Source organism: Choloepus didactylus, chromosome 4, assembly GCF_015220235.1.
Source record: "Choloepus didactylus isolate mChoDid1 chromosome 4, mChoDid1.pri, whole genome shotgun sequence".
NCBI classification, from domain to species: Eukaryota; Metazoa; Chordata; class Mammalia; order Pilosa; family Megalonychidae; genus Choloepus; species Choloepus didactylus.
In genome coordinates, this window is record NC_051310.1 from 2,405,342 (window position 1) to 2,541,701 (window position 136,360).

Below are 136,360 nucleotides of genomic sequence, written 5' to 3' on the forward strand. Positions count from 1 at the left end.
GGGCAAACCCCAACCGAGCGTCTGCTGGGTGCCAGGCGCGCTAAGCCGTGTCGGGGAACGCGCCGGCGCCCGCAGACGCGGCGGGACGCGGGAAAACGCGGGAAGGGCGGGAGGCCGGGGCGCCTCGGGATCCCAGGGCGGGGCGGAGCGGCGGGGTTTGGCCCCCAGGGGCAGGGCGGCCGGGTGGAAGGAGCAGCGCCGAGGCCGAGGCCGAGGCGTGGGAGGGAACACCTAGTTCTCCAGAGAGAGGAGTTGGAGAGGCCAGGGTCCCATTGTGTGTGTGTGGGGGGGGGGGTGCACTGGCGATCACAACAATTCTGCGGGGCAGGGCGGGCCTGTTTGAAGGCACCTGGCTAAGCCATCGGTAACCATCCTGCCACCAGGACTCTAATGTTGCCGTTCCCATTTGGGCAGGAGGTTAGGTAAGGTGCCTAGGGACGCTGGGCAGGTGAGCTGGGCAGGTGAGTTGGGTGGAATCCCTGCCTGGTTCTGAAACCCACCGCCTGCGGGCGGCAGATGAAGGATAGAGGGGAGGGCTTGGGTGGGCCCCGGGTTGGTGCAGTCCCCAGGCAGGGCTGGAGAAAGGAGGCCTGGGCCTGCGGTGGGGACAGCGCCGGAGGAGGGCCTGACTCCCAAGGATGGGACGGGGCATGTGGGGAAAGAAAGAGACAGTTGACCCTGGAGAATGGTGTGCTGGGAGAAGGAAGGGAAGTGTGGAGAGGGCCGCTCAGGGGTCTGGTTCCAGCCTGGGGGGTTGGGGTGGCCAGAGTCTTGGGGCCCGCCTAGCTGATAGATCCCCCCCACAGTTAGGGTCCAAAGCCTGCGCGGAGGGAAAGTCACATACTGCAATAAAGTTACTTGTTTTTCCAAATTCAAATTCTCCCAGGCAGCCTGTGTTTCTGTTTGCTAAACCTGGCAGCTGCAGCTGCGGGCCCTGGAACCCCACTCCCCCGGAGGCCAGCTGAGGGACAGGGAGCCCCGGTCTGTCCCCCTGGAGAGCCCGCCCCTCCCCCCCATCCGAGTGGTTACCACCTCCCACCCCCACCCCCACCCCCACTTTCCACAGGAATGACTGAGTTCCAGTAACTTCCGAGGCCAGGTGCCCTGTGGCCTGCCTCTGCCCCCTTCCCAGCCTTGGGCGTGACCCTTAACCCCACTGGGCCTTAATCTCCTCATCCACAGAATGGGAACAAGGGAGCCTCCTGCAGTCTTTGTTCTAGAGGTTCTGGAATGCTCCTCCCCCGTCTCTGCTGAAACGTCCTCTCCCGAGAGTGGCTTTTCCTGACCTCCCCAGCCGCGTCGCCACCGTCCTCTCGCGGGCCTTGGCCTTCTTCCGCTCCGGCACGTGTGCCTGGGGGCCTTGCTTTTTCCCTTCCCTGCCTGCTCCAGGAAGGAAGGGCCTGGGTTTTGTTCCCTGCCATGTGCTTGGTGCTTAAAAACTGGCCGGACGCGTGTGGGTCTTGCCAAGTGCCTGCTGAGTGAACGCACTGGCAGTGCTTTCCGCCTCTGCCATGCCTGGTTCCCCACCCTCCGTGGCACCCGTCTAGGGCTGCACCCCCAGGCCCTGGCCCCTGAGTCCAGGAGGGAAGGAGGGAAGGAGGGAGCGTGGGAGGCTGGCAGTCCCTCAAGGCAGGCCTGGAGAGAGGCCCTGGGGCGCGTAGAGGGGAAGCCGAGGGCCGGGTGGCCCTGCCTGCTGAGGGCTCCAAGCACAGCTCCCGGGGCCTGGAGGGTTTGGGGGGCTCGGAGAGGGGCAAAATCAGCAGGGTTGGAAGCCACCTGCTGCCTGGCCTTGGGCACTTACCTGGGGGTGGGAGGAGGAAGTCTGCGTTCAAGCCCCCTGCCCCCCATGCCCTGGGGAAGGGGCTGTCCAAGCAGCCCTGCCTTGGTGCCACCACCTCGCGGGCTGTGGCCCTCAGGCCAGCATGGTCCCAGGGATGACAGGTGGTGGTTGTGGAGCCGTCAGCAAGGGGCGCTGGGCAGAGCCTCCCCAGACCTGTCCGCGGGCCACCATCTGGCCTGGGGGCTGCCCCGAGGCCCCGCCCTGCAGCCGCTGCCAAGAATCTGCTGCCTGGGGCAGCTGCAGGAGGTGACAGGCCAGGAGGCCCCTGCACTGCCCTGGGGGAGGGGGCCGGGCAGCAGTTTTTGTTGAAAACATCTGGCCAAGGAGGGCGCCAGTGGCCCCGGAGGCCCGCGCCCTCTCCTCGGGACTCTGCCTGGGGAGGGGGTGGGGGAGAGGGGCGTCCTTGAGGAGGGGACTCTGTTTCCCTCCGGGAGGCCAGAACAGGAGAGGTGTGGGGCTCGGTGGGTGCAAGGGCTCAGGGCCAGCGGTGAGCAAGCTGGCAGGGGGACCCCACAATGAAGACTCTGGCCAGGTCCCCATTCCCCAAAAGGCTGGCTGGCTGGAGAGTGGCCTGGGCAGCTGCTGCCTCTGCCGCGAGAGGGTGCCGTCCCGGCGCGAGCTCCCGGGGTCCCCTTCCTCCTGTTCCTCCAGGACGGGGGAGGGGCGGGGGAGGGGCGGAGGGGGGGCCCGAGGTGCTTTCTTGGGGCTGGGAGCAATGGGGTGGCCAGGCTCTGGGGCAGGCCTTGGGGCGGAGACCAACTGGGCCCCTGACCTGGCTTCTGAACTGGCCGGTCCCACCTGGGCTTCGCAGTGGGAGCTGGGCCAGCTGGGGGCGTCCCCTGCCCAGGCCGGCCCTTGTGCAGAGTGGGCCCTTCTCTCAGGAGTGTCCTTCCTTGGTCCTGGTCGGGTGAGCCTCTGGCTCAGATTGCCTGCATCCCCCCAGGTGAACTCTGACCCTACGTGAAAAACAAAAATGACACCCACCCACCTCCAAGTACTTACCAACCCCAGAGAGTAACTCTGCCCAGCCCTCCCCTTACACCAGGATTATCACCGCCTGGAGGCCCTGGGGTGGGGTGGGGGCAGTTGGAGAAACCTCTGGCTCTAGGGGCTCCAGGCCCAGGAGAGCGTCAGGGTGGGCCGTCTTTTAGTGTCCTGCAGGAGGAGGGGCTTGGGTCCTACCCTCAGGACCCCATATGGAGCCCCTGCCTCCAACCAGCCGTCAGCTGCCCCTCAGTGGACTTGGGGGGCTTGGGACCCCACTGGGGCTCAGCTGGGTACCACGCTGTGTCAGCTGAGGCCCTCCCTACTCTTGGGTCTGCTCTAGCCCCCAGCCCCTATGGGGGAGACCCTCTGGTGTCTGCACCCAGCTCTGGACTAGCAGCCAGGCCAGGGGTGCAGAATGCAGCCCCTTCCTGTCCTCTCACCACCGAGCCCCCCCATTGCTTCAGGCCCCCTCCAGGGCCCAGGGTTCCCCTCCCAGCCGCCTTCAGCGACGAAATGAATGGGGTTCAGCCCCCCACTGTGGGATGTCCCAGCCAACATTCAAGGCTGGCCTCCCGGCTGCCCCTGCCCAGGGGTCTTGGAACTAGGGCGGGGCCACAATGAAAGCAGGGTTACTTTACAACCCCGCCCCCTGAACCCCCGGGCCTGGCCTAACAGGGTCAGGGCAGCCCCAGACCGGGAAGTGCGCTTCGCGGGACAAAAGGGGAAACCGAGGCTGGAGAGGACGCGGCCGAGGCCGGGCTGGCGGCCCCGCGCTGGGCCGCGCTCCGTTAGCGCCCGGCCCCGGCCCCCGCCCCGGCGCGCCCCGCGCCCTCCCTCGGCCCGGCGGGGGCGGCGGAGGCGGATGTGGGCGGGCGGCTCCGGGAGGCGGGGAGAGGGCGGGCGGCGGCGGCCCGAGCGCGGCGGGGCGGCCGGCCCAGCGCAGCAGCGCAGCCCGAGCGGCCGAGCCCGCGGCGCAGCAGCGAGTCCCGGCGGCGGCCAGGCCCGGCCCGACCCGCGCGGCCTCCCCGCGCGCACCGCCGAGCGCCGGGCCCGGGCGCGGCCGGGGATGCGGAGCGGCGGGCGCCGGAGGCCCCGGCCCGGCTAGGCCCGCGCCCCGCGGACGCGGCGCCCGGTGAGTCCCCCTCGCCGCCCGGGCGGGCGCGGCCCGGATTTCCTCCCGCCGGGCCGGGCGCTTTGTTCCCGGGCGGCCGGCGGGCGCGGGCCCGGCGCCGCGGAATGGAGGCCCGCGAGCAGGAAGTGGCCGCGCGGGGCGGCGCGGGGCTGCGGGCGGCCTGGGGTGCGGGCCGGCGGCCTCGCCCGTGACCTTGGGGAGCGGCTCTGCCAGGGGCCCAGGGCGGGGTCGGGGCCCAACGGGGCGCGGGGCTGGCGGGGCGGGGGTCCCGGGGCGCCGGGGCAGCGGGAGGAGGGCGCGTGGAGCAGCCAGCGTCCGGGCTTGCCGCGGCCCTGGGGACCAGACCGAGTCTTCCCGTACCCCAGAAGTTGTGCTTGGCCGCGGGGGCCCAGGCTAGCCCACAAAGGGGACCAGCAACCACCCCCCATGCCAGCTGCCCCCACCCCTGGCCAGGGGCCTTCTCTCCAGGCCCTAAACTGCTTCCTGCGCTGGGTGGGCTCCGGGTGCTGCCCACCCATCCCGGAGGCTGGGGCCTGGAGGTTACTGGGGCTTGCCCCAGAGTGGGGGGTCCTGGGGCAGTCGATGAGCCTCCCCAGGCAGGAGGGGCCTGAGTATTGACCTGGTGGGCAGGGTCAGGGGGCCAAAGTGGCCCCCACATTCACTCCTTGCCCCCGTCTTGCCCCAAGGGGCCACTCCTCCCTGGGGGCGCATCGTTCCCCGTCCCCCAGCTGAACATCCAGTTCCACAGTGTCTCGGGGCAGTGACCCAGCAGGGACAGAGGGAAGCTAGGACCGTGGTAACAGTGGTGCACGTGTGGCGGGGACATCGCGTGGCGGCCGATGTCGAGGTGTTCGTGGCCTGCGGCCCCATGGCGGCTTGGCCTGCACACTTTGCACACGCTGCCCTGGGTGTGTGCAAATGTATTTTTACATACACAGGCCGGTGGGCTCTTGACAGCTGCCCGGCTTTCATCCTACGGCTTGGGGCTGGGTTGGGGGGTACTTTGAGAGGTCTTTGAGTCCAGCTCCCTGCCTCTGGGCCATGCCCCTCAAGTCTCAGAGGAGCACCCCCTGTGCCCACCGTCCCTCGGCAGGCTCCTCCTCCTTGCCGCCCACAGGGCTGCTGGGTGTGTCGGGCCCGGCCCTCCCAGGCAGGGTCCTCCCTGTCCTGGAGTCCAAGAGGGCTGTGGGCCTCCCTGCTGCTTGAAAGTTAGCTTGAGGCGGTCGGGACGAAGCCACCCTCTGAGGGCCCAGGGCTGGCCCTGGGAGCCAGGCAGCTGGGCTGGCGGGAGTGTCCAGGCTGGCTGTGGGAAGATCTACATTGTGCTCAATTCCACAGAGGTTCTTGGGGGTCTCTGCCTGGCCCGGGGGTCCCAAGGAGGAGTCTCTCCTGGGCCTGCTACCCCGCTTGGAATGGTAGCAGAGGACTACTCCCAGGAGGAGCTGGCTAAGTACTCTTTCCTGGGATGTCCAGAGCGGGTGATGTGGAATTTGGGTTTTGAGGGATGCCTAGGAGTTCATCCAGCTGGGGTGTGGTGGGGAGGGCCACGCAGGATCAATAGCCAGCGTGTGTGCTCAAGTGAGGGCTGGCTGGTGAGCCGCCGCGGGGCAGGCGCCAGTGCTTTGCCATTTGTCCTGTATCCCCTCCCCTTTTGTTGCCTCCTGAATGCTGTAATTATGGGTCCGTGACCACCCGGGTCTGGGTGCCCCTCACTGACAGGACCTGTCTGAACCTCTGTTTGTTCTCTACACCCAGCACTGGACCTGGCAAAACCAGAGATGCTGGGTACACGTGGGCCAAATGAATGAGCCAGATTCAGACTGGCAGGGGCACTGTGGTTTAGGAGGGGCCTGGGGGTTTCCGTGGTGAGGTTTTTCGGGTCGCCCTGGGCAGCTCTGGGCTCTCATTTGCGCCAGCCGCCTGCGCACCCGATTCTGCCTTCTTCGTGTTTGAACTGCTCTCCTTCCCCGGTCCAGAGCTCAGGGCGGCTGCACCCTGGCCCAGCCTGGGGGATTCCAGCTCGGGCAATGAGAACAAACGGGCGCCCGTAACCAGGGCCGGCAAGGCTGGGGCTTGGGGCGGGAGCCAGGGGAGGAGGGACCGGGCAGGGCAGGCAGGGGCCATGGCTGTGAGCGCGGAGGGCTGGGTGGGGGCCATGGGAGGGGAGCGGGAGGGCTTGAGGCCCAGGCCACGGAGTGCCTGGCCCGGGGGTGGGGTCAGATGGGAACTTGCGGGACGGACAGAAGCAGCGCTTCGGAGAGAGAGAAAGTGGGGGCCGGGCCTGTGCTGGGGGCAGGGGGGAGGCCTGAGATGGAAGGCCGAGCCGAGGTGGCCGCAGGGACGGAGGGGCCGGCCCTGGAGCCGGACGTGCCTCACTCACTCTCTGCTTCTTGCAGCGGCGGTGGGCGGCCGGCTGGGCTCCTGGCGACCCCGTCCTGGAAGGAGCCCCTGGTGACGTCCGGCCACACCGGCCCGCGGAGCCGGCGCCATGAGCGACGTGGCCATCGTGAAGGAGGGCTGGCTGCACAAACGAGGTCAGTTCACACGGGGCACGGACGCCTCGGTGGCCCCCGAGTCTGCGAGCGCTGCGCCAAGCTGGCTGGGGGCGGCGGGCTGCTCCTGGGGCTCCTGGCCTGGCCAGGGTGAGCGTCCAGGGCCCAGCACCCCCGAGGTGTGGAGGGCACAGCCTGGTTCAGGGGCCGAGGTGCAGAGGCTCGGCCGGTGGAGAGGCCGCCTGGCTGGGCCTGGGAGTGGGGGCAGCGGCTGCCAGCCTCCCGCCCAGCTTTCCTGGAAGGCAGTGGGGACAGCGGGCGTTCCAGGGCCTGGCACGCTGTGGCCCGGGGCACGGCCCAAGGGCTCCTGAGGGCAGCAGGGTTGCTTGGCTTGGCCCTGGTCCTGCCTCAGGCCTGAGCTGGCAGGGGGCAGCCTCTGCAGCCCCTGGGGCCCGGGCACAGGGCAAGTGTGCGTTGGAGCCACAGAGTTGGCTGAGCTGGGCACTTGCCCGGCTGCCCACTCCTCAACTCTCTGGATCTGAGGGGCCCAGCAAGGGCGGATGGGAAGGGGGCTTGGCCCCTCACCTTCCAGCCCTGCCCATAGCCCCCGGCCCGCCCTGCCTGTACTCTCTTGGCAGGGGCAGGGATGGGACAGACAGGCTACCCTGTCAGTCTGTCCTGCCAGCAGCCAGGGCCTCATGTCCCTGTGCTCCAGCGAGTAGCTCCCTCCTGCCCAATGTGGGGATTGGCCACCCCCCTCCTACTTCCTCTTTCTCCAGACCTGTTCCCTCCCCCAGCTCTGGCCGTCCCATGCCAGCAGCCCCCATTCCTCACTCATGCTCTGCAGCAATGGTGCGAGGGGCCTTCCCCGAGGGTTCCATGGGCCACAGGGGAACCTCAGATACAAGGAGCAGGTGGGGAGGCAGGGCCGAAGCAAGTGTCACAATACACAGGGTATTGCAGGATACGTAGGAGCTCCCCAGCACTCACTTGCCTTCTTGGTCCCCTCCCCACTCCCCCACGATCCTGCCTCCTGTTCCTGGAGACCCGTCACTCGGGCCCTGCTGTCTGCCTTCCCCCACGGCCCTCTTGCTGAGGGGAGGCCCCTCTCCTGCCACAGCCCTTGTCCTTGTTGTTCTCTCTGAGCTTGGTGGCCTCGCAGCCGAACAAAGTGTGCTGCCTGGGGCCTGGGCCTCATAATCCTCAGCAGATATTTGTTGATTGACCCAGGAGACACCAGCTGGACCCAGGCTGGAGGGTCCCCTCTGGTGCCTGGGTGGATTGCTCGCTGCACGAGCCTTCTGTGGGGCTGGGTGGGAAAGAGGTGACTGGGGCTGGTGGGGCCTGATCCCGCCACCGTGACTGGGTGAGTTGACTGAGCTTCTTGGGCCTCAGTTTCCCCATCTAAACAGTGGGGTGACAGCTAGGCAAGGGCCTTCTGGAGGAAAAGATGGTTTTTGGGGTCCCTGCTGGAGATCCTTCCAGGCCCTAATAGAGAAAAGCCATTGTGCCGTCTTGGCCCCACCCTTCTGCACTGTGCCCCTGCAGGGACGGGGCATCTGGATGGTGGGGAGGGGAGCCCAAGAGTGGGTGATGCACCAACTTGTCCTTGGCCCGGCTGCAGTCCAGCCCCGTTGTCCAGGAGGCAGGCAGGCTCCCTGCTCTGGGCCCGGGCCCTGTGCCCACCTGCTGCCTGCCTTGCCCACGTGGGGAGCTCCCTGGGACAGCGAGCCAGGGAGCAGCTGGGGCTGGGGGGAGCAGCTGGGGCTGGAGGGAGCAGCTGGGGCTGGAGGGGGCAGCTGGGGCTGGAGGGAGCAGCTGGGGCTCCCATCCTGCCCTGCTGGGCCTCGCTGGGCTCCCCTCAGCTTCCGGCCTCTGTCCCACACAGCAAGAGGCCGCTCTGGCTGCTGCTTTGCCGTCCTGGCACAGGTGGGGAAGGGGGAGTTTGGATGTTGGGGGGATCGAGGTGCCGTTTACTGAGATGGGGAAGTCTCCTTTCTCGGGGGCGGTTGGGCAGAGTGTGGGGACCTGTGGTGTGGCTGCTGTGGCCCAGCAGTCCAGGTACTGGCCTTGGCCAGAGACACGCTTTGGGCCCAGCCAGGGCCGTCTCCTCCAGGAAGCCCCCCAGCCCTGCTCCCGGCAGCTGGTGTCCTTGAGCCTCTGAGGCCCGCGCCCCAGCCGACCCCTCCGCCCTGGCCCACCGCTCTTGGAGGCAGCAGCGGGAGCGACCAGGGCACGGGGACCCCAGCACCAGGAATGGGACGGCCCTTGCACGTTGGGACGGCCTTGCCCCGGAGGACGGGGTGGGGGAGCCCCCTGGGTAGGCAGGGCTGGGGAACCCTAGGCCTGGCCTGGGGGTGGGTGGTGAGCTGTGGGGAGGCTCCCTCCCCCTGCCCCGTCCTCAGGGGTCCAGCAGGGCCACCTCAGGGTGACCCCTCCCCTGCCTCATGGGTGCCCAGACCCCGGCAGTGGTCGGATTCCAGGCAGTGGGTGGGAGGGAGAGAAGCTGCAACCGCCCCCCAGGGCCCCATCCCGCCCTTCGCAGCCCCCTGAGCATCCCCGCACATCTCTCCTGGCTCTCTACTGCTCCGGGAGGTGGGCTGGGCACACGGCGGGGCTAGGAGCGGGGGGTGGGCTCCAGGGGGTGGCACAGTGTGCTGCGGGGGGTGGGGGGCATGCCTTGGGGACCCTTCTCTGGGCTCAGACCCTGCCTTGACCTCTGGTGCACCCCAGGGGGGCGCTGGTCTGTGGGGGCCAGGCCCGGGCGCTGGGAGCCCTGGGGGGCAGCAGCCCTGGCTGTTTGTGGGACTCGGGGCTCGGTGCTGCTAAAACTCGCTTTCCGAGTTGTCCTTTACATGAACCCCCTGACTTTAGATGTTGACAACTAATTAAAAGGGACAAAAAGATGCCCCTGAGCCAGCACAGTAAGGTGCTGTTTTGGCCGGGGCCTCTGGTTGCCCATCTTTGGGTGGGGGGTTTCTGGTGCTGACCGTGTGGACTCTTTGGGGTGCGCCCTGGGCCCCCCAGGCCCACGCCTGCTCTGTTGCCCGGCCCCGAGCAGCGTCGTGTCTGGCTGGATGCCCACGTGCTCTTGGGGCCGGCGGCACTGTCCACCCTGTCAGCGGGGCCTCCTGGGTGTCCCCCAGGCAGGCGGACCCAAGGGCCCGGGGATAAGCCAGATGTTGGTGCAGAGGACGAAGGGGCTGTGGGCTCGCGGGTTTGGGTGGAGGGGGTGGGCATGGGGTCTGGCAGGGCTGGCGCTGGTGGCAGGCTGTGCTAAGGGGTGGCAGTGTGGCCTCTGTGGGGGCCTGTGGGAGGCTGGGCCTGGGCCTGGGGGCTGCGGTGGGGCCCATCTTCCTGGAGAGGGCTGACCCACCTCTCTGAGGCATCTGGGGCCTTGCCGTTCCCCGTCCCGGCAAGGACCCCACCCAGTTCCAGTTCCTGGAGGGGGCCCCGCTGGTGTGCACTGTCAGGCCCTGACTGTGGGGCCATGCTCCCCTCTGCATGGACTATCTGTCCTCGAGTGTCCCGAGTGCAGCGCTGCTGCCTGGCTCTCGTGCCAGCCTCAGCGCCCGCTGCTTCCCCGCATTGGGCCTTCGCTATCGGCACGGGCAGGTGCCGTCTCCCCTGGGTTGCCCCTGGAGGGTGCGGCCTGGCGGCCTCGTCCCCTCTGGAGGTGGCCAGGGCTTTGCCTTCGCTGAGCAAATGGTGGGCGCGTTTGTGGGCCCAGGTGGGCGTGCGAGCCGGCGGCGGGGTGGGCTCGGCTCCGGCGCCCCTCGGGCCTGTTTCCCGGGCTGTCGGCTGCAGGGTGGCCCTAGGCCGTGCCCAGTGTCTCCTGTCCTTGCCGGCACTCAGCTCCCGAGGGGTCAGTGCCAGGCGGTGGAGCCTCTGCGTGGGGGGCGTGGAAGGGGCCGGAGCCCAGGACCATGCGTGGGAGGAGGCGCTGGGAGGAAGCTGGGCCGGGGTCCGAGGTGGGAGGAGGTGCCGGGACTGGGGGGAGAGGGGAGGAGTGCCTGCCCTGGGGGCGGCCGGGGGGAGCTGGGGGCGTGAGCCTGGCCAAGTTTCCTGTTTTGTGAGTGTGTTGAGTTCTCCCTTCAAAAACAAACAACAAAAGAGGAAGCCGGGCAGCCTCGGCCCTGCGGGGTGAGGGGTCCCTGCCCATTCTCGGGGCCCCTCCTGTCTCTCCCTCTTCCTGGCTCGGTGCTCCTGGGCAGCGTGGCCGCAGGGCCGGGCTCGAGGAGGGGAGAAGGCCACGGGTGGCACCGGCCTGCCCTACAGGCCTGGAGAGAGCTGGGGCCGGGTGACGCTGGGGTGTCCGCACCCCGGGCCCAGCCCCCGCCCGCCCTCAGCAGGGGCCGGTGCTGCGTCGCATCAGGCCGGGTTCCCAGAAGGGCCGAGGCCCGCAGGGCAGCTGGCGTCCCCTCTGCCCCGCACGCCCTGGCCAGGCCTCCCCGGGGGCGTCTGCGTCCTGCGCCCGCCCCCCAGGGCCTGCCTCGCTCGGCCAGGGGCTCGCCCCGTGCAGGTTGGGGGGCCCTGGGCTCCCGCTGGGTTGAGCCTGGCCCCACCTGTCCCCGCAGCCCCTCTTGCCTGCCCAGTGGAGCGGCTGGTGTGCGCCGCAATGCGTTTGATTTTGGTTTTTTTTTTTTAAACCCGTAGCAGCTTTCTCGAGGTGTGGTGCGCATACCGACGACTCCCCAGCGCGGGGCCGGCTCGGGGCCTCAGGAGAGTCGCCGTCACTTGAACACGTTCCCCGCCGCGAGCAGCCCCTGGCCCTCGGCCGCTCCCCCCGGCCCGGGCGCCCCGTCCTGGAGCCTGGTCCGCGCGGATGCTGCCCCTCGGCGCCGTCTCTGAGCCGCGTGCGTGCGTGTGTCGTTTCCGGCTCCGCTGCTGGTTGAGTTTCCCGGGTGCGTGTTTGTCTTTTCAGGTAGAGCGAGCCGGGGCGGGTTCTGCGGGCCGAGGAAGTTTCTTCCTGTAACAGACTTTGTGCTCAAAGCTGCCCGGGTTTGCAGGAGAGCCACGCGGAAAGCACCGGCTTCCCACAAGCCCTGAGGCCGGGGCTGCGGGGGCCTCCAGATGCGGGGCTGGTGGGGAAGTGGGGCGGGGGCCGTGCGCAGCCCCACGCGGGGTTAAGTGCGGGGCCCCGGCGACGGCCGGCGGGTGGGCTCTAGGGCACCCGCGTGACCCTCCCTGTCCCGACGCCACACCCCCTTCCGCCTGCGCTGGTGCCTCGGGCTGCTCCCCGGAGCACTGACCGCTTGGTGGCCGGACGAGGACCTGCCAAGAGCCCTTGGTTTGGGCCTCTGCCCTGGCCTGGGTGGCCCCGAGCTGCCCCTGTGACCTTGAGGGTCCCCTTACCTGGGCCTCAGTTTCCCCGGGAGCTGGTGGGCGTGGTGGCCCCTCCCCCCCACCGAGGCTGGGTGGCTTCCGGGTTGGGGAGCACGTGTCCCCAGCCCTCGCCCAAATCGGCTACTCCTGCCCCCTCTCCGCCAAGAAGGGCCAGTGGGACAGGCCAGGGCCGGGGACTGTGAGCTTTATGCGCCCAGATGTGGGAGCCGGGCACACCCCCCACAGCTCCTCGTTCCTGTGAGTCCCCAGCCTGGGGCCTGGCGCCACTGGGGTGCGAGGAGACGGGCACCTGGGCACAGGCAGTGCTGGGGCCACGACTGGAGAGGCGCTTGCTGCCCACCCACCGCCCACTGCCTGCCCACCACTCACTGCCTGCTGCCCCTGCCCACCTACTGCCCGCTGCCCACCCACCACTGCTCATCTGCTGCCCACTGCCCACCCACTACCCACTGGCCACCCACCACTGCTCACCCGCTGCCCACTGCCCACCCGCTGCCCACTGCCCACCCACCACCCACTGCCCACCCACCGCTGCCCACCCGCCGCCCACTGCCCACCCACCACCCACTGCCCACCCACTGCTGCTCATCCGCCGCCCACTGCCCACCCACCGCCCACTGCCTGCTGCCCCTGCTCACCTACTGCCCGCTGCCCACCCACCACTGCTCATCCGCTGCCCACTGCCCACCCGCTGCCTGCCCACCACCCACTGCCCACCCACCGCTGCCCACCCGCCTCCCACTGCCCACCCACCACTGCTCATCCGCCGCCCACTGCCCACCCATCACTGCTCACCCGCTGCCCACTGCCCGCCCATCACCCACTGCCCATCTACCGCTGCCCACCCGCCTCCCACTGCCCACCCACCACTGCTCATCCACCGCCCACTGCCCACCCATCACTGCTCACCCGCCGCCCACTGCCCGCCCACCACCCACTGCCCATCCACCGCTGCCCACCCGCCTCCCACTGCCCACCCACTGCTGCTCATCCGCCGCCCACTGCCCACCCACCGCCCACTGCCTGCTGCCCCTGCCCACCTACTGCCCGCTGCCCACCCACCACTGCTCATCCGCTGCCCACTGCCCACCCGCTGCCTGCCCACCACCCACTGCCCACCCACCGCTGCCCACCCGCCTCCCACTGCCCACCCACCACTGCTCATCCGCCGCCCACTGCCCACCCATCACTGCTCACCCGCTGCCCACTGCCCGCCCATCACCCACTGCCCACCCACCGCTGCCCACCCGCCTCCCACTGCCCACCCACCACTGCTCATCCACCGCCCACTGCCCACCCATCACTGCTCACCCGCCGCCCACTGCCCGCCCACCACCCACTGCCCATCCACCGCTGCCCACCCGCCTCCCACTGCCCACCCACTGCTGCTCATCCGCCGCCCACTGCCCACCCACCGCCCACTGCCTGCTGCCCCTGCCCACCTACTGCCCGCTGCCCACCCACCACTGCTCATCCGCTGCCCACTGCCCACCCGCTGCCTGCCCACCACCCACTGCCCACCCACCGCTGCCCACCCGCCTCCCACTGCCCACCTACCACTGCTCACCCGCTGCCCACTGCCCGCCCATCACCCACTGCCCACCCACCGCTGCCCACCCGCCTCCCACTGCCCACCCACCACTGCTCATCCGCCGCCCACTGCCCACCTATCACTGCTCACCCGCCGCCCACTGCCCGCCCACCACCCACTGCCCACCCACCGCTGCCCACCCGCCTCCCACTGCCCACCCACCGCTGCTCATCCACCGCCCACTGCCCACCCACCACTGCTCACCTGCCGCCCACTGCCCGCCCACCACCCACTGCCCACCCACCGCTGCCCACCCGCCTCCCACTGCCCACCCACCGCTGCCCACCCGCCTCCCACTGCCCACCTACCACTGCTCATTTGCCGCCCACTGCCCACCTATCACTGCTCACCCGCTGCCCACTGCCCGCCCATCACCCACTGCCGACCCACCACTGCCCACCCGCTGCCTGCCCACCACCCACTGCCCACCCACCGCTGCCCACCCACCTCCCACTGCCCACCCACCGCTGCTCATCCGCCGCCCACTGCCCACCCACCACTGCTCACCCGCTGCCCACCCACCACTGCCCATCACCTACCCTCTGTCTGCCCCCCTACTGTTCATCCGCTGCCCACTGCCCACCCACTGCCCGCTGCCCACCCGCTGCCCGCCCACCGCTGCCAGCTGTGGCGGGTGCCGCCTGGCCTCGCTGGGCTGCAGTCAGCAGGGCTGTTTGCTCAATGTGCTGGAGAAGGTAAATGGGGCCTGGGCAGCTGTCGGCACGTGGATGGATGTGGCAGCGGCGGGGGACCACACGGTGGCCGCTGTCAGCTGGCGCCCGCTCCCCGGGCCTGCTGGGGCTCGCTTTGCTGTGGAGAAACAGCTCGGTGCGCTTGGCACTGGGCCAGCCGCCACCCGCCACCACCACGGCTGCAAAGTGTCTACCCAGCACTTTCCCCCACACCCAGGGCTCAGAGAGCACGTTGGTGGCTCTGGGGTGGTGGGCGAGGGTGGGCTGTGCCCTGCTACCCACCATGGGTCAGGCCAGGGACAGGGCGCAGCGCAGGGAGCCCCCCACACAGGCGCCCGCCCAGGCCGGTCCCCGGGACACGTTCCTGGTCACGTGTTGGCGTGGGGGCTGCCTGGGGTGCAGGGCAGGGGATGTGGGCAGGACAGGTCCCCCAGGCTGCCTGCAACCCTGATGGGAGGGTTTGGGGCTGTGGGGGGCCAGCCGGGGGGCAGGGCTTCCGGGGGAGGGTCCTCCGGTCCCTTCAGTGGGCTGAGCTGGCAGGAAGATGGGTGGGGTGGGGGCAGGAGGAGGTGGTGGGAGGGCACTGGGCTTTGCAGTTGCCCTGGCTGGAGGCTGCTGCCCACCTGCCCCCAGCCCACATTGGGGAGCCCTCGTGGAGGGGCCCGGGTCCCTTCTCCCACAGGGCTGCGGGGCCACAGGGCCCTCTCCTGCTTCCTGCCCAGCCTAGCTGGGGCCTGGCACCGCTGGCCCCTCCTGCCTGCCCAGAGCCCTCGGGATGGGCGTGAGCACCCAGGGCCTGGTGCCCCCATAGAGCCCACAGCTGCTGGCATCGTCGGGTCCGGGCAGCGGGCGGGCTCAGAGTGGGCGCAGGGAACCAGAATCACTGGGCCGGCGGAGGCCCTCCTCGGGGTCCTTGTGCACCGCCAGGGGCTGAGGGCTGCTGGTTCTGGGCCGTGTCGGGGGCTCCGGGGCCACCGCTCTGGGGCAGTGTCCTGAGGAGCCGACGAGTCCTCGCTTGTCACCTGTCAGGGTCTGCGTTGGCTGAGATTGGGGTGTGGTGCCCCAGGGGATGGAGCCCAGGGGCCCCACCACTCCTGTGCGGGGCAGCCCCTCCTGCACCCACCCGCCCTGGGTCAGCCCTGTCCTGTGGGGGGCCAGGACCCCGGGGCCTGTGGAGACGCGGCTGGGGGCTGGGGGCCGGCGTGGACCTTGCAGGCGGCGAGAGTGACCACAGAGGGAGAGCACATGTCCGGGGAGCCGGAGGGGACAGGGTGGGAGCCACATGGGCTGGGGCTGGGGCAGCAGGCTGCGAGTGGGCGCTTTTGGGGTACTTGGGGTGCAGGGCAGAGGCTGCAGTCAGTGGTGGAGACGGATCTGCACGGCGGCTCAGCGCCCTCCCTGCCCGCGGCGTCCCGGGGTGCGGCAGCTGGTGGCAGCCCAGGCCCCTCCATCAGGCCCGACAGCGCCAGGCTGCGCACAGGCGGGGGGCAGCTCAGCCCCCTCATGCCGCCCTGGGGCGGGGGCCGCGCCACGTGGGGGTCCCTGGCCCGGGCAGCAGCAGGGCTCTGGAGGTGCCTGGACCCCAAGCTTGGAGGATTCGGCAGAGCCGGTCGGAGGCCCCTGTTAACTGCGGGTCACCTTTGTGGGTCCCAGGACCCTCTTCTCCCCCCGTGGTTAGGAGAGCCGTCAGGGGCCAGTCCTCAGGCTGGGGGCTGGGGGTGGGGGTGGCCCGGGGCTCAGAGCAGGGCGCAGGGACTGTTTCGGGGCACCCTGGCGGAGTGGGTGTGTCGCTGACTGTTCGGGGAATGTGGACAAGCGAGAAGGGGTGACAGAAGCCCCCCCAAAGGCCAGCCGTGAAGTTTAGTAACAACAGTAGAGTGGGCTCTGCCCGCCTGAGCCTGTGGGCGGGGATGGTCCGTGCAGACTGAGGGGGGTCCCCGCCACTTCTCCCCACCTGGCCTCACCCAGGGTGGACCCCCGGGACCTGGGTCACGGCTACCGGGGTGCGGGGACTGGAGGCTGCTGAGGGGGATCCCCCAGGTCCTGCAGACCCCGCTGCCCCGCCTGGCTCCCCAGAGCCCAGTGCCCCGTGCAGACCCCACAGTGCTATGGCCATACCACAGGCTTGGGGACCGAGAGGGCTGGTGGCTGGGCATCCCAGGCCTGCAGGAGGGGCTGGGGGCAGCCATCCTGGACCCCATGTGGCCCCTCATTTTGGAGAGTTCTGGGGTACCCAGCCCAGAATGCCCGTGGCCCAGGAACTCCCAGGACCCTTACAAGGGGCTCACAGTCCCCCGGGACATGCTTTGGGCTCTGAGGGGGCCAGCAGGGTTGGGGCCTGACCAGCAGCCCTGAGCTGGCCCAGGTGGGGCCGCAGCCCGGGTGTGGGGCCTTCTTGGTCCCCCACGTCCCCCTAGGAGCCCCTGTCCGGGGCCTGGGGACCCATCCCCGTCTCCTGCCCCCCTTGCCTGTCCTCCGCCTCCCGGCCCCCCGGTTGAAGCGGTTACTAATTAGTAAGTTCCCTGTTGCTGTTTAGACTCCTTGTTCGGCAAAATGCAAATGCACCATTTTTTCCGGGTGTCAGTATGAAAAACGACAGTCGCTAGAACATTGCGGAGGACAGCTGCTTGCTTCCTAAGAGCGAACGCCTGCTTACGGCTGCTGGTGCGAAACTTTGGGGAGAACTTTCCTGTCATAGTCGGGTGACGCAGGCAGGGTGCTGTTTGGTCCGTGGTGGCCGGTCGCAGCCTGGGAATCATCACCCCTGACCCCCCAGGGACCCCCGACTGTACTCTGGGGCCTCTGGATGGTGCGTCCTGTTGTCCTGACGCTGTGGGGCGGGTGGGGGGGTGGGATGAGGTGACCCGCCCCAGGCCATAACCGTATGGCCGTCCCCTGCTGGCCCTGAAAGCCAATGGCCGTACCTGGTGCTGGAACTGGCTTTGGGGACCGGCCGGCTCGGAGCCACCTCCTTCAGGAAGGCCTTCCAGATTCGCCCCGCTCCCTGCTCCAGCCACCTGCCGACTTGGGTCCCTCTGCCCTCCCCCTCCGTGCAAGCCCTGGTGATTTTGTAGTTAGCCTCATGCCCAGGTGCCCACTGGGCCCCTTTCAGGTACAGGTGGGGGAGGCTCGTGGCTAGCAGCAGGTCACTCCTGCTTTCCTGGCGACCCAGCATGGCTTCACTGCCCGCCTTCCGGAGCACGTGGCCACCCGCCCGCCTGGCCTCGGGGCCTGGGTCCCAGAACTGGGGGTCCCTGGTGCCCCTGCCCACGGCTCTGGGCTGGGAGAACCCGCGGCCGCTTTGCAGCTGGGACCGGGGCTCTGTGGGCTGTGGGGTGCGGCCCTGCGCCGGGGGTCCCGCCGGCCTCACGCCTGCACCCTTCCAGGCGAGTACATTAAGACGTGGCGGCCACGCTACTTCCTGCTCAAGAACGACGGCACCTTCATCGGCTACAAGGAGCGGCCGCAGGACGTGGACCAGCGCGAGGCCCCCCTCAACAACTTCTCTGTGGCCCGTGAGTGTCCCCTCGGCGCCTGGCTCAGGTCGGGTGGGGGCCTGGGTGGGCGCTGGCTGGAGCCCCCCATGCCGTTTGGCACCCCTCGTCGAGCTGCCCGCGGCCCCCGTGTCCCGGCCTGGGCTGCAGGGTGGGGAGGAGACGGCAGCTGCGCACCGCTCGGGGCGCCCGTCTGAGCGGGAGTAGCAGCCCCAGTGCCCGGGGCCCTCCGAACCCGGGATTACTCCCTCCCAGCAGCCGGAGGCAGCCAGCTAGAGGGGGGCACTGGGTGAGGGGAGACCCTGGAGCAGGGGCACAGCCAGGGACCCCCCGGCCTCGCGGCGGTGCTGGGCGCCTGGTTTGCAGCTTCTCGAGGTCTCCTGTGGGGCGGGGGGGCTGCTGGTCCTGGACCCGGTGGGCTGAGCTGCTGCTGCCCCGGCTGGGCCCCTCTCTGCTGGCCCCTCTCTAGGACCCCTGACTCTCCACCCTCCAGCCAGGCAGGGGTCCAGGCTGTGTCTGCAGTGGGAGCTCAGGGAGAAGCCAAGGGAGGAGGGGGAAGGGGCCCGCAGGGCTCCCCACAGCTTCAGAGCATGGCGCTCAAGCCGGAGCAGGGGTCCCTGCCCCAGTCGACCAGGCGGGACGCTGAGGACTCGAGAGGGGACGGGACGGGGCGTCCCCGGCCTGCTGGGCAGAGGACAGAGGAGAGGCCGTGAGGCGAGGGGTGGGGGGCCGGGGGGCCATGGGGTGCACAGCCTGGATGGGGCTCACTGCCCCCGGTCCCCAGAGTGCCAGCTGATGAAGACGGAGCGGCCACGGCCCAACACCTTCATCATCCGCTGCCTGCAGTGGACGACGGTCATCGAGCGCACCTTCCACGTAGAGACGCCCGAGGAGCGGTACGGCCGCGCAGGGTGGGCATGGGGGGCCCTGCAGGGCCTGGGCCTCCGTGTCCCCCCTGCCCAGGAGCTTTCCAGCCTGGACGCAGGGTGGGCCCAGGTCCCCAGTGGCCTCCCCCACCGCAGGGCGGGCAGCGGCGGCAAAGGCGTCGCGGGGACCTGGGCGGGGCACACTGGCGGGCTCACTGGCCGACCCGGCAGGGAGGAGTGGACGACGGCCATCCAGACGGTGGCCGATGGGCTCAAGAAGCAGGAGGAGGAGATGATGGACTTCCGGTCAGGCTCGCCCAGCGACAACTCAGGGGCCGAGGAGATGGAGGTGGCCCTGGCCAAGCCCAAGCACCGCGTGGTGAGCCGAGCACCCCTCCTGGGTCGCAGCCCCCCCAGCCCGCCCCCCGTTCCAGCCCACAGCGAGTCTGACCAGTAGTGAGCCACGGCCCCTTTCTCAGGGGTTCCGGAAGACCCGGTCCTGTAGCTCCCGCCGCTCCCCAGAGCCCACATGCTGGAGCTGGGCACAGCCGCACGTCCTCCCGTGGGCCCCGGACCCCAGTGGGCCGCAGCGGGCCTGATCCTGGCCGGGCCTGGCGCCCCTCGGGCTGCCTGGGCTGCTCCCTGCAGACCTGGCTCTTGGCTCCTGTGGGGCCTCCGGAGGTTCCGTGCCAGCACCCGGGCCCTGGGCGGGTGGCGACAGGCAGGAGCCTGGGGCCCGGCCCTGCCCGCCCCGACCCTGGGCACTGCCCCCACCCCCCAGACTATGAACGAGTTCGAGTACCTGAAGCTGCTGGGCAAGGGCACCTTTGGGAAGGTGATCCTGGTGAAGGAGAAAGCCACGGGCCGCTACTACGCCATGAAGATCCTCAAGAAGGAGGTCATCGTGGCCAAGGTGAGGGCGCGGGCCTGCAGCGGGGCTCGGTGGGGCCTGCCCCCGGCCACTCGCCCGTGGGCCCGGCTCAGCCCCTGGAGGCCTCTCTTGCAGGACGAGGTGGCCCACACTCTCACCGAGAACCGTGTCCTCCAGAACTCCCGGCACCCCTTCCTGACGGTGAGTGCCTCCCGGGGCTGTCCCCTTGCACGGCCACCCTGGGCCTTCCCGCTGCTCTGCCCACGGCCCTGGGCAGCCCACCCTGCAGGCCAGTCCTGGGGGAGCCTGCACTCCCGGGAGGGGCTCGGCCCAGGAACAGAGTGTGGGAAACACTTTGCCTTCGGGAACAAAAAGGGAAACCGCTGGAAGGTCATGGATCTGCCCGCCAAGCTCGGCCGGCTCGGCTCCAGGAAGGGGTCCCGGCTCCCAGCGTTTGCTGAGGCCTGGCTCGCCCACATATCTCGGGGGACCCCGGCCCACAGTAGGGCTCCCTGGGGCCACCCCAGGTCCTGGGTCACCTTCGGCTACCAGGTGACCTCGCCCGAGATGGGTCTCGGCTGCCCCAGAGCAGGAAAGGACGTGTGGCTTCTCTAACCCTTTTTCGTCCTTGAAGACCTTTGTCGTGGGAAACACCAAATGCCCGTAAAAGTGGACAGCAGTGCGGGGGACGCCCGTGCTCCCGGGCCCGGTGGAAGTCAGGGTTTCACCTCCTTTGCCTCCTCTGGCCCTCCTCCCTGTGTCTTGGTGAAGGATTTTAAAGACGTTGGTCCTTGGGCCGTGCCCCCGACACCCCCCGCTGCACGGGCCCTCTTCACCCCCGGCCCCAGCCCCCCGGCACACACTCTGCAGGCTCTCGGGGTCCCCCCAGGCCCTGATCGGCTCCCCACCTCACACTGGCACCGACGCTAAAGCCGGTGTGGGTCTTGGGGTGTCCCGCGTTGGGGTGTGTCCCCGGCCCCGGTGCCTCCCCCCAGCCGCGCTGTGACGGGCTCCGCTCTGGCGGCCTGGACACTGGCGCTCTGCCCTGGGCAGGCGTCATCCTGGGGGTGCCTCCCCCTTGTAAAGCCTCGGCGTGGTGTGAGCAAGGGAGCCCCAAGCCCTGGTGCCTGGCCCAGCTGGGGTGTCATCTCCTCCTGGGGTCGTAGAGCTGGAAGCTCCTATCCGACGTCGTCGTCCCCGTTCCGGAAGCTCCTTCCAGGGCCCTCCGCCTGCAGCCGGCCCAGACCCTGCACCTCCCAGGGGTGTGTGTGGCCTGGGGGACGTTGCTGGCCTCAGGGGCATCTGTGGCTTATCCTTAAAACGAGGGGTGTGGGGTCTCCCCGGCCCCTGTGGGTCTGCCATGAGCCGGCCCAGGGGCAGCCTGGCGTCAGGCCTCGAGGGGCTGCGGTTTAGCCTGATTTCCATTCCAGGCCCTGAAGTACTCCTTCCAGACCCACGACCGCCTCTGCTTCGTCATGGAGTACGCCAACGGGGGCGAGGTACGGGCTGCACCAGGAGGGCCCCCGCCCGGAGGCCAGCTTTCCCCGGGAGCCAGGGATGTGCGAGCGGGGAGCTGGGCGGGGCAGGGCCAAGGAGGGCGAGTCGCCGTGGATGGGGTCAGGGTGGAGCAGACGGGGGGACAGGCAGATGGGGTCAGGGTGGAGCGGACGGGGGACAGGCACGGTGCAGGGCCGGGGGAGCCACGGTGCCCGGCGTAGGTGCCAGGCTTTGCCGCGTGCCGGCCTCAAGCCCTGGCCTGGCCGATGCTCTGAGCCCAGGTCTCCCGCCGCAGAGCGGGGCTGCCCGTGGGGGCTGGGGGCTGGCACCGTGGGGCGGGGGTGGGAAGAGGGTCTCCAGCGCAGCCGCCGCCCCCGGCCCGCAGCTCTTCTTCCACCTGTCTCGGGAGCGCGTGTTCTCTGAGGACCGGGCCCGGTTCTACGGTGCCGAGGTGGTGTCGGCCCTGGACTACCTGCACTCGGAGAAGAACGTGGTCTACCGGGACCTCAAGGTGGGCGGCGCGGCCTCACCCGTCTGGGATCCTCCGGGGCCCCCGTGGTGCTCACGGCCGGGCCTTTGTGGTACAGCTGGAGAACCTCATGCTGGACAAGGACGGGCACGTCAAGATCACGGACTTCGGGCTGTGCAAGGAGGGCATCAAGGATGGCGCCACCATGAAGACCTTCTGCGGGACCCCCGAGTACCTGGCCCCCGAGGTGCCCGCCGAGCGCCCCCAGCCGACGCACCTCCCCTGCTTAACCCCCCAGCCAAGACCCCCCCATCTGACTGCTCCCCCTCACTTAACCCCCCATCTGAGTGCTCCTCCTCGTTTAACTGCCCCCCAGCTGAATGCCCTCCCCAGCCCCAAGATGCTCCCCCATGAGCCTCCTCCCCTGTCTGTGCCTGCTCCCCCCATCCAAGTGAACCCCCCCATCTGGGTGCACCCCCTCATCCGAGTTCTCCATCCAGGTGCAGCCCCCATCTGAGAGTACCCCCCATCTGAGTACCCCATCCGGGTGCACCCCCATCCAAGTGCATCCCCCCATCCGGGTGCACACCCTCATCTGAGTCCTCCATCCAGGTGCAGCCCCCATCTGAGTGCTCCCCCCATCTGAGCCCCCCATCCGGGTGCACCCCCCCATCTGGGTGCACCTCTCCGAGTGTACCCCTGCATCCAGGTGCACCCCCTCATCTGAGTCCTCCATCCAGGTGCAGCCCCCATCTGAGTGCTCTCCCCATCTGAGCACCCCATCTGGGTGCACCCCCATCCAGGTGCACCCCTCCATCCGGGTGCACCCCTTCATCTGAGTGTACCCCTGCATCCGGGTGCACCCCCTCATCCAGGTGTACCCCTCCATCCGGGTGCACCCCTTCATCTGGGTCCTCCGTCTGAGTGCACCCCCCATCTGAGTGCTCTCCCCATCTGAGCACCCCATCCGGGTGCACCCCCCCATCCAGGTGCACCCCTCCATCCGGGTGCACCCCTTCATCTGAGTGTACCCCTGCATCCAGGTGCACCCCCTCATCCAGGTGTACCCCTCCATCCGGTGCACCCCTTCATCTGGGTCCTCCGTCTGAGTGCACCCCCCATCTGAGAGCACCCCCCCATCCGGGTGCTCCCCCCGTCTGAGCCCCCAGTCCGGGTGCCCCCCCGAGCCCAGCCCCGCTGACGCCGTCCCCGCAGGTGCTGGAGGACAACGACTACGGGCGCGCCGTGGACTGGTGGGGGCTGGGCGTGGTCATGTACGAGATGCTGTGCGGCCGCCTGCCCTTCTACAACCAGGACCACGAGAAGCTCTTCGAGCTCATCCTCATGGAGGAGATCCGCTTCCCGCGCACGCTCAGCCCCGAGGCCAAGTCCCTGCTCTCGGGGCTGCTCAAGAAGGACCCCAAGCAGAGGTGGGCGGGCACCCCCGGGCCGGGCCCTCCCAGCGGGGCATTGGCCCTCGGGTGGTGGCGTCCTTGGCTGCTGGGAGGCTGCTCCCCGTCCCCTGCGCCCCAGGGCTGGCAGGGTGAGCAGCTGCCCGGAGCGGGGGCCCCCACACCCACCCCCAGCCCGTGTCCTGCCCCAGGCTCGGCGGGGGCTCCGAGGATGCCAAGGAGATCATGCAGCACCGCTTCTTCGCCAGCGTCGTGTGGCAGGACGTGTATGAGAAGAAGGTGTGTGCCGGGCCTTGCACACTTCCACAGCCCCCACACACCCGCCTCCCTCACGCAGTCACACGCAGTCACACTTGCACACAGCTGCATGCCATGGCCACACCCACAGCCCTCCATTCACAGTTGTGAGCCTGCGCACACTCAGCCATCTGCCAGCACAACCTGCACTCAGAGGGTCCCTCACTCGCACATGCGTGTGCACGCGCACATGCTCAGCCCCGCACTAGCACTCTCACCCCCACTGCCCAGCTCCCCTCCCTGTGTACCCCACCCCCAGCAACCCCAAGGACAGAGAGGCCCTCTATCCATGCCCACCCTGTTGGCTGGGGCTGTCTGAGCCACGGGCCTGCTGGGGTTTCCCCCAAAAGTCTGTCCACACCCCACCTTCCCCCGTTGTCCAGGGAGGGGCTGGCCTCCAGGCCTCCACCCACTGACACTGCACATTGAAGGATGAGGTGGCATGGGGGCTGTCCCTTGCTGTCCACCAGTTCTTCTGGTTGTCTGATCTCAGTCCCTCCTGCTGCAGGGATCATTGCTTCAGTGGCCATGGGATGGGTGGGGGGTGGGGATAGCCAGCTCCTTGTCTAGCACACCTGGGAGGCTTCCTGGAGGGAGACAGCTGCTTCCCACATGCCTTCGTTTCATGGGATTCTCACGCTGCCCTTTGCCCTCTGAGGACCCCAGGGGCCCCAGGCCCCGACCCAGGCTGGCGGGGGTCTGTCTGACTGGCTTCCAGAGGGCTGTACAAGATGGGCTGAGGGCTCCGTCTCCCGGACATGCTGCCACATTTCTACACCCCCTTAAGGCTACATATGTCTGCCCGGGGTCTCAGGGAAGCCCCCCACTCCATGCAAGCCAGGGCTGCCAACTCTCCCCACGGCTCGGGACTAGGTGCTGTCACTGTCTGCCCTGGGGCCACCACCTTCTGGCACCTGCCCTCGGGGGGTCCAGGGGGGCTATTGGGGGAGTGCTCGCCTGCAAGAGTTTGGCGTACAGCACTCGACAGGTACTTTCATATCCTGGGTCCTCGGTGCTTCGTGGTCCTTGAGCTGTGAGCCAGGCAGGACAGGCCCCTGTTCTCCGGGGCTAGAGGGGCTCTGGTGGGGCAGGGCCCGCAGGCTGGGGTGTGGAGAGAGGGTGGCCCAGCCCCTGAATGTCTGTCTCCTCCTGAGTTGGCAGCTGGGTGGGGAGGGGCCCCCAGAGCCCCTCGGTTGGTTTGGGGGACACCTTGTGGCTGAGCTTGAGCAGAGCAGCTCCCCTTGTCTCCCCAGGGCACCTGGCTGGGGGCTGTAGGGACCTCACGTGCACTGGCCTTGGCCTCTGCTCCCCAGGCCTGGGAGGGGCGGCTGCCCCATGGGCCCCAGAGGCCAGGCCACATGGCCCTGGTAAGGAGAGGGTGCTGAAGGAGTCTGGGCAGTGTTGGAGGTGCACGGGCTGGGAGCCCACCCTGGAGCCCCTCTAGGGCGTCCATCCTCATCCTCCCCTCCCCGGTTCCTAGGAAACCCTGATGTCTTTGACAGGCCCCCTTCGGCCCGGGCCAGGGAGGCGCTTTGCAGAGCTGGGCTGCAGTACCCGCTGTCACCTGCAGGGGCTGCCGTGAGCACGGCTCTGCTCCACCTGCCCTTAACTGATGGGGGTGCCCCCCATGCTCCCCCCAGCTGCCCACAGACACATGGACCCAGACCCCTGCCCCTTCCCTGCACTGCCACCTCCTCAACCCAGAGCTTTGCCCGTGGGGTGCTTTCACGGGGCACCAGCCCCAGCCCTGTGGGGGGTGTGAGGTGCTGGGGCAGCCTGCTCTGCTCAAGCCAAGGCCTGGGTGCCCACCCGTCGTGTTCCCCCTGCAGCTCAGCCCGCCCTTCAAGCCCCAGGTGGCGTCGGAGACGGACACCAGGTATTTCGATGAGGAATTCACAGCCCAGATGATCACCATCACCCCGCCCGACCAAGGTGAGGCTGGGGGCCCACCCCAAACGGCTGCCCCTCCGTGGGGGCCAGCTGGCCGCGGTGCACTGGCCTCCTGCTTTCAAGTCCAAATTAAAACAAAAGAAAAGAGCCCGTCTGGGGTGGGGGGGCCGGGGCTGAGCCGCGTCCTCCCGCAGACGACAGCATGGAGTGCGTGGACAGCGAGCGGAGGCCACACTTCCCGCAGTTCTCCTACTCGGCCAGCGGCACGGCCTGAGCGGGGTCCGCCGCGTCCCGGCGCCCCGCGCGGTCCTTCCCCGGACGCGTTTCCGAGAGGAGCCCCGAGTCCGCCCGGGGTCACCCCGGCACCAGCCAGCTGCGGAGCAAATCGGCCCGCGGGTTTTCTTAATTTATTTCATCCGGTTCGGCGGCGGCGGCCTCGGCCCCCAACAGCTAGGATTAATTTAGGGGGGCGTGGGGGGCTCCTGTGGCCACGCGCGGTGTGGACGGGGCGGGGGGCGCCTGCTCGCTGCCGCCCCCGCGGTCTCGGGGAACACGGGCGGAGGCTGGCGCCCGGCTGGGGGGCTGGGGGCTGGGGGCCCCGACCAGGGCTTGGCCCCGCCTGGATGGGGATGAGGTTCAAAGTGCAGCTGGGGGGCTGGTTTGAATCTTAGGGGCAAGACCCCCGCCCAAGCCCTCTCCCCTCCCCGGAATTTATCCTCGGTAGCACTTGTTCTTTATAGACGCTTTTATTTGTCCAGCTGTTTGTTCCCCCAGGCCCCGCCCGGCGGGCGCCCCCCAAACCCCAACTTCCCTCTGGGGGGGGCATCCGTGGGCCTCCTGGCCTGTGCCCCTGGCGGTTTTTTTTTTTTTTTTTTTTTACAACATTCAGCTTTAGTATTTTTACTATTATAATAGGAAACTTTCCCTCCAAATTCTTCAATAAAAACTGCTTTTCAAGTTTGTGGCCGGTTTCGCTCGGGTGGGTGAAGGGGGTGCCCTGGGGAGGGGTGTGGCTGCCGCCCCTGGGGGTGGTTCCTGACGCTCTCACGGCTCCCGGGGGCTCTCCCTGCTCCCCGAGGGTCTCCCCCTCTTCCGCCGTCCAAAGGGTGCTGGAAGCCCCAGGCACCACCCGGCTTTGCCCCAGCCCAGCCATTCCGGGGCGTCTGGGCAAGATGGAGGCGGCTGGAGGGTGGGCGCCGGCCTCAGGGTGGGGTCCCGGGACAGGACGGCCTCTCCCCACGCTGGTCGCGCTGCACCCCGCGATGGCCACCTTTGGGAAACGCTGGGCAGAGGAGCCCCTCTCGGGACGCCCCAGAAGAGCCCTGGGGTGCTTGGGGAGGAGGTGGGGTACGAAGGCCCTCCATCCCCAGGTGACCAAGGCTCTGCCGGGGCTCGGGGTACACCCTGGGGCGCCCCTTACCCAGCGGGTCCCCTCCCAGCCCCCGGGATCAAGCCCGCGCCTCTCACTTGGGGAGGGGCGTGGCTTCCCGAGCCGCCCCGCCCCTCTGGTTCCGCTGCCCGGGCGGCCCCCTGGGGGGGGGGGTCTTGCCGGGGGCTGAAGGCCGGCCACGTCCCGGACACCCCCACCCCGCTCCAGCCGCGGCTGCCGAGGTCCGGGCACAGCCGCCAAGGGGACCTCGGCCCCGCCGCTCCCGGGAGCCCGGCCCCGGCCCGCACGGCTTGGCGCGGGCGCCCCCTGGCGGCCCCCGGCGGAGCTGCTCCCGGGCGGCGGGGGGTGCCCCGGTCTCCGCGGCAGCGCTGGGGCCGGGGGTGAGGCGGGCAGGGCGCCCGGGCCGAGGGGCGCAAGCAGGTCCTCTGCGGGCTCCCTTGGGTCACGGGGCTCCCCGGGGACGCGCCCTGCGGGCCAGGGGAGAGGCTTCCAAATGGGCCTTACACGAGCACAGCCTCATTAGAGAACGCGGCCCGCGGGGCGCCCTGACCCTCCGGGCTGTTCCGGGTGGGACCGCGTGCGGCAGGAGGCCAGGAGGCCCCGCTCCTGCGGCTGCAGCTTCCAGGGAAGGGCAGTGGCGGGTAGGGGACGTGCAGACAGACCTCCGGGGGGAAAGCTCCTGGCAGGTGCAGGGCCCAGGGCAGCCCTGGGGGTGGGGTGGGGGCGCCGGGCTGGGGCCGCCCCGCTGGACCCGCCTGGGCGGGGCCGGGCGCACAGAAACACAGGTGTTTCTACCCGGCTTCTGCGGCAGGAGCTGATGCCCACACGCGCCCCCAGACGAGGCCCCGGGGGGCAGCGGGGCTGGACCAGCAGCTCCCCGTGGGGGCAAAGGGCCGTGCCTGGCTGTGCCCCCAGGCGGTGGCTATTCTATGGCTGATTTGGGGCAGCTTCATCGTGAGGTGCCTTGGTGATACTTTCTTCATGATTTTCTGTTTGGGGCTGGTTGCGCTTCTGGGATCTGTGGGCTTAGTTTTTCATCAAATTTGGAAAAATTTCAGCCATTATTTCCTCAAAAAACCTGCCTCCACCCCCAGCCCCCACTCACTGGGGCTCTTCCACTGTCCCCTGTGCGTCCCTTTGGGTCGTTTCCAGGGCCGTCCCGGAGTCCAGATCTTCCCAACCCCGTGTCTCCCCTGCTGTTAAAGCAGCGAGGGCCACCCCCGCCCCGCGTGCGTCCTCATCTCCAGGCCCGATCTCTAGCACCCAGAGGTGCGCATGTGGCTGGCTGCGCCCGTGCCCCCAACACGCCACCAGGGTCATTTCTGGGTCTCTCTCGACTGATTTTTCTTCATTGTGAGCTGTGTTTTCCTGCCCCCCCCTTTTGTCCTTTTAACAGATTACGTTATGTCATTGCGAACACTACACAAAGTTCCAGTAAGAAGTTTGAGTCATTTAAGGGCTATTTTAAGAAACGTGAATACTTCGGATTCCTTTATTACATCAGATGTTGATGTTGAGAAGTTGTAGCCATATAGAAAAATCAGGCATAAAATGCAGAGTTCCCACATAACCCCCATTTTTAACACCTGCATTACTTGGTAGTCGTGACAATTCATGAGGCACGTTTCACGTTTCACGGTTGTCCCACTAACCACAGCCCTCCCGCCACAGCAGGGCTCACCGTGGGCCAGTCCTGTTTTGTTTTGTTTTTTAACTTTTATCCTACCTGCCTGGTAATGCTGTATTGGCTGTTAGACACATGTAAATTTTACCTTAATGAGTGCTGGGTTTCTTCTTCAGCTGGCCTGGGCCTTGGCCCGGAATGCTCTCTAAGGATTCGGAAGCTTTGGTCTTTTGCAGGCTTTCCACACCGAGGCCCCCAAGCACCCGAGCGCCCCACGCCCGGCTTGCCCTGCCCCTGCACCAGGAGCTTTCCAGCCCAGCTCCCAGGAGCAAGCGTCCAGCCCTCCCTGGGGGCTTCTTCAGCCTGTGGTCAGCTCTCGGCAGACTGGGGGGGCCCACAGGCCTTGATCTCTTCGCAGGACCCTCCTCCCCCATTCCCCACCAGCCTCTCGACTCAGACCACCCTGGCTCCCTCTTCAGAAAGGCTGCTGGCACTGGCCGAGGGCCCAGCACATTTGTTCCTTCTCTCAAGGACCATGCCCCACACGGCCAGCTGTCCAGCGTCTGGATATTTTGGGGTTTTTCTAATAGTTTAAGGTGGGAGAGCACAGCCAGGGCCTGTTACGCCCTCATGGCGGGAGCCACCCAGGTGCCGGGCCCTGCCCGAGGGAAAGGACGTGGAGCCCACATCACGGCCAGGAGAGGGACCCCACAGCTCACTCCAGGTCACCCGAGACCGTAAAGGGCCAGGTCGGGCAGGGGCAGGAGCCGCCTCTGGGGAGGGCACAGCGGTAGGGAAGACACCGAGGTGGGAACCTGCTTTGCAGGTTCCAGGACAGCAGGGGGCAATGACCCCATGGGCTCAGGCCGTCACCTGTAGGGGTGATCAGTGTGGGCAGGGCTAGGAGACGGGAGGGGGCCTGAGGCAGAGGGCGGGGTGAGGACTTGGGGCACTGGGCTGCGCCTTGCAGGCGACACCTGGAACTGGCAGGGAGGTGACCCCACACCGGATGGCAAACGCCGGGCTCGCCGCTGCCACTTGCTCCTGTGCTTGTTTCGGGCACAGCAGCTGTGCCAGCCGCAGCTACAGAATGTCCCCTGGCACAGGCCCTTACTGGTCTGAGCTGCCCACTGGAAATGCCCCAACCTAATTGCCACCCCACTGTCACCAAACACAGCCCCCACCCTGGCCTGGCTCTGGTCCCTCACCTGAGGGCTGCCGTTTCCCCAAGAATCCCATGGCTTGCCCCACAGCTTGCCAGGGCCCCCCACCGTCCACGGGATGATTCCTCGCTCCCCACAGCTCCATCCCTGTGCCCCACCCGCCCTCCAGTCCCGGGTTCCCTGGGGAGGCTCACAGGGGACTCATGACAGCTCACGCCTCTCCCTTCGCCCACCCCTGCCCTCTACCATCAAGGCTCTGTGCTAACCGTGCCTGCATGAGCGCGCCCGGCCCTGCCGGGACAGCCGGCCAGTCACCCGTGGCGGCCGCTGCACTTGGGGCTCGGGCTGCCCGGGTCCGCTCCAGGCTGGACGACCGCAGCCGAGCCACACGCACTCGGGGCTCCGCGGTCTGCTGTCGGGTGGGGGGCTGCTCAGGGAGGGCGGCAGGACCGACTGCGCGCTAAGCTGTTCTTCGCCCACCGGGGCCACGGCACCTTCCCAGCACCCAGTAGGTCACACGGGTGAGGGTGAGGCCGTGCCCTGCACACCACTAATGCAAGCCAGAGTCCTCAGGTCCAAATATAAAGGGGTTTATTCACTTCTGCCACAGTACAAAATATAAAACATCAAAGGCATCCCGCCCCGCCTGCTCGCCCACAGTTCTGTTCCCGACACCCGGGGCTGGTCACCTGAGGAGGTTCCATCCCAGGGGTGCGGGCCTCGGGAGACGGGCTGACGGGAGCACCCTCAGGCTTCAAACAGGGCGCAGCCGGGGCACAGCACCTTCTCATGGATGTCGCTGTAGCTGCCAACGTCACCGGGGGGAAAAAGAGACACCTGTGAGCCTGTGGGGGCCACCTGGGACCAGGCGGACAGGACCCCAGGACCCCATCAAAGCTCCCCACTGCAGACGGCCTGCGTCAGTACATGTCACCAGGTGGCTTTCTTCTGAGGAACTAAGACTAAGGGAAAAGACTAGGAAATTCAGCAGATTGCAAAAGGGAGCTCCTCAGCGAGCCAGGCAGCACCCGCAGGGCTGTGGGTGGGCTGAGCCAGCCACCAGCAGCTCTGCCTGCTGTCACCCGGGAGGGGGCTTTCCTCCTGGGACCGGGCACCAGCAGGCACCGGGCAAGAGGAGGTGGGCACGCGGGCAGGAAGGCCCAGCCACCGTCAAGCCTGTGGCCTGGAGCCTGGGGCTTGTTTGTAAAACAGAGCAGGGTGAGGACATCTGGGCTGCACACGTGTCAGCCTTCTCCGATGGCTCCTTCTGAATTCTGTGAGCGTTCGGGAAGGGGAAGCAGAAGAAAGGAGAGGCAGGAGAACAGCCACAGGGACGTCTACAGGACGCTGCACTGCTGGCACAGGGGCCACGCTCCCCGGGCCTCCTGGGTCACTGTGGCCCAGCGACCTTGGGCTGGGGCTGTGCCATGAGCGGCCTAGAGCAGTGGCCTGTCCTGCGCTGGGCTAACTCCCCCTCCAGGGAGACGGCAGCTGGAAACCGGAAAGCCCGCTCCTTTCTCAGCTTACAAGGACATGGAAAGAAGACGAATGGAGCTACGAGAAATAGAACTGCATGTCTGTAACTAACCCCCCAGGAACCCCAAGCCAGGCGGTCCACAGCACCCGCTGCAGGGTCCCCACCAGGAAGGGCCTGCTCCGTCCCCCGAGCCCGGCTGGAGCCCACAGCTGCAGAGCTCCTCAGGGGGAAAGCACCTGGCTCACCCCGTACAGGGATGGGCTGCTTCAGTTTTACATGTTGGGTTTTACAACCTGGAGAATGAGTTTGTTTTTGGTCTACAGAACATGCCTGTTTTGGTAAAACACTTGTTTCTTATGAGGCACAGCGAAAGGACGCTGCGTTTCCCACCCACTGCCAAGATGAGCTGCACCGTCGGGCCGTCCCCTCTGGCGCTCGGAAGGGACAGGTCCGATCGGCTGCGGCAAATCCAGACACGCACAGTCACCAAGCCCTGCCAGGTGCTGACGGGAGGCGATCCATGATCAAACAAACAGAAGCAAGTGTAAAAGCTGCCTTTCACCTGCTCCACGCGGCAGGGTTTCCTCAAACAACGAGCACGTTGTATACGGTGAAAGGGGTGAGAAAGAACTACTTAAGCCCTATGCTGACTGCTTGAAGACCAAAACACAGAGTTTAAGATAAAAGGCCATGACCACTGAGTTTATGATCTAAGAGATTTATAGTTCCTTTAGAAAGGATCGTTAAAAAAAAAAAAAAGGTAAAGTTGGGCAAAGTCACCATCATGGTACCGCTGTTGGCTGCCCACAGCGAAGCCTCAGCCCACGCCCCCCCACAGCACCCCCTGCCCACATGGCCCCCACCCACCCCACTCCCGCCCCGTGCCCCAAGCTCTCCTGAGGCGACCATTCCAGCAGCGACACACGTTCGGCCACTTACTCGACAACGGCACAGGAAGAGCAGGCCCCGGCGCCGCAGCCCCAGCAGGTGCGCAGGCAGTGGCTGCACAGGGGCCGCTCGCACTGGCCGCAGGCCGCCTTCCTGTCCACGCTGCGGACGCATGACGAACAGGCTCTGGAAGCCGCCAGCAGCAGGTCTGTCAGGAGGAAAGGCCGGGCGCCATCAGCCCCAGGGGAGAGCCAGCAGCGTGGGCCTGGTCCTCGTGCCCGTCTGCAGTCACAAGCTCCACGGAGCTCCTGGGCACGGGCTCTTCTGTCCCAGCCGGAGAGACCACTTCGGCTCCATTGTCTGGGAGAGCCGGGTACCCCATGCACCCCCATGGTGCTTGGTGCCCCACGCGGCCCCTGCACCAAGCACTCACAATGCCTCGCTGCCGGGCAAGAGTGGGCCGGCCCGGATGACAGGCAGCATCCCTCCCATGCCGGGATGCCAGAACCAGAACCTCGCCCGGCCCTCCTTGTCACCTCCACCTGCACCCGGATTTCTGGAAAGGGGTCCTGACCCTTCTGGACCCACTGGCAGGCCCTGGGTGGGCCAGACGCTGCGCTCCTCCCAGACCCGCTGTGGAGGCCCACACTGGGAGGCCAGCGTGGTCCCACGGGCTGGGGCCTGTCTGGGAGGGCGGCCAGGTGGAGGCAGGCGGGTGTGCAGGGGAGGCCCGCTCCTTTCCTGTCCCAGAAGTTGCAAGCCTTTAACTCTGGGGAGCCACAGGAGTGGGCCCCCCAAGAAGAGGTGCAGCAAGCCACCCCACCTGCCCAGCGCAGCCAACACCTGCTCACCCAGGAGTCACACCTGCACGGGGCAGGGCCGGGACGCGCGCGGCAGGGGCCACTCACCGGCTTCACAGGCCTGGGCGCGGCTCCGCACCAGGCGGCCGCCGGGGCCAATCAGCAGCTGCCCCCTGGCGACTCCCGGGGCCCCCGTGGGGCCGGGCTGCGGGGACTCCGGCAGCTGGACGATGGTGCAGCTCTCGGGGACGCCTTCATCCCACATGGGGTTCATGCAGGCCTGGGCCCCGCGGAACAGGAGCTGCCTGGTCTTCTCTGCGGAAGAGAAACCGTCTCCCGCACGTGTTCCTTTACAGTTCACAGAGCTCCTCGGCAGCCACTGTCCTCTGCACCCTGTCACCTGCTCTCACCAGTCTAACCGTTTCCCAACGAACGGGCGCCTTCCTGCCTCCACACCTGGAATGCCTCCTGCCCTTCCTTTCCTGGGTGGAGCCGCCACCTCCTCCGGGAAGGCTCCCTGCTCTGCAGCACCACCTGCGTCCTAGATGCAGGGGCCCCTTCTCCCTCATCTGCTCATTTTCTCAACAGCTCTAGGCATATGGTCTCCCGCTGGCCTGGCCTCATTTCACTGGGCCGTGTGCTCCCCAATCCCTTTCCCCGCCTCCCCAGCAAACCCCCCTCCTGCAAGCAGCTAGGAAGCTCCTGGCTGAGGAAACTGAATGTCAGCAACTAGGGCCACAGAATAGGCAGCCCTGAGGCTGGCAGGCCCAACACCCTGGCCAGCGTGCACTCGTTCTCGTCTGTGGCTGAGGGCACCGCAGCAACTGTCCTGACCAAGGCATCCCAGCAAGAGCTCCCGGGGCTGAAGTGGTGTGGGGGCCCTAAGGCAGTGGCCTTCTGTCTGACTACATGTCAGGCACCTGGGGAGCTTTCAAAAATTGAATGTCTGGGCTCCAGTCCCAGAAATGCCTTGATTTTGCTTTCCTCCTCGGCCCAGCACAGCCAGGGTGGAGCTCCTGTCATTCTCCCAGCTGCCGGCCCGTGTGGAGTCAGTGCAAGTCACCAGGAAACCCAAGTGGATGGTGATGACAGTCCAGCTACACCGAGTCCCCCACCACTGGCCCTCCAGCCCCCTACCACTTCTACAATACCCAGCGCAACTGCGAATTGGGGGCGGGGGATCACGCGGTGAGGCTAATCCTTGTCTCCAAAGGCTTATGGCTCATTCAAGGTAAAGAGATTGGGGTGAACACTTAGGCTTCGAATTTGTTACAGGCGCTCAAACTGGGCACCCGCACTTATTTATAGACGGCCTGGGCGCTGGGAGTGACCGACAAGCTCTGGGGTGCGCTCCCAGATGGGGCGGCCAAGGGGGAGAGTCAAGAGGCAGACCCCCCAGGCCCGACTGCCTGTCAACTCTTCCTTCAGCCCGACAGCCTCGGACGGGGCAAACCCTCATCTTAGGGGAGTTTGCGTCCAGCACAGGAAGCAAGGAAGAGGAGAGCGGCTGCCGGGGCCGAGGGGAGGGTCGCCCTCAGGCCCAGCTCTTCCCCAGACTCCTGCACACAAGTGGGACCCCTGATCCGCCCCGAAGCATCGCCCAGCCGCTCCAGCCGGTCGGCCCCGCCCGGGAGGCAGAGCAAGTCCCACTTTGTGCGTGCCCAGGGTCACAGGCGGAGGGCCGGCGTCAGGCCCGCACACCCCACCTTGAGCTCCACCCGCACCCCGACGGCACCCGCGGCGCGGCGCGCGGAGGACCACGACGGGCCTGTCCGCGGGCGGCCGGGCGCGGGACCCCGGCTCCGGGCGGGCGCCGCCCCCCGCGCCCCACTGCCGGCCCCGGCCCGCCCCGCGCTCACCGAAGATCTCCCGAGAGTAGCGCTCGGCGCACACGCCGCGGCTCAGCTCCTTCGGGCCCACGCGCACCTTGAGCTGCAGCGGGGCCGCGTCCCCGAAGGGGCAGCCCCGCTTGGGCATGGCCGCCGGGCCCGGCAGCGACGCAACTCCACGCGCCGCGCGCGCCCGCCGGCCCCTGACGTCACGGCCGCGCGCCAATCGCGGGCGCCGCGCGACTCGGGATAGGCCGGGGCGGGGGCGGGACTCGTGCGCAGAGGGCCTCGGGATAGGCCGGAGGCGAGAGCAGGGGCGGGACTCCTGCGCGGCGCGGGAAACGTTGGGCGAGGGCGAGGGCGGGGGCGGCACTGGTGAGCGGAGCTGTGCCACGCGGGATAAGCCGGGGGCGAGAACAGGGGCGGGATTCGTGCGCGGCGCGGCTCGGGATAGGCCGGGGGCGAGACCCGAGGCGGGACTCGAGAGCCGGGGGCGGGACTTGGCGGCTTACGACAGGTCAGAAGCGAGGCTGGGGGCGGGGATCGTGTGCGGCGCGGCGCCGGAAAAGCCGAGGGGCGAGATCGGAGCGGGATTTGCGTGCAGGGAGCGAGACGTGCGCGGCGCGGTGCGTGATAGGCCGAGGCCAGGTGGGGGGCGGGGCTCGTAGGCGACGCGGCGCGTGATAGGCCAGGGGTGGGCGGGGCGGGGGCGGGACTCGGGAGCGCGGGAAAGGGCGGTGTTTTTTGGTTCCTAAACAACTCTCCAAACAGGTTCTGTTTCTTTGTTTAAATTACCAAAGTTTGGCGATGATTCATGTTTTCTAATATTTAGGTTTTAGATATTCAAAGAACACACAAAAGCAGAGAAATGACCCACTGAACGGTCCCCCAGATTTGGAAATGACCGCGATGCGGGCACCGGGGGGACCCGTCCCCTTTCCTTGCCCAGGGATTCCAGCCCGCGCGGGGCGTCTCCCTGCAGAACCGCGAGGCGATGCCGCTGTCACGCAATTCCAGCCCGTGATCGCCGTCCCTGGCGCTGACGTTCCTGATGGTCTCCAAGATGGCTTTTTGGAGCTCGCTCGCCGGACTCGTCTAGGGCTCGGCTGGCTGCTCCCTCCCTCCCCTCGGGCAACCAAGAGCCCTGCCCTCCTCTCTTCCCCGGGGGCTTGAGGAATGTCGCCTGTCCGGTGGAGCATTCCGCAGTCCGACTACCTGGGGCTTGCCTTGCGCCCTGATACCTGGATTTATGGTAACGGGAGCGAACTGGGGAGGCCTGGCTAGCTTCAGGGTCCTCACCCGTGGGGTCCGCAGTGTCTGCCTGGCCTCCTCGTGTCTTCTTTCCTGGCTGCTGTGACAAATGCCACACAACAGGTTGACTTTACAATAGGTGTTAATTGCCTTGTGCGCAGGGAAATGCTTTCTCCCCAGAGTCCGCAGCGCCCTGTGCCTCGGGGGCCTGGTCTGCCTCTCTGTCCCCCTCTTTCCCTGGTGTCCACTGACTTCGGCTTCCGGCTCCCCCCGGGGGCTTCTGGATTTCTTCTACTGTTAAAGGACTCAGTGGGCCCACACCTTGGCTGAAAATAACATCTCCCGGGGTCCTGTTTATGCAGGAGTTCATCCCCACAGGAACATGGGTTAAGATTAAGGACATGCCTTCGGGAAGATGGCAGCGTGGGTGAGGCAGAACAGGCTTCTCCGTGACAGAAACTAGAGAGGGGCCAGAGGATACCCAGGACCATGGTTTTGGGGTGGACCAGCCACCCAGGGACATGGACAAAAATGTGGGAGACGGCGACTGGAGGGAGGGGGTGAGTTTGTTGGGGCCCGACCGCCTCCCAGACGACCCCTCTGGGCAAGGGAGCGAGCAGCGGCTGTGCACTCCCGGGCACCCACCTTGGCGGTTAGCTGGGGGGTGAACTTCCACAGCCAGACAGCAGGGAGCTCCCGCGAGGGCACGCGGGAGGCAGCATCTACTCTCCCCCCACGGAGGTCCAGCCAGGGCGCACCGGCAAGAAGCTTGGACAGGGGAGGCGCCATACTGATGAGCTGGAGCCCTCCCACACCCTCGAGACTTGGGGTGCAAGGCAGGCAGGGAGCGGGCACATTTGAGCTGGAGGGTGCCCCTGGGCGGACTCCCTGCCGACCTGCGCTGAGCCCACGTGGCAGCCCCAGGGCGGGCATTCCCCAGAGCGCACGGAGATACGGTGCACCGGCGGGTTCCCCACCGGGTTGGACGCCGCCCACCACTTATAGGTTTCCGGGAAGACTTAGTTAGAAGCGCCACTGCTGGTAGGTCAAGAAACTGCACTCCAGCAAGCTGTGCCTCCACATCGCCACCTGCTGATACGTCAGGAGACTGCACTCCAGAGAGCTGTAGCGCTCCCAAATTATATACAAACGCTCAAATAATCCTGCAATTTCCAAAACAACCTTATCAAGATAAGCAAATGCCCTGAAGCCAACAGAAATTCACAAAGCACTTTAAGAATCCAGAAGATACGGACAAGCCAAAGGAACAAATTAAAAGCCAGAAGAGATGCAAAATTGAGCAATTAATTAAAGAAGTACAAACAAATCTCCAAAACAAATTCAATGAGATGGCTAAAGACATAAAGGAAATCGAGAAGACTCTACAAGAGCATAAAGAATTTGAAAGAGTAAATTAAAAAATAACAGGCTGTTCTAGTTTGCTAATGCTGCCGGAATGCAAAACACCAGAGATGGATTGGCTTTTATAAAAGGGGGTTTATTTGGTTACACAGTTACAGTCTTAAGGCCATAAAGTGTCCAAGGTAACACATCAGCAATCGGGTGCCTTCACTGGAGGATGGCCAATGGGGTCCAGAAAACCTCTGTTAGCTGGGAAGGCACATGGCTGGTGTCTGCTCCAATGTTCTGGTTTCAAAATGGCTTTCTCCCAGGACGTTCCTCTCTAGGCTTCAGCTTCTCTCCAAAATGTTACTCAGTTGTTCTTGGGGCATTTGTCTCTCTTAGCTTCTCTGGACCGAGTGTCTGCTTTCAATGGCCATCTTTAAACTGTCTCTCATCTGCAGCTCCTGTGCTTTCTTCAAATTGTCCCTCTTGGCTGTAGCTCCTCTTCAGAACATCACTCACAGCTGCACTGAGTTCCCTCTGCCCGTCAGCTCATTTATATGGCTCAACTGATAAAGGCCCACCCTGAATGGATGGGGCCACACCTCCATGGAAATATCTCATCAGACTTATCACCTACAGTTGGGTGGGGTGCATTTCCATGCAAATCTAATCAGCACCAAAACGTCTGCCCCACAAGACTGCATCAAAGAATATGGCCATTTCTGGGGGAACATAATACATTCAAACGGGCACACAGGCCTTATGGAAATAAAAGACACTGTGGATCAAATTAAAAATATACTAGAGGACTCCACCCACACGCTGCCCTGTTTCCTTGGTGAAGCGGCATCCCGGGCTGTTCGCTCCCAAACCTGCACAAACTGTGAGCTGGGCTGTCCTTGGGTGTCTCCGGTTCAGGTGGTTGGCATGAGAAGGCCTCCAGCAGAGAGAACTCATCTAAGACGGCAGCATAGAGAGGATTGGAAGCTAGTTAGTCCCCCTGGAACAACTAATAAACAATCAGGAACAGCTAGTAAATAATCTGGAATAACTGCAGGGGACAAACATGACTGTCCACTCATCATACACCAGCCTGAATTAGGAGGAATGCCTGAGATCACAGCATAAAATCTGTAAGTAAAAACTGCAGATCCAAGCCAGGAGCCCCCTCCCACCACAGCCTGAGCTGCAGTCTCATGGTGCTAGAGAGCAGCTCTCTCTGAGCAGTGAATACAGCTCAGCTGAGCTCCAACTGAGGTTTTAATTAACAAACGACTGCTGGATACAAGCTACAAATCCCCAACAAGTAGACAGAGGCTTTGGGTGATGACTGACCTTGGAGAGCCAAAGGGTGGCTGCAGATTGGCCTTGAAGGGGACTTTCTGCCCCTGTTTGGCTCAGTGCAGAAAGCCTCAGCAATTTTCAGTTCCCAGTGTCTGACCCAGACAAGGGTGGAGGTAGCTCAGGCCGAGAGAGACCGTTGAAATGCTAATGACCTCTCCGTAGGGGGTCTATCTTCCCTAAGGGGAAAGAAGTGGTGCCAAGCTCTACTACTGGCCTTCCATTCAGAAACAGACCCCAGAGCCTGGGGGAAAACAGCCACGGGCCACACCTCCTTACACCAGTCTGGAGTGACAGGCTGACAGGCACCACCTGCTGGGCAGAAAAGCACAGTGACCAGAGGCATCCACTGGGTGTACCAGTTTTCTAAGACACACCTTCAGGGAAACCAGACACTGAATAATTCTTCCTTCTGGGACTGGAGCCCATTTTGGTCTGGGAAAACCTGATTGGTGTAACCAAGGAAACCATGCCTAGACAACAGGAAACTACAACCTACACTAAGTAAAACGAAGTTATGGCCCAAAGGAACAAACTTACACTTCAACCGAGATATAGGAACTTAAACAGCTAATACTAAGTCAATTCAAAAAGTTTAGGGAAGATACGGCAAAAGAGACAAAGGATATAATGAAAACACTGGGTGTACATAAGGTAGAAATTGAAAGTTAAAAAAACCAACTGGCAGAATCTATGGAAATGAAGGGCACAACACACAAGATGAAAAACACAATGGAAACATACAACAGCAGATCTCAAGAGGCAGAAGAAAACACTCAGGAACTGAGAACAAGGCACCTGAAATCCTACACACAAAAGAACAGATAGAGAAAAGAAGGGAAAAATATGAGCAATGTCTCCAGGAACTTAAGGACAAAACAAAAAGCAGGAATGTAGGTGTCATTGGTGTCCCAGAATGAGAAGAGAAGGGAAAAGGGGCAGAAGCAATAATAGAGGAAATAATCACTGAAAATTTCCCATCTCTTATGAAAGACATAAAATTATGGATCCAAGAAGTTCAGTGTACCCCAAATAGAATAGATCTGAATAAGCCTACACCAAGACACTTAATAATCAGATTATGAAACATCAAAGATAAAGAGAGAATCCTGAAAGTAGCAAGAAAAAAGTGATCTATCACATACAAAGGAAACTTGATAAAACTATGTGTGTATTTATCAATAGAAACCATGGAGGCAAGAAGGAAGTGGGGTGATATACTTAAGAGAAAACCACCAACCAAGAGTCCTATATCCAGCAAAACTGTCCTTCAAATATGAGGGAGAGCTTAGAATATTCTCTGACATAGACAATGACAGAGTTTGTGAACAAGATAAAATACCTGCTCTACAGGAAATACTAAAGGAAGCACTACAGACAGAAAGGAAAAGACAGGAGTGAAAGGTTTGGAAAACAATTTTGGGGGATAGTAGCACAGCAATGTAAGCACACTGATCAAAGATGACTGTGAGTATAGTTGAAATAGGAAGGTTGGGACCATGTGGGACACCAGAACAAAAGAAAAAAGATAAAGATGGGGACTGTGTAACTCAGGGAAACCTAGGGTGCTCAACAATTGTAATAAAAGGTACAAATATGTTTTTACATGAGTTAGAACAAATGAATGTCAACATTGCAAGGTGTTAAAAATAGGGGTGGATTGGGGGGAAAATACAATCAATGCAAACTAGAGACTATAATTAACAGAAACATTGTATTATGCTTCCTTTACTATAACAAAGGCTATATACCAAATGCATATGGCGGGGGGGGAGGAATAAGGGAAGGGTATGGGACTCCTGGCATTGGTGACATTGTCTGACTCTTTATTCTACTTTAGCTTAATGCTATCTTTCCTCTTGTTGCTTTCTAGCTGTCATTTTTTCCCCTCTCTCTCTTTCTCTTTTCCTTTTGTTTCTCTGCCTTCTTTGACTCTTCTTCCTTCTTTGTGGAGGAAATGGAGATGTCCTTATATAGATATTGGCGATGGTGCCGAATACATAAATATGTGACTATACAGAGAACCAACAATTGTTTCCTAGGATGGAATGTATAGTGTGTGAACAAAACTGTCTTAAAAAAATGGATTGAAGAAATCTTGAGAGCACTATATTGAGTGAAATAAGACAGACACATAAAGGCAAATATTGCAGGGTCTCATTGATACGAACTAATTACAATATGTAAACTCATAGACATGAAATATAAGTTACCAAGATATAGAATGAGGCTAAAGAATGGGGAGCAGTTGCTTATTATGAGCAGAATGTTAAACTAGGGTGAACGTAAATGTTTGAAAATGGACAGGGGTGATGGTAGCATGTTATTGTGAGAGTAACTAACAGTGCTGAATGGTGTGTGAAGGTGGTGGAAAGGGGAAGCTCAGAGTCACGTATGTCACCAGAAGGAAAGTTGGAGGTTATAAGATGGGTATGTATAAAACAGTGAATCTTGTGGGGGACAATGTCCGTGATTAACTATACAAATATTAGAAATCTCTCTCATGAACTAGAACAAATGTAGGACACTATAACTAGAAATTAATAATAGAGAGGCATATAGGAAAAATATATACCTATTGCAAACTATATACTACGGTTAGTAGTATTTTTGCATTCTTTCATCAACAGTAACAAATGTACGATAGCAAAACTATGAAACAGTAATGGGGGGAGTTAGGAGTATGGGAAGATTTGAGTTTCCTGTTTTTGTCTTTATTTCTTTTCTGGAGTAATGAAAATGTTCTAAAAATTGAAAAAAATTAATTGTGATGGATGCACATCTGTATGATGGTACCATGGGCAACTGATTGTACACTTTGGATCTTTGGATAGTTATATGGTAAAAATATATACTACAGACACAGAACAGCAGATTTGAAGAGGCAGAAGAACAGGTGAAATAGAAGACAGAGTAATCAAATGTGAATGCACTAAAGAACAAATGTTGAAAAAAAAAGAAAAATTTGAAATGGATCTCAGAGAAATAACAGACAACATGAAGTGAACAAATATAAGAATCACTGCTGGCCCAGAAGGAGAGCTAGGAAGAGTGTTTCAAGACATTGTTGGGGAAAACTTCTCAACCCTTCTAAATGACATAAATATGCAAATCAAAGATGCTTGACAAACTCGAAATAGAATAAATCCAAATAAACCTACTCTGAGACATATACTGATAAGATTGTCAAATGCTGAAGAGAAGGAGAAAGTTCTGAATCCGGAAGAGAAAAGTGGATCACCACATACAAAGGGAACAACATAAGACCAAGTACTAGCTACTTAGCGGGCATTATGGAGGCGAGAAGGCAGTGGTACAACGTATTTAAGATCCTGAAAGAGAAAAATTGCCAGCCAAGAATTCTGTATCCAGCAAAACTCTCCTTCAAATTTGAGGGAGAGCTTAGAATTTTCACAAACAAATGCTGAGAGAATTAGTTAACAAGAGACCTGTCCTGCAACAAATACAAAAGGGAGCTCTACCAACTGAGAAAAAAAGAAAGGAGAGAGGGGTCTGGAGAAGGGCTCAGAACTGAAGAGTATTAGTAAGGTAGCTTAAAGGGAAAAAGAGAGAGGGGGAAAATAGATCTAACAACTGAAAACACAGGCTAAGACGGCTAGTTCAAGAACTCCCTTCTCAGTAAGAACATGCCTCTTGCTGGGTACATAATCCAACCCGCCCCACGTGGGAAGGCTACGATGGTTTATGGGGTTAGATGGAGACCGCAGATCCCACATCCATTTTCCTCCCATGATTTCATCCATTGGTGATTGTTGCCTGAACCAATTACTTCACTGTGGGCTGCACAATGGTGGTGATTTTTTCTAATTCTACCATTACTTCCACAATTATTAGCTGAAATGATTCCATACATCAAAACTTTCCCTATCTGATGAAAAGCAGTTCATACAGGCAAAGTGGGTTAAATACTTAACTATTCCCTTTTAAGGGCAAATTTTTAGAGAGAAGAGTCAGTGCCCCTTCTTCCTTTCTTAGTATCATGAACTCATGGGTTTGGACATCTTCGATGTGTTCCAATCAATTGCAATAATTATTCTTTATTTTAAAAGTGAGTTTGCCAAGCTTCATGGTTTTTCCCACAATAGTGGCCTTCACACTTGACTGTGTTCTAAGATGGTCTCCCGAGCGGGAGCACTGGGGACCTGGTCACAGCACGCCTTGGGAATCGTGTAAGACCCCGAGTCTTCCTTGTGTTCTCTGTAGCCCGGATCCGAGGACCTGGAAGAAAACCACACATACTAATGTCCACATTCCACACGTGGGCAGTGGGAGACCCCCGTGGGGAGCAGCTAGTCTGTGGGGTGCATTTCTGCACATTTGCTATAGCTTTAGCTGGTTTCTAGTTTTCTTTCTTTTTGGCCCCTCTATCCTGAGTTCCCCACCTGTTTATTTATTTTGTTTAAAGCACTTAACATTAAAAAATATATATTTGTGCATTTTAAAAGCTACGTCCAGTCCTCTTGGAAATGAAATGGTGTATTAAAAAAAATATAGCAAAAGTTCTTCAGTGATGATAAGCCGTCTTTCAAACTCAATGATCATGTCATAGAAATAAGTTCCAGAATTTCTTTTTTTATCACCTCATCATTTACCTATTAAGTACATCATAAAAATTGTTTTAAAATGTTTTCAACAGTGACATGAATTTCAATTCTAGACATTACAGGATTCTGTAAAGAATTCTCCTCCAACTCCATGTTTAAAACACTTTTTCCTTGGGGTTGTCATTGTTGGGGTTTTATTGAGCCAGGCGACTCTACGAGATTGGAGCCCAGTCACTGCGTTGTCTGCAGTTATGCATGTACACAGAGATGGTTTTCATCTACCTTGGATAGTTATCCAAAGAAACCTTTGACTTCATACATTCGCTTTTCTAAAGAACAGCTACCCATATTTAAAGCTCAGAACCCCGATGCAAAAAATTCAGATCTAGTTAAGAAAAATCGCCCAGCTATGGAGGGAACTTCCTGATGCAGAGAAAAAAATATATGAAAATGCTTACAGGACAGACTGGCAGGCATACAAAGAAGAGATAAACAGAATTCAAGATCGGCTAACTCCAAGTCAGATTGTATCTTTAGAAAACGATATCATGCAAAAACGTTTAAAAAAGAAAGCATTAATTAAAAAGAGAGAGTTAACAATGCTTGGAAAACCAAAAAGACCTCGATCAGCTTATAACATTTTTATATCTGAAAGCTTCCAAGAATCTAAGGAAAATTCATCACAGGCAAAGCTGAAGACTGTAAATGAAAACTGGAAAAATCTGTCTCGTTCTCAAAAGCAAGTATATATTCAGCTTGCTAAAGATGATAAAATTTGTTATGATAATGAAATGAAATCATGGGAAGAGCAAATGATTGAAGTTGGCCGAAATGATCTTATACGTCGCAAAGTGAAGTACCAAACAAAAGATGGCACTGAGACATCTTAAAATATAAGATTGAGTTATATCCATAATGGATAGGCTCAAGAAACCAATTAGGTCTCAATACCTGAAACTTGTAAAATTGGATAAAGTTGGAAGCATTTTGTATTTGATTCTTTTTTCTTTAGCCCAGGGACTTCTGCCAGTTTAATGTATCATGTATTATTATCTTGCCTTAGAAAACCCAAACAGATACAGGTTCAGGCTAAATTTATTTTGTGTTTAGGAACTACTGAGGATCAAGATAATGTATGCAAATATAGCAGTGTATCATTTTACCTTCTGATAAAGGTAAATCAGACTGTGAACTTTTTTATGCTGGATGAAGACTATGGAAAGATTATTCTTGTTTCTGTATATTATGGAGGCAGGAGTTTGCTTTTCAAAATTGTCCCAAATTGTAGAAGCCAGTATTCTGTGATGCAGTTGTGTATTTTTTAAAAAGCAGCCAGAACTCATGTAGGTAAAACTCCAATTCCTACATATAATTCAAGAAAGGGATTGAGAGATTTATAAACTTTTCCCTCATTGTCTTTTTCCTAAAGTAAAAACTAAAAGATTATGTACCAAATCTATGCATTTTGTTTTATATTGCATAGAATTAAAAAATTCCATCTTTGTTTAATTTAAAAAAAACAAAACAAAACACTTTTTCCTTATACTCCTGGGAGTCTCTCGACTCCGGAGGCCTCTCCAGCCAAGTCCTATCATTGTTTCCCTTCCAACATTGTCTCTATTACGTCCTTCAGGAATTCCCTCTAGATGGAATTTGAACTTCTCATCTGTATTTTTCCTTTATGTCTCATAACTTTTCTGTTTTTTTTTCTTTTCTGTTTTTTCTTGAATTTGTTTTCCAGTTGTCAATTTGACTCCAGCAGGTCAGTTCAGCTACGTAATCCTGTGTTTTTTGTTTTTTGAGTTAGTTTTTATTGTGGTAACATATGTACAACATGAAATTTCCCATTTTAACCACTTTCAAGTTTACAACTCAGTGCCTATTGCTTTTTAAAAATTTCTCTTTCTAGGTTCTTTCCCATAGCAGCTATTTCTTGTTTTAGGGATGTAATAGTCCTTAGAATCTCCCTGAGGATATCAATTTGCATTTTGTATAAGTTTTGTTCTGTTCCTCTTATTATTTATGCATAATAAAGATACTCCTGAGAGAGGGATCATGGGAAGATGGCGGAGTAGGGCGCTCCGGGACTCAGTGCTTCCACCAGAGCACCTATTGGGCAGGAACTGTCTGAAACAACAATTTTGAAACTCTGAAGGCAAGTAGAACACTGCGCAGTATCCAGGGAGGAGCGGGAGGAAGGGGCTGGTAAATTAGGGTAAAGACCAGTAAGTCACAGTTATCGGCACCCAGCGCCCACGTTCGTGCCAGGGTGCCGTGGGGCCCAGCCCCTGGCTGGCTCGCTGGTGATGGAAAGGGAGGTAAAAATCCTCTTTCCCAAGAACAGAGTTGTACACGGCCGAGAGTTGATTGCAGCATTTGCTTAGCGACCGTGGCTCGCTGGGGGCTGGCGCTGAGGGCAGCTGTTATTCCAACCAGCCCTGGACGAAGGAGGCAGCTGAGGAGACGACAGAGGCTGTGCTTCCTCAGGGCTGCAGGGTCAGCTGGCTGAGGGGCTGCACTTGCTGGGCAGGCCAAGAGCTCACCCCTCCTGACCCCCTCCCCTGCGCACTTTGGGGCCGTCTGCACCCCTTCGGGGTCCCTGGCCCTGTTTCAGGTGGGGAAGTCTGACTTGGGAAACTCCCCTCTGGCATGTCCCCCTCCCAGAATTTGACCTCCAATGAAAGCAGCTTGAGACAACAAAAGGACGGTAAGAAACTATGGAAATGAACGGTCCAGGGCAGGGGCTTGCTGGGTCTAAATACCCGGGAGGGGGATGTCTGTCTCCTGGGAAATAGAGTGGGCTTCCAAACTCCTGAAAACAGGGGAACTCCAAAACAACTAACAAGCATGTGGTGCTTTGGAGCTGCCTGTACCCCAGAAAAATGTGTTCTTAAGTTTAATCCATTCCTGTGGGTGTGAACACAGCCCATTGTGATGAGGCTACTTCAGTTAGGGTATAACCCACCTCACTCAGGATGGGTCTTAGTTCCTATTACTGCAGTCCTTTATAAATGGAATGAAATTCAGACACAAGGAGAGAGAGAGCCACAGAAGCAGGAAGCTGAAAGCAACGAAACCTGGAAGAGAAGGGTGAGACCAGCAGACGCCCCATGTGGGAGCCAAAGATCGCTGGCAGCCAGTCTTCAGGAAGAAAGCATCACCTTGATAATGCCTTGATTTGGACACTCTCCTGGCCTCAAACTGTAAGCTAATAAATTCCCATTGTCTAATCCAAACCATTTCATGGTATCTGCTTTGAGCAGCCTAGGAAACTAAAATAGATTTTGGTACTCAGAGTGGTGTGCTGCTATTGCGAATACCACAAATGTGGAAATGGCTTTGGAATTGGATAATAGGAAGAGGCTAGAAGAGCTGTGAGGCATTTGATAGACCAGGCCTAGACTGCTTTGAAGAAACTGCTGGTAGAAATATGGACGCTAAAGATGCTTCTGATGAGGCCTTAAACAGAATTGATGAATGTGTCACTGGAAACTGGAAGAAAGGTGACCTTCATTTTAAAGTGGCAGGAAAAGCTGAGTTCTGATGTCAGATGGAAGGCAGAATACGAGAGCAATGAGCGTGGATATTTAGCTGAGGAGATTTCCAAGCTAAGTGTGGAAAGTGTGGCCTGGCTTCTCCTTGCAGCTTATGGTAAAATGTGAAACGAAAGGGATAAGCTGAGAACTCCTGGGTACAAAGAAACCAGCAGTCAATGGTTTCGAAGATTCTGAGCTTCTGGAAAGCGAGTCCCCAGAGAATAGAGCCCCATGTGTATTTAAGCAGCCGCCATCTCAGGACAAGCCGGGCTTGGAGACGGAGTTATCCAGACAGGATCTGTGGAAAGTCCTATTGCCTGACGGTTGGGACCCTTGTGTGCTGCACGCAAAACCGACAAGTTTTTTGCAAGATCTGTATGGACAGGACCACTGCCAGCCTGGACTAAAAGGGCCAGAAAAGGGACAGAATGAAGGAAAAATGACTTCACAGGCAGAACCATGGAGCACAGGCTGAGGTCTGAGCAAAGGCCGTCTCCAAAATTAATGGGGGGGGGGGGGTAGTTAGGGATATGGGAGGATTTGAGTTTCCTTTTTTTGTCTTTATTTCATGAAAATGATCTAAAAATTGGAAAAAAAATTAGTTGTGGTGATGGATGCACAGCTGTATGATGGTACCATGGGAAATTGATTTTACACTTTGGATCTTTGGATAATTGTATGGTATGTGAACAATTTCAATAAAAAAATAAAAATAAATAAAAAAATAAGTGACCTATGAGAAAAAGAGAATAGAGTAGGTATGGGAAAGTAGACTGAGTAAAATATTACTTTTATTTCACAGACTTTTGCATTTCACTATATTAATAAATATTTTTAAATAAGCATATTAAATAAATTTAAATAATTTTGTAAAAATTAAAAAAAAACTTAAACATTAGAGGTAAGACCACAAAACTTTTAGAAGAAAATGTAGGAAAATATCTTAAAGATATTTTGATAGGAGTTGGTTTCCTAGATCTTACACCCAAAGCGCAAGCAGTGAAAGAAGAAATAGATAAATGGGATCTTCTCAAAATTGAACACTTTTATGCATCAAAGAACTTTGTCAGGGAAGTAAAAAGGCAGCCTATGCATTGAGAGACAATATTTGGAAACAACATATCAGATAAAGGTTTAATATCCAGAATATATGAAGTGATCCTACAATTCAACAACAAAAAGACAAATAACCCAATTGAAAAATGGGAAAAAGAAATGGACAGTTTTCCAAAGAGGAAATACAAATGACTCAAAAACATATGAAAAGATGCTCAACTTTACTAGCTATTAGGGAAATGCAAATCAAAACCCCAATGAGACATCATTTCACACCTACCAGAATGCCCACTATAAAAAAAAAACAAAAAACAAAAAACACCAAAAAACCAGAAAACTACAAGTGCTGGAGAGGAAGTAGAGAAAGAGTTACCCTTAATCACTGTTGGTGAGAACGTGGAATGGTGTAATTGCTCTGGAAGGTAGTTTGGCGGTTCCTCAGGAAGCTAAGTATAGAATTCCCGTATGATCCAGTAATCCCATTACTAGGCTTGTACTCAGAGAAACTGAAGGCAGGGACACGAATGGACATTCGTACATCAATGTTTGTATCATCATTATTCACGATTGCCAAGAGATGGAAACAGCTCAAATGTCCATCAGTGGATGAGTGGATAAACAAACTGGTGTGTACACACAGTGGAATATTATGCAGCTGTAAGAGAGAATAAAGTCATAGCAGATACAACAATGTGGATGAACCTTGCGGACATTATGTTGAGCAGAGTTAGCCAGAAACTACAGGACAAAAACTGTACAGTCTCATTAATATGAATAACTATAATGAGCAAACTCTGAGAGTTAAAGTTGAGAACACAGGTTATCAGGAGATATAGAAAGAGCGTAGAGATTGGGCATTGAAATAAGTACAGAATGTTGAACAGGATTCACTGTGAAGGTCCAGAAATGGATAGCACAGTACTGTGTGATGGTAGCCCAATATTGTAAGTATAATGAATAAAGGTGAGTGTGAGCAGGGTTGAAAGAGGAAGGTGAGGGGCATGTATGACACCAGAAGGAAAGACAGAAGATAACTTATATCTTAGCAAAAACTAGAGTAGACAATGATGGTGACTGAATGTAGAAATATAAGAAAGTTTTTACATGGGGAGAGCAAGTGAATGTCAACATTGTAAGGGGTTGAAAATGGGATGGTATATGGGAAAAAATACAATCAATGCAAACTAGGATCTATAGTTAACAGTAGCATTGTAATATTCTTCCATTAATTGTAACAAAGGCAATACACCAAACCTAAATGTCAATGGAGAAGGATATAAAGGAAGGGTATGAGATTCTTTTTGTTCTTTCTCTTTCTCTCTTTCTATTTTATTTTATTTTATTTTATTTTTATCTTATTCTTTATTTTTTTTTCTTCCTCTTTCTTTGTGGAAGAAATGGAAATGTTCTCATATAGATTGTGGTGGTGAATATACTGGGAGCTATTGATTGTTCACTTAGGATGGATTGTATGGTGTGTGAATAAAACTGTTTAAAAAATAAACAGAAAGATACAAGTGCAGGAGGTGTGGAGAGAGAGAGATACCTATTAACTGTTGGTAAGGAAGTAGAATGGTGCAGCTCCTCTGGAGGGCAGTGTGGTGTGCCACAGGAGGCTAAGTATGGGGTTGCCATATGATCCTGCAACCCTGTTATTTGGTATATGCTTGGAAGAGCTGAAAGCAGGGACACGGATAGGCGTTTGCACACTGGTGTTTATGGTGGCATTATTCACAATTTGGATGGAGGCAGACTAAGGGTACATCGATGGTGAACGGAATGGTGAACTGTGGTGTATACATACAATGGAATACTGAGAAGCCGCAAGAAGGAATGAAGTTGTAAGGCATGCCACTAGATGAATGAAGCTTGAGGACATTATGCTGAGTGAAATAAGCCAGAAACCAAAGGACAAATATTGTTAGGCCCAACTAACATAAAATAACTATAGTGAGCAAACGCTGAGAACTGAATTCCAGAGCAGGGGATGGAACATGGGCAGAGATTGGCGATCGATGATGCAGGGGTGCAGAATGTTCAATAAGTCTCAATGTGAAGGTTCATAGACTGTAAGCTCTTAAAACAGTCGCATCTATTCCTGAGATTTAACTGTTATTTAAGAGATGTTTATTTGGTACACAATTTATATTCTCTGTAGAACACTGTCAAATTTAACTTCTATGATCAGTTTATTTAAACAACATAATTACATGGAACCTAGAAAAGGGAATGTGATTTTGTTAGTCTGTAAAGGATAGTGCAATACCCGATACACCCCAGAGTATTTTGGGCAGAAAATAAAAAAAAGTATTTGCAAAGTCCCCTTGAGAGACTGGGGAAATTGTGGAAATATTGAATTTACCTGGGGAATTCTTGATATTCTCACAAGCATTGGGGACTACCAATTTAATAAGTCAAGTCCTCAATCTTGGGGCTTGCCCTCCCTTATGGAACTTATCCTGCAAAGGAGAGGCTAAGCCTACTTAAAATTTTGCCTGAGTCACCCCTGGAGAACTTCTTTTGTTGCTCAGATACAGCCTCTCTCTCTAAGCCAACTCTGCAGGTAAACTCATTGCCCTCCCCCCTGTGTGGAACATGGCTCCCAGGGGTGTAAATCTCCCTGGCAACGTGAGACATGACTCCCGGGCATGAGCCTGGACCTGGTATTGTGGGATTGAGAACATCTTCTTGACCAAAAGGGGGAAGAGAAATGAAACAAAATAAAGTTTCAGTGCTAAGAGATTTCAAATAGAGTTGAGAGGTCATTCTGGATGTTATTCTTATGCATTATATAGATATTCCTTTTTAGTTTCTAGTGTATTAGAATAGCTGGAAGAAAATACCTGAATCTGTTGAACGGTAATTCAGTAGACTTGATTCTTGATGATAATTGTAGAACTACATTGCTTTCATCATGTGACTGTGTGATTGTGAAAACCTTGTGAAAAGGTTTGTAAAAGGATTGTGAAATCCTTTTACCCAGTGTATGGGCAGATGAGTAATAAAATTAAGACATGCACGTGCACACACACACACAGAGACACATAATGGGGAGGGATAAGAGATATGGGATGTTTGGGGTGTTCTTTTTTATTTTATTTATTTTATTTTTATTTTTTTCTTTATTTTGCAGTAATGAAAATGTTCCAAATTTGGTTGTGGTGATGAATGCACAACTATATGATACTGTGAGCCATTGAATGTATACTTTGGATGGATTACATGGTGTGTGAATATATCTCGATAAAATTGCAATTTAAAAAATGTAAATGGATTAACCTCTCCAGCCAAAAGGCAGAGACTGGCAGAACGGATAAAAAAGCATGACCATCTACAAAAGACTCACCTTAAGTTCAAAGAATAAGGAGGTTGAAAGTGAAAGGTTGGAAGAAAGATATACCTTGTGTTCTGGTTTGCTAATGCTGCCATTTGCAAAAAAAGTGGTGTTCTCCAAAATGCCTCTGTGTCAGCCCTTAAGGCAAACTCTGGGCTAGTATCTCCAAAGCATCAGCAAAACTCTGCTTTCAACAGCTGTCTTCGAAATGTCTCTGTAAGTTGCAGAAGCAAGCTCCGTCTCTCTGAGCTCTTATGTAGTGCTCCAGTCAACTAATCAAGGCCCACACTGAATGGGCGGGGTCACACCTCCATGGAAATTATCTAATCAGAGTTATCACCTACAGCTGGGTGGATCACATCTCCATGGAAACAACCTAATCCAAAGGTTCCAACTTAATCAACATTAATGCATCTGCCCCCACAAGATTGCATCCAAGAACATGGCTTTTTCTGGGGGACACAATATTTACAAACCAGTACACCATGCAAGTGGTAACCAAAGCAGAGCTGGGGTAGCTATACTAATATCAGATAAAATAGACTTAAGTAAAAACCGCCATGAGAGACAAAGGAGGTCATTTTATACTGATAAATGGGTCAATTCAACAGGAAGATGTAGCAGTTATAAATGTATATGCACCTAACAGCAGAGTCCCCAAATAAATGACAGATTTGAAGGGAGAAATTGATATTCTACATCAATACACCACTTCAATCATGGACAGAGCACTTTGTCAGAAGATCAATAAGGAAATTCGAGACGTGGACGACACTCTTAACCAACTACACCTAACAGGTGTATATTGAACACTTCATACAATGTATGATTTCAACCACCACACGATGGAGCTAGGTGTCAATAATAGAGGGAGAAATTGAAAATTCACAAATATGTGGAAATTAAACAACATACTCTTTTTTAATGCGTTTTTTATTGTAAACTTTAACTTATATACATAACAGTGATAACTTTCAAAGCACAATTTAACAAGTAGTTAGCAAATCTCAAAGAATGTCATGGGTCAGAGTTCTACAACTTCAGCCATTTCCATTATTGTAAAATATACGTACAGAAAGGTGTCATCTCACCATGTACAGCTCAACAAGCAGTTATATAGGTAATTTCACAGTTGCAGTTCTTTCCTTATTATGAAATATAGGGTATATACAGAAAGGTGAAGACTTTCAAAGTAAAATTCAAAGAGTAGTTACAGAGCAAATTTCAAAGAATGTTATAGGTTACAGTTTCACCATGTCTTTTACCTCCTCCCAGCTATTCCAACACCCCAGCATCTAACATTTTATATATATCAGAGTTCAGACAGAAACCCTTGCATTTATGGCCAACTGATTTTTGACAAGGGGGAAGGACCACTCAGTTGGGAAAGAACAGTCTCTTCAACAAATGGTGCTGGGAAAACTGGATGTGCATTTGCAAAAAATTAGGAGGACCACTATCTCACACTTTATACAAAAATCAACTCATAAGGATCAAACACTTAAATATAAGAGGCAGAACTATCAAACTCTAGAAGAAAATGTAGGGAAGTGTCTTCAGGACCTTGGGTTAGGTGATGGAGATGTTTTGGTGATGGATGGTGTGATAGTGGCACATCATTGTGAACACGATTAACAGCACTGAAATGTGTCTGAATGTGATTAAAGAGGGGAATGTTAGCTTCTCTATGTGGTAATAGAACACAAATTTAAAAAAATCCATGGATCTGCACTACACGAGCACTGAGCCCTAACTGCAACCATGGACTAGGGTCGACAGTACGAGGATAGACCTGTGCCTTCTTTAGTTGTAGCAAACTTTCCACCCCAATGTGAGGTGTTCATAGCAGGGTGGTACAAGGGAATCCTCTGTTTTATGCAGGATTGTTCTCTAAACACACAACTTCTCTAATAAAAGGAAAAAATAATTACTATTCAAACTCAGGGTGTAAATACAAGCATAAATCTCATTTTTCCAATTCAGTGCTAGAAACCCCATGTTGTGTGTTCTGGTTTGCTGATGCTGCTGGAATGCAAAACACCAGAAATGAACTGGCTTTTACAAAGGGGGTTTATTTGGTTACAAGGTTACAGTCTTAAGGCCATAAAGTGTCCATCAATAATGGGGCACCGTCACTGCAGAAAGGCCATTGGCATCCGGAAAACCTCTGTTAGCTGGGAAGGCACGTGGCTGGTGTCTGCTTGCTCCCAGGTTGTGTTTCAAAATGGCATTCTCCAAAATGTCTGCATCAGCTTCCATCAGTCGTCATCAAAATGTCTCTCAGCTCCAGCTCACTATGAGCTCCTTCTGTCTGAGCTTATAAAGTGCTGCAGTAAACTAAACAAGGCCCACACTGAATGGGTGGGACCAAGCATCCATGGAAATCAGAGTCATCACCCAGTCAGAGTCATCACCCACAGTTGGGTGGGTCACATCTCCGTGGACACTGAACCAATAGGTTCCAACCCAATCCACACTAATACGCCTGCCCCCCACAAGAATGCATTAAAGAATACGGCTTTTTCTGGGAGGCATAAATATACAAACCACGACACTGTGTGATAGAGAAATTCCCTTTGAATTGTCCAGGGTTCCCGAGGCTTCCTCGGTGCAGAGGGGAGGCGGGAGGTGGGCCTGAACCCTGCTGTGGCCTCCCCTGGACACCAGCAGCCCCCCGCTGCCTGGCCGGGCTTGATTCCTCCTCCTTGGGGGGCCTCCCTGCGGCTTCTCGGGGCCTTCCTGGCGCTCCCCAGAGCGCGCGTCCTCACCGCGCTCCCCCTTGGCTTCTTCCCAGCCCATCTGACTCCCACGGGAGCAAAACCAAATGCAACTTCCCACTTGGAAGAGGGAGCCCCCCTTTTCCCCCTGGGGGTCCTGCCGAGGCCCAGCCAGCCCCAGGGCCCAACCTCCCTCCCAGGGCTGCTCGTCCCCGCTGCTCAGGCCGCCACTGGACAGGCCTGGACTTGCCTGGTGGTGACTCTCCCGGACCCCACCTCCACACAGATCTCTCCTGGGCTCCCCGAGTCCCCGGGGGCCCCAGGTCCTCACCTGCGTCCCGGCCCCTCTGGCTGCTGCCCTGTGTCAGTGCTTCCAGGTGTAGCCGCTGGGCGGGAGATGGGGGGGCGGGCGGCTGCGCCCAGGCTGACCCCCAGGCTGGCTGCTCCGGCTTGCCCCCGCGCCCCACAGGCTGCCCTGCACTCCCCGGTGGGTCCCTGTCCCACTCCACATCGCCACTCACCCCGCTCCCTGGCACCGTCTGGGGGATCTGCCTCTGCAGCCACGTGCTCTGTGGTCTCGGCTGCAGACGAGCCTCAGGGGGAAGGCAGCAAGTGGCCAGAGCAGCCACCACGGAGGCCTGGCCCCTGCGCTCCAGCCTGGCGCAGGCCGTGTCCCGATCAGTCCTTGGTGCTTCTGTGACATCGGATCGCCTGGGATCCTCCTTTTCCCAGCAGGCCACTGGTCACCTGCTGAGGGGCTGCCTTTGACCTGAAGCCTCCCTGGAGCCTCCCTGGGTCCCACCTGGGCTGGGGGTTGGGGGGTTACGTGAGCACTTGGCCTTGGAGACACTATGTGACCTTGGGCAAGGGGTCAGCCTCTCTGTGCAGCATCCCCAGTGAATCAAGAACAAGCAACAGCCCCCCATGAGGGAGTTCCGGGGACTCACCAGCTTCTTTGGAAAGAGCTCACAGCTGAGCCCGGCTCTTACCTCAGCATCATGTAACGTAAACATTAGCCCTCTTTACATATTACTATTTGCCTGTTGCTTGCATCTGATTTTCTGTCCAGTGTTTGCTTTTCTCTCCAGTACTCGGGAGCACTGTGAGCGTCTGGAATCTGCAGTGCCTCCAGGTGCTTCTCAGGCAGGGAAAGCATTACAGGAATTTAGATTTTCAAAGGTTAGATGCTATTTTTTAATACAGGCACACCTCATCTTACTGTGCTCTGCTTTACTGCACTTCGCAGATACTGCGTTTTTTACCAGTGGAAGGTTTGCGGCAACCCGGCCTGGAGCAGGTCTGTCGGCGCCATTTTTCCAAAAACACCTGCTCAGGTCAAGTCTGCATCACATTTTAGTTAAGCACGTGCACTGCTTTGTGGACATTTTGCTAGTGCACACCTAATGGACTCCAGTTTAGGGTAAGCCTAACTTTCCTATGCACCGGGAAACCAAACACTTCGTGACGCGCTTCATTGCAGCCCTCGCTCCCTGGCGGGGGTCCGGCCGCGAGTCCACGGCGTCTCCGGGTCCCCCAAGGTCTCCAGCGTCCCGACCGAGGTGCTGCACCCTCATGGCTGCACGGTCAGTGCCTCACCCCTGCACGCCGCACCCGGATCACCTCCGCTTCACGGAGACGAGGCCTGGAACGCAGGCGGCCGCGGTTAAATGCGCCCTTCCCATCGGGGCCGCCCGTGGGGGCCTCGGGGCCAGGCGCCCGGCGGAGGGGCTTCCGCCCTCGACCTGCGTGATCACACGTGCTTTGTTTTAGGAAAACGACCTGAAAGCTGGACAGTCCTCGGGTCCCTTGCGACTAAAACATTTGGCTCATTTTATCCCAGAAACAGATGCAATTCCCAATGAGCATGGCTTTTATCCGGGGGGTCTTGGGAATTTCTAAGAGGCTGCGCTGTGCTCGGGTTTGAACCTGCCTGGGCAGCGGCTGTGGGCAGCGGCAGATGGACCCCGCCCCACGGTGACGCCGTCGCAGGTGCACGAGGGTCCGGGAACGTTTGTCGCTTCCACAGCTGAGGCCGCGGCCGAGCGGGGCGGCCCTCGGGGGCGCCGCCGTGGGAGGGGGTCTCTCTGGGCGGCGCCTGCCCCCTCCCCCTAGCACGGGGAGCCCGGGCGTCCCTGTGGGCTGACGCAGATGGGGGCAGAGGGCGGGGGGCCCCAGCAGCAGAAGGGATGGGGGGCGCGGGGTGCAGGCTGCGGCTCCGGGGCCCCCGGCAGCCCCGCTGCGTCTCCGCCGCCATCCCGCGGCCGCCCCTCCCTTGCCGTGTCGGGAACGACCCAGTCGCCCAGAATCCAGGGCCGCGCCTCGGGCGTCTCCAGCCGGCTCCGTCTCCAAGGACCCATCGCGGCTGGGCCGGGACGTGAGCCTGCTTTGTGGGGGACGCGGTTCAACTGACAGACTCCTTACTGCGGGGTGTTTAAGACCATAGAGAGATGCAAAACACTGTGCTCCAGAGGGGACCCCCCAGTTCAGCGTTTCCGTCCGGATTTAATTTATGGCACGTGGGTCCGCGCCCACCGAGTGCCAACCTCTGAGATGGGCCCTTGGGGGGCGACTTTGAGCAGAGACGACAGCGTCCCTGCCCTCCCTGAGAGGGGGCACGTAGTGGATTTGGGAGGGCCCTTGGGGCAGGGAGCTCCCGGGAAAATCACGCGGTAAACCGGCGCGTGCAGCCTGGGCCGAGCCGCAGCTTTGACCGCAGGTTGCAGGATGTCCGGAGGGTGGAGCTCGTCAGACCCGGGAAGGAAAGCATTTCTGCTCTCCTGCGAGAAGTCTGCCAGACCCCCTCCCGAAGATGCACAGAGAAGGGGCTGTCAGGAAAAACGTGAAGTAAAGTGTTCAGTCGGGGTTTGTCTCCGGGTCCTACCATGCTGAGTGGGTCCCCAAGTTTTAGTGATGTGGTTTTACTACTTTCATTAACTTTTTAAGTTGGAGGAAAATTTATAGTGAGATTATCTGCACTTATAGACAGTGGAATGCATAGACTAAGTGTACAGGGCAGTCAGTGGGGTTTTTTTGGGGGGGGTAAATTTTTATCTTGGTAACAGATATGCAACCTAAAATTTCCCATTTGAGCCACTTTCAAGTATGTACTTCATGGGTGTTAATTACAGTCACAGTTTGTGCCATCACCCCAGCCATCACCAAAACTGCCGCCGCATCAAACAGGAACCGCAACCAACCAAGCCTTAACTCCCCACCCCCCACCCTCCCGGCCCCGGGTGACCTGAATTCTAGTTTCCGACTCTGAATTTGCCTAGTGTGGTTATTCCGTGCTGGTAAGATCATACAGTATCTGTCGTTTGTGTCTGGCTTCTTTCATGCGGCACGATGTCTTCTGGCTTCATCAACGCTGCGTGCATGTGTGCGTGTGTGTGTGTGTGTGTGTACCTGATTTCTCCTTACAGCTCGGGAAACCCCACTGTGGACAGACCACATCTGTTTCTCCACTCAACTGCTGATGACACTTGGGTTGCTCCCATCTTCCAGCACTTGTGAACAAGATATCTGGTGTGCAGATATCTGTTCAAGTCCCTGCTTTCAATTCTTTGGGGCAAGATGGCCGGATCATGTGGTCGTTCCACGCTTAACTTCGCTTATGTACAGTTTTGGCAAATGCACACACCTGGGAAACCCAGTCACCCCCCCCCCCCACCTTTCGCCTCTGCCCCTCTTGCAGAAGCAGCCACTGATTGGGTTCTGCCTGCCCAGTAGTGCTCCCTGTCCTAGCGCCTCATCCGGTGGAACCATGCTGCCTGCCACTCTTCGGGGGCTTTCCCTGCGCGGGCTCTGGGCTTCTGCACCTGTCAGTGATCCTGGTCCGGCTGCAACGAGGCCGCCCACGTGTGACGGGGAAGCCGCCGTGGGGTTCCTGTGTCAGGCTCCACATGCCTTCGTTCACTGTGGACAAACACCTGGGAGTGGAGTTGCCGGGCCATGGGGTAGGCGTATATTTAACTTTTGGAGAAACCGGCATTTTCCAAAGTGCTTGGAGAAATACATTTATGTATCATTATCAGATCACCCCTTTGCCTTTCACCCACACAGTGAACAGAGTGCCATGGCCGTGTCCACACCGGGGCTGGGTCATCGAGGCCCAGGGAAGGGTCTGTCATTACAATAACTTGGAGCCTTAAGACACTAGACACCTGTGACTGGAAGGGGGGCCGGGGCCCCAGCTGTCCCCCTCGCTGTCTGTACCAAGCTTGTGACAGTGGGGGAGCAAGTGCTGGGGGAAGCTTGTCACCTCCTTTTACCCCTAAAACGTCCACAGACACCAAAGACAGTGCCTGCAGCTGCCTGCAGAGAATTTACAGGCTACCATTAAATATGGACCTCATTGTTCTTCTGCACCATTTTTCTGGGAGCCTACAACTGCTCTAAAAAATAAAGTCCATTAAAAAAAAGATGTTATAGTTAAAAAAAAATGTGGATTTGAAAACCTTCTCTTGTCTTTCTAATTTAAAAGGCAGGTTAAACTTGCAGAGCCAGGCTTGTGGCTTTTCACGCAGAATGAAATCATTCCCTTTTTTTTTTAATGCCTCCTACGGGTGATGGTCAAAAGCCGGCATGTCTGTTGCCGGGAAAGAGGCTCCGGGTGTCACCCCGTGAGGAGCTGCCTCTGTGCGGGGAGGCGAGCTTGTTAGGGGTGTGCATCGGTGTGAGCGCGAGTTTGCACAAGCACTGCTCCCCACGCCGGGAGTCTCGCCTGCTGCCCCTCTTGCTATATTATGGGAGGAAATGATTCTTGGGAAGCTCTAAGAACAGGCTCTGCCCACTCTCCCGAGGGGAGGCCCGAGGACAGAAGCCCTGCTCGTGGCCTCAGGGGAGCGAGGCCGTGTCCTAACCTGCTGTCCGGCCTTTCAAACTGTGGGACACCGGTGTCGGCCCCGTCTAAAGCCAGCTGGCACGCGCGGACCCAGGAGGTTCAGAACCAAGCCCGCTTGCGCGACAGCCTGTCACACGAGCCGGCCGACGGCAGCTTCCGGAACGCCTCACGAGCCGGTGGGGTTTCCAGGGCAGCTGAGCCATCAGAACCCGACGGTCACCCCCATGCCAAGTCTGGATTTGACCCTGGAAGGTTCCGGGTCTCTAGAGAGGGTTCCTTTCCTCAGAAATGAAACTGAAAGGGTGGGTTTTTTCTCAATTCACCCCTGACCAAGATGGCCTTCACTTCCCCTTGGCTTGACTGCACTGCAGCCCCTGACGTCTCTCTCACCCCAGCCCTTCACCACCCTCATCTCCTGCTTCCCCTCTCCCGGCCCTTACAAACTACAGGCGGCCCAAGGACAGCAAAAGAAGATGCTCCAAGCCAAATGGCCTGATGAGAAAAGCAATAAATCACTTACCTCCCCCCCACCAGTGATCAAGCCCCTAAGCTTCCCCCAGCGGTTTCCCAGGGGCCCGGCCTGCCCTGAAACCCCTGCCGTTCCTTGTCTGGACAAAGCTGGGTTCCAGTCTCAGCCCCCTGCTGTGGGAGCCCTTGAGGAAAGTCATCCTTGTCCAGTGAACATCATCTGGCACAATTTTTTCTTTGACATCCCAAACTCTGAAAAGCTGATTAAAGAGGCTGTGCAGGGCTTGAGTGTCCGGTTGAGCTCAACACGGTGTGGCCACCTAAGAAGAGACTTATTCAATCGAATAACATCCACAGAGAGGACAGCAACACAGATGCAGATGAAGGGACAAGGAGCTCATCGCCTGCACCCGGGGGGCACGGGGGTTTCCGGATCACCGCAGGGCGGTTTCTACCGGGAACAGCTCTAAGGAGTAACTCATTTGGGTGTTAAGTTTTTAAAAATACACCCTGTGCACTTGGGCTTGCTCACATTGGCTGCGTGAAAGCCGAAGTGTGAACCTCTAGGGAACTGAATTTTGCAGATGGTGGAGCCTTAGAGATTAGAATCCACAAACTCACAACAACCATGTGACAACCACAATCGTTCAGGAACTATTTATTATTAATTGCTCCAACTGGACATAACATCGTGTGACAGTGACCATAAAAGGTCTCTGTTATGAGCATTCTGGTTCATTTTAAATGGCAGAATTCTTAAAAAAGTCACAATGCTGGCTTTGGGATGTTTGAAATCACTGTAGAAATAAATGTGTCCAGCTGAAGGCTTAAAGAGAAATATAAAAGTACAGAAAACAGTTTTCGTGTTTATTATTACCGTCTTGGTTTCGATGGTCCAGTAACGATGGCCGGTTCCGGGGGGCCGGGGATGCCTAAAACAGCTGGATCATGGACTCCCGCGACTTGCCGACACCGACCCACTTGACTGGAAGGGCAGTCACCGTGTCGCCATGTGCCGGAGCACGGAGACACTGTATACCTTTTCTTTAATGCCCCGTCTTTGCATGCAATTAATCTGGGACGCAGGGCTGTTTTTCCACCGGTGGAAATATTTTTTTAAATTCTGAAGTATAGAGGTGGCCCATGTCTGGGGAGGGAGGGATCGAACCCGGGCAGCGGGGGTCAGGCGGTGCCTCCTTCCCGCCTCCCCCGCAGTCCCTCGGAGACAGTCCCCTAGGGTCGTCAGGTGCGCGGACCCGGGTGCTGGAAATGCACCTTCCCCGGGGTGGACGCACCATCTATCATTCTGAACCCCGAGAACTAACTGCTCCCCAATTCCACCGGCGGGAAGGTGGCCTGGGGCGTCCGCCGCGCCGGGCGCCCCTGGGAGGCGTGGTCAGCGCGCGCCGGGCGCCCCCTCCTCACCCGGCCCCGCCCGGCCCTGCTTCCCCGGACTCACCTGCACGCCCCGCCCCCCCAGGTGGGACCGACGTCCCGCCCGCCCCCTCCTCCCGCGCCGGGCACCCACCTGCCACGCCCACGTGGTTCTCCACGAACCGCACGTAGCCCTGCGCCTGGGCCGGCAGCTCCTCCCACGTCCTGGCCCGCGTGGTGTCGGCCTTCCAGCCGGGCAGCGCCTCGTACTCCACCTCCACCTTCTGCAGAGTCTCCTGGTTAGCTGCGGGGAGGCACAGCGGGGCGGTGAAGGGTGTCCCCCACTTCCGGGGACTCTGCAGCGGCAAACCCCTCGGGCACCCAGGGGCCGGGGACAGGCGACCGGCCCCGTCGGGTTTTCTAGGCGCTAAAGGGACCAGCGGGCGGCAGTGGCTTCAGTCACCGGCCTCCTGGGGGCACGGAGGATGCGTCCACCTGGGACGTGTGTCCACTGGACCACTCACTGGAACGTCCCGAGTGACGTCAGCCCAAGAGCACCAAGGGCTGCGTGGGAAATCTCAGCAGGTCCAGAATCCCACGGTGAGGGCCGGTGTCCCCACAGCTCCCCCAGGGCACAGGCCCAGCCCCACACAGCGTCCCCGTCCTTTGCCACTTATTGGCAGACAAGGCTGGGCCCAGACGGGCCCCTGCAGCGGCTCACACTCAGCCCCAGGCCCTGCCCGCCGTGTGCCCTCCCAGGGCCTTTTAAAAGAAGAGACGTGTGGTCACAGAAACCCAGTTAGGTCTTACATAATCTGACTGGAAAGTGCGTTTTCTTGGATGAAACAGTCGTTCTCGTTTGTGTGGAGCTTTAGGTTTTCCAAAGCAGCTGGGCGTCTGCTGAGGCCTCAGCATCCCGAGGCCCAGGGGTGGGCCTTTTACACCGGGTAGCCGAGGCCCGGCCCGGGGCCAGTGCCGAGCTGGCTCCTGCTTGCCCTTCCAGGCTGTTCCCTACAGGCCCTTCCCAAGCCACAGGACGCAGCCTGCAGCCCCCACAGCCCCGGCCAGGCCTCGTCTGGGCCCCATCTTCCGGGAGCCCCACTGTGGTGAGAGCCCGGGGACGGCACTGAGTTTTCACGACAACCCAGCCCAGCACAGGGCCTGGGTGCGCCGTCTGCCTTCCTCGCCGAGGAGCCCGATCAGCTCTCCTTTCACGCACCTGGAAAGTACGGAATCCTCTTCCCGTTCAGCTTGTACGAAACGCCGACTTTGATCTCGTCCAGGGTGTCCAGGATGTCCAGCTTGGTTAGTGCCAGCCTGTCCGGAAACCAACAGACCAGTCAGAGCCCTCGAAGCGGCCAGCCACGGGGGTTTCTGTGCTTTGACCCTCGCCCCCTTATTTCTCTTCTGTTATTTACAGAGACTAGAAAAGAAAGATGAGAGGGTCCCGGGGAAATGCAGCCGAGAGGCAGGTGAGCGGGCAGCAGTCCAAGTGCCCCCCTGCCAACCCCTGCAGGTGCTGTGAGCACGTCTCGCTCATTCCCGACACCCGTCCCCATCCCTGTGTAACTGCTTGTCATCTCCCTGATGACCGCGATGCAGCCACCGTCCCCGAGTCCTCCGTCGGCTCCAGGCCTGTGCCGGGCCACCTGCCCGCTCCCCTCCCTTTCTCCTTTTCCCTGCCCTCTGTCCCGGTGGGCAATCCCGGAAGGCCTCTGGAAGCAGAGGCACCAAGGGGTGCTGGCCCTGTCCTGCCTGAGCCCCTGCTGGCCCAGCGCTGGGGACACTGCCTGACCTTCTGCCTCCTGAGGTCAGCATCACGCAGGGGTGGAGTCAGAGGTCAAAGGCCACATTCTTAGCCAATTGGTTGTTCAGTCTCACAGGGCCGGACCCTGCCACCCTCTCTGGGGTCACTGGGAGATGAGGGCTGCTGGAGATGGGCCCCTGCTGAGGCCCCTGGAGGGGCTTTTCACCTGGGAGCCAGGCCCCAACCCAAGCTCAGGTTCCACTGTTGATCTATTTTGGGGGGCTGGAGGAGCATCACAGTGAGCCTGTTCCCATCTGGGGTCTTGTCATCCTTCGGAGCTGTCACGGGTTGAACAGTGTCCCCCCGAGAGAGCCCGGGGACCTATGACCACAGCCGTGTCTGGGAGTGGGGTGGGGGCAGGTGGGGTTGATTTGGTTTAATGAGAACATCCCGGGGTAGGGGTCCTCACAGGTGGGAGAGGGGGTGCTGACGACGGGGAGAGCATGAGGCCCAGGTTTTAAACCACCTGGCTTGGGGGACATTGTTGGGGCAGCCCAGGGCACCGCGGCCAGGGTGAACGAGATGATGGCGTCTTGTCTGGGACGGTTGGTGGCTATGGAGCCGATAGGATGAGGCAGAGCTGGGTGTCAGAGACCTCCCTGAGGGGTACTTGTCTGCAGATGCTGCCCATCGGGCACGTGGCATGACAGAGGCTGCTCCTTGGTTGCTCCTGGGTAGTCCCGAGACCACCTGCCAGCTCGTCTGCCCGTCAGTCCCTCCAGGAGGGTCCCTCACTGACAAGGCCAGCTGGCCCAGCCCCAGCCCCAGGGGTGCCTGCCGGCCCTGTCCGGCTCCCACGCCTGCTCATGACACACTCTGGGGACTCCGTGCTGGGAACGGCTGCACCCTGCGCCCTCGTGGGCACTGGGCCATGCATGGGGCTGGGCGGGGTCTCCCCCATGGCCCCCTGCCCCACCTGTGAGCACAGACGGGCCCTCCCAGCTCCTGAGATCTTGACAAGACCAAAAGCTGGACAGGAGTCGGCAGCAGCTCTCACGACCACCGCGATGACCCGCCCTCTGCAGTGGATTCGTCTCCTGCTCGCGGCAGTGACGTCCCAGGATGTCCCGCCAGCCCTGGGCACGGCACGCGTCCTGGGGAAGCTCCCACCAGCTGTAGCAGCCACCTCGGCTACGTGGGCCTTTGTTCAGGACACTGTGGCTGTCCTTCCCGCTTAAATCCACCTTTGGCAGCTCCCTGCAGGCCCTTTGTCCCGCCAGCCAGAGGTGGCCCCGCTCAGCTCCCCAGAAATGAGCTGCACTGCTGCTGGCCTCGGGGCCTCTCGGGGCAGCTTGGAGACTCCTTAGTGCGGGAACTTCAGCTGCAGCACAGATCGCATTGGGGTGGGTGGGGGCTGTGCAGGTGACTGGAGACTGATAAACAGGCGCTGATTCCTCGACCCTGAACTCCCCCCGATGCAGGCAGTGAGCCCCCCGCACGCCTGTCTGCTCTGGAGGCACCCCCGCCTTCCTGCGCTTGGGGCCGAGCCCCCCAGCAAGGCCCCCCACAGGCAGCCCTGAAGGTGAAAGGCTGGCACCGGGGCGCCCGCGGAGAGGACACAGCCTGTAGCCCGGAGCCGCCACGGCAGGCGGAAGGTCACCCCGTCACCCTCAGCCGGGAGCCCGCGCGTCGGCCACTCGGGTGTCTCACCCTCTGTGCATGTCTGCCACGATGGCCAAAGCGCCGCGCGTGTTGATCGGGGTTACAGAGAAACGTTAGCGAGTAGGTGAGCTCGCAGACACCGAGTCCGCCCAGGATGGTGAGGGGCCTTGCCCGAGGGCTGGTGGTGCTTGGCGGGGGCAGCGTGCTCTGCCCTCCCCAGCCACGCAGGAGACCGGGCAGGGGGCTGGGCGTGGGACTGGGCCCGACCGGGGACCCCGCTGCGCAGAAGGGTCCAGTTAGGGTGCTGAGAGCCCTGCGTGGGGGCTCCCTGCGGGTGCTGCCGCCTCCCCTGTGGCCCCCGCCCCTCGCCCGGGCTCCGCTGGCCCCCCTGCAGCGTGGGGTCGGCCCCAGTGGCGGCACGGGGACGGTGGGTCCGAGGGCGCTTACGCGGTGAAGCCGTTGATCATGTGGGCGTATCTCAGGATGACCAGGTCCAGCCAGCCGCAGCGCCTCTTCCTGCCCGTGGTCACCCCCCACTCGTGGCCGCGGCTCTGCAGCAGGTCCCCGATCTCCTGCGTGCAGCCCAGGGCAGGCGTCGGTGCAGGGAGTGGCCGGCCAGCCTCGCTCGGACCCCGCGAGCTGCTTCTCCCCCGTGGCGGCTCCCCCACAGGCCCGGCTCCCCCCTCAAGGCTGGGTCCCCCCACGCCCAGCTATCCCCACACCCGGCTCCCCACACGCCCGGCTCCCCCCGCCTGGGTCCTCCCATGGGCCTGAGTCCCCAGCACGTGTGTATCCAGTCAGGCCAGGGCTGCTCCCATCCTAGTGAGGTGGGGGCCCAGGGCACCCCGACCTGGCCCTGTAGCTTAGCTTGGGGGGGCAGGGGCAGGGGCGGGCTTGTTTCTTTGCAGCATCCATTGCCCCCACCTCGATGCTTTTCTAGACAGCGCGCCTGGCCCCGGCACCTTCTCTCCGTCTCAGGGACAAGGTCACAGGGGAGGCTGGAGGGGAGGGTGGTGGCCTGAGCTCCCGGGGCCGGCTGGTCCTCACCAGGTGGGGGACCTGCTTCGGGCCCTGACTGTCACTCGGCCGTCACAGGGATCCGGGCTGCTGAGGCCGCCCCGAAGGACAAGGGCAGAGGGAAGGGGCCCAGGCCCTTGGGGACCTCCTGGGGCCTGCGCTGTGGGACCGTCAGCTGCGCCCCATGGACCCGGGAGGAGGGCCTGAGTGCCCGGCTGTGCTGCCCCTGCCATGGTGGCCGTCCCCACGGGTCGCCCGGCACTCACGTTGATCTGCTCGGTCGGGAAGGCCCCGATGCCCACGCGGGTGCTGTAGGCCTTCGCCACGCCGTACACCTCCCCTATGTTCTGTGGGGGGATCCCCAGGCCCGTGCACACGCCCCCCACGGTGCAGTTGGACGACGTCACGAACGGGTAGGTCCCTGCGAGACAGACCAGGTTGTCACGTGGGCCCCTGGGTGGGGGTCACCGGGCCGCTCTGAGGGACCGCCCGGGGTGTGGCCCGCCCGGGGCGCCACGTCCTGGGCCGTAGCAGCTCACATAGGAGGCTCAGGCGAGGGGCAGACCGGTGGCTGTGGGGCCCAGCTGGGACGCTCAGCCTTTCTCTTTTCTCTTTCCCTCTGAGGCTGGGGGACTGGGACGTGTTATGGGATTATCATGTCGCCTTGTGATCTTGGGAACCTGCTCCCCGGCTCCCAGCGGCCACCTCGTCTCTCCTGGCAGGCGCGGAGGGGAGGTTCCGCCAGGCTGCGTGGCCGCTGGGGACAGAAGGACGCGCGGCCGAGGGACAGGCTTACCGAAGTCGATGTCAAGCAGGGCCGCGTTGGCGCCTTCCACGAGAATCTTTTTGGGGGGGCCATGGAGTGCTTCGTACATGAAATACACGCCGTCCCGGACCATGGGTCTGATCTGCTCGGCAAAGCCCTGCGGGAACGAGGAAGGCGAGCCTGGGCCGTGCGGCCGCGGGCTGCTTCCGGGGCCTTCTCAGACGCAGGGCTGCTCTGAAAGCCCGTCCCGCGTCCCGCGCACCCCGCCCCCTGCGCACCCCCGTCCCGCACCCCTCGCCCTCCGTCCCCCGCGTTACCTTGAGCCTCTTGAGCTGACCCTCGACGTCGACTTCCAGGGCAGGGAACATGGACTGGTGCTGACGAGCCAGATTCCTGAATCTGCACAAGGAGCACCGTCGGGACCCCTTAGGGCCCGCACTCGGAACCCCGTCCCTGCTGGGCCCCCCAACACCCCCCTCACTGGCTGCAGCTCTCCCTAGGTGGGAAGGCTCGAGGCACCTGGTGGAAAACTCGTCAAAATCCGACAGGAGGTCGCAGACGCGGAGGCCCGTCCGGGCGGCCTTGGAGGAGTACGTGGGCCCGATCCCCTTCTTGGTGGTGCCGATGCTGCAAGATGGGGAGGGCCGCCCTGAGGACTGGGGAGGGGGTGCCCTGGGGACTGGGGAGGGGGTGCCCTGGGGACTGGGGAGAGCCGCCCTGAGGACTGGGGAGGGGGTACCACAGGACCGGGGAGGGGGTACCACAGGACCGGGGAGGGCCGCCCTGGGGACTGGGGAGGGGGTGCCATAGGGCTGGGGAGGGGGTGCCCTGAGGACCAGGGAGGGGGTCCCACAGGACCAGGGAGGGGCCATTCCTGATGTGTACCCCCACTGTGGCCCCAACGAGACAGCGTCTGTCTCTTTAGATCGAGCCACGTCCCGACCTTGAGACCCACGGTTCCTGGATCTGATGTTTCTGAGCCCAGTGGATGACCAGCAGGTGTGGCTGGGAGCAGGTTGGGGTGCCATGGGGGGGGAGCCCCAGCTTTCTCAGCCACGTGGTTTCAGTGCTTCTGACCCCATCCAAGTGACTGGCGCATGGCCAGCCCGGCCCAGAGTCCAGGGGTGGACGCTGGTGTGGGCCCAGGGACAGGGACACACACGGGCCACGGGGCTCAGGCAGCCGAGGACCCCGAGAGGGGCGCCCGGGCAGGGTTTCCTGCAGGGCCATCCTCCCACCTGGCTTCGGATGGCCCCCGCCCCAGGACCAGATGCCCCTTCACCAGCTTGCGTGACTGGGATGTCACTCAGGGGGGCCCAGCGGTCCTTACGTCTTCCCCTCCTGGGCTTGACGCTGTACTTCCTGGAGGCCATCGACCGCCTGGTGGAAATCAAACACTGTCCAGCAAGCGGGGGTCCGGGGAGCAAGAGAGAGGAGGCACAGGTTTAGGGGCGAGCTGCTGCCAAGGCTCCCAAGGAGTGGCTGACACGGGACAGGAGGGCGATGGGCAGCACCTGGCGGGAGCCGAGGCCTGATTTCTGCCTCCGCCTGGCTCGGGAGTGACCCGGCCCCAGGGTCCGTGTCTGTCCCACTGGGAACCACCGTATGTGCTCCGCGGCGCAGGGAGGGGTCTGCACCCAGCCCCCCAGGGGAGACTCACCCAGGTGGGCTCGGTCAGAGATGATGAGCCTCTTCTCCCAGTCCCGCAGACCTGGGGGCACCGGCGGAACAGGTGAGGGGCAGCGCAGGGGGCTGGGGACACCGCCCCCAAGGATACCCTTCCCCCATGGACACTCCCCCCTCTGTGGACAGCCCCTCCCCCACAGACATCCCTGCCCCGCGGCCACCCCTCCTCCCAACTCCCGCCCAGGCCACAGCAGAGAACCGAAGGGACCCCCGGCTCCCAGTGAGCCATGGACCCACCCCCACAGTGCCTGCCCTGTGGCACCCTGTCCCCTGCAACCCCGGGCTCTGAGTCCCCAGGCCCCTGCGAGGGCCTCAGACGCGCTTGCTACCTGCCCCCGAGTGCCCGGCAGGGGCCCCCTCCCTGCCCCCGAGTGCCCCGGCCAGGACCTTCCCGGAGACATGGTCCGAGCATTGGGGTCCCCTGGGGAGTTCTGTGAATAGGAGACCCTGGGCCCCTTCCGAGAGGCAGTGTCCAGGCACCCTGGGCTCGGTGTCCCGGCCAGTGCCCCCCGTGATGTGCAGTGGCCACGGCCGGCGTGTGGCCTTCCTGCAGGGAGCAGCAGCTCCGGGAGGCATCAGCTCAGGGGTGCCGGGCCGGGCCCCCCTCTGGGCCCACCTTTCTTCTCGTTCTTCTCTGCTTCTTCGAACAGGCCGGGCAAGTGGATGACCACACCATTGCCTGCAACACAGGAGCACGAGAGCCTGGGCCGGCGCCGGGACACGGGGGATGCAGGCTCGGGAGTTCGCAGGGAGGGCCGAAGGAGATGGGGCCTCGTTACAGGGGGGGTGACTCAGACCCTACGCAAGCCACACCAGGCGCCAAAGGTCACCCAAATGCCACGGTGCCCTGAAATAGCCACAGCAGGGCTGGGGGAGGTTGTGCAAGCCAAGGGGCAGCCAGGCGAGTGCTAGAATGTTCCGCCTCTGGCCGAGCGAGCCTTTTGGGGACGCTGTGCCGACCCTCCGCAGATGTTCCCTGGTGACCTGCCGGGCCTGGGCTCTGTCCCCCAGGCCCTCTGAGACCAGGCGGGCGCCCACCCAGGCCAGCAGTGCCCCCTCGGCCTGGTTTCCTGCCAAGCAGGGCCCGGGTCCGGCAGAACGAGCCGGGAGGCCGAGAGGCTGCCTGCAGCAGAGGCCGGAGCCGCCCGCCCGTACCCCTGCCCACCGGTGCCCCTGCCCGCCTTGCCAGCCACCAGCCCCGAGGCCAGGGGCAGGGGCTCAGGGGCGCAGGTGGGCTGGCGGCCTGCCTCGCTGGTGAAACATGGAGTCGCCCCGCCGCTGGGAGGGCCGGGGAAGGCTCTCGGCTGGCGCTGGCCCCCGCTCTGCTGGCCCTGGCCGTGTGCGGCTCCCCAGGGCGCCCTCTCAGCCAGCCAGGCCTGCGCCCTCCGCCGGTACCGGGCAGGAGCCGGCCGAGCAGCGGGAGAGGGTGGCGAGGAACACCAGCGAGGCTTTTCCGCAATTGTGGAAAGAGCCGGAAGGAAACGTTCTGGGAGTTCTGAGCGTGCGTCCCGGGGGCCTGGCCTGGCCTGGGGGCCCGGGAGAAGCTTCCCTGAGCAAGGGGGTCTGGGGCCAAGAGCTGAGCCGGGGACGGGGGGGCAGCGCCTCCTGACCAAGGCCGGGGAGGACCCGAGTCAGGGGAGCAGGAAGACGCCCTGCGCGAGGCTGACGGGGAGCAGGGGGTGGGGAAGCACAGTCCTCTCCATGAGGGCTCCACCGCCACGCTGACCAGCCTGTCACACGCACACAGAACTCACACCCACGCATATGCATGCTTGCTCGCTCGTGTGTCCACGCAGGCACACAGGTGCACGCACACGTGCACACTCACAGGCACAGATATGCGTGCACGGCTGCGTGTACACACGCTCCCTTGTACACACACAACACTCACCCACACCAACGTGCACGCCCACTCCCATGATGCACTCAGTGTGTGCACGATACACTCCATGCACATCCACACACTCATTTACACACATCCCCACCGCTCACACGTGCACACTTGTGTACACACAGCTGCATACCCGCACAGGCGCCGGGCTCCCAGCAGGCCTTGCTGTGCGCTCCGGCCTGGCCCGGCTCTGGTGGGGCCGTGGCCCCTCGGCTACCCCCGGCCCCGGCACTCACCTATGAAGGACATGGCCTTGGTGTTGATGATGCCGCTGGGCAGCAGGTGGAAGTCGTACTCCTGGCCGTCCACCACCACCGTGTGGCCGGCGTTGTTGCCGCCCTACAGCAGAGACGCGGCTGACGCGGTGGGGCCTCCCCTCGGGGAGCCCTGGGTGGGCGCTCGGGCCTCGAACGGGGCGCAGTGATCTGCGGAGCCACCCAGGGCCCACCCACCCACAGGGCCTGGGGGATGCAGTCGTGGGGGCCCGACCCTTCCGGAAACCCAAGCTCGGGCCCTCACTGCCCAGCACCGCGGCTCCCCACACGGCCCCGGGACAGGTGGGGGACAGGTGGGGCCACAGGCTGGCCAGCAGGGAAGCGACTCCCAGGCCAGCTGTGTTCTGGGGCCGTCTGGGCAGCAGGCCACCCTCCTTCTAGAACCTGCGCTGACCGTGGGCTGAAGGCCACTGGGGGTGGGGTGGGGGGACACTGGGTCCACTCAGAGCTGCTCGGGACAGGAGGGCGCGGCCAGGAGTTGCAGGGCCCAGCCCCGTCCTGCTGGTCCACGCCTGGGCCCAACTCCAGGGCCTCAGGGGGTCTTGGAGCCTCAGCCTCGTGTCCTGGGAGAAACTGGGATGGAGTAGGGGGGCAGCCCCCACGAGGCGGGACGGCCACGGAAGCTCCCCTGCTCTGACATGGCTCCGGGGGGCAGCCTGACAGCCACAAGCAGAGGCCGGCTTGACGGGGCCATGGGGGTGCCCCCATCCCCCATCTGGGGCCCTTCCTGCTCTTACATTGCAGGTGCAGGTCAGCAGGTGGGGGGACGGGAGCACCTGGAAGGGCTCAGGGTGAAGACACTTCGACGACAGGGACGGGAGTGCAACAGGGGGACCCATACCCCATGTGTCTGTGTGCCGAGGGGGGCCCCGGGCAGGCAGGGGGCCCACACCCCACGTGTCTGCATGCCGAGGGGGGCCCCGGGCAGGCAGGGGTCCTGCGCCCCACATGTCTGTGTGCCGAGGGTCCTGGCTGCCCCAGGAGGAGCAAAGCTCCTGCAGGGCCCGGGACTGGCCTGTGGTCCCCACTGTCCCCGCAGCGGGGGTGCCTCTGGAGAACCCTCGGGAAGGGCGGGCAAAGCTGGGTTCCGGCCCCAGGAAGGGCAAAGGCTGTGGGCAGGGGCGGCGCGGGGGCCCACATCCTGGTGCCGGTGCCTCCCCGCCCCGGCCCGCCCCTGGGGTCTGGCCCCAGCCCGGGCTTCCTGCCCTCACCCCACCCCCCACTTCTCATCTCTCCCGCGCCCCCACCCGGGAGGCTCCTCCCACCGGCGCTGCCTCTGGCCCCTGCCCCGTGTCTAGACAGGACCGCGCCACCCGCTCCGGCACCAAAATAGAGCAGGCCGGGTACCCGGGGACGGCCGGCCAGAGGGCGGGGGCAGCGTGGGGCCAGGGCCCGGACCCCGCTTCACGCATCGGCCAATGCAGCGCCCGCCGCCACCTGGCTGCTCCCTGGGCCTCACGCGTGCTCCCCGTCTCCCTCGTACCGGCCAAGCCCCTCCATGAGCGTGGACGCCCGTAGGGACACTGCAGCCTCGTGCATCCTGCTCTCACCGAGCTGCGTGCACAGGGTCACCTGGCCCAAGGACACCTCCTGCCTTTGTTTGGAGTAAACACGGCTCCTAGGGACAGGCCAGGCCGTCGGGGGCCAGCGGGTGTCATCCAACCCCAGGTCCAGTGTCTGGGGGCTCGGCCACAGGGCACCCCAGTGGGCACACAGGAGCCTTGAGGTCCTGCCCTCTGCCCCGCCTCTGCTACTCTGCTGTGGCCCAGGAGACCCCACCCAACAGGGTCTTCCCGAGCATGGGGGCAGGTGATCGGGTCAGAACCCATCTGCACGGGCAAGGGGAGAGCCGGGAGAGGTCTGGGGGCCCCCAAGGCGGTCAGTAGAAGCCAGCCCCCCGTGGCGGGAGAGGGGCGTGGGCGGCCGCTCCCAGCACCCCTGCTCTGGGCCCGCAGCCGGGTTTGGAAAACCTCCTGCAGGCTGGGCCGAGGGCAGCCTGGGGCACAGGCCCCAGTGAGGGTCCGAGGGTCGGGGGACCAGGAACGGCTCTGCCTCCGTCTCACAGGGCCTGGGGGCAGCCCCCACCCTCCTTCGGGATGCTGGCTCCAGGTCCTGCCCCCAGGGGATCAGAGAGATGGGCACTTGGTGGGGGGGTACATGGTGAGCTGCAGTCACCCCTGAAACAAGGCAGCACACTCCCTCGGCCTGGGGGTCTCTCTCCTCAGCTCTCCCCCAGAGACCTGCTGCACCAGTCATCCGACCGCAGGACCCCACTGCGGGGCACCCTGGGGCTCGCCAAGAGCTGCAGGTCACCCGCCCCCTCCTGCCGCCTCGGGGCCACGGTCAGCACCCACTCGTCCTCCCCTCCCAGCGCCAGCCCTCAGCTGGCCCTGCCCGGCCTCCTCGGCGGGAGCCCCAAGCCCACCCACCCCTGCGGTCCCCGGCCCAGTCCCCGAGGGCACCCCTGCTGCCCTCCCTGGTCCCCTCCCTCCCAAACACAGAGGCCAAGGACAGTCTAGAGGCCCACGGGCCCACTCCACTGCCTCGTCCCTGCCCCCGGGGGAGTCTGGGCAGCCCAGCCCCTCCTCAGGGCAAGGAACGGATGGAAGGGCCTGAGGCAGCCTGGACCTCCTTGGGGGTCGGGTGCGGGCCCTGGAGGGACATGGGCAGCCTGTCCCCAGAGACAGCGTGTATGGTGGCCAGGGCCCTGCACCTCAGACACCCTGTACCCTCTCCGCTTGCCTCCTGCAGCCAGAGGGCCCGACACATGGCTGCTGCCCCCACCCGCCCTCCCCCACCCTCCCCTCCCCCGTCCTCACCTCCATCCTCCCCCACCCTCCCTTTCCCTCCCCTCCCCCGCCCTCCCCTCCTCTGCCCTCCCCCGCCCTCCCCTCCCCCACCCCGCCCTCCCCTCCCCCGCCCTCCCCGGCTCCCTGAGCTCCCACCCAGTCAGGACACCTCCTCCCTGTGCCTGCCCCGCGGCCCGCAGCCGTCCCAGCCTCATCCTCCGGCCGCCTGCCCCCTTGCCCCGTTGACCCTCTGCCCTGCCAGCCCCCCTCATGCCCCGTGTGACTCCTTCTCTGACCCCCACCCCACCAGGATGACCTGGAGGGACCCCCTTTTTCCTGAGGAGGCCCCGCCCCCCCCACTTTCTCCATGCAGTGTGGCTCCGGGTCCCCAGCTCTGCTGCCCCTCAGCCAGGCCGGGGGCCTCTGCACCCGCCTGGGAGCCCCAATTTCCTCTCACCCTAGTAGCGAGCCCACCGCTCCCAGCCCCCCAGCTCAGCTCACTCCAAGGGCACAGAGTGGGGGGCCAGGGCAGCTGTGGGCGCCTCTCCCCGGCCAGGAGCAGCTCGGGGCTGGGAGGCCTCTCCCCTGCCTGGCTGAGCTCCTGGCCAGGGCCTGGGGGCCATGGATGGTCCCGAGAGGCACGTCGGTGAGTGACGGGGGCAGGGTGGGGGCAGGGGCCTCAGTTTCCCCATTTGTAAAGGAGTGGGGCAAGAACCGTCCCTGCCTTGCCGGCTTGTGTAGGGGCTTGAGGAAGAGCACGCTTGGTACGGCAGTGGGGTGGACAGGCAGCTGTGCGGAGAGCCCGGGCTCCTTCGGGCAGTGTGGAGGGCTGGGAGAGAGGGTGCCAGTGGGCCCTGAGTTGGGCGATGGGGGCCGGCCTGGCTCTGCCCTTGGCTGGTCCGTGGGGCACAGGGAGCAGAGCTGACCCTCTGGCCGAGCAGCAGAAGCAGGCGGGTGAGCTGAGGGACTGGTGACCAGGTCCAGAGCCATCCCCACGCTGGGCAGAGGGGGAGAGAGCGAGGGTGCGAGGCTGACCCGCTGGCGGGGCTGGAAAGAGGGGCGCGGGGCACCCTGGAGGGACAGGATCTCACTGAGCACACGGCAGGACGCCGGTGTGGGGATGGCAGGGAGCCCGAGGGCCACCTCCGGTGCAGGCAGGGGCCTCCCGGGGGAGAGGGATGGGCCCCACAGGCCTGGGTGAGGGCAGGGAGCACCGACTCCCGATGCCAGGAAGAACTTTCCAGGAATCCACAGAGGGCAGGCATGGCCCGACACCTCTGAGGCTTCCCTGAGCCAAGCATGTTTGGCCAGTTCCCCTCCTGGGGGGTGGCTCCGAGCCCCCAGCCCTCCCCCAGGGGCTCAGGGACCAGGCCCCAGGCCCTGGAGAGGAGCTTGGGCGGCCACTAGTACCCACTTTGGGCAACAGCCCCCAGGCATGGCAGCACCGACACCTGAACCCCAAAGCTGATCCCTCAATGCCCTGATCTGTGTCACCCACAGGTGGCATGGCTTGGCATGGTCCTGGCTGGGGCTGTGGACCACAGAGACCCTCGGCAGTGGCCCCGGGGTGCCTGGTGCCCATTGGAGCAGCCCGGGCACCGAGGACAGCACAAGCTAGCAGCGGACCCGCCCGTGCCCTCAGGGGACGAGGACTTGCTCCCTCTCCTTGTTGCCATCTCGAGCCACTGGGTCCCTGGCCAGAAACTGGGGACCCTCCCTCTCCCCACACCTGAGCAGCTGCCGTTAGTGGGGACCCCTCAGCACCTCCCTGCCCCTGGCCCAGCCTGGGGCCCCCTGCCCTGTCCCCTGCCCCCGCTCCTCCTTTGCCGGGGCCGCCCCCTCCCCTCAGCTGATTCCACCACATCACCCGTCTCCCCGGGCCCTGGGGTGCTCAGCCCCCTCCACTGGGCAGATGCCCCAGGCCCGGGCAGGCCACAGCGACTGGCGCAGGCTGGGGGGTGGTCCCCGCGGCCCTCATCCCACCCTGCGCGGGCGTCCCCCATGTGAGCCGAGGGCCGGGAGTCCCATCTCCCAGCATGCCCCACCCCCGGGGATCGGGTGTCCCCAGCTCAGCGATTTGTATTTATAGCTCGGCCCCTGGCCCCCTGCCCTGGAGGGGTCCCTGGGGAGGGGTGGGGGAGGAGCTGTGGGGGGGGAGGGGAGAGGGCCTCTCTCTGGAACCCAGGGGGGGTGACGGGTGGAGGGAGGGTGTGGGTGCGAGCAGGTGTGGGCGCCCGCTCCGGAGGGTGTCCCCGGGAGGGAAGGAACCCAGCGGTCCGTCGGGGTCAGGGCAGGCTCCAGGCTGGGAGGATGGGGGCGCCTGGACGCTGGGGAGGGGCTCTCGGGTGGGGTGGGGGCCCCGCGGGCGCACCTGGCAGCGGCTGATGATGTCGGCGTCCGCGGCCAGCAGGTCCACCACTTTGCCCTTGCCCTCGTCCCCCCACTGCGCGCCCAGCACCACGGTCACCCGCGAGCCCGAGGCCGCCGCCTCCTGCTGCTGCCGCCCGCGCTTGACGCCGCCGGCGCCCGGGGGCCGCTCGTTGGAGGCCCGCGTCCCCGACATGCCGGGCTGTCGCCGCTGCTGCTGCGCGGGCCCCGGCGCCCGGGCCATTAAATGGAGCCGGGCCGGGGCGGGGGGCGGGCCGGGGGCGGGTCCGGGCGGGCGCCGTGACGCGCCTGGGTGACCTCGCCGGACCGCCCGGGCCCCGGTGGCGCGCGGCCGCGACGGGGCGCCCCTGGGGAGGCTCCGCGGGCCTGGTGGGGGCTGCCGTGCGCGCCCCGACCCCACCTCCGCCGGGCCCAGGGTCTCGGGGACCAGAACCTGCGGGGCGCATCGCCTCCACCTCGGGAGTTGCGGTTTGCGACCTGGCGGGTCGGTGCATTCGGGGCGCACCTGCGGCGCGGTGAAGCCCCCCAACCCCACCGAGTCCCGGGACGGATGCGGGCGCGTCCCCTGGTGGCCGAGGACAGCGTGTGCTCACCCGCACCCCCACCCGCACCCACCCCGTCCCCACCGGCAGGGGCCACCCAGGACCCGCCCCCAGTGCAGGAGGCTGGGGAAAGGCCATCGGCTCTCCTCAGGGCTGGGGTCTCCTTCCTGCCTCAGCCTGCAGACGGACTGGCGCCCCAGGGCAGGGAGGTTGGGGGGGTGCAGGGCTCTGGTATCCATGGGCAGGCAGGTGGGGTCCTGGGGTGAGCCACGTCTATCAGGCCCTCACCCCAGGTTCCCAGGAGGGCCCCTGGTCCGTACCCTGGGCTGTGGGTGCAGAGCGCCTGGAGCCAGTGCCTGACCCCTGCACAGGGTCCAGGGACCCCAGGCCCAGAGCCCAGGAGCCCAGGGAGCCCCGACGCTGGGCAGGAAGTGGGGGAGCCAACTTTGACCGATTTGGCAAAGGTCACACCTGGGGAGTCGGATCCCAACACCCAGCAAAGAGCTGCACCCTGGCCCCTTCCCCACTGTCTCCCCCTCCCCCCAGGGTCCCTGGCCCTGCCCCCACCCTGCGGTGAGCGCTGTTCCCAGCCCTGGGGTCCCCGAGTCCCCGGAGGTGTCTGTGTGACTGGAGCCCACCGGCTGCCCCCTGGCTCCGACCTGGGTGGGTTACTCAGGCTCCCGGTGCCCCAGCCCCTCTTTGGTGACTTGGAGACATAACAGTGCGTTTCCAACCACGTCACGTTGTAGGTTACGACGTCCCCAGGAGAGAGACGGGCTCTATGTGGAAACGCACGTCGTGGGCCTTTGGGGGCTGGGAAGCCTCGGGGGTGACTGAGTGGGCTGAAAGGGGGGTGCAGGGTCAGCAGCCCCGGGAAGGTGCGAGCAGGTGGTGGGGGTGGGGGGTGGGTCCTCGCAGGGACCGCAGCTGTGAACGCCACGAGGGTCCAGCAAGTCCAGAGCTGGCGACGGGGAGGGGGCGGGGACTGAGGGGTGGGAGGGGCCCCGGGGACTGCCGCTGGCTGAGCCGGCCCGGAAGAGGTGGCATTGGGCCGAGCCACCAAGGAGGAGGAGGATGCTTGGTTTTGTTTGTTTTTCTCAGACAGGAGAAGTTGAGGGTCTGGGATGCCCCCCAGGGGCCCCATCGGAGGAGGGGGCCTCCCAGGCACCGAGAGGGGTCCCTGGCTCCGAGCCCTCCCTGGGGAGATGCCAGGCCAGTGGGGGTGAGGGGGGCCAGGGGACACTCTCCCTCCCACCTGGGGGCTGCCCCACCCCATGGGACAGATGCTGGCCTGGGGCATCGGCTCCCCAAGCCCCGGACTATAAATAGCCCGCGGCCTGCAGGGGGTGTCAGGAGCTTTTCTAAAAACAGCCTTGTCCAGGCCAACAGCTGGGTCCGCCGGTCACCTGGTCTGTCCCAAATTAGATCCCGGCCCTCGCACCGCTGGCCGGGTCTGTCCCCAGGGTGGGGCTCATCCCGGCTGCCACGGGCCTGCTGATGCGACAGGGCCACGTGGGTCCGACAGGCCCTGGTCTGGCTTCACACTCCTGGGCCACACCTCCCCGGCACCTGCTGTGTGATGCAGCCCGGGACCCAGAACACCGAAGCACACACGTGCCACGATGCTGTCCCCTGCTCCCACCCCAAGCCCTAAGCCGGTCCCTCGAAACAGTGCCCGCCCCCCCCGTGCGAGGCCCCCGGGAGCTCCTGTTCCGTTTCAGTTTTTGATCCTGGTTATAACCCACCCAGTCAGGAAAACGAGGCCCTAGGAGCCCTCATCACACTGCACACCCCCACCCCCAGGGTCTCGGGGGACCCACCTGAGGATGGGGGGAGGGTCCTGCCTGCCAGCGCCCCAGGACCCAGGGCAGGGGGCTCCTCCAATATCCTCAGCCCCGTTTAACTTGCGGGTTTGTGCGGGCCAGGTTGGGGAAGGGCTTTGAGCTATTCAACTTTATAACCATAGCACTGGTGGGTATGTCAAACGGTGCAGTCACTGTGGGGGGTTGGTTTGGGGTTTTCTTAAAATGTTAAACCTGTAGCCCAGCTCTTCCACACTGTTCGGTTTGCTCAAGTTAGTGTGAGGCAAAATACCAGAAATGGATTGGCTTTTATAAAGGGGGTTTATTAGGCTACAAATTTACAGTCCTAAGGCCATAAAAGTGTCCAAACTAAGGCATCAGCAAGAGGATATCTTCACTGAAGAAAGGCTGATGGTGTCTGGAACACCCCTGTCATCTGGGAAGGCGTGTGGCTGGCGTCTGCTGGTCCTTGGCTCCTGGGTTCTGGTTTCAAAATGGCTTTCCCCAAAATGTCTCTGGGCTTCTGTCTCTCTTAGCTTCTCTCTCTCAGCTCCTGTGCATCCTTGCTTGTTCTCCCAGGGCATGTTTCTATAAGCATCTGGGGGTCCTCTCTTAGCTTCTTCAGGGCAAACTCTGGGCTTCATCTCTTGGCTTAGCTTCTCCAAATGTTCTTCTGTCTGCATCTTCCAGAATCGCCAAGTGTCTGGGTCTGTGTTGGCTCTTAGCTCCTCCTGAGGGCTAACTCTGGATTACTTACCTTAACTTCTCTCCAAAATGTCTCAGCTTCTCTGAGCTCCTTCTCTCTGTGAGCTCTCTTAAAGGACTCCAGGAGTCTAATTAAAACCCACCCTGAATGGGTGGTATCACATCTCCTTGGGAATATTCAATCAAGAGGCCCCACCCCAAAATATCGGATCAAATAATCATGGCTCTCCTGGGGTCTGTAACAGCTTCAAACTGGCACACCCCTGGAGCCCACCTGAGAGTGGAAGGTCCCTCCACACAGCAGCTCATTCATGACAGCCGGACCTGGAAGCCAGGCGGTGCCCATTGGGCACTGAGGGGAGAAACCGTGGTCTGTCCACACCCTAAAAAGGAACGAGGCTTGGAAGCTGGCTGTCGTGGATGGACCTGGAGGACATCAGGCCGAGAGAAGGAGCCAGAAGACCATCTGGCATGTGACTCCATTTATTCCAGATGTCCCAAAAAGGCAGATCCAATCCAGAGACAGAAGTCCACTGGCAGGTGCCAGGCTGGGGGTCGGAGCAGGGAGTGACTACACATGGGAAGTATTTTAGGGGTGATGGAAATATTCCCAGACTGGATCAAGGTGAGGTTGCACAACCGTGATAAATTTGAAATAAAAAACATCTTCACACACTTAGGATGGGTGAATTCTTTTTAAATATTTTTTAAATTGTGAAATACAACATTTATGCAGAAAAGTGATAAATTTTCAAAGCACAGTTTCACAAATAGTTAGAGGAAATTTCAAAATACAGTATGGATTACAGTCCAACAATTTCAGTTGTTCCCTTCTAGCTATTTCAATATCTTAGAGACTAAAAAGACATATCTATGTAATGATTCAGGAGCCATAATCATTTGTTAAATCCTATCTTCTCTGTTACAACTCCTCCCTCTCATTTGATCGTTCTCAGTCTTCAGGGATTTCTGGTCAATGACCATTCTAACTTCTTCAAGTTGAAAAGGGGTGTCGACATTATGGGGTAGAGAAATGAAACTTGCTGACAGACTTGGAGAAACTGGTACCTCCAGGTTTCAGGGCTTATCTGGCATAGGAACAATCTGGAGGTCTTAAGTTTCTGAAAAAAAAATAAACAATAACTAAAACTTAGAGAGTCTTAGAGAGAGCCCTGGGTTTTCTTTAGGGTTTTCAAGACTACTGTTGGTTGGGGCTTGGCATATCGTGGCAATTTGCAGTATTTAGCTGAAGCTTGCATAAAAGTAACCTCCAGAGTGATCTCTTGACTCCGTTTGAAATCTCTCAGCCACTGGAACTTAATTTTGTTTCATTTCTCTTTCCCTTTTTGGTCAGGAAGTCTTTCTCAATCCCACGATGCCGGGGCCAGGCTCATCCCCAGGAGTCATGTCCCACATTGCCAGGGAGATTTACACCCCTGGGAGTCAGGTCCCACTTAGGGGGGAGGGCAGTGAGCTCACCTGCCAAGGAGGCTTAGAGAGAGGCCACATCTGAGCAACAAAAATTTCTCTGGAAGTGACTCTTAGACATAATTATAGGGAGGCTTAGCTTCCCTTTACTTATATGTTTCGTAAGAGCCTCAGGAGTGAGGGCTTAGCTTATTAAATTAGGAGTCTCTAATGCTTGAGAGTATCAGGAATTTCCCAGGTGGGGGAGTTTTATAGTTCCATATTTTTTCTCCCATCCCTCAAGGGACCTCACAAATACTTTTCTTTTCTTTTTTCTTAACCTGCCCAACATATTCTGGAATGTACCAGGGTATTATATTAAGCTGTACAGAACTATAGGAGCTCATTTCCTATTCCAGGCTCCATGTGTTTAGGTTGTTTAAATGAACTGGTCAGACAAGTTAAGTCAGATTGTGTGCTACAGACAATTTAAATTTTGTACAAAATAAACATCTCTTCCTCTGGTCTCACACAGGAGGTGGCTTTAAAATACAGACATTATTATCCTTTCCCCTGTGTTCCCATTTACCTTAGTCCCACCCCGCTCAGCTTTGTTCATATCTCTAAGTCTGGTCTCTTTTTCAGCTTCTTTAGCTGCTTTAGTTGCTGTGTTAAATCCGCCTTTCAGAGCTGCAGAACTCGGGCTCTGAGTCTCAGGGGCCACACAGGTAAGAATGGGTGGAATTTACGGCCTGTAACTCGTGCCCGGGTGGGCGGAGGGGGCGGAGGTGGCCTGCCTTGCCACCTTCAGGGCTCCAGGAACAGCCCCTGGGCCTTCTTCAGGAAGGAGAAGTGAACGAATGAAGTCACAAAAAGCAAACCTGACGGGTTGATGGAAAGCGAGACCATCTAAGCAGGGACTTGATAGGGGCTTCAGGTGGCTGTCAAGCTTGTGGTGGCCCCCCAAGGCCATGTGCCCAGCCCTAGGGCAGGGGCTCCTGTCTGTGGTCAGGGACATGGGGGAGAAACTCGCCGACCCAGAGCTGATGGGCGAGGGGCAGTGGACAAGCCAGTTCTGCAGTTCGGGGAGGGTGGCCAATTTGAGGGGCCTTGGGCGAGATGGCTTGGCTGGGGTCTGGGTGGGGGGCCCTAGTGGTGCTGTCCTGCCTAAGGCAGGGTCTCCCCTGGCCCCCTCTGCTCCACCCGTGGGGACCTCGCTCCCTCTGGGGCTCCCTGATACTCTCCTTTCCCTTGCCTGGAAGCATCTAAAGCGATCTGCACTTGCTGCTGTCTGGTCGTTCTCAGCCCTGCCACCACCTGGTGTGACCTCCTGGGCTGACGGCAATGACAAGGCTACAGCCCACTGCCCGCTTCTGACTCGATAAACACCTGCTGAGCACCCACCATGCCCCCGGGCACAGGGGAGGAAGGGGCAAGGGGAACTGATGGGTCTCGTCCTCAGTGGGGCAGACACAGGAGGGGGCCGGGGAGACCACAGGAGAGGCCCATCTTCCTCGGAGTATCGGACTCGAAGTTGCTTTCCCCATAGCTGCTCCTCCTGTGCCCCACCTCCACCGCGGTGGCAAACGCCACCCAGCCACCCACCTGCCCACCCATCCATCCATCCACCTGCCCACCCATCTGTCCATCTACCCACCCACCCACTGTCCACCTGCCCATCCATCCATCCACCCACTCACCCACCCATCTGTCCACTATCTACCTGTCATCTGTCCAGCTACCCACCCACCCACGGTTCCCCTGCCCATCCATCAGCACCATCACAGCTGACATAAGGTGGAGGACACGGGGCCCAGCACTGCCCCCGACATTCACACCCACTATGGCACATCCTCTGCCCACCCCCACAGCCTCTGAACACAACCCAGGCTGGGCCAGGGATGTCCTTACGGGCGAACAGCACCTGGCAGCGGGAGAGAGGGGGTGGAGCACGGGGGGCCTGGGCAGGTGCCCTTCACTGTGAGGGGCTGGGAGGGGGTGAGGTGGCAGCTCTGTGGGCCCCGCTGTGGGCCTCCGGCCGGACGTGTCCCATCCTCTGGGGCGGTCAGGCAGGCACTGGCCCCATGGGGGCCGGAGCAGCAGCTGCAGCAGCAAAGGCAGAAACCGCCCCCCCCAGGGGCCGGACGTCCACAGAAGGGCAGCAGCCGGAACCGACTCCATGGGCCGCCTGCCCCTCATCCCCTCGGCCGCGTCAGGGCAGGAAGGACACAATCACGTCTCGGTTACAAAGCACTCTTTGCTCTACAGCTGAGCAGATGGGGGCGGGAGCCTTTCAGGTGGGGGGAGGGGTTGGCGAGGGTCCCGGGGCCATGGCAGGTGCAAGGTCAAAGGGGAGCCCGTCTCATGGGGCGTGCAGGGTCCCACGAAGGCTGCTCCCGACGCGGCACCAGGGCAGGGGGGCAGGCTGGGCCGCGGCGTCCGGGTTGCAGGATGTGCAGCGGGGCCAGGATTGGCGCCAGGGAAGCAGGGGACCAGGTGGCCCGGGGCTGAGGCCTGGGGTCCCCCCGTCGCCCCAGGAAGGCCCCCGGGCCCTGGCTGGCTAAGGCACTGCGATAGGCGTCCACGGCTCCGTCCAGCCCGGCCCAGGGCTGCTCAGCAGGGGTCCGCCGGCCGCACTCACCGGGCTCTAGGCTTGGGCCGGAGGCCTGTGGGGGGCAGAGGGGAGAACAGCGTCGGGGGACCTTGCTGGGGCAGCGCCAGGGGCCAGCTTCAGTCATGCAGATCCCCCGGCCCTCAGCACCAAGTGACCTGCCCGTCTGTCGCCCCCGGCCAGAGGTCTGGGCTGTGCACCTCCAGATCGGCCCTGATGTGCCACCCCAGCCCCAGGCCGTTTCTGGGGAGCAGCAAAGCCCAGGCAGGTGGAAGTTGCTGGGACAGGCCCTGGCCTGCTGGGGTCTGCACCCTGAGACCCTGGGGTGAGGAATCTGCAGGGCCCTCCACCGCCACGTCCCGGACCCACCTCCTCGGTCCTCCCGAGCTCGTCAGGCCCCGGCGCCACTGCAGCCCAGAGCTCACCCCACCCCCAGTCTGTGGTGATGTGCTGTGCTGGGTCTCGTCCTGTACCTCCTGTACCCCCAGAGCTCAGGGTCCAGGGCCCCTCCCCACCGGCCCGCAGGCTCCCGGCCGGCCGCCACCACCCATGGCCTCTGGTCCAGGGGTCTCGCTTGGCCTGTGCCTCCGAAAGTGCCCCTGACGGTGCCCCCCGTGGCCTCGGCAGACTCAGGTTGAAGAAAGGAGTGGAGCACCGACAACCCAGCTGACCCCAAATCACCCCAAACAGGGAATCCAATCCTGTTCTCCTCCAAGGGCACCCGTGGGGGTCATGTCCCAGGCCAGGTTGGGGGGCTGGCGGGTCTGGGGTGAGCTGGCACAGTCGGTTGTGTCACAGAGGCAGGGCTCAAATGCCGGGGCCATCAGCCGACAGGACACAGGGCCCCACGGGTCGTGCCTGGGACACGCGTGTCCCAATGGGCAGTGGCAGTGACGGTGACAACGCCCTGGGGGCTTCAGCTACTCAAAATGGAGGGAAAGCAGAGCAGGGGAAGCTGCCTGCTGAGGGTGGGCTCTCTGTGGCTCGGGTCTCCCAGGCGCCCACCAGGCTGGGCCCAGCTGTGGGGCCTCAACCACAGGGCTGTGCGGACACGGAGATGCTGCCAGCTCCAAGGTGACACGGGCAGAGACGCCACGGCTCCCCGTCCTCTGCCAGCGCGGCGCCCACGACCCTCAGAGGGCCTGCGGGGCGGGGGCAATGCGGCAAACGCCGCCGGGAGGGAGCTGCGGGCTGGCGGCAGCCCCGGGCCACGTGGGCAAATCAGGCAAAGGGTGGGTGGGATTCAACTTAGTGTCACAATGTTCCTGCTGGGTTGACATTTCTCCAAGTTAAGACTGGGGTGAAAAGGAGGGTAGGTTCCTTCCGCCTGCTCTCAGCCTCCCAGGGCGGCCAGGGCAGCACAGGGGCAGAGGGTGAGATGCGGTGGCAGGTGCCAGGCACACCGGCCAGGGCTAACCCCGGGCTGGCGTCAGAGCCAATCCTGGGCTGGCTGCTCTCGCCCCAGACAGTGGGCCCTGGGCCCCGGCCCCTGAGCCAACAGGCAGCACGCCCGGCTGCGCCCCACACCCAGGACCAGTAACTGGGACCCTGAGGTTAAGCCTCAGCTCCCACAAAAGCTCCGGTACTTTCTTAAGGGATCCACGTTGGTGGTTTTGAAAACAACTCCAGGAGGCAAACACTCCGACTGTGGGTAAAGACACCTAAGGTGTCCCCAGGGCCCGGTCATACCCCATCTCCTGAGCCCTGGGCTCTGGCTCCCGGGGGCCTTACCCAGGGTTCATGGTGCCAAGCTGCCCGCCAGGCTGACCCGAGAAGCCCGGGGGTGCCTGCACCCCGGACGGCCCTGCGCCCATGGGGCTTCCAAAGGGGCCGGGCACCAGCCCCCACACTAGACCTCGTCCCTGTCAGGCACAGGCCGCGGGCACAGTGGAGGCCTCAGGCTCGCTGGCCGGCTACACCGTGAGCCTCACTGCTCTGCCCAAGGTGGGACCATCTCAGCCTCAAGACATAGCCTCGGGGTGCAGGGGGGTATCCACCCCTTAGAGGAGGTGGCGGTCAGCCTGTCCTGGGCAGTGCCTGTCCTTGGGACTGTCCCCCTCACAGCCTCCCTGGGCGCATGCATGGCGGGGGGACCCCTCAAGGCTGCTGTTGTGTGGACAGACAGAATCCCGGCATCCCCCCCAGGAGCTGAGTGGGATACCAGGAAGCCACGGGGTTAGCAGACTCCTGTTAGGGCTGCGGGCACCCCGACACGGCAGGAGCAACCTCAGCCTGCCTGCCAGCCCAGGAGCCGAGTCGCCCCGAAGGCGCCCAGGTGGCCCTGTGCTCCCGCCCGGGCCCGTCTGCCTGGCAGCCAGCGCTGAGGCTGCACCTTGCCGAGAGGAGACGCCGGCTAAGCAAGGCCCCCGAGAGGGAGAGGGGAAGGCGAGCCCAGCACCCACTGGGAGAGGCGGGAAGCCTGCGGCCCACCCAGGCAGCCGGAGAGAAGCCGGGGTTAGTGTCCAGGGGGCCGGGCAGCGGGCGGGGGCTGCCACCATTAGTGCCAGGCCGCATACGTACCTTACTGGATCGCACAGAACCTTTTTGTTTTATTATCATCACAACCAGGGACAATCTCTGCTTTCAAATAAAAGAAACGCACTCAACAGGTGGCCGCACGTGAGTGACCTGCACTCGGAGCACGCTGGGGCCGCAGCGGCCACGCTGACACCCTCCTGCTGGCAGCGGGCGTGGGGACAGCCGGGCCACCCACCCTGCAGGCAGCGCTCACCGGGGCTCCCCCAGGCACGAGGTGGGGGTCAGTGGGTGACGGGAGCGGCTCGGACGGGCGGCCCCCACCCTCCGCCCCCGAGCACACAGGCGCAGCTGCCTCCTCCCTGTCGGGACGTGAGGACAAGCCCCTGGGCCACCCCCCAGAAGGGCTGAGTTACCTTCCTGGCTCCTGGGCTGGCGCCGCCTCCTCCTCCTGCCTGTCCCCTTGGAGGCCCGGGGGAGTGTGCCAGACCCCGAGGAGTCGGTGACGGCCTCTTCAGAGAAGGACCTGTCCAGCGACGTGTCCAGCGCAGACTCCGGGTCCTCCTCGTCCTCAGTGGGGTGGTCGGTGCTGGGGCCGCAGGTGGAGGTGTCTCCGAGCCCCTCAACCTTGCCGTCGGCCTCCTGGCTTGAGCCCCCGGCCCCAGTGGGCTCAGCGCTGGACAGCGGCAGGGGCTTCAGGGTCTGCGCGTCTCCCAGGGCCACTGGCCAGGGCCCTGGCACGGCCTGGGGGTGCTGGGTGGCCTCCAAGACCTGGGGTGTGCCGGCATCCACGTCCCCGGGGGGCTGGGGGCTGGGTGGGGCTGCGTCCGTGAGGTCCCAGCCCCGGGGCTCAGGCACAGCCACGGCGTCCAGGTTTGGTTCCGGGTGGGGGTGGCCAGGGCCTCCCGCGGGGTCAGTGGTGGCCACTGGAGACAGAGGGGTGAGTGAGGGGGGCAGGTCCCACCAGAGTCATCCTGGGCTGATGGCAGCAGGTCAGACTGTGCTCTGTGGCCTGCACAGCCCCCCACCCAGCAGCCTTCCTCGTGGTGGCCTCCAGATGTGGGTCCCCACGGGGCAGGACAGAGCCTGAACATCCCCGGAGAGACTGCAGCACGGAGACCACCAGACGCCAGGCCCGGGGAAGGGCAGACCCACCCTCACCAGCGCCCCAGGGCCAGGCCACCGGCCCCTGCTGCCACCGCAGGCCCCCTCGGAGGGTCACCTATAGATGGGGCCCACCCCTGAGGCCAGGTAGACGAATTCCAAACCCCTGTGCAATCAGAGAAATGCAGTAGCACCCCAAGAGAGCAGATGAGGCTGGGGAGCCCCGATGCTCTCCACCAGGAGGCCCAGGGTAGAGGGAGACGAGCGGGCTTTGGTGAGGTCAGGGAGGGCTCCCTGGAGGAAGGGGACGGTCTGGGCCCAAGAACAGCGAAGGGCAGGGCTGGTGGGACACGGGCTGGGGAGGCAGGTAGGGGGCTCACCAGGTGCCTTTCCCTTCGGGGGGTCCACTGCGGCTCCCCTCTTGCCCCCTTCCACGTCCCCTCGGCCGCGAGCCGTCTTCCGCAGCTGGAAGCCTTTCCTGATGTCCGCCAGCAGGGCGTCGATGACACACACCTCCTCCTGCTGCCCAACGCCCCTCCTGCCTGGGGAGCACCGGGGACCCTCAGAGACGCCTGTCCCGGGGTCCCCGGGAAGGAGAGACCTCTGAAAGCACGGGGCTGGCAGGGTGACGGAGGAGGGTGGGGGGTGGGGCCTGCGCTGGAGGGAGACAGCCCCCTGCTGCCCCCCGCAGCCCCCGCCCTGGCCGGCACTCACCGGGCTGCCCGTCCCCACCACGAGGCCGCCGCGCCTCCTCCTCGGCCAGCTGCTGCTTCCTCCTCTCAGCCTTCACCGCGAGCTCCTTCCGGTCCTTGTTCTCCTGCACGGGCAGGCCCGGGCCCGTCACCCCAAGCTGTGCCGAGCCCCGGAGGCAGCGGGAAGGGGCCGGGAGAGGGCCGAGGGTACGGCCGGCTCCCCCAGCGAGGTCCTCCTCACCGGGCGCAGCACCACGGGGCCACCCACCTGCCCTGGCCAGGGACCCTGTGACAGGCTGGGGGTGCTGCCCAGGGTGCCAGGGGCCGGGGACACTCTCTGGCCTCTGGTGGCCCCTGCCCTTCCTGGCCCCTGCCTGTCCGCTCACTCCTGCCCGCCAGCACCTTCAGGGCGCGAACGAAGAGGTCCCGGAAAGTCTTCATGGTGCTGAACGCGTCCTCCAGGGACAGCTTGTGGGGGTCCTCGCACAGGTACTCGGCCAGCTCCAGCTTCTTGTCCTCAATGGCTGCGAACACCCGGTCCAGCTCCCGGGAGGCGGCGATGCTGTCCTGAGGGCACACGACAGACCACCCGGTACTTGGGGGGCAGGGGGGTGCAGCCCCCAGGGCAGGCGGGGGCCCCAGGGCTGAGCTGCAGACCCAGGCCCGGCGGGCGGCAGAGGGGCTGGCGCCAGGTCAGCCCCCCACCCACGGCAAAGCCACCCGCCAGCACAGGGCCCCCTGCTCCGCCACCCCCTCCTCTGTCCTTGCTTCTGTGATCACCCCAACTTCCTCAGCAGCCCACCGTGGGTTCCAGAAGCTCCGCCTCCAAGAGGCCTCACCACCCAAGGCCCCACCTCCCAGAGGCCACGCCCACCCACGCCCACGCCCACGAGGGGCCTTCCCCGGGGGGGGGGGGCCCTGCTCTGACACCCACCTGGAGGCGCCCAGCGAACTGCTCCTGCACGTCTGCGTTGGAGGCGGACACCTTCTGCTCTGTCTCCAGAAGCTTCTTCAGGTTGGTGCTGGCCTCTGAACGGATAATCTCGAGATTGATCCTGAAAACCCCCGGTGGGATCAGGCAGGGGGCAGCTTCAGCCTCCCTGGGACAATGTGGGTACCCCCCTCTGCACTGCGTATCCAGGGTGACGGTGCTGCACCCCTCGTTTGTGCAGACCCCCTGTAGAGCGCAGGGTAAGCGTCTGCTGTGGTACGAGCTCCGTCAGCGAGAGCTAGGCCAGCAGCCACAGAGCCCCCCACAGCAGCCTGGGAGGAGGCAGCACTGGAGGGTGGACCCCGGGGCTGTCCCAGGAATGACCCCCCTTGGGTTGTGCAACCCTGGGAAAGTAACCCCACTTCTCTGGACCTCAGTTTCCCCATCTGTAAGTCATGTGGGGTTTAACCATCACAGGGGGTGTGTTGGGGTAACTCCCAGCAGGCCCCTTGCCCCTGACTTTTCCTGGGCCTTGGTTTCCTTGTCTGCCAGGCTGCACAGAGACCGGACGAGGGCCAAGGTGGGGACACCTACCCTGCAGCTTGGGCGGCCGGCTCCAGGTCCCGGGGCAGCTGCAGGAGGGCGGGGTGGCTCTTCTCCACCTCCTGCAACAGAACTCCCCCAGTCAGACCCCCTGGGGCCAGCCCTGGGCCAGCGGTGGTCAAAGCAGCCCCCACCTACCCCCCGCAGTTAAGGTCCTTGCCTGGGAAGCCCCCAGAGCCTTCCCTCGGGCCTGGCTGTGACCTCACTGTCCTCAGGGCCTGCCAGGCACCAGACAGAGCAGGAGGCGGGGGGCTCCCGGGGGGGGGGGGGTCCGCAGGGTTAGGGCTAGGCTGCCAGGGGCAGGACAGGAGGGGGTGCGGCAAGTCTCTGAGTGGGGACCCGGGAGGCCGGGGGGCTGTGCTGGAGGGCGCCCCGAGGGGAGGCAGGCGCCAGCAGAGGGGGGCTTGGCTGCCATCGGAGGCTCCGGGGAGGCCTGCAGCTGGGGGCCGCCCCCCACCCGGGCCCACCTCCAGCACGTGGTGCAGCAGCGTGACGCGGCCCTGCTGGGACTTGGTCTCCGTGAGCTTCAGCAGTGTGCTGATCTTGAAGCCGTCCGCGTCCCCGGTGTGGCTGCCCTGCTGGACAGGGTGAGCCCCTCAGCCTCCGGTGGGGAGGCGGGGCTCAGAGAGCAGGGGCGGAGCTGAGATAGGAGGGGCGGGGCCTGGGGCACTGAGGGGTGGGGCCGAGGGCAGGAGGGGCGGGGCCTGGGGCACTGAGGGGTGGGGCCGAGGGCAGGAGAGGCGGGGCCTGGGGCACTGAGGGGCAGGGCACAGAAGGCAGGGGCGGAGCTGAGGACTGGAGGGGCGGGGCCTGGGGCACTGAGGGGCAGGGCACAGAAGGCAGGGGCGGAGCTGAGGACTGGAGGGGTTGGGTCTGGGGCATGGAGGGCGGGGTGCAGGAGGCGGGGCTGAAGACGGGAGGGGAGGGGCGGGGCAGGGGGGAGCGGCCGGCGCAGCCCCGACTCACGTAGTTGAGGAAGTTTCCGATTTTGAGGATCAGCTGGCAGAAGACGGGCAGCTGGGTGCTGGTGAGCAGGCCTGTGGAGGGCGGCCAGCGCTGAGGGAGGGGACGCAGTCCGGCCCTTGCGGCAGGGCCGTCTGGAGCCCCCGAGGCTTTAGGTGGGGGTCCCGTGCTTCACGGTTCCTTTCCTTGCCTGCCCTCCCAGACCCTGCTCCCCAGGCCACCAGCCCTGGGCAGCGGCACCCACCGCCAATAAACCTCAGGGCCCCGGGTGCAGCTTCCCCAACCGCAGCGTCCCCAGAACCCTAACCCTGACCCGCCAGGACTGACCGCCACCCCATGCTGAAGCCCAGGGAGGGACTTTCTGGAACCTGCGTGCACTCTGGCTCTCAGCTTGCCCCTTAGGCTGTGGGGAGAGACCCTCTGCAACCTGATGGCCCGAGGTGGGAATGCACAAAGCGAGGTGTCCCCGCCCTGCTGGCTGCGTGGCCGTGACAAGGCCCTGCCGAGTTGTCATCAGGAAAGGGGTGGGGGGCTCAGAGAGCCAGGGGGAGGTTCATAGTGAAATGGTGGAGGTCCGTGCCCACGAGGCCCTCCTGAGGCCATCCCTCCCAGCAGGGCCTGGACCCCCGGCCCCCCAGCCCCCTTACTCTCGCAGGCGGTGAGCACCAGCTGGGCCTTGGGCCGCACCATGTCCAGGACGGTGGCCGTGCCCTCGCACAGCAACATGCACTCGATCCGCAGCTGGTAGCTGGGGGGCAGGACGGGGCTCAGGGGCAGCCCCACATCAGGCTCTCCCTGCCAGCCCGCGCCTGCCCTGGCCCCGGTGAGCGGCTCCTGCCTGCCAGCGCTTGCTCAGTGGGCCAGGCTCGGTGGGCCCAGGAAGGGGCACTTTAGGCGGCACCCAGGTGACACGACCATTGGGCAAGGCCTCACTGTGGACAGGCAGAAGCCTGTGGCCAGGGACAGCTTCTCCCCCCGTCACCCAGGAGGGCTGGGGCCAGCCTCCAGGGGACCCCTGTCCACCCGCTTGCAGCTCCTGGCCTGGAGGGACACCCCTTTTCTCTGCAGTCGGGGGGCCTGGGAGCTTAGGGAGGCCTCCTCGGTCCCAAGCCCTGCTCTGTGAAGGTAGGGGGCACAAGCAATATTTGGAAAGCAAGTCACCATAAAGGCTCCCAGGGGTGCTGCCTGGGGAAGCCCTCACTGAGCCCCCCACTCCGTACCGGAGCCCGGTCTGCCGCCTCGCCCGCCTCTGCCCGCTGCCCTGTGGGCGCCTTGCTCACCAGGGAATGTCCAGCAGGGAGACGTAGAACTGGTCGGCGCTGGCCAGCTTGGTGCGCTCCTCCGTAAACGATCTCAGGTTTTCAACCTGCGGGAGAGGAGGTCCCCGGGCTGGGGTTCCACCACACACCCAGGCCGGGCTACCCTTCTGGACGCCTCTCCCAGGAAGCCCTCCCAGACTGCCAGCCTCCACCCCACGCACTCCAGCTCCCGCTCAAATTCCAGGCACAGCTCTGACGTGGGCGGACCCTCCCTTCTCTGTTCTTGGCTGCCTCGTCTCTTGGAGAACTCAGCCGCAATGGGGGTTGGCTGAACTAAATAAAGCACAGAGAGGGCCCCGGCTCACCTCATGCTTCTCAGGAAGGAGTTTCAGGAGCTGTCTGAGCACCTCCACATCAAACTTGGTAGTGTCCCCGGCCCGGATCATCGCGGCCACCTCCTCGTTGGAGCTGGAGGGACAGAGAGGCCGGGGGCCATGAGTCACCCCACTCGGCCTCCTTGGGACCCTGCCAGGTGGGGGAGGCCCTGTGACCCCTTGTCCCTGCTCCTGGTGCGGCCTCCTCACACCCCAGAGATGGCCAGGGCTGGGGAGGGTGTGGGCACAGAGAAGCTGAGCCATCTGCTCGGGTCACACAGCCCAGGGTTTGGGCTGAGCAACACAGAGGCTCCCTGTCCACCTCTCCCTCCCTGGGGGGCTGCTCAGGACACAGGTGGGGCAGTGTGGGGAGCTGCCCAGCAGAGCCCAGGCCCCAAAATCTGCAGCAGGGAAAGACTCAGGGCTCGGAAGCAGGGAGTCCTGGCCACTCTCTGGGCCTCGGAGCTGGGTATGGTGGTCTCTAGGGCCCAGTGGGGCAGCCTGTGGCTAACAGCCCAGGAGCTCTGCCTGGGGATATGTGTGTTTCTGGAGGGCAGCATGCAGGGGGCACTGCCGGGCTCGGGGTGGGAGCCCTGGTGGCGGCAGGCGGGCGGGGGGCGCTTTGCAGCAGGTGCTGCCTCTGGAGGCCCCCCACTCACCACTTAAACTGCTTCAGGAAGATGTTGAGGTTCAGGCTCTTCTTGGAGTCAAGAAAAGTGACCTGGAAAACACCCCACAGGATGGCCTGGGACCCGGAGTGCGGGTGGCCCCAGCCCAAACTCTGGTCCCAACACGGGTGGGATGCCCACCTCCCAACCTGGCCCGGGGCGCCCACCTCCTTGGGCTCCTTTCTGGCTGGGGCGGCCATGGGTCCCTTGGGTGCAGCCGTGGGGAAGGAGAAGAGCTGCTCGATGCTGGAGAAGTCGGGCTCCACACCCTCGGAGCCCAGGCTGCTCAGGGAGGCCCACATGGAGTGGCTCTCTGTGACGAGGGGAGCCGGTCAGGCCCACACGGACCCAGGGTCCGGGGCCCGGCCGGGGTGAGCACACAGCAGGTGCCCTGGCCTCCACCCGGCTGAGGGCCTGGCAGTGCCGGGGTTGGCGGCACCAGGGACGCCAGGCAGTGCAGAGGAGGGCCTGGATGGGGTCCTCTCAGTGACTCCTGACACCCTCCCCAGATCCCCAGTTGCTGAGCCCCAAGCAGGGCAGGCAGGCGCACAAACGCACACAAACACACACGCACACAAGCACAAGTGCACCACTGCAGCCCCCGTGGGGATCTGGGGACCCTCAGCCACTCACCCCGGGCCACGCTGGATGGCAGCTTCTGCCAGTTGAGCTTTTTCATGCGCACGGTGGGCGGGTTCACCCGCCGGTGGCTAGGGACCCAGGCCGAGCCCAGGCCGCTGTCCACGTGCGCCACGATGACCTCCTCCACCCCATCCGCTGGGGGGGCAGGGGGGCCGGGCAGGGGTGGGGGCGGAGGGGGACAGCCCAGGCCGGGCAGGGGTGGGGGTGGAGGGGGACAGCCCAGGCCGGGCAGGGGCGGGGGTGGGGGAGGTGGGGGCAGGGGTGGGGGCGGAGGGGGACGTCCCAGGCTGGGCAGGGGTGGGGGTGGGGGAGGTGGGGGCGGGGGCGGCGAGGCCCCCAGGCCTGGCAGGGGAGGGGGTGGGGGTGGCAGAGGAGGCCCAGTGGCCGTGCCAGGGGGTGGGGGTGTGGGGGAGGGCGGGCTGGGTGGCCGCTGCTCGGGGGTCATCTCCTGCAGAGGTGTCCCTGCCCCAGGGGGCTGCTGGATCTCTGTGCCCGGCCTTGGGGCGCTGGTGCCCTGGAGGGAGCTGCCCCTCGGCCTCTGGCCGAGCTCGGTCTGGACACTCTTGTGGGCCTTATCCAGGGGGCTGGGCTGGGGCCACCCCTTGGCGGACAGGAGCCGCCCCACTACCTCCTCCAGGGTGTATCCGTGGGCTGTGGAGTGGGGGGCAGCTGGGGTCAGCCAGGGGGAAGGCCAGCAGCCCCCTCCACAGTCTGCCCAGCAGGCCGGGGCGTGGGTGCCACGGGGTCCCTCCCTCGTCCTGCCCACAGCCACCGCTCACTGTCACTGGCCAGGAGCACGGCCCGGTTCACCAGGCTCTCGAGCGCCTCCCAGAGCAGCTGGCTGGAGTGCAGGGACGAGTCCAGGTGCAGGAGGCCCTGCAGCACCGACAGCAGCTGGGCAGACGCTGGTGAGCAGCTCACCTGGCCGGGGTGCAAGGGGGCACGGTCAGCGGTTGCCCCTCCCCGGGCAGGCCGAGCCCCCCCTCACTCCCGGCGCCTCTCCAGGGCCCGGGGCTCAGGGGCTCCTCCGGCGAGCAGGGGAGGCTGGGAGAGGCTAAGTCGGGCTCTCCCCACCTGGGGGACACCTGGCGGACACACCTGGGCAGGGCTCCCAGCTTCTCATGGTCGGACAACCCCACAGCCTTCGCCCACCTCAGCCTTTGGGACCCTCCTCCCTTCCCAGCCCCCCAAGCCCCTGCTGCTGCTGGAGCGTGACCCCGAAGGAGCCCCTCTCCCTGCCCCTCCCCGGCCCACCTGGTGGAAGAGGGAGGCAAAAACCTCCTGGTGGCTGCTCATGTCCACACCGCCGCTGGCCCGGAGCAGCTCCTCCTCGTCCTCGGCCTTGGCCTCCTCGAAGGCCTCGAGCTGGATCAGCAGATCAGCGTCCTCCAGGGCCCTGGGGGGCGTGGGGGAGCTGAGTGGCCACCCCAACTGGCCTGGGGACCCTGCATGGCCGCTACTGCCAGGGAGCTGCCCACTGTCTCCGGCTGTCCTCGAGGGCTGGGAGCGGCAGCTCACAGGTGGGAGACCCGCACCCCCAGGCTGCCCCAGGTAGTCTCCCACGGACGCGGGAAGGGGGAGCCTGTGTGCACAGCTGGGCCCAGGGGAAGCACGTGCTGGAGGCAGCCCAGGGCGGGGAGCAGGGCCGCGGTCCCGGGTGGGGAGGGGACGAAGGGCCCGGCTGCCAGGGGGTTGTGTGGAGGCCGCCCCGAGGCAGGTGGGCAGGTGCAGCCCGGGAACCGAGTCCTCGCGGGACCCGGGCCTCAGCAGGGGGACGGGGCAGCCCCTCTGGGAGCCCACGTGGGGCGGGGTGCCAGCTCGGGCCAGTCCGACACTGGTGGTACCGGCCTGGGGCTCCTCCGCCCGGGCTCCCCACCCTGGAGAACGGTCCTGACCGAGGCCAGGGATAGGGGTTCCCAGCAGGGCTGCCTCAGCACACATAAATTCAGGGTAACAATCAAAACTGAGTCTCAGACAGACAACGAAGGGTTTTTTAGTCTACGTGTGCCCCGGGCAACAGTTGGGATATATTCATACCAGAGAACTTCCCACTGCCCGTCTGAACCTTGAGTTCACCGGGGACTCCTAGACTGTATCCGACAACCCTAATGTCCAGGGCAAGTCAAAAGCCCCCCGGGGCAAGGAAATTCCAAGGCGCGGCCTGTCCAGCCAGGGTGGGGACGGGAGCCAGGTGCCCGCCAGGGCCCTGGCCGCCCCCTGCCCGTCTGGAGACACGGCTGGGAGGAGGTGACGGGACCCGCGGCAAAGGTGGGCTTGGTTCTGGGGGGAGTGAGGGGCGGGGGGCAAACTCACCGCAGCCTGGTCAGGATGTCCAGAAGCTGCAGCCCTGGAAAGGCAGGATGGGGTCCGTGGGGCTAGACAGTGCCCCCGCCAGCTCCCCACGCCCCGCTCCCGGGCCCGTCCTGTGTCTTCTCGGAAGCCCCCTTGCCCCCCATGAGGGCCTGGCGGTTACCGATGAACTCGCTGCGCAGCTGGCTGCGGGTGCGGACGTCCTCGGGGCCCAGGATGATGGCGTTGACCACGCTGAGCAGGGTGACCACGTAGGGCACGTTGTCGCTGTCCGAGAGCTCGTTGATGACGACGCTGAAGCGGTACTGCTGGCTGCACACGGCCTGCGGGGACGGAGGGTCAGCGCACGCACCCCCCCCGGGGCACCCGGCCGGCCGCTGCCCACCTTGTAATGGTCCAGCGCGTCCAGGATGAGGGCGTGGCCCTCGGGCGAGTAGACGCACAGGGCGGCCAGCAGCTCGAACACCTGCTTCTTCACCATCACGTTGGACGTGTCCAGAGCTGCCGAGGGGAGGGGTGAGCCTCAGTGCCGTCCCGGGCTGGGGTGCCCCTGTCCCTCCTCCCTCCCCCGACACTGTGCAGCTGAGCTCAGGGCTGGACGGGGGCCCACAGTAGGGACTGGGCAGAGGGCGGGAGCCCGGCCAGGTGGGCAGACACCTGCAGGGAAGGACTGGGGGCAGGGACTGCCCGGTGGCCCCAGGGCTCAGGTGGGCTCTGGCTCTGAGGGCCCCCTGCCGGCCCGTCCCTCCCCGCCACTGGCTCTGGGCCCACACTCAGCACCGACAGCCTCCTCATCTCATGGGCCCCCACTCCCTGAGCTAGGAAGGTTTTGAGATGTCCCTGCGGTGGTAAAAAAGGACCCCACACAAGGGCACAGCCACCCCAGGGCTGGGAGGTGGGTGGAGACCAGCACAGCCCCCACACAGGTCTCTGGCTCTGGCTCACTCACCCATAGTCCGGGCCCCGGAGCCACAAGCGCATAGCCTCCCAGGGGAGGCCACACAGTGACCCCTGTCCTCCCGGGGCCCCCAGGGTGTCTCTTGTGGGCTCAGGACAGAGGAGCCTGGGAGGCTCCCTGGAGGAGGTGGCAGTGAGCAGGGCCTTGAAGGATGAGTGGGAGTTCACCAGGCTCCCAAGGGCAGAAAGGAAGAAGTGGACACCAGGGGGGGCGTCTCCAGGAGGCCGGGGGAGGGGCAGGGCAGGGCAGGGGGTGCTGGGGAAGGGGCTTCACAGGCCGAGGACGGTGCTGTCAGCAGATGGGGGCTGGAGCTGAAGGGCGTGACCCCTCCAAGGCTGAGAAGCCCCCAAATGTTTCCAGCTGCCACGGCATGGATGAGGGGCGGGAGGGCCTAGAGCCAGCACCCACAGGGCTGAAACCCAGGGCGGGGCAGGGGGGAAGGTGGGCAGAGCCCCTATCGGTGGTGGTGGGGGGACTGGCACAGGTGATGAGGGGACTGTGGGTCCATAACCACCTGGACGTCTCCAACTCGGGGGACAGGGGATTGGCAGTGCCTTCCCCAAGTGAGGGGCCCGGACAGAGGCTCCCTCCTCCAGGAAGCCTTCCCTGCCTGCCCTCGGCCCCACAGCCCTCACGGTGCCTCTCGCTCACCCTGCGAGAGCTGGCGCACGTAGCCCTGGTTGCTGAGGATGTACTCGATGCCCTGGGGTGAGTTCAGGACGGCGCGCACGCAGCTGATGCAGGTGAGCTGCAGCAGGGCGTCGGCGATGCGGGCCACGCCGCGGCCGGACAGCCGGGCCAGGGCCTCCAGCAGCAGGTCCAGGCCGCTCTGCTCCAGGAACTGCACCATCCAGCCGCCGTCACTGCTCTCCAGGCGCTTGCGCAGGCCCGAGTAGTTGACTACGGAGGGCACCTGCAGCAGCCGGGTGCACAGCTCGGGCTCGGCACTCTCCAGGTTGGCCTCCGTGGGGTCCGCGTCCTGCGGGCCCAGCTTGTCCTTCAGCGCCGCCCACTTGCGCTGGGCGCCCTCCTTCAGCGCCATCTTGCCGAGCTGGGGGCCGGGGGGAGATGGGGCGTCAGCCGCAGGACCCCGGGGCTGGGGAGGAACGGCCCCCCCTGCCTCTGCTTCCTTGCTTGCCAAGCAGGCGGCGATGACTGTGCAAGGACGAGCTGGGTACAGAGCTCGGTCCCTGCCCCGAGAGCGGCCACCTCCCCGGGGCTGCCCTGGCCGGGCCTTCTTCATGCTCGGCCTTGCCCGAGTCACTGTAGCACCCCGGGGGCAGGGGACAGTGCCCCGAGGCAGGGACCCTGAGGACTTAGAGCTGGCCAGAAACCGGCCGCCAACTCCAAAGCCGCTCGTCCCGCCCCTGTGGCCTCCCGGGCAGGAATGCCACCGAGCGACCCGTGGTGACGGTGCAACAGAACGGCGTCTCCGAGGCGCCCTCATCCCGCCCCCAGGGCAGGGGTGTGGGGACTCCACCCGGCCATTGCTGGGGTGACCCCGGCCCCAGGAGTGCTGCCTGCGCCAGGACGAGGGGCTGGGGCGGTTCACCAAGTGGACCGAGGTCACCTGGCCCCTTCTCTGGGCCTGTGTGTCCACCGTGGGGGTGGGGGCCTGGACGCCCTCCTGGCCCCTCTTAAAAGAATGTGGCCCTGGAAGATGAGGTGGCCCAGGCCTGGAACATTCCAACAAATAGACGCCTTCCCTGAGACGGACCGTCTGACCTCCCGGGGGCTGCCCCTGACCCCGGGCCAGGCGGATCTGTCTCTGCTACCTCCCCCACCCCCACCAAGACCCCTCCCCCGGGGCCCTGGGGCCTGGGAGCAGGACCAGCCAAGCCCCGGGGGACCGGCCTCGGGGTCAGCGGCCTCCCAGGCTCTCCCCTGCCCTGTAGGGCTCGGCTCTTATATTTAGGTCTGAGACAGCGGCGTGGGGCCGGGAAGGGAAGCCCCTGGGGATGGCCAGCAGTGACACGGCTCCCGCGGCCTGTGGTGCCAGCCAGGATCTTATCCCCAGGGCCACCCGTGGGCAAGTGCTCTCTACCCCCTTTGCAGTTGGGGAAACGGAGGCAGCACCCCTGAAGCTGGGTCACGTGCCCTGCCAGAGCCACGATGAGACCTGCGGTGCTGCCGGGTCTGTGCTCACCCCCACGTCGGCGCAGCCCAGCCTGGCGAGCTACAGGGGACGCCCCAGGCTGGAGACCCAGGCACCTGCCCCCAGCCCAGCTCTGGGTCCCCAGCTCCCCATCCTCACCCTTGGAGGCCCTGTTGGCCCCTCTGCATTGGGTATCTTGGAGTGTCATCTGTTGAGGGTCTGTGGCACCAGGGGTGCATCCTGCCCGCACGAGGGGGAGGCGGCTGGGGGAGGGGGCTGCCAGCAGACCTGGGCTGGTCACTCACCCTGCCCGAACCTCAGTCTCCCCATCTGCACCCCCAGCCTTGAGGGGGGCAGGTGGGATGCCCCCCCACCCGACCCCCCCACCTGCAGGTGGCTGCTTAGGTTCTCAGCTCAGGCCCCTTCCTGGACCTCAGCAGGTGGAGAGCTGGAGCCCCCCTGGGCCCCCACCGTCCACTCACCCAGACGCAAAGGACCTTCCGGCCGCCTCTGCCCACCCCCTTGGGGCCCGGCCACGGGCTGCTCTGTGTGCTCTCCTGCCTTCTCATGACTGCTGCCCCCGAGGGGTCCGGCTCCCAGCCAGTCTGTGGGGTGGGTCCCCAAAGGCCCTCTTGGAGGTGGGCAGGGGCTCTGCGTGCCCACCCACACGGTGCTGTGGCTTCAGGAGGCGCCGGGAGCCGATCCTTCCGGCTCTGTGCCCGGCCCCCGTGGCCGGAGTCCTGCCCCTTAGCACAGGCTGGGTGGCTGGAGCGAGAACCCTCCCAAGCCCAGCCCCTGGCATCCCAGGAGCCCTGTGCAGACAGCCCGGGGCAGCCCCGGTGCAGGGCAACCACCAGTCAGTGCACTGCTGTCACGAAGATCCCTGCACCCCTGCTCCCGGGATGCCCCGGCGCCCACAGCAGCGCCTGCCCACCCGAGCACAGACCCTCCTTGCGAGACACTGATTACGTGCTTCAACTTGGCGGGCCTGGGCTGGGGGACCTAATCAGCCCCTGGGGAGGGTGGTGGGCACGGGCAACAGCGCCCTCCGCAGCCCCCTGGGCCTGGGAAAGTGAGGCCGGAGGCAGGCCCCATTTCCTCACCCAAAATACCACTGTTAGGGGAGGCTTGCCGAAGGGAACCGCCTTTTCCCCACCCCCTTATCTTGCCCGAACACTCCCCGTTGCCAGTGCAAACTCCCATCACCACCGGTGCGCATACATTGTTGCCAGACACCGTTACCGGAGCAACTCTCGCCCCTTTTCAATCAACCTCCGCGCCCTCTCAGAACCAATCCAAGCCTTTAACCTCTACAGCTACCCCGCCCTCTAAACGCCCGATATAAGCTTATACTCTCCCCTAATAAACTCTCTTGGCTTCTTCACCCTAAAAGAACCGTGTCCCGCCTGTTCCTTTCTCGCCGCCCTCCATACTTTGCACGCCTCCGCCGGGGACCGGGCCCAGTCCCCCGCCTCGCCCTCGCCTCCGGGAAAGAGCCCCCGCCGCCGGTACCCTCCGAGCAATCCTGAGAGCCTAGGATTTGGTAACCAGCCGCCACCTCCCCTCCCCCAGACGAGTCAACTGCGACCGCACCTCCTGGCTCTGCCCAGACCCCCTGCTCCCCCCCCAGTGCGGGGGCCAAGGCTTACTCCCCCAAGAGACCCCAAATCCACGGGCAGCCTCGGTCTGAGGGGCTGGATGGGAGGCAGGAGAGGACCAGGTCTGTTGCCCACAGCGTCCTCGGCCCATCTGCCACAGGCACCACGCCCCGTGACCCGGCTGCCCGGCCACTCGGGCCCCGTGGGGTGTCCACCACGAGGGGCACCTCGCCCCACAGCCCCGGCAGCGGATCTCACCATTCTCCCAACACGACACCCCCAGGCTTGCCAAGGGCCTGCGCTGGGCCAGGGGCACCTGCCCACAAGCATCCCATGGCCCTTCAGGAGCAAGGGGGGAGGACACTTCCCGGCCCCAGACGCCTTCACTCTCTGCCCCCCACCCGTAAAACGACAGCACCCAGCTCGGGGGCTGCGGTGGTGGGTGCAAAGGAGCTGGCACTGGGCAGGGGGCGCGGCCTCACTGGGCGGGACCAGCAGGGTCTGAGGGGCGGGGCCTCCCGCGGGGGCGGGGCCGGAACGCGCGCGCTCAGCCTTTCCCGAGCCCACGGCGCCGGCACTTTCCCTTTGGAAGCAAAGCGCGGCCACGCGGGGCTCGGCAGGGCCCACGGACCGCTGGAAGGGGCTGGGGTGCGGGGTGGTGGCCCACCCCTCCAGGGCCTGCAGCCAGGGCTGCCCTCGTCAGCGGGAGGCCCTTGGGTGGGACCCCCGTCTGACTGCCCAGCCGCACCTGGGCCGGGGTGCTGGCCACACTGGCTCACCAGAGCCACCCCTGCCGGACCCCAGACACCACCCGCACCCACCCTGCTGGGCAGAGGGCAGCCTCCCTGGATCCGGGATCCACTCGCCGGCAGCCCCAACTCCGTCCTCCCGCAGTGAGACCTCAGCAGGGTCTTTAGCTCCTCTGGCTTCAGTTTCCTCATCCATAAAATGGGGACAAGTCACCCACCTCACACAGCAGACGAGTGACACAGCACGGAGGGGCGAGGCTGCTGGGGCCTGGGTCCCCCTGAGCAGCCCCAGTCTCCTGAGCCTCAGCCTCCCACCCCCTCCCCTTCGCAGGGGGGAGGGTGACCTGGGGTCCAGGCTCTCCACGGGGAGGGAGCTGAGCCTGGAGCCTGGCACCTGGGGTAGGGGGAGTGTTCTTTACGTGCCCCCTCAATCCCTGCAAGGGCTGCTCAGGGCCAGGGGCTCTGGGGTCCCTCAGGCAGAGCCGGGGGCAGGGCAGACAGAGGCCAGGAGAGTGGGTACCTGTGGGGGGCCCAGCTGCTGGGGTGGGGACAGCCTCGGGGTGGCCCAGCCACCATCGGCACAGGGGCTGGGGTGCGGGTGCAGAGAAGCGAGCTTGTCTTCCACGGGGTGGGCGGATGAAATGGCAGGAGGGGATTCCGGAACCGGGAGGCAGGAGCTGTCACACTGTATTTTTAGCTCTTCCAAGAACCCAAATTTTTCCACTGCTTGGCAACCCTGTATTTCCAGGACTGCACACACTCCTGGCAGCTCCTCAGAGATGGGAGCAGCCCAGGGCCTTGGGGTGGGGGAGCCCTGGAGCTGAGCCTGCCCTGTCATGACACCCCCTGGCCCTCCTTCCCCAGCATCTCAGCTTCTCTCAGCCCCAGGGGACCCCAGCTGCTGCGGGCTCAGCCCAGGTAGGGGGGCCTGCGCACAGCGGGTGGAGAACTGCCCTCCTGCCCACAGGCACATTTGCACCAGGCCTCTGGAGGGGCAGCGTCCTCACTGTCCCGTGGCCCATTCGTGCCCAAGGGGCACCACAGCGCCTGTCACCTGGAATTCAAGTGCCCTCACGTGAGCCCCCACGGCCTGCAGAGGGTGTTGGGAGCCCATGTCCTGGCTGCCACTGCAGCCAGAAGCTGCCCACTGGGAGGGGGGTGGACAGTGACGATGCTCATGGCTGTGTAAATTTAAAAAAGCAGGACACCAAGGCACGCCAGGTACGATTCCAACCGGAAGGCATGACCTGCCACACAGGGAATGTGCCGGAATATAGCAGCAGCTGCAGCTGGGAAGGGGGTGAACGTGATCGTTTTCGTAATAAGAAAATAAGCAAGTAAAACGACAAGACATGGCTGACAGCACCCGATAGGGGAGGCTGTGGTTCCGAGGGTGGCACCACGCCCGGGCGCCCTGGGTTAGGGCAGAGCCAGGAGCTGGCCCAGCCGAGGGCAGGGCCGCCGAGGCCCCGGGGCCCCAAGCCCCTGCAGGCACCCTTGGCACTGGCCTAGCGGGGTCCGGGGCAGACTGCGGGCCTGGGGCAGCAGGGCCAAGGGAACCTGCTCTCCCTGCTTAGAAGCGGAAGCCGGTGGAAGCCGGCAGGGAGGGTGGCGCTGGTGGGGTGGGCCCGGGCAAACAGGAAACGCTCTCCGGAGCTGGGGGGCTGTCCTGCCCCTGCCCGGTGCTCGCCGGGAGGGAGGGTGGCCGCGGTGCAGCCCTGGGCTGGGCGGGGGTCTTGGAGGCTTCCCCTCCCCCAGAGGGTCGGCTCCTTAGACAAGGGGAGGCCAGGAAGGGTGGGGAGGACAGGACGGGCCTTCACGTCCACCTGCTCTGAAGGACACACAGACACAGGGGCCTTGTCCCAGCTTCGGTCCCTGGGCCAGGTGCACCCTGAGGCCCAGCCACCTCTGGCACCCTCAGGATCCTGGGGTGGGGCTGGGGGCCTGAGCCCGGAGAGGCTGCCCCCAAAGGCCCGTGGTCGGGCGTGAGGGGCAGGGAGGCCCAGGCAGGTCCCGCGGTCAGCAGGCGGCCCGGCAGGACCTGAACCCAGGGCTGCTCGACCTCAGCAGGGGTCCGCTGGTGGGGGTGGGCACAGGCAACCTCAGGCTCACCGCCCAAATCCCCTCTGCCTGGGTTCTCTCCCCCAGGATCATGTAGCTCGCACGAGGTCTCTCTAATGGACACAGGAACCGACGGTGGGAGTGCCCAGGAGGCGGCCAGCTGCCCCCAGTCTGGGACATGGAGTTGGGGGACAGCGGGGGGTGGGCACAGAGGCAGGCGCCTGTGAGCTGGTGGGGTGACCCCTCCAGTCCACCCGGGACATGGGGACATGGGGGTGGCCCTCACACCAGGCCCAGCAGAACCCCCCTTCCCCCCACCCCTTCCCCGAAGCAGGGAGAACAAAGGAGCAGCCAGAGCAGGGAAGAGGCCGCAGCCTGGGTGTCCGGGCAGTGCCAGGGGCTGCTGCCAGGGCCCGGGCACCCAGGGACAGAGAAAAGGGAGCAGAAGGTGGTTCCTGCTCCAGGCGTGACCAGGTCCCGCCGCAAACCCCATTAGAGCCGTGGACCCCTGGGCGCCCCCGGGACTCCGGGGCCTGGTTCCGCCCCCAGATGCAGAAAAGCCTGTCACCCCGGCTGGGTGGGAGCAGATGCCAGCTCCTGCATGCGCAGGTGGCAGCTGAGCTGTACCCGTGTGGGTGCACAGATGGCGGGGGCGCAGGCTGCATGCCAAGGCCCCACCTCTGGGGCCACTGCACACACGGGGATACTGAGGCCGCCGAGAACCAGGGCAGGGGGACCAGAGCCCGGCCCCTCGCCCCTGCCCAGCATCCGGTCCACACTGACCCCAAGGGGACCCGCCGTGGCAGCCGGCCAAGCCGCGGCCCTGGAGCCCCAACATCCACCCTCCTGCATCCCTTGCTCCCAGCAAGGGCTAGACCCCACGCAGGCACAGGGAGAAGCCCCCACTTGTGCTGCGGCCCCTGGGACTGTGGTGAGGGCTGGGGTGGACTCTGCCCACAGCAGCCGAGTGGGCACAGGGGACAGTGCAGGGAGCCTGCAGGGGCAGCAGGAGGCCAGACCACCTGGTACTCGGTGGCTGGTGGAGCTGGGACACCTGGCCCCTTCCCTGCCCCTGCCCTGCCCTGGTTAGACCCCAAGGCTTCTGGGGCTCAGTGGCCCCACCTGCAAAATGGGAAGCAGCAGCCTGCACCCCCTTCCCACCACCTGCCAGGAAGGCCGGCCCAGCAGGCCCTTGGGCAGCTCTGGAGTCACACAGGAGGGTGCCCCGAGGGGAGGCTGCGCCGTCTCCCCACCCGAGGTCCAGCAGGGCGGCCTGACCAGGACCCCCAGAGCGGCTGAGCCGGGACCCCATGCCTGCCTCCCAAGGCGCTGTGCCAACAGGCTGCCTGGCAGAGGCCATGACCTGCTGCCTGTGGCTGTGGGGTTGGGGTGCTCAGGCCACCCCCATCGTAAGGTGCCCCCACATGCCCAGCTAGGGGCTGGGGGCGGCCAGCTGGGCTCCAGGCCTACCCCACCCGCATGGCCGGGGGGCACGAGAGCCAGCACACTCAGTCGGAGCCTCAGAAACGCCTCCTGCCAGGCCGATGACGCCAACCCCATAACCAGGCCCCGTGCCTCAGTTTCCTCACTGTGAAACGGACAACTGCGGCCCCCGCAGCTCACAGGGGGTGGGAATCGGGGTCACGGGTGGGGACGTGGCAGGCTGGTTCACTCACTCCCTCGCTCGGCACACGGAGGCTGTTCAAGGTGGGGGACAGGGCAGGCAGGTCCCGTTCCTGGGAGCCGAGGAGAGACCCCCAGCTGCTCCCCGACCCAGGACAGGGCTGGGAGGCCCCGCCGGGAGCCCTAAGGGCAAGTGAGCACAATGGCCCCTGGCAGGAGGACAGGGGCCACCCCACTCTGCCTGCCTGGCTCAGGAGGGGACCCTGGCACCCGTTCACCCAGTGCCAGGCAGCCCCCCGCTCATGCCCCTCGTCCCGTTGCCACGTCCTCCCGCAGCCTTTGCCAGCCAGTGAACCACTGCGACGCCGGCAGCCAAGAGTGCTGCTGAAGGAGAGGGCGTCTACAGAGGTGGGCACTTCCAGATCCCGGAATGTGGGGTGCTCACAGTTAGCCCCCACAGCCTGTCAGCACCTCCACAAGGTGGGGGGACACTGACCAGTAACCGCCTCTGCTTAGGAGCCAGGCCACTGAGAAGTGGGACCCCGAAAGAGAGCCCACCAGGGGGTGGCGGGAGGGCAGCTGGTCACGTGGCCCCGGCCTCTGTGGTGAGGCCCCCTGGCCGGGCCTATCCGGGGCCCCAGCGCGCGGGGAAGGGGTGGGCAGGCCGGGCACGCTCGGCTCCGGGAGGGGCTGCTGCACCCACGGGCTCTTTGGAGAGAGTGAGGCTGACACCTGGGGGGGGGCCTGTGAGACCGCAGACCTCAGACGCGGAACCAGGGGCCACCGCGCTCCCCGAGGACGCCTGCCTCGGGCACCCTCCTCTCCCACTGCAGGACGGCAGGGAGGCCGTGAGGACGCGGCCACTGCTGTCCAACCAGCGCCATGGTCCCCACCCTTCAGAGTGCAGATGGAGAAACCGAGGCCCAGAGTGAGCAAGGGTCCAGCCGGGTCCCCCTGCCAGAGGGAGCCCTGAGAGGGGGGCAGGGAGCTGCAGGAAGGGAAACCCACCCCCAGCTCCTGCAAGAGCCTGACCTCTGGGTCAAGCTGCTGCCAGTCTGACTCGGGTGTGTCCAGCCGGGGTGGGGCGGTCACTCTGTGGTCACAACGGACGCAGCACGCACCGTGTGGCCTGAGGCCCTGTCGCTGCGCCTGACTGGGCCCTGACGGAGGGACCCCACTGGCCCTGCTCCCCAGAAGCAGCTGAGTGGGTGGAGGCACAGCTGCCACCCCAGGCTGCCCTCCAGGAGTCGTGGCCACCTCTGTGGTCACTCTGCAGGAAGGGGGTCCTCGGGTGAGGCTGGGGTACACAGGGCGCACAGGACCGGCCTCCCCACTACCCACCCCACCTGCCAGCCCCACCCATAGGGAACAGAACGCAGTGCTGACGGGGGCGGACTCACTCCACAGGGCCTGGCCAGGCGCCGCCCTCGGGTGGGCAGCCCGAGACCCCGCAGCCCGGGCGCGGCCGGCGCGCGCCACAACTCGGGGCGCCACCGGGGCTGCGGCCCCGAAGTTGAAGTTTATTTTCCCAACTGTGGCTGATTCATCGTGAGTATGCGGCGGCCGCGAGGCGGGGAGCCAGGGGAAGTCCTCCCGCCCCGGGAGGACGCCGGCCCCGCGGGCAGCGGCGCGCGGGAGCGGTCTCCGCGTCGGGGCGGCGGTCCCGGGGTGGGGGGTGCGCCGGGGCGCCCTGGGGTCCCAGCCCAGGAGCCGGGGTCCCCTCCCGCCCCGCGCCGTGTGGCCTGCTCGCCGCCGCCGGGGAGCACACGCTGGCAGGAGCCGGAGCCCCGCTCCTCCCCCGGCCCCAGGCGCGCCCCCCCGCCCGAACTGTTTCCCCCGGGGCTCCTGGCCGGGCCCAGAGGCCGCGGGCTTACCGGGCAGGGGCGGCGGCGGAGGGCGGCTCGGCGGCGCTGCGAGGGCCGGGGCGAGGTGCGGGCACCCGGCGCCCACCGCAGGGATCCGCGCGGCGCGGCCGGGCTCGGCGGCGGGAGGAAGAGGCGGCGGCCCCGCCCGGCGGCCCACGTGGGGAGCGAGCCCGGGGCGGGGTCTCCGGGGAGGGTCTGGGGCGGGGTCGCCGGAGGCCCCGCCCGCCCGGCCCGCCCGAGTTGGCGCTGGAAGGGATTTCCCCGCTGCGCAAGGCGCGCGCCGCCCCTCCCCCGCCCAGCGGGGCCCGGGGGGCGTCTGGGGGCCCCACTCCCGCCTCTTCGTCCTCCCTCCGGGCGGCGCCCCCTCGGCGGCGAGCCTGGCTCCCTAGAGCCTCTGACCCCTTCACGCCTCTGGGGCGCGCTCGCCTGCGCGGGACCCCGCGGGGACCCCCCACCCCCACCCCGGGCCCGTTTCCCCCCTCGCGACCCCCCCCCCCGGCCAGCCCGAGCCCACTTCTCGCCGCAGCCTTCCCTGACCCTCCCCAGAGCAGCCCTGAGCCTCGACCCTCGTCCCCACGTTGTCCAGCCTGGACCTGACCCTGCAACCCAGGGATGGAGAGAGCCAGGCCCCCGACTCTGGAAGTCCCTCCTGACAGCTAACCCACAGTCAGGGCTCACAGGAAGCACCCGGAACCTGGGACAGGGGCTCACGGGTGATGGGGGAGGGGGTGGAGGCATGCAGGCTCTCTCAAGCCCCCGTCTGATGGGAGAGAGGCAACCCACACCCCCTCAGCGCCCGCTGTGGGGCCCTGCTGCGCCTCTCGAGGTTGTGGCGAGAGCCTGGCTGAGGTGCCGCTCCCCGGGTGTGCTTCTTGGCAAATCTCAGGAAAGCTGGCCGTGCCCAGCAGGGAGGCCGATCCCCGTGGCGTCTGGCCGGGCCCAGCCTCCTGACCTGTGCAACCATGAGCCCTTTTGGAGCCTCAGTGTACCCCCCTGGTGTGTGTGTGTGTGGGGGGGGCGGACCCTGTAATCCGGGCTTGGAGATTTCCAGGCCTGGGCGCCCCTGTCCAGCCCGGCTCCTGCCCCCACCCCATGCTGGCCCCTGACCCCACCCTCTTGGCCGTGCCCGTCCCCGGAAGCCTCCTTGGCCACGCCCCAGCCTGCGGCCCCTGAGTGTGCCGGGCGTGCCCGCGGAGCCAGCCGAGGCGGGCGACCCCTCCATCCCTCGGTTGACTCTTGGCGTGGGACCGCGTCGGCGCCCTGGACGCAGACGCCAGTTCTTGGAATGCGCCGGCGGCGCCCCGCCCCTCTCCAGCGCTCAGGGCCCGCGGGCCTCCTCCTGGAAGCCCTCCTGCCCACCTCCTGAGCGGGGGCTCCTGTCTCTCCGCCTTCCTGGAGTCCTCAGGAGGCAGATGCTCCCTCCAAGGGGGTGGGCGTGCGGGAGGGGGGTTGGGCCGGGGCTGACTCATCTCTGTCCCCGGCTGGCGTCTGGCTACAGCCTGCTGGGTCAGTGGGTGTGCTTGTTGATCCAGCGGGTGGAGGAATGCGAAGGAGGAGGGTGGGGAGTGACCTGCAGCCCTCTGGCCAGGGTAGGGGGAGGCCCAGCAGGGAGAGCAGTGTGGGCGGGGCTTCCCGGGCCCTGGACCCCCGGCTCCCATTTGGGGGGCTTTTAGCAGCCGGATTTCTGAGCTTATCCAGGGACCAGGGAGGGAGGCTTCGGGTGGCCCGGGGGTCTGTGTTGTTACCCCCTTTCCAGGCCCTTCTGTGGCACACTCGGGTGTGAGGACCCCTCCCTGCTGGAGAGGGAGGCTGGGAAGGAGGGGAGCTACCCCACCCATCTGCTCCTGCCCAGCCCTTTCTCCCTTGGGCTTGCCCCGGGGTGGGGTGGGCCGAGGAACAGAAGGCCTCAGTGTGGGTGCCCTGGGGTATCAGGGAGGAGGTGCATCTGAGCCGGACCCTGACTGCAGCCAGCAGGGGCCTGGGAAAGGCAGGGTGCCCCAAGCCGGGGGTCAGAGGTCTCGAGGGGTGTGGGTGTGGGCAGGGGCTTCTGGGACCACCCATGCCCAGGGCAGCCAGGCCTCGGCCTTGTCAGGCTTGGCCCGCCCCATCCTACAAGGCCAGGCCCCTTTCCACCTCTCCCGGCCTTGTCAGGCTTGGCCCGCCCCATCCTACAAGGCCAGGCCCCTTTCCACCTCTCCCGGAGGCTCCCCAGCGGCCCTGCTGCACCGCCCCCTATTCCCAGCTTGTTTTTTCCTGTCCCTGAAGTTCAGAGGAAGACAAAGACCAGTTTGGCCTGAGAAACACGCCCCTGCAGTCACCGTCCGGCACCCTTTGTCCCGTCTGACTTCAGGAAGCTCTTTTTGAAAGCCGGAGCCCAGCTGGCAGCTCCCATCCAGGGGCCTGGGTCTGTGCTCAGTGCCTGGGGCACATGCCTGCCCGCCCACAGCTCTGGACACCCCGACAAACAAGGGCCCCTGAGTCCCAGACACCCAAAGTCCAGGACTTGTGGGAACGTGCTGTGCCGCAACACGTGACCACAGCTGCAGACTCCACACGCGCCAGGGCAGCACGGCACCCGGAGGACACGCCCAGACACCCCCACGCACGGGCACCGCGGGAGCTGCCCTCGCCCGGGCCTGCGGAGAGAGCCACCGCCTCTTGCTGGGAAGCGGGAAATGGGGCCAGGAGGAGGTGGGGAGCGCGGCCTGGGCGGCGCCAGCTTGAGCGCTGCTGGGAGCAGGTGGGCAGGCATGGGGGGTTCTAAGAGATGCATCTCCAGCCCCGTGTTAGACACAGTGCTGCAAAGCCAGGACCACCCAGCTGGGGCAAGGGGAACGCCTGGGCCTCCCCAGGGACCCCCAGCAGCAGCTGGGCCTTGAGTCTCATGTCCATGGTCAGTTTCAGGACCCAGAATACTTCTTATCCTTTTCCTTTTGATTTTTGCATCCTTTTTGGGTGTCCTGAGACGACCCTCACAGTGCTGCACAAAATGTCAGAGAAAGCAGTGCTAAAAAGAAGACAGGCCTGCAGCATGCCAGGGAGCCCGCTGTCCATCTGGAGCAGCACACTGGGCACAGGGATGGGCACCCCACCCGAGACACCTGTCCCAGTGCCAGTGATGTGCCGGGTACCAAGGATGTTGCTATCCAGCCACCATCTCCTACCCATCACCCATCTATCTGTCTACCAATCCATCCACCGTCTGTCCACCCACCCATTCACCCATCCATCCACCTACCTGCCCATCTATCACCTCCCCACCCATCCACCGTCTGTCCACCCATCCATGCATCCACCCACCCATCCACCCATCCGTCACCTCCCCACCCGTCCATCCATCCACTCACCCATCCACCCACCCACCCATCTGTCCATGCATCCACCCACCTATCCACCCATCCACCCATCTTTCCATCCATCCACCCACCTATCCACCTATCCGCCCATCCACCCATCTTTCCATCCCTCCAGCCATCATTCTTCGGCCTCCCCCTTCCCATGCCAGGTTGGGAGTGGGGCCTGATGCACAGACAGGAGCCAGCTCTGGTCCCAGACACCAGGGGGGCAGTCACGGCCATTGGCACAGTGTGATGAGCGTCATGATTGGGTTCTGCAGCTTGTAGGAGGGCCAGGAGGGGAGTGTGGGGCAATCAGGGAGGGCTTCCCCGTGGTGGTGGCATTGGGGCTGGCACAGGAGAGAATACAGGCAGGATGGGGGGTGCCACAAGAGGCACAAAGAGGTGCTGGTATTGGGCGGGGTGTGAGGTGCTGAGTACCTTGCTCTGCCCGGGGGACACGGAGGCTTTGCTGGGGGCCCCCGGAGGTCGCTGCCTCGGAGTGAAGATGAAATGGGGGGCCTGGCGAGGCCGGTCAGCGGTGCTTCATTTCACCAGTGCCGGCCCGAGGTGCTGTGGGGAGGGCAGGGCCCTGGCAGCCCCGAGGAGGTCAGCTTCTGGAAGGTTTCCCAGCCTCGGTCCTGAGCTGCACATCACCCAGAGCCCGAGCCCGCCCTGGGCTGGCCTTCCCTCCTGCGGCTTCCCGCCGGGCCTCGGCCTCACGCTGCCGGGTCAGCCGGTCCCGGCCCCCTCCTCCCTCCGTGTCCCTGGGATGTGCGGCCTGAGGGGCTGGGGGGACCACCCTCCCCTCATCTAGCCCCCAGGGGCACCCCGGCCGCTGCTGCGGAGTGGGCGTCCGCTCAGGGGGGCGAGCGCCTGGTGCCTGTTTGCTGAGCAGCACCCGGCCATGCGGCCACCCTGGGCAGGGGCTGCGGCCTGCACCCCCCACTCGGCTCCCGTCCCGTGAGGGGGTCAGCGCGGCCCGGGGTGGGGAGGAGGCAGGAGCTGGGCCCAGGCCGCTGCTCTGGAAAGGCCTGTGGCCGGGGCCTCCCCGCCCCTCTGCATTTGAATAGGACACTCAGTCATTCATTCACTCACTCAGTCATTCACTCAATGTGTAACGTGTAGAAAGTGCCCAGATCCTGAGTGTGTGACCTGACGGACCTTACGTCACACACACCGTGTAGTCACCACCCGGATCGAGCTCTGGGGCATCTCCTTCCCCACCCCGACACCCCCAGAGGATGTGAGCCCCGGGGCTCAGTGCCGGGCTCCTGGGGGCCTGCCGGGCCACGCTGCCCATCGAGGCCGAGGAGGCTGAGCGCGAGGGGCCTGGGGTGGGCAGAGCTGGCCGGTCTCACGCCCCCAGCCCTGGGTCCTGTCTCCCCGAGCAATTGCGGCCAGTCCTGGGGGCACCTGGAGATGGCCAGGCAGGGCCAGCGGCCTGGGGCCTGGGCTCTCGCTGACCCTGTGAGCCCTCAGGCTGTCCCTACCTTCTGGGGTCTCGGTCGCTGCCCCAGGTGCAGTCAGGATCCCGGTGAGAGGTTTGCTCTTGGCTCTGCAGAGGTGACTCAGCGTGGGAGGGGGTGGGGGCAGCTCAGCCAGCCGGGAAGTGTTTCACGGGTCGGGGGTCCTGCCATTTTTGCTCAAAGAAAGCATCTGCAGCTGAAGCAGCAGCCCGGGCCTGTGGAGCCCAGTCCTGGGGATTTGTGGGATTGGGGGAGAGGGTAGCAGGTGGAAGTCCCCACCGTGCTCCCTGGCTGTGCTCTCAGCCGGGGTTCTCCAGAGGAGCAGCATGGCCCCGGGAAGTGTGCAGGCGTGTGGGCGTGTGAAGGGTTGTACTGGAAGGAGCTGGTGCACACGGCAGGGGCGCTGGCAGGCCTGAGTTCCGTGATCCTGTTGGGCAGGCCGGAGGCTGGAAGTTCTGGTGGGAGTGACACCGGAGCCTTGAGTCTGAATTCTGAAGGCTGGAAACATGGGAGGAGCAGAGGGTGGGGTCTCAAGGAAGGGAACGCTGGGGTCCCCCTCCTAAGGGAGAGTGACCGCCTCTCCGTCCCCTCGGCAGGGCCTGGCCCACCTGTTTCACCGGAAGCTCCCCTGCCCCTCCACCTCGGGCCACACTTGGCCACGGGCCCAAGCACTGGAGAAGTGGGGTTCAGGGATGGGGCCCTGGGTGGGAGAAGGCAGGAGGGACAGCGGAGCGTGCCTGGGCTCTGTCCCCCTCTGGTTCCCCGCTCGATGGCAGCCGGGCCCCTCCCAGGTCTCTCCTCGGTGGGCTGCTGCCGAGGTTTGGGTTCTCAGTGCCAACACTCCACCTGGGGAAGCAACACATTCAAAACCACAGTTTTCTCTTCAGCTTTTGAGTTTATTTTACAAATCTTATCATCTTGTGTATTAATCTAGTAAACTCTATCACCCCGAGGGGGCCTCTTCGACATTTGGAAATGTGTTTGTGAACTAAATATATTTCATTTGCCTTATAATCTCTTCATGCACTCACCTGATTAGGAGAAGATGGATTTATAAATCAAACCTTTAAACAGGGGGACTCGCAATTCTTTCAGACGTTCTAATGTTTACAAAGGCAGCTGTGTGACTGTACTCTTTTTCACTGAAAATCTCGCCTCTGGAGAGTGACGCTGGCCCTGGGAGGTGGGCGCACTGACCCTGCAGACGGGACGGGGGCCCAGGGAAAGGGGGTCACCCCGGGGAAGGATTGAACTGGGAACCCCCAGAAGAAATGCAGAAGTGCTGACCCGGTTCTGCGAGAGAGACCCTACTTGGATTGGGGGGGCTGATCTGCTGTGACCAGCGCCCTTTCAAGCAGAGGGAAATTCAGGTGCAGACAGACGGAGAGAAGGAGGCTGTGAGGGCAGAGGGGCCTGGGCGCGGGGCTGGGAGGGCTGGAGCCTCCCGTTGAGGCTCTGGGGGCGCAGCTGGCGGCACCCCGGCTTTGGACACGGTCCTGTGGTTTAAGGCCCCGGGTTGTGGTACTTTCTGGAACCTCCTGACCCTGTGGGCGCCGGTGTGCCCTCCCCTTCGACGGTACGGGCATTTTAAGCCCCCACTGGACGTTTCCAGTGTCCTCAGGCTGCCCTTGGCCTGACCCAGCCGTGTCACTCCTCCGGGAGGCTGTGTCCCCCGGGCTTGATGCTAACTCACCTGGGAGGAAAGACCCCTCGGAGCGCGGCTGTGCCCTGGGCAGGGGAGGCCCCGCCAGCCCAAGAGTGGCCCGGTCCACCTGGCCCCGGGTCAGTGTTGGCCCTGCCCCCCGCCCACCCCTGACTTCAGGTGTGACTCCGCCCCAGTTTCAGGTGTCCTCCTTGTGATCACTGCGGACGATAAGATCCCACCTCCCGACCAGACCCTTCGCCCACGACTGAATCTGGTGTGAGGTGATTTCCGGCCGGCAGGCAGGACTGCGGCCCTGGGTTCTGCGCCCGCCGGACCTCCAGGCTGTGACCCGCCGCCCGCGCCCCTCCTGGGCTCCCCACTGCAGCCCCCGGGCTCATCCCCGCGTTGGGGTCCACCTCCCTTTGCCCCCAGCCGCCCTGGAACCGGCTCCGAGCCCCTTCACCTTCACCCCAGGGATTCCCTTGCACCTCAGCTCTCCAGGCCTCGGCCCAGCATCCCACTCCCCAATGGGGCTGACCCCACCCACCCCTGGCCCCCGCCCCTCCCTGCACACCCCCTTGCTGCCTCCCGCTCAGTGTCCTCCCAGGGCTTGTCTCCAAGGAGGAGGTTAAGGGTAAAACATAACAAAAAAAATCAACTGAACAAAAAATCAAAGCAGCCAGAGGCGAGCGTGGACCTGTGGCCCCCACCACCCCCATAAACCTCTGGCTCTCCCAGGAGCCCCTCATCCTGGGCCCCCCACCCCTCCAGCCCTGCAGGGAACACTGTCCTCCCCTCCCCCACCCTGGCCTTGACCTCTGCCCTGGCGCTGGCCGGTCTGTGCTTCTGTGTCCCTGACTGCCCGCCAGGCCTGACCGGGCCGAGGGTCAGCACTGCAGGCCCGGGGGTGGGAGGGGGCTGCACCTGGCCCCGCCCACTCCGCTCAGCCCCCTCCGCAGGCGTTGCCTTCAAATCAAACCCAAATCTGTCTGCTCCCTGCTGCCCTCCGAGCCCCTCTGCACCCCCAGGCACGCTGGCCTCCCCCTCGCTCCAGGGCCCGAACCGCAGGCCGCAGGGATCCTGCAGGCAGGGACCCCGCACCCCATTCCATCTGTTGTGGCCCCCACGGCTTGTGCAGCCCCCTCTGTGTCCGGCCACACCCTCCTCCCAGTCTCAGCAGCCCCTCTGCAGAGGGCCCTCCATGACCACCCCTCGGGGCACCCCCTCTTCTTTCCCCCATCGCTTCCTGTTACCTGCACTGTATTTTTTAAGTGAACTGGAAGCCGAGCTCTGATTTCCCTGGAGTCGGCGCCGTGTAGCAGGGGTACACCCCGTGCAGTGCCTCCTCGGCAAATCCCCGACGCCGCAGTCGTGCATCTGCTCACGCGGGAGCCGGTGCGGGGCGTGTGCCCCTTCTAGGACACGTCCCCCTGGGAGGGCCACGCGACTGCCAGCGCCACGAGGCCGGGAGCGAGCACTGCACAGCTTCCAGGGCATGGCTTCCCTGAGAAGGCCTTTCCCTCCTTTTTGACGTTTTAAATTTGATTTATTTATTGAGCACATAATGCATTCGTAGGATTCAAATTCAAAATGTACACCACGGGGCTCAGGGGCGCCCCTTCCCTGCATTGGCTTCTGGGGAGCCCGAATCCCCCCCGTGCCATTCCCTAGCGCAGGTGCGAGTCTCTGTGCCCAGCGCAGGGCCTGGCGTGGACGGTGTTTGCTGAAGGAGTGCGTTGGCCCCAGCGGCCTGTGCGGAGGGTCTTGTGGGTGGTCCGCAGTCGGAGGGAAGCCGGGGAGACCCCACGCACTGAGTCCCTCCCAGGACTGGGTGTGGGCGGCGTCCCTCGGCTTCCTCTGCACGTGGGCACATGTCTAGTGTGTGTATGAGCCAGTGTGCATGTGTGCGTGGGTGTGCGTGTGCACGTGAGTGTGTGCATGCATGAGCACTCAGTGAGCGGTGTGTGTGTGCACATGTCTAGTACGTTCGTGAGCCAGTGTGCATGCGTGCGTGGGTGTGTGTGTGCACCTGTGAGTGTGTGCACATCTGTGAATGTGTGCATGCGTGAGCACTCGGTGGAGCTTGTGTGCACACGTGGGCATGTATGTTTGTATGTGTGCATACATTTGTGCATGTGTGTGCAGGTATGTGCAAGTGTTTGCGTGTGCGTGCGTGTGTTGGATTCTGTGCGTGTGTGCTCAGGGGTCCGGCACCAGGACCAGGGGAGGGGGAATGTGGCCAGAGCAGTGGCGCGGCCGCTCATTCCCGCCCTGCGGGGTCCCGGCTGTGCTGCGAGGAGAGGGGCCGCTAGGCCTCCTGCAGCCGCGGACTCGGCAGATGCACCACCCACAGCCTGGAGCCGGAGCCAGGGAGAGGGGCACGCTCGCCTCGGCCACCACCGTCCTGTCCAGACAAGCGGCAGCGCCCCCGAGCCGCGTTCCTGCGCCGCCCCCACCCCTCTCCCTCCACGGCATGTCGGAGGCAGTGCTAGTCCCGCTCCAGGGCTGCAGGACGGCCGGAGGGCACGTGGGTGCAGCCCCCAAGCAGGCCTGGCACACAGCTGGCTCGGAAAGAGCCTAACGTGACCGAGCCTCCAAGGTGGGGGCGGAAGGGGGGACTGTGGTCCAGGGGGACAGTTGGAGGCCACCCCAGGGGGTGGCACTGAGGCCAGCGGTGGGCGAGGGCAGATGTGCCAGGTGGGGAGGGTGGATTTATTCCCAGAGCAGGGAGGGGGAGGCATCGGGGGGTTTTGAGTGGGCAGCGGTGGGCTCCCGTAGGCTGGGCAGAGGGGGAGGCAGAGCAGCCAGGTGAGCGCCCCTTGAGGCCAGGGTGCAGAGAGAAATAAGCCACAAACAAAGGGCCCGGTGTGGTGAGGCCTCACGGGTGTAGATTAACTACATGAGCAAACGGTGGGAATTGAATTGGAGAGCAGAGGTTATCTGGGGATAGAAGGCGGACAGAGATTGGGCAATCGAGGATTAAGGAGGACAGAATGTTCAAAAAGGCTCAGTGTAAAGGTTCCTAGATTGTAAGCTCTTAGAGCAGTTACATCTACCCCTGAGCTGTAATGGTTATCTCTAAACTCTGAGATGCTGATCCCTTTGTGTATAATCTGGTCGGTCCCTGGAACTCTGGGTATGTGTGTGACATCTGAGACTCAGAGCCAGATTCCGTCAGCTATGAATGTCAGCGTTACCCCACACAGCAAATGTTAAAGAGTCTGAAAAAGAGATCAGAGTCCAATTAAAGATATGACTGAAACAGACTTGGTTAGGGCTAAGGTAAATCAGACTGAAGGATAAAGGACGATAATGATGGTGTTTTAAAACTTTAACTTCTGTGTGAGACCAAAGGAAGAGATTTTTATTTGGTTCAAAATTTATATTTTCTGTAGCACACAATCCAATTTAACCTGTCTGGTCAGTTTATTTAAACAAAGTGATTACATGGAACCTAGAATAGGAAATGAGATCTTGTTATTTTGTACAGGTTAATGCAATACCCCAATACATCCCAGAGTATTTGCAAAGTCCCCTTGAGGGACTGGGGAAAAATGTGGAAGTATTAAACTTCCCCATCTGGGGAATTCCTGATATTCTCACAAGCATTGGGGTTTACCAATTTAGTAGGCCGAGCCCTCAATCTTGGGGCTTGCTCTTATGAAGTGTGTTACTGCAAGGGAGAGGCTAAGCCTACTTATAACTGTGCCTAAGAGTCTCCCCCAGAGAACCCCTTTGTTGCTCAGCTGTGGCCTCTCTCTCTAAGCCGACTCTGCAGGACTCACTGCCCTCCCCACTACGTGGGACACGACTCCCAGGGATGAGCTTGGACCTGGCATCGTGGATTTGAGAAAAGTTTCTGGACCAAAAGAGGGAAGTGAAGTGAAACAGCAAAGTTCCAGTGGCTGAGAGATTTCAGATAGAGTCGAGAGGTCACTCTGGAGGTTGCTCTTATGCACTATACAGATATCCCTTTGTAGTGTTTCGTGTATTGTAATAGCTAGAGGGAAATACCTGAAACTCTTGAACTGCAACCCAGTAGCCTTGACTCTTGAAGACGACTGTGTAACCAGGTGGTTTACATGGTGTGACTGTGATGGTGAAAACCTGGTGTCTCCCACCCCCTTTGTCCAGTGTGTGGACGGATGAGTAGAAAAATGGGGACAAAAATAAAATGAAAAATTGGGTGGGATGGGGTTTGGAATGTTTTAGGTGTTCCTTTCTACTTTTTATTCTTATTTTTAGTTTTTTTGGAGTAATGAATATGCTCAACAGTTGATCATGGGGATGAATGCACGGCCACATGAAGGCACGTGAGCCATAATTATGAACTTTGGATGGATTATATGGTGTGTGATATATCGCAATAAAATTGTATTAAAAAGTGTGACTGGGTGTGAGCATGTGTGAGCGTGGGACTGGGTGTGACTGGGTGTGAGCGTGTGAGTGAGCTTGGGACTGGGTTGACTGGGTGTGAGCGTGTGTGTGAGCGTGGGCCTGGGTGTGACTGGGTGTGAGTGTGTGCACGTGTGTGAGCGCGGGACTGGGTGTGACTGGGTGTGAGCGTGTGTGTGAGTGTGAGCGTGTGACTGGGTGTGAGTGTGTGTGTGTGAGTGTGAGCGTGGGACTGGGTGTGACTGGGTGTGACTGGGTGTGTGTGAGCGGGACTGGATGTGACTGGGTGTGAGCGTGTGTGTGAGTGTGAGCGTGGGCCTGGGTATGACTGGGTGTGAGCGTGTGTGTGAGTGTGGGCCGGGGTGTGACTGGGTGTGAGCGTGTGTGGTGGAGGACGTGGGTTTCCACGCTCTGCCGAGGGGCACCAGGCACCAGCTCAGCTGCGGGAGGGTCGTGGGACACGCCGGGTGCCAGGCCCAGCTCTTGTCCTGTGGATGAGGGCAAGCTTGGGCCTGGGGACCACATGATGGTTTACCAAGGGGGGGTCGCCGGCGGCCAGCCCGACAGCCGTGCGTCTTCCTCGGGGGCCAGGGAAGGAGTGGCTGGGCTGCCCTCAGGGTGGGCTCATTTGGGGGCTTCCCAGAAGCCCTTTGCCGCCTGTGGGTGACAAGGGACCCAGGACTTGAAATGACCAGAGCCATGGAGCCGTTTTGGACCCCCGGGGGCCACCAGGCTGGGGGAACTGGGCCAGGGCCTGGCCCCTGTCGTTTGTCCTCGCTGGTGGACGTGGGCCTGCTGGCCAGAGCCCTGGAGTGCAGCAGCGGACGGCACAAACGGCAAAGAAGTAGGAGACTGAGGCCTGGCCCGGGAGAGTCTTCGGGAGGGCACATGGCTGGCGGCTGGTGGCTGTGATGTGCTGCAGCCCCCCGAGGCCCAGCACACACCCAGCTCCCCCCACCCTCACAGCAGCTCTGTGCAGAGGCTGGTGTCACCACCGCTCACAAATCAAGGGTCTGAGAGGCCAAGCACTCGCTTGAGGCCACGTGGGTAGCGGCTGCCAAGGCTGGCGTGGGGCCCCCATCTGTGGGGTCCCGGCTGGGGCTCTGGGCTGAGCGAGGGCTCCCTCGAGGCCAAGGTTCCTACGCCCGGCGCCCACGGGCACCCAGCAGTTCCCTCCCCCCGACCCCTTCGTGGCCACGACTCACCCCAGAGGCGGGTCCGGCTGACCAGTTATCCAACTCACTGGGCGGATCAGGGGCTCACGGGGGTGCAGTGGGGTGCCTGTGCCCAGCCCAGTCGGGGCCTCGAGGGAACCCCCGGCAGATGCTGGAGGCTCGCAGTGGGTGAGACTGTCCCGTGGCTGTCGGGGTGGCCTCTGGACAGGGCTGCACGCAGGCAGGAGAGTGGCGTCTGCGGGCTGCCCCCGGCCCCAGGCTGCACACGACCGGCCCTCCCACGTTGGGGTGCAGGGGAGGGAGCCTCGGGTGGGGTCTCGGGCCCTGGACTGGCCCCAGCTCTGGGCAGCAAGCGGGTGTGGGCACAGGGGATGGTGCCCGCTCCCATTTTCCAGGGAGTGGGAAGAGTGGCTCTTCGACGGAATTCTGTTCTCGGTTCCCGGCCTGCTGCGAGGGGCTGCATGTGCCCGCGTCCAGGGGTTGCACCCCGGGGCACGGCCGGCTCAGGGAGGCTGCTGGGAACCAACTTCACTCCGAGGAGCTGGCGGAAAGGCTGCAGGGTCTTCACGGGGCGGGGAGGGGCTGGCCCGAGTCCGGAGCCCCCGGATTCCCCCGTGGGGGGCTGGCATGTGGCCCACCAGTGGCCCTCACTTGCACCGCTGGCCGGGCCTCCCGCTCCCGCCTCCCCCTCCCACCCCGTGTCCATGGCGGCCCCTCAGCCTGCAGCCAGGGGCTCCCTGGGGGGCAGCCTCCTGGGAGGGGTCACGGGCCGTCCTTCCCCACCCTGGTCCCGGCAGGAATTTTCTGGCCTGTTCTCGGCCCGCATTTCCCGGGAGGAGGGCTGCGGTGGGGAAGGGGGGCGGGCAGCAGCCCGGAGATCCTGGGCCCCGCTGGGGGGGCCGTGGAGGCAGCTGCGGGCTGAGTCATGCTCCGGAAACGGGAGGAAGCAGTTTTCTTGCCATCTGTCCCCTCCTTGGGAACAGGAGCAGGAGAGGGTGGAGGGGAGAGGGACCGGGAGGGGGGACGGGGCGCACCGGGGAGGGGCCTGCCTCTGGCAGCTCTCCTTACTGCCCCCCTACCCTGTCCCCAGCGCCAGGGGGGTGGGGAGGGGATTTCCTTCCCAAAGCCTGATGATCTGCTGCTTGTTTCAGCCCCGGGGGGGGCCCGACAGCCAGGGCTGGGAGAAGGGTGGGGGGTGGGTGCACGTCCACCCCCAGCGGGTGCTGCTGGGCCAAGCTGGCTGTGCCAGGGCCTCCCTAACCCTTCTGCGCCTCCCTCAGGAAACCCAGAGCCTCCAGGGACCCCCTGAGTCCCTGCCGCCCCCACCCCATGTGTGCGTGTGGCCCAGACGTCCCCGAGGCTGTGGGGACCTTGGCTTAAAGCCCCCCAAGGGCCCTGGGCTCCCTGTCCCACACCCCTGAGAGCTCCAGGAAGCTTGCAGGTAGGAGGCTGTACCCCCCGGGCCTGTGGGAGACACGGCCGCTTGTCGGCACGTGAGTGGGTGACTCAGAAAGTGGGACGAGTCGGGGTCCTCCCAGCCACCCCCACCCCTTCCAGCCTCCCACGTTGTCTGGGGGTCAAACCCCAGCCCAGCCCTCTTCTTGCACCTCGCTCTGTGCTCATCCCCTCCCCCCAGCACCAGGGTGAGAAGGGGTGGGGGGGCCTCTCTGGAGTTAGGACATTTCCCCCTGTCTGTTGGCTCAGGAGGAGAAGGGGTTACTCTGCCCCCCTGCCCCCCAGGAAAGTGGGGGTGGACCAGACCCCAAGTCCCCAGGGTGAAGCTCATTCAATCGTGGCTGCTTTATGGCTGTGGACCCAGCCAGGCAGAAGCTCACAGCTGAAGTCTGAGCTTTGGGGCTGAGTTGGGGGGAGCCTGCAGCTCCCCAGCTCTGCTCCTGGACAGATACGGGGTGGGGCTTCCTCCCCTCCCCAGATGAGCTGTCTGCTGTCCCAGCCTCGGGCCCTGGTCTCATGTGATGACACACTTACCTGGTGCGAGTGGGATCCCCAAAGCCACACGGCCACCAGGAAGACCCCACCACGCCAGGAAGGCCCTCCAGGGCCGGCCAGCCCTGCTACTGCGTGTCGACCTCACCACTGGGGTGCCAAAGTCAAGAGCCTCTGGTTGCAGGGGCCAGAAACCCAGCTGGTCAGTGACGGTCAGCAGGGACAGAGGCACCGGCCGGGCCACCCGGAGGGCAGGGGTGGTGGACGGGCCACAGTGGCCTCTCCCGTCTCCCACCTTGGCTTTGCCGTGGGCTCACTGGTCTCCCCACAAAGCTGGCGCCAGGAGCCTGCAGCGCCCCTCACCACCCCTCAGCCTGGGACCCTTGGAGGAAGGCGAGGTTGTTTGTGAGACCCCCCGCCCCTGGGAGGAAGAGTCTCACCGCACAGCCTGGGTCGTGCATCCCGCTTTGGACAACCTCGGTGGTGGGAGGGCTGGGGAAGGGGACGCCTTTCCAGAAGACCTTGGTGAAGCAACAGGGGAAGAGGTCTCCAAGAGCAGGGGGTGGGAACTGGCCATCAGGATGTCTGCAGGTGTGGGTGGCATTGCCTGGGCACGAGGTCCCTCCCTGCAGGTAGAGGTGGGGCTTGCTGGGAGGGTGCAGTCCCCACAGCCCCTGACGCTGGGCTGAGAGGTGTAGCTGAATGTCAGCCAGGACTGCAGGGGCCTGAAGGGGCTGCCAGGGGAGTCTCGGCTTGACCTTGGCCAGGGACTGCTCAGCTGTTCGGGGCAGCCCCTTGGTGCTGATAATTGAGGAGGCACATTTTGTGTGGAGCAGGTAGGGGCTGGGAAATCAGGGACCCCAGCAGGGCTTTGAAGTCTGTAGGTAAGTCATGTCCCCCCTTGCCAGACACACGCACACCTCATGTCAGGGACAACAGCCCATGACCCAATGTATAAGACTTCCTCTCATCTCGGGGCACACAGAGCATAAATATTATACAGATGCGGGATCCCAGGAGAGTCCCGGAGCTGGTGCGTGGTGTCAGAGCTGGCGTTCTTCCCATCAGCAAGCTCCTCCCTTTCCCCAACCCTGGCTCTGTCATGAGGGACTTGAGGCTACCTAGTGTCAAAACCCCTGATAGATTTCATCCATCCATCTACCCACCCATCCATCCATCCATCCATCCATCCATCCATCCCCCACCCATCCATCTGTCCATCATCTGTCCATCCATCCATCTACCCATCCATCTACCCATCCATCCATTCCCCATCCATACATCCATCCACCTACCTATCCATCCCCCCATCCATCCAAACATCTACCCACTCATCCATCCACCCATCCACCTATCCATCCATCCATCCATCCACCTACTCATCCATCTACCCATCCATCCACCCATCCATCCATCCATCCACCCACCCATCCATCCGTCCACCCACCACTCATCCATCTATCCATCTACACAACCACCCACCCACCCACCCATCCATCCATCCCCCATCCGTCCATCCATCCACCCACCCAACCATCCATCCATCCACCCCTGTCTCCACTTCGGGGGAACCCCGGTGGAATTCTGCGTGCCCCCAGAAGTGGGCACAGCCCCCCACCCTGCCTCCCCAACGTGGCCTCCCCAGCTGGGGCCCGAGCCCCCCGACGCCCACCGGGGAACCCTCCCCTGGAGTGGCTGGGGCCCCTCCTCTCTCCCCAGCTGGCCAAGTCGGGCTCCCAGGATGAGAGTCCGCTCCAGCTGACACCCAGCATCCCCAGGACAGGCGCTGACGGCTCCCCAGCCGGGGTGCCAACCCCCCGGCTCCCTCCCTCCTGCCTGTGCCCCCCATCCCTGGGTGCAGTGGACCCTGCTGCTCAGGGCTCTGTCCTCAGCCACAGCAGCCATGAGGGGGACCGAGGCGCTCCTGGTTTTCTCCAGGTGACACCAGGCAGCCCCAGCACAGCTCCCCCACCCCACGGGCGCCTGGCAAAATGGTCTGATTTGACCCTTACAAAAACCCTTCCCATTGGATATTATTCCCATTTTATAAAGAAACTTCTCAAGTTTCCTTAGTGACTGGTGGCTAACCCAGGAGAAGGAAATAACAGCCTCTCGGCTTCCTCAAGGGAGCGGCCTCGGGCAGTCGTGGCCGTGAACCGTGGGCCGGGCAGGCTGCGGGGTCCGCAGCGGGGTCCTCCTGGGGCGTGCGGGTGACGCTCTGATCCACGCCATGTGGAGGAGCCTGGAAAACACGGGGCCGCGCGGAGTGAGCCGAACACGGAGAGACAACCACCCGCTTCCGCGTATGAGAGGCGTCAGAACAGCAGAATGCAGGTTTCCAGGCACGGGCGAGGGGGACGGGGAGCCACGGCTCAATGGAGCGGAATTTCTGTCTGGAGTGATGAAAAAGTTTTGGAAATAGTGGCAATCATAGCACAACTTTGTGGATGGAAATGATGCCACCAATTTATGCGTTTTAAAGCGGATAAAATGACTCATTTTAAGTCGTATATATTTTACCACAATACAATTTTTTTAAAAAAACTTGAAAAGTTCAACTAGTACCAAAAAAAGTACAAGGAAGAAAGTCTTTAAAAAATCACTTTAAATCCGCGCACTGGGAAATAACCATTGTTCAATTGTTAAACGTTATTCCAAACATCTTGCTTTGCAAATATGTGGAGGAAAGCATGTGGGAAATCACTGAAAGACAGAAGGGGACAAGACTATGCTGCTTTATTCAAAAATTAAATATCAAACATTATTTTATTTGGATATAAATGAGAGGAATTGCTGGATTTCAGAGAAATATTTTTTCTAATATTAATTTTATTTACAAACACTCCATATCCAGCAAACACCCCCTCCCTGTGTCCTGTCTCTGGGACCCTGCAGTGTCCTCAGCTCTCCTAAGCCGGCTCGCGGCATCTGTCCCGGGTCCCTGCTCACTTCACCGAGCCTGAGGTCCTCACGGTCCTCGGAGCAGCAGGTCTCGCTTACGGCCGGACGCTCTCACATCCTGCGGGTCACCTATCGCTTTCCCGTCCACCTGTTGCGGGCCCTTGGGTTGTTCCTGCCTTTTGGGACTGGGAATGCGGCTGGTGTGAGCGCCGGTGTGCGCGGCTCTGTGGAGCCCCTGCGCCTTGGTTCACCGGGTGCCAGTGGGTTGCTGGCACCACGGGCTCCGCCGGCTGCTGGTTCCGAGGCCTTCTGCCAGGTCGGCAGCTCTGCGGGGTCGGCCGCTGGAGGCCGTTGGGGCTCCTTGTCTAGGGTCCCTGGTCCCGTTACGCGGTGACGTCCCCCTTTCCCTGCCGGGTTCTCTCTGATTCCAGCTTCTCCCCATGGCTCCCCTGACCCGGCTTCTGGTTTCTTCTCCAAAGGCCCCCAGTGGTCCGGAGCTTGCTCGGTCGGGCCACGTCTCAGCCCGGAATAACGTCTCGAGAGGCCTTTCTCACGGCAGCTGCACCCACGGGAACGCAGAATGAGACCGTGTCTAAACGGGGTGCACACTCCAACCTCCACACTCTGCCTCCACCTTCTTTGATCCACACCTGGAGGCGGAATCTCTGGTCCGTGTGTGATTCTGTATTTCACTTTTGAGGAGCAGCCATCCTGCTCTCCATATGGCCGCCCATCTCACATGCCCCAGCAGCGCATTGGAGTTCCAATTTCAGATAAATATTTTACCACAGTGAGAAATACTGGTTCCTAAAAGATCCCTCTAGTCTAAAAAAAAATGACTATTAAGGGACAGGTGGTTGTGTTTTTGTAACCACATGTTTTACGGTGGGAGGGGGGTCACTGTCGCAGCCCCCACCCCTCTTCCTGAACGTGCTGGTTAAACCGTGTTCAGTGGCCTTGTGTTTGGAGTCTGATGGACCCACAGGAAAGTGCACGCAGCACAAGCACAGAGCTTGGGGAACTTCCATGGGCTCCACACCCTCCTGCAACCAGCCCCCCGGGCAAGACTTAGACCCCGGCCAGCAGCACGCCCACAGTCAGCACCCCAAGCCCAGGGTAACGAGCGTCTCCTGGGTCTGGTTTCCGCGGCTCAGCAGGGGTCCGCGAGAGCCCCTCGTGTCCTGGGATTGTCGGTCCTTGCTTGTTCCACCACTGAGCACCATCCGGGCGTTCACCTGTCCATGGGCCACCCGTGGATGAGAAATGTGGCTGTGCATGTGCAAGCACGCGTCCTCAGTGAGCTCAGTGTGCACTTCCTACTGGGTGAACCCGGGGAGCAGGTCTGCACGTGCTCAGCTTTGTGCTCGCCACCGTTCCCTGTACCCCGTGTCCACCCTGCTCTCCAGGGTCACCTGGCAGGGGTCTCTCGGCCTTGGCAGCAGTTTCAGTTGTTTTCTGCGAAGCCTCGATCCCCTTGGAGCCCCCATCGTAACTGGGAGCAAAGCCTCTGGGCATAGGGTGGGTGGGCACCTGCCCCCGGAGGTCTCAGCTGCTGGCACCTGGGATTTTACAGATGTCTTGGGGTGTTTGAGGACCCAGGGGTCTCTGATTCTCCTCAGCGCCCCCTGCACATACCCAAACCTCCGCCAGTGTCTCTGACCCCTCCAGAAGCCCCCCGGGACCCTCGGCCTCGGCAGATGATGTCAGGCCAGGGCCTCCCCCAGCCGGCTCAGTCCCGGGGGCCTCCGGGCTCTGACCTCCGCCGGCTGTGGGAGGTTTCACAGGGGCTCAGGGCTGCAGCCTGGCTGCGTTTGGTTTTGTTTTCAGTTTTTGCTTTTTTTTTCCTTTAAGGTGCAATTCCCACGACATAAAATTGCCCATTTTACAGTGAACATTTCAGCGGCGTTTCGTACTTTCACGATGTTGCGCGGCCACCACCTCTATCTGCTTCCAGAACAGGCTTGTCCCCCGAAGAGGCTCTGTGCCCACCTGGGGAACCAGCCCCCAGCCCCCACCCCAGCCCCTGTCGTCCACCGTGCAGCCTCAGAGTGCAGGGAAAAATCAGGAAAACAGCAGCCGTGTGTGCAGTTCTGTCCCTTTGGTCCCTGCCACTGCTGAGCGCGTTCCCAATGTCGTTGCCCCGGCAGAGGCTCCCTGTGGGGGGCAAGGCTGAGGGTGGGGTCTCAGGGAGAGGTGCCCACGGCTGCGATCCATCCAGCTCCGGTACCGTCTCGGGGTCCCCTGGCCTGGGAGGACAGAAGGCCTTTGTGCCAGGGTGCAGTGGGGGCAGGCAGGGCGGGCAGGCTGCATTCCTGGAGGTGGGGGCCCCGGACACATGGCCTTTGTTTAGGCACGCTGAGGAGACCCAGCCAGGGCCCTGGTGACCCCCCGTGGCCCCGTAACCAGCCCGAGGGCAGGAGCAGGCAGGGGTGGGGTCACTCTGGCTGCAGGGCCAGAGACAGGGGCTCGGCCTGGGGGTCGAGGGCAGTGGGTGCTCGACCACCTTGGTCCCTGGACCCGGGGGCTGCTGCTGGCCCAGGTACCTGGCCTTGGGGACGGTGTCCACCAGGGCCTGCAAGTGGGCAGCAGGGCTCCCCTGCTGTCAGGGTCAGGGTCTCCCTGTCCACTTGGCCAGGTGATGGGGTTCAGGTGTCTGGTCAAGCAGGCACTGGCCTGCATGTGACTGTGAGGACATTTCGAGGATTTAAATCATCAGTTCACTGCATCTATGTCTGATTGCATCTACAATCAACAGAGGCGATGGCTTTCAGCAAGGAGAGAGTCTCCTCTGATCAGCTGGAGGCTTTAGAAGGAGAAGTGATGACTTCAGCGGGCAGAAGGGGGATTTCCACCTCTCCTTCAGCCAGCTTCTCCTGAGGAATTCATTGAAACCTTCATCGGAGCTCCCAGCTTGCAGTCTGCCCTATGGAATTTGGACTTGCCCCTCCCCACAGTCACATAAGACGATTCCTACACAAAAATCTCGTAATATTTATGTAATATATACATATATTTATATCTGCTGTGGTCTCCATTTCCCTAGAGAACCCTGAGGGATGCACCTGCCCTGGGAGGTACCCCCCACCTTCCCGGTCCCCCCACGCCTCCCGCTCTCCCCTAGCCCGGCCCGGCTCGGTCTCAGGCATCAGATGTCCCTGGCCCTTTCCCTGGTGGCAGCAGCCAGTGTGGGCCCTCGGGGCGAGTGGAGGGGAGGGGCTCGACCCTGGGGACCAAAATGCCGAGATTTCCACTCTGGACCAAGACCTGTGGCCCCTGAGCGAACCCCGAGTGAACCCCAAAATCAAATGCTCCCGGCCAGCAACACAACTCACTGCCTTGCAGCCGGACACACGAGGGATTCAGCCCCAGGGAGGGCAGACACCGAGCTGGACAGCACCTGCCGCTGGCACAGGGTTAGTGAGCGATGGACTGGGAATGTGAAAAAGGCACAGCAAAGACACTCGCTATGTCACCAGGACAAGTGTACTTAAGAACACCTCCCCGTCTGGGCGCGAGGGAGACGCACAGGCCTCTCCGTGCGGCTCACAGGGGCAGCCTGTTAGGGGACTTGCAGGTGGACGCTGGTCTGGGCCCTCTGGGGGTCACGGGGGTCCTACGGGCAAGGACAGGAAGGCCCAGGGCCATGCTGGGATCTGCAGGGAGTTCCTGAGGGAGCAGAAGTGGTTCTAGTGCAGACGGCTGTCGCGCTTAGGAACGTGCACGTGATTTAAGATGCGCTTTGGTGTGTGTGTGTGTGTGTGTGTGTGTGTGTGTGTGTCTTATCCAGGAATTTATGGCTTCTCTGGTTTATGGCCTCACACGTATCAATAAGAAGCAAGAAAAAAAATCATTAAAAAAAGAACCTACTGGAAATGCTAGGTTTGGAAAACATAATTGTTGAAATAAATAACACAATGGATGGGGTATGTTCCGGTTTGCTAAAGCTGCTGTTACGCAAAATCCCAGAAATGGATTACAAGTCTACAGTCCTAAGGCCATAAAAGTGTCCAAACTAAGGCATCACCAAGAGGACGCCTTCAGTGAAGACCGGCCGATGGCGTCCGGAACACCTCTGTCATCTGGGAAGGCACGTGGCTGGCGTCTGCTGGTCCGTTGCTCCTGGGTTCTGGTTTCAAAATGGCTTTCTCCAAAATGTCTCTGGGCTTTTGTCTCTCTTAGCTTCTCTCAGCTCTCTGCTTGGTTCTCCTGGGGTGTTTCTCTCTAAGCAGCTGGGGGTCCTCTCTTAGTTCCTCCTGGGGGCAAACTCTGGATTACATCTTAGCTTTTCTCCAAAATGTCTCTCGGCTTCTCTGAGCTCTTTCTCTCTGTGAGCTCTTACAGGACTCCGGTGATCTAATTAAGACCTGCCTGGAGTGGGCGGAGTCACATCTCCATGGAAACAACATAATCAAAAGGTCCCACCTAATCAAAACACTACTAAGTCTGCTACCACAAGGTCGCGTTAAAGAACATGGCTCTCGTGGGGGCCTGATAGACTCAAACCAGCGCCGGGTAAGTGGCAGCGTGGACGCGGCTGAGGGTGCGAGGGTAGATCAGGGCACTCGAAAGGCGGCCGGCGTCGATGGAGAGAGGACACAGAGAAAGCATCAGAAGGGCCAAAAGATGTAGAGGACAAAAGTGGAGGTGCCAACCACTGGAGTCTGGAGTTCCGGAGGAGAGGCGGAAAACGGAGAGGAGGCGACTTTGGGACAAGCGAGGAAGCGGGCTTTCCAGAATCAAGACGGAAGGGCCTGCAGGGCTCGGGGAAGCCACGAGGTAGAAGTGAGGACGGCCCTGCACACGCCCGCATTTTTGTTTCAGAATGTCAAAGACAAAGAGAAAATTCTAGAAGCCCCTGAAAAGAGAGGGGGAAAGGTTCCCTACAAAAGGATGAAAGGCAGATTTGCAGTGTCCCAGCAGCAGTGCTGGATACGAGGGGAACGTGGAGCAGTATTTTCATACTGCTGAAAAGAAGTACTTTGAACCCAGAACTGTGTATCTAGTCAAATCACCATTCAAGTTTGAGGCGCAATAAAAATATCCTCAGGCAACAAGGCTGCAGAAAGTTTGCCGTGGACCCACCTGGAACACCTGTTTGGAGGAAGTACCTGGCTGCGGAAAGAGGCCTGATGCCTCGGCTCGGATCAGGGTTGCTGGAACATCCTGGAACTAAAGGAAAAGTAGAGAGAGCTCCCGGCACCCGGGGATAAACCCTTTGCCAAGTGGCCAAGCTGGCACCCCTCACGATGGAACTCGGGTCTGTGACTTGGACGGAAAGAGCTGCGTCTTTATTTTCACTGCCCTTCAAGAACCTCGTGTTCCTCAGTGGCGGCCGTAGGAAGGGGACCCCAGTGTCTGCAGCCCCCAGGACGTCGTTGCCGGTGGACTCCCAGACGTGCTCCAGCATCCCTGAGCTGCCGTGACGTCTCACACGGACGGTGCGGGCTGTGCAGAGGTTGAAGGCCTGCTGCTGGGTCTTGTTAAACAAGACACCAGCAAGAAAAAGCTCATTTATTACTGTATTAGATTTTTATTATTTCGGTGACTATACTGTAATGGAACTGGTTTCCTTTGTAATGTGGTGTATTCTGTTTTATGCATTTATAGCCCATATTCCTGGAAAGGCTCCTCAGCCTTGGCCAGGCTGCCAGAGTTGTGTGGGGCACAGAAGAGTTTAAGGCGCATCCTGTGGGGGGTTGTAGCTGTCTGCACCTCAGAAAACTGTTCTTAAAGCTAATCCATTCCTGTGGGTGTGGACCCATGGAGAGTACAACATTTTCATGAGGCTACTTCAGTTTAGGTGTGACTCAGTTCATTCAGGATGGGTCTTAGTCATTTTACTGGAGTCCTTTATACAGGGACTGGGGACACACACACACACACACACAGAGAGAGAGAGAGAGAGAGAGAGAGAAAAGCTAAAGCAATGAACCCTGGAAGAGACTGGAGAGAGCAGTGCTGCCGCCTTGTGCCTGGCCCTGTGACAGAGGAGCCCAGGGTCGCTGGCAGCCTGTCTTCATTTGGACAGTTTTCTCTGTCTCAAAACTGTAAGCTAATAAATTCCCATTGTTAACCCAACCCATTTTAAGGTATCTGCTTTCAGCCCGGGAGACTAAAATGCTCCCCCTCCATCCTGGCAGTGGGGAGGGGGTGGAGACAGGGAGAGGTGTGTGTAGTGTGGCTGTCGGGTTCAAATCCTACCCTTGGTTTTCCACCTACATGATCTTGGCAAGTCACTGCACCCCAGTGCCTCAGTTTCCCCATCTGAAATAAACATCTGAGCCCTGGTGGTTTTACAGATGAAGCCACAACATTTTAAAGGAACAGTTCATTCTTTTCTTTTATAAATTGTTTTGGAAAACAAACAAACAAAACGTTTACCCTTGTCGTTTTATGCAGCTAGCATAATCTTGAATCTAAAACCTGATAAGTTCAACCTAAGAAAAGAAGATGATGTCCCCATTTCATTTGTGAGCTTAGACTAAAAAGTCCTAAATAAAGTATTTTCCAAGTAGCCCTGTGCACTCTGTCTTCCGTTTGTCCCCCCTCTGCTTTCTGGCCTTCTCCCCCGTGTCTGGGAGGTGGACCAGATGCGCTCCCCGTGGCCTCGCCAGCCTTCGGCCTTCTCCCTGCACTGAGCTGCAGGAGCTCCCTGTGGGGATTGGAGGCAGGAGGATGGGGGGTCTGGCTCCCCATTTCTCTCCTCTTTGGTACTTGAAGGTTTTCTTGCAAGTTCTGGATCTTGTAAAGGATGGGTCTAAAATTTTCTCTATTTACTATACATTAAAAAAAAAACCTTTTAATTTTAGGACAGTTTTAGATTTACGGAGATGGTGCAAAGATCGCAGAATTCTGGTTTCCCAGAACATTCACATCTCACGGTCCATGTCACGACTGACCCAACACTGATGCTATTATTACTAAAGGCCACACTTATTTCTTAGTTTTTACTTAACGTCTTCTCCCATCCCCAGAGCTCCCAGGATCCCACGTTGCAGTCACCACACCTCCTCAGGCTCCTCTCGGCTGTGACAAAGGCCCAGGCCTTCCCTGTTTGTGACGATGGCCTTGACAGTTTCGAGGGGCACTGGTTGGCTGTTCTGCGGAATGTTCCTCTTATGGGATCGAGTCATGTTTTTCTCATGATTAGCCTGGGATGACGTGTCATCGGGAGGAAGACAAAATGTCCTTCTCATTGCTTCCTATCAAAGGTCACTCTGTTGACACAACTTATCACCACTGATGCTGACCTGGCTGAGCGTGTCCACTGGGCAGGCACTCGTGGCGGCTTTCTGCACGGCAGCCCGCACTTAGCGGGGGGAGGCAGGCTCCGGCTCCGTGACGCAGGGGAGCTTCATCAATTATTTGGAATTCTTCTGCCCAGGAGACTTGTCTCTTCTCCATTTATTTGTTTATTCCATCACTTATTTATATCAGCATGGAGCTGTGACCATTTATTTTATCCTGTGATCTATAATCCAGTGCCACATTATTTTGTTGCTCGAATCATTCCAGCTCTGTCCAGTGGGAGCTCTTCCAGTTGGCTCTGGGTCTGTTTGCCAGGTCTTCATCTTCTTTTGGAGCCGTGTCTTTACTTTCCAAAACTACAAAATGCTGCAGGCTCATCTTCTCCTGGAACCAGCCGTTTCTCCAGGGAGCCCTGATCCCTTTCCCTGGAGACTGGTCTTAGAAACCAGGCTGTGGGCTCTGAGTGTGAGCCTTGCCACTGGACCCACTCAGCGGACAGAGCCTGGGAACACAAGTGCACAGACTGACTGGTGTACAAACCATGTACATCTACAGTTAAGCGTGTCTCCATAGAACCAACAGTAAGCTAAACTTCAGCTCATGCCGATGTCTCTGACTCTAATCCAGGCAGAAGTCATTCATCCTGGCCTTCTCCGACCGGTCTGTAAGCCCCCTGCCCGTGGTGAGAAACCCAGCTCCTACCGCTTGGCATCCATTTACCTGTTACATTCAAGCCCAATATACAGGTGCTGTGGTTTCAGGATTGCTAACTGGTACCCCCGTGGCGGCGATTTTATCAACTGGCGTGCGGTGTTTAGGTGTAGCTCCTTCTGCCCTCGGACGTGCAGACACCCCTGAGACGCTCAGACACCCCTCGGACGTGCAGACACCCCTCGGACGTGCAGACACCCCTGAGATGTGCAGACACCCCTCACTCCAGGCCTCAGGCCAGCACCTCCCCCTTCCCCAAGGTGGGTTCATGCACTCATGACGCACGTAGATGCTTTCGGCACAGTCTTCACCCATCCTGGGATCCTCCGACCTCCTAACTGATTTTTTTTTAATATGCACACATTAAAATGTTCTCTACCTGTGCTGTAAAGTTCTTTGGGCTTTGACAAGTGCAAAATTGTCATATATCTATCACTAGAGTGTCGCGGAGGAGTCTCACTGCTCTAAGAAAGTACCTGTGCACCATCCACTCAACTCTCCTCCCCTCCCGTCCTCCTGGGAGCCACCACCTGCTTTCCTCAAGGACCTTCTATGGCAGGTTTTTGGGGAACAACTTAACCAGGTTAAGAATGTTTCATTTGCCTCTATTTCTAATTTGCTAATAGTTTTTTTTTTAATTCAGTTTTATTGAGATATATTCACATACCACATAATCATCCATGGTGACTAATCAGCTGTTCACAGTATCATCATATAGTTGTGCATTCATCACCCCAATCTATTTTTGAACATTTTTGTTATACCAGAAAGAATCAGAATAAGAATAAAAAATAAAAGTAAAAAAGAACACCCAAACCATTCCTCCCATCCCACCTTATTTTTCATTTAGTTTTTGTCCCCATTTTTCTACTCATCCTTCCATACCCTGGATAAAGGGAGTGCAATCCACAGGGTTTTCACAATCACACTGTCACCCCTTGTAAGCTACATAGTTATACAGTCGTCTTCAAGAGTCAAGGCTACTGGGTTGCAGTTTGAAAGTTTCAGGTATTTACTTGTAGCTATTCCAATACATTAAAACCTAAAAAGTGTTATCTATATAGTGCGTAAGAATGTCCACCAGAGTGTCCTCTCGACTCCATTTGAAATCTCTCAGCCACTGAAGCTTTATTTCGTTTCATTTCTCTTCCCCCTTTTGGTCAAGAAGATGTTCTCAATCTGATGATGCCGGGTCCAGATTCATCCCAGGGAGTCATATCCTGTGTTGCCAGGGAGATAGAGATAGAGATAGATAGATAGATAGATAGATAGATAGATAGATAGATAGATAGATAGAGGCCACATCTGAGCAGCAAAGAGGCACTCGGGGGAGACTCTTAGGCACAATTATAAGCAGGTTTAGCCTCTCCTTGCAGCAACAAGCTTCATAGGGGCAAGCCCCAAGACAGAGGGCTCAGCACATCAAGCCATCAGTCCCCAATGTTTGTGAGAACATCAGCGACAATCCAGGTGAGGAAGTCCAACACCTCTGCATCCTCCCCCAGCTCCTCAGGGGGGTCCCGAATACATATTTTTATTCTCCACCCAAATCTTTGGGACATGTTGCTATATCACTCTAACCTATACAGACCTACCATAGCTCACTTTGCTAATAGTTTTTTTTTTTTTTTTTAATCACAAATCGGTGTTAAAACTTTCACGTTCTCTTTTTGCATCAATTGAGAAAATTAAATGTTTGTTGCTCTATACTCTCTCAAGGTGGGTTTGCATGGATTGATGTCGGATGCTGCCCCTCCCTTGCATTCCTGGGAGAACCCCTAGACCCGGTTGAGCCCCAGCAGGAAACAGTCACATGTAAACTAGGTTCACAGAGGGCTGCTTTGTGGGTGTGAGGGCCGGGCGCAGGCAACGTCGGGGGCGTGGTGGCCCGGGGTTGGCGCCAGCCGTCTCCACATCCAACGCATGATGGGAGGGAGAAGTTTCTGGAAGCTGAAGGAGAGAGCTGGGGAGAGGGGCACAGCCCTCCCAAGGAGCCTTGGAAGGCAGCCAGTATTAGCAGATAACATGCCCACTTGGAAGATCCAGAGAACTGACGGGAAGACGACATTATAAACCCGCTGATTCTCCCCAAATGAGCGTGTGCATTCAATGCAATCCTAGTCCGAGTTCCTGTTTGACTTTCTGAGGAAATCGATAACTGTGTACCCTGAAGTGTAAGCGGGAGACAGGTCAAGGCAGCTGAGAGACTCGGAAAAGAAGAGCGACGGAGGGAGGGAATTTTAAGATATAAAACTCCCCAAAACGGAAGCCTGGGTTCAAGAGCGAGCAGTGGGAAAGTGAGGAAAACCTGGGTCCGCAGTGTGTGTGTGTTGTGTGTGAGTGTGTGTGTGTTGTGTGTGAGTGTGAGTGTGGGTGCGTGTGTGAGTGTTGTGTGTGAGTGTTGTCTGTGTGAGTGTGTGTGAGTGCGAGTGTGTGTGTGAGTCTGTGTGTGTGTGTGTGTGAGTGTGAGTCTGTGTGTGTGTGAGTGTGTGTGAGTGTGAGAGTGTGCGAGTGTGAGTGTGAGTGTGTGAATGCATGTGAGAGTTGAGTGTGTGTGATTGTGTGTGTGTGTGTGTGTGTGTGTGTGTGTGAGTGCGTGAGAGTGAGTGTGTGTGAGTGTGAGTGAGTGTGAGTGTGTGTGTGTGTGTGAGGCGCCCTCTCGGGCACTTCCCCCCGGAGCTGAGCTGAGGTTTGCAGGGTCCACGCCCCGTTTGCTGGGGAGGAAGCGAGCGCGGCGGGCGCGGGGCCTGGAGGCGCCGCGATGGGGACCGCAGGGGCGGGTGTCCCGTCACAGCCCTGCAGGGCCTCGGGGGCGGGTTCAATGAGAAGGTCTTTCCGGCACCAAGAGGTCCTTTCTCCGTTGGTTCCTCCAGGACCCTCGGTTTGGTGGGGGAGGTGGGACAGGCCCTCGAGGGTCAGACAGGGAGGGGTCGGGGGCCATGCGAGGGGCAGCCCGCGGCCACCAGGAGGGCAGGGGCAGCAGGGCTCCGGTGAGCCCCCGGGCAGCGGGGGATGGTGAGCGAGGGGCCGCCTGTGGGTCTGGGGGTGGAGGAGGAGGTCGGGGGACCGCAGACCCCGCGGCGGAGGGGCAGGGGAAGGGAGGGTGTCCGGGGCTCCGCCGAGAATTGCGCCATCACCCCAAACCCGCCGCCACGGCGAGCTCTGCAGGACGTCCCCGCTTTCCCGGGAGGCCGCCGATGGATGCACAGGTTCCCGTCCTGTCCGAGGGAAACGAGCCCCCCCCCGCGGTTTCAGAGGCACGTGACCCTCCCGCTAAAAACACGCGGGCACGGCGGGGCGGCACGGCGGGGCGGGCACGGCGGGGCGGCACGGAGGGGCGGCCGGGTGCTGCATCGCGTGGGCTGGGCCCGGCCCCACTTCCCCGCGGGAACGAAAGTTCGCGCAAACGTGGGGGGTCAGAGGCCGAGGCCCGCCAGAATCTGGGAGTCCGGGGCTCCCTAACCTGCCACGCTGCCTCAGTTTACCCAGCTCTACAGTGCAGAGGGATAGAGGCACTTGGGTGCGGTGGGGGCGGCTGAGGGCTGTGGAGTTCCCGGGGTGAGGGGTAGGCGAGCAGCCTCAGCGGGGTGCCCCGGCAGGCCCATCCATCCGGGAACTCCACCCCGGGGGGGTAAACGGGGGAGCCCCAAATGGTTTGTCAGGTGAAGCTCCGGTGTTGAGCAGGTGTGTGCCTCGTCTGGCCGCCTGCAGAGGACGGGGAGGGCGCTGGGCAGGAGCGAGGGTCCCCAGGAGGGGCGGTGGTGTGCGGGGCCTCTGCTCGCTCAGACCCGCCGGGGGTCAGGGGCCGGGGGCGGGAGCCCAGTGAGTCCCTGGGGAGCCTGCAGACGAGCAGACGAGCAGACCCTGCTTCAGGCGGGGGGCCGGGGTTCCAGGGTCCCATGACCCCCCAGGAATCCAGGAACACCAGTGCAGGGGTGACGGGACGCCTCCAAACCTTCCCACAGCGCCTCCCTGTAGACCCCTCCCGGGAGATCCCCGAGGCTCAACTCCCAGAGGCAGGGAGGGGTGAAGACCCTCTCCCCAGGCTCCGCTCCTTCCCCAATCCCCGCCCATGCAAACCAGGCCACGCCCAATGTGTCCCAGGCCCCGCCCCCTACCCGACCCACCCCCTTCCCCAGGCCCACCCTTCCTCCAGGGCCCACCTCTCTGTTTGGACCCCACTGGCTGTTCCTGGGGGAAACGCCGGACTGGTGGGCTTTAAAGGGCCGCTGAGGAAGCATGGACCAGAAAATAAGCTTCTGGAAATTAAACTATGATGGAGCGCAATGTTTTCATTTTCAGTTTCTTCATTTCCACTCTGTGGGGCAGGACCCAGCCGGGCTCAGGGGCAGGGGAGCCTGGAATCCCCTTTGGGCGCAGGTTGCGCCATTGTTGGGGGCCCTTGGTTTGCTCAGCTAGGAGGACTGCACGACTCGTTGTCCAAACCAGGACACCTTAGAGAAATAATTCCCCCAGGACAGCAGGGATGGCCACGAGTTCTGGTCGACGTCTGTGGAGGCAAAGCCAGCCTGGGCGGCGGGCTGCAGGAGCGCGGGCAGAGCCTCTCGATGCTGCCGCGTAACGAGCCGCCCTAACTGCCCGCCCTGAGCAGCAGCGGTCCTTTATTCTGCTCGCGTCTGCAACGTGGGCAGGGCTGGGTGGGGACAGTTCATCTCCGCTCCCTGCAGCGTGGGCCGGGGCTTGCTGGGGGCTGAGGGGGCCTTCGTCTCCTGGGGCTGCCGTGACAAGTCCCACAAACCGGGTGCCATAAAGCCACGGGGGGTTTATTGTCTCCTGGTCCTGGGGGCCAGAAGTTTCAGATCCAGGCCCTGGAACCTGCAGGGGAGTCCTATACAGACTTTCAGAAAAGAAAAGAGAACCCAAAAAGAGAGTAATATTCTTACAATGAGAGCACACTAGAGGAAATTCCCACAAAACCGATTGTATTAGTCACTGATCGCTGCATAACAAATCACACCAAAACTTAGTGGTTTAAAACAACATCGTCCGGTGATTGTCTTTCGTGATTCCGTGGGTCAGCACCTAGGGGTGGCTCAGTCCGGGGCCCCAGCGTGGGGGAGAGGAGTTTCAGCCTTGGCTGTGGCTCAAGGGGGCTGACTCCACGGCTGGCAGGTTGGTGCTGGAAAGTGGGCTTCTCGGCCTTTCTGGAGGGTCCACGAGCATCCCTGTGGCATGGAGGCTGGTGCACCCCAGAGCGAGTGAGCCAAAGGCCACGGGAGAAGCAGCAGTGCCTCCCGTGACCCAGCCTGCAAGCCAGCCCTGCAGTCCCTGCCTCTCCTGGGCACTCAAGTCAGCCCTGATTTCCAGGGTGGGGGTCACCCAGGACCCTGTGAGGGCTAAAGGGCCACCTTGGAGCTCAGCCATCGCACAGATGGAAACAGAACCTAATCTTTCAAAAGAACCTTAAGGACATTAAGAGGAATGGTACAATATATGAAAATAATCAGAATTAGAAATATTCCTAAAGGAGTTTCTAGGACTTAGGAAAGAATTAGAAATAAAATGAAAAACTAATTCAGAAATTGAGATTAAATCAGAGGGAACACAAGAGCAAGTGAACACAGTAAGTAATGTTTTTTTTTAATTCAATTTTATTGATTGTTCACGTAACATGCAATCATCCGAAGTGCACAATCAATTGCTCACAATACCATCACCAAGTTGTGCATCCATTATTCCAGAAAAGAAGTAAAAACAAAGAAGAAAACTCCAATCCTCCCATACCCCTAACCACCCTCCCTCCATTATTGATTCATAGTTTTGGTATAGTACATTTGTTACTGTTGATGAAAGAATGTTAAAATACTACTAACTGTAGTACATAATTTGCAATAGGTATATTTTTTCCCTATATACCCCTCTATTATTAACTTCTAGTTATAGTGTCATACATTTGTTCTAGTTCATGAAAGAGATTTCTAATATTTGTACTGTTAATCACGGACATTGTCCACCACAAGATTCACCGTTTTATACATTCCCATAGTTTAACCTCCAACTTTCCTTCTGGTGACATACATGACTCCGAGCTTCCCCTTTCCACCACCTTCACACACCATTCAGCACTGTTAGTTGTTCTCACAATAACATGCTACCATCACCTCTGCCCATTTCCAAGCACTTAAGCTCCATCTAGTTAAACATCCTGTTCACCAGAAGTGATTGCTCCCCATTCTTTAGCCTTGTTCTATATCCTGGTAACTTATATTTCATGTCTATGAGTTTACATGTTATAATTAGTTCATATCAGTGAGACCCTGCAATATTTCTCTTTTTGTGTCTGACTTATTTCACTCAATATAGTGCCCGCATGGTTTGTTCATTAACCCATTTTTTTGGTTTGTTTTTTTGTTTTTTGTTTTAAAGAGCAACAAAAGGAAAGATAGAATTAAACTAAAGCACAGTAAAAGAGTCAGACAACATCACCAATGCCAAGAGTCCCATACCCCTCCCTTATGTCCCTCTCTTATAGACATTTAGCTTTGGTATATTGCCTTTATTACATTAAAGGAAGCAAAATACAATGTTTCTGTTAATTATAGTCTCTAGTTTGCATTAATTGTATTTTTTCCCCAATACCACCCCATTTTTAACACCTTGCAAGGTTGACATTCATTTGTTCTCCCTCATGTAAAAACATATTTGTACATTTTATCACAATTGTTGAGCACTCTAGGTTTCACTGAGTTATACAGTCCCAGTCTTTATCTTTCCTCTTTCCTTCTCATTACCCACATGCTCCTCACCTTCCTCTTTCAACCATACTCACTGTCATCTTTGTTCAGTGCACTTACATTGCTGTGCTACCCTCACCCCAAATTGTGTTCCAAACCTCTCACTCCTGTCTTTTCCTATCTGTCTGTAGTGCTCCCTTTAGTATTTCCTGTAGAGCAGGCACCTTGTTCACAAACTCTGCCATTGTCTGTTTGTCAGAGAATATTTTAAACTCTCCCTCATATTTGAAGGGCAGTTTTGCCAGATACAGGATTCTTGGTTGGTGGTTTTTCTCTTTCAGTATCTTAAATATATCACACCACTGCCTTCTTGCCTCCACAGTTTCTACTGAGAAATCCACACATAGTCTTGTCAAGCTTCCTTTGTATGTGATGGATTGCTTTTCTCTTGCTGCTTTCAGGATTCTGTCTATCTTTGATGTTTGATAATCTGATTACTAAGTGTCTTGGCATAGGCCTATTTGGATCTATTCTGTTTGGGCTATGCTGTGCTTCTTGGATCTGTAATTTTATGTCTTTCATAAGACATGGGAAATTTTCATTGGTTATTTCCTTTATTATTGCTGCCCCTTTTCTCTTCTCCTTCTGGGACACCCATGACATGTACATTCATGCACTTCATGTTTTCATTCAATTCCCTGA

The 136,360-nt window shown here is 61.5% G+C and overlaps 5 protein-coding genes across 9 annotated transcripts; 2 read left to right on the top strand and 3 right to left on the bottom strand.

Moving 5' to 3' along the window:
- The first annotated feature begins 3,771 nt into the window (after positions 1 to 3,771).
- Positions 3,772 to 25,836, top strand: AKT1 (AKT serine/threonine kinase 1). The gene is made up of 14 exons (XM_037831693.1): positions 3,772 to 3,959; positions 6,356 to 6,493; positions 17,467 to 17,595; positions 18,359 to 18,470; positions 18,672 to 18,819; positions 19,222 to 19,353; positions 19,447 to 19,512; positions 20,742 to 20,810; positions 21,194 to 21,319; positions 21,396 to 21,524; positions 22,493 to 22,707; positions 22,881 to 22,968; positions 24,816 to 24,918; positions 25,071 to 25,836. The coding sequence occupies exons 2-14, from the start codon at positions 6,448 to 6,450 to the stop codon at positions 25,148 to 25,150; spliced, it is 1,443 nt and encodes a 480-aa protein (XP_037687621.1). The 5' UTR covers positions 3,772 to 3,959; positions 6,356 to 6,447; the 3' UTR covers positions 25,151 to 25,836.
- Positions 25,837 to 29,622: 3,786 nt separating this feature from the next.
- Positions 29,623 to 34,235, bottom strand: SIVA1 (SIVA1 apoptosis inducing factor). Its single transcript, XM_037835230.1, has 4 exons — positions 34,078 to 34,235; positions 32,327 to 32,533; positions 31,470 to 31,626; positions 29,623 to 29,858 (listed from the first exon to the last, which is right to left on the bottom strand). The coding sequence occupies exons 1-4, from the start codon at positions 34,193 to 34,195 to the stop codon at positions 29,801 to 29,803; spliced, it is 540 nt and encodes a 179-aa protein (XP_037691158.1). The 5' UTR covers positions 34,196 to 34,235; the 3' UTR covers positions 29,623 to 29,800.
- Positions 34,236 to 35,223: 988 nt separating this feature from the next.
- On the top strand, positions 35,224 to 43,574 carry LOC119530978 (transcription factor A, mitochondrial-like). Its single transcript, XM_037831624.1, is given in 5 exon segments — positions 35,224 to 35,299; positions 35,755 to 35,858; positions 35,956 to 36,134; positions 42,801 to 42,945; positions 42,947 to 43,574. Coding segments are annotated over 5 exon segments (999 nt in total). The 3' UTR covers positions 43,442 to 43,574.
- A 15,582-nt stretch (positions 43,575 to 59,156) lies between these two features.
- Positions 59,157 to 74,278, bottom strand: ADSS1 (adenylosuccinate synthase 1). 3 transcript variants are annotated; one of them, XM_037835232.1, is made up of 13 exons: positions 74,084 to 74,278; positions 68,885 to 68,987; positions 67,374 to 67,436; positions 66,732 to 66,782; positions 66,402 to 66,468; positions 65,591 to 65,698; positions 65,389 to 65,470; positions 65,102 to 65,228; positions 64,572 to 64,726; positions 63,736 to 63,860; positions 61,099 to 61,196; positions 60,034 to 60,183; positions 59,157 to 59,490 (listed from the first exon to the last, which is right to left on the bottom strand). In XM_037835232.1, exons 1-13 carry the CDS (start codon positions 74,273 to 74,275, stop codon positions 59,438 to 59,440), a joined length of 1,374 nt encoding a protein of 457 aa, XP_037691160.1. In that variant the 5' UTR covers positions 74,276 to 74,278; the 3' UTR covers positions 59,157 to 59,437. The 3 variants fall into 3 exon arrangements, 2 of the variants coding, with proteins under 2 accessions (XP_037691160.1, XP_037691161.1); XM_037835233.1 differs by having other exon boundaries at positions 66,402 to 66,451; positions 74,084 to 74,103; XR_005216581.1 differs by lacking the exons at positions 59,157 to 59,490; positions 60,034 to 60,183 and adding an exon at positions 63,337 to 63,566.
- Positions 74,279 to 80,793: 6,515 nt separating this feature from the next.
- Positions 80,794 to 105,611, bottom strand: INF2 (inverted formin 2). Of its 3 annotated transcripts, none has more exons than XM_037831694.1 (23): positions 105,497 to 105,611; positions 94,798 to 95,197; positions 93,574 to 93,689; positions 93,352 to 93,511; positions 93,192 to 93,225; positions 92,133 to 92,274; positions 91,658 to 91,799; positions 90,870 to 91,529; positions 90,404 to 90,549; positions 90,228 to 90,289; positions 89,560 to 89,662; positions 89,216 to 89,301; positions 88,583 to 88,683; positions 87,939 to 88,009; positions 87,440 to 87,547; positions 86,964 to 87,034; positions 86,373 to 86,493; positions 85,841 to 86,005; positions 85,461 to 85,563; positions 85,127 to 85,288; positions 84,059 to 84,568; positions 83,688 to 83,744; positions 80,794 to 81,222 (listed from the first exon to the last, which is right to left on the bottom strand). In XM_037831694.1, the coding sequence occupies exons 2-22, from the start codon at positions 95,186 to 95,188 to the stop codon at positions 83,689 to 83,691; spliced, it is 3,510 nt and encodes a 1,169-aa protein (XP_037687622.1). In that variant the 5' UTR covers positions 95,189 to 95,197; positions 105,497 to 105,611; the 3' UTR covers positions 80,794 to 81,222; position 83,688. The 3 variants fall into 3 exon arrangements, with proteins under 3 accessions (XP_037687622.1, XP_037687624.1, XP_037687623.1); XM_037831696.1 differs by lacking the exon at positions 105,497 to 105,611 and adding an exon at positions 104,147 to 104,296; XM_037831695.1 differs by lacking the exons at positions 83,688 to 83,744; positions 105,497 to 105,611 and adding an exon at positions 104,147 to 104,274.
- Positions 105,612 to 136,360: the final 30,749 nt, after the last annotated feature.

Excerpts from the sequence above, each read along its gene's own strand:
- AKT1 (XM_037831693.1), top strand. The coding sequence starts at position 6,448 with ATGAGCGACGTGGCCATCGTGAAGGAGGGCTGGCTGCACAAACGAG. Across the intron at positions 19,513-20,741 it reads CCCGGCACCCCTTCCTGACG|GCCCTGAAGTACTCCTTCCA; the intron begins GTGAGTGCCTCC and ends TTTCCATTCCAG. Across the intron at positions 22,969-24,815 it reads AGGACGTGTATGAGAAGAAG|CTCAGCCCGCCCTTCAAGCC; the intron begins GTGTGTGCCGGG and ends TTCCCCCTGCAG.
- SIVA1 (XM_037835230.1), bottom strand. The coding sequence starts at position 34,195 with ATGCCCAAGCGGGGCTGCCCCTTCGGGGACGCGGCCCCGCTGCAGCTC. Across the intron at positions 32,534-34,077 it reads CTACTCTCGGGAGATCTTCG|AGAAGACCAGGCAGCTCCTG; the intron begins GTGAGCGCGGGG and ends TCTCTTCCGCAG. Across the intron at positions 31,627-32,326 it reads CGCCCAGGCCTGTGAAGCCG|ACCTGCTGCTGGCGGCTTCC; the intron begins GTGAGTGGCCCC and ends TCCTCCTGACAG.
- ADSS1 (XM_037835232.1), bottom strand. The coding sequence starts at position 74,275 with ATGTCGGGGACGCGGGCCTCCAACGAGCGGCCCCCGGGCGCCGGCGGC. Across the intron at positions 64,727-65,101 it reads CCTGCTTGACATCGACTTCG|GGACCTACCCGTTCGTGACG; the intron begins GTAAGCCTGTCC and ends TCTGTCTCGCAG. Across the intron at positions 61,197-63,735 it reads ATGATCAACGGCTTCACCGC|GCTGGCACTAACCAAGCTGG; the intron begins GTAAGCGCCCTC and ends GTTTCCGGACAG.
- INF2 (XM_037831694.1), bottom strand. The coding sequence starts at position 95,188 with ATGGCGCTGAAGGAGGGCGCCCAGCGCAAGTGGGCGGCGCTGAAGGAC. Across the intron at positions 91,800-92,132 it reads TTGCCTCCCTCTTCCACCAG|GTGAGCTGCTCACCAGCGTC; the intron begins GTGGGCCGGGGA and ends CACCCCGGCCAG. Across the intron at positions 85,289-85,460 it reads TGGTGGGGACGGGCAGCCCG|GCAGGAGGGGCGTTGGGCAG; the intron begins GTGAGTGCCGGC and ends GGTGCTCCCCAG.